At 43.4% G+C, this 144,179-nt stretch overlaps 2 protein-coding genes and 1 long non-coding RNA gene across 9 annotated transcripts in view; 2 read left to right on the top strand and 1 right to left on the bottom strand.

Moving 5' to 3' along the window:
* Positions 1-39,355, top strand: part of susd1 (sushi domain containing 1) — an 84,447-nt gene extending 45,092 nt beyond the window's left edge. For 4 of the 6 annotated variants that reach the window (XM_067983583.1, XM_067983585.1, XM_067983586.1 and 1 more), the window contains 6 exons: positions 816-909; positions 2,408-2,663; positions 9,404-9,443; positions 18,625-18,718; positions 22,130-22,174; positions 38,460-39,355. In XM_067983583.1, the coding sequence (XP_067839684.1) occupies positions 816-909; positions 2,408-2,663; positions 9,404-9,443; positions 18,625-18,718; positions 22,130-22,174; positions 38,460-38,478 (548 nt within the window). In that variant the 3' untranslated portion in view covers positions 38,479-39,355. Of the gene's footprint in view, positions 1-815; positions 910-2,407; positions 2,664-9,403; positions 9,444-18,624; positions 18,719-22,129; positions 22,175-22,991; positions 25,037-38,459 lie in introns of those variants that run through there. The other 2 variants (XR_010962759.1, XM_067983584.1) reach the window with 2 other exon arrangements.
* A 29,589-nt stretch (positions 39,356-68,944) lies between these two features.
* Positions 68,945-97,652, top strand: LOC137321252 (uncharacterized). 2 transcript variants are annotated; one of them, XR_010962757.1, is made up of 5 exons: positions 68,945-69,030; positions 84,949-85,096; positions 88,249-88,392; positions 89,075-89,170; positions 96,687-97,652. It is a non-coding gene; the product is annotated as an uncharacterized lncRNA (long non-coding RNA). The 2 variants fall into 2 exon arrangements; XR_010962758.1 differs by lacking the exon at positions 88,249-88,392.
* A 2,082-nt stretch (positions 97,653-99,734) lies between these two features.
* ugcg (UDP-glucose ceramide glucosyltransferase) lies at positions 99,735-143,969 on the bottom strand. The gene is made up of 9 exons (XM_067983580.1): positions 143,741-143,969; positions 127,094-127,235; positions 120,032-120,134; positions 114,723-114,824; positions 113,856-113,968; positions 110,830-111,008; positions 109,993-110,079; positions 104,568-104,757; positions 99,735-99,980 (listed from the first exon to the last, which is right to left on the bottom strand). Exons 1-9 carry the CDS (start codon positions 143,836-143,838, stop codon positions 99,810-99,812), a joined length of 1,185 nt encoding a protein of 394 aa, XP_067839681.1. The 5' UTR covers positions 143,839-143,969; the 3' UTR covers positions 99,735-99,809.
* Between the last annotated feature and the right edge of the window lie 210 nt (positions 143,970-144,179).

Here is a 144,179-nt window from a genome sequence, read left to right as displayed (position 1 = left end):
CTGAGCGCTGCCTCAGTTGTCTACAACACAACAGTGACTATACTTACAACTACTTCATTGGCTGTAAAGTGCTTTGGGACATCCCGAGGGCGTGGAAGGTGCTATAGAAATGCAAGTTCTTTTCTTCCATCAGATTGATCGATGTCCGACTATTGCCGATGCTTCAAACCAGGATCCATGCAGTCGTTTTAGAGAAAATCACATCTATTGTTTCAGCTTCAAAATATTTAATTGGGATTGGTGTAGTCTTTAATAGCCACAAAAGCTTTTCTCCCCTAATAAAAACAGAAAATGCTGGAAATACTCAACAGGTCAGGTAGCATCTATGGAGAGAGAAACAAATTTAACGTTTCAGGTCAATGACCTTTCATCAGAACTGGAAGAAGTTAGAGATTTAACAGTTTTTAAGCAAGTGCAGAGACAGGGAAAAGGCAGGGGTCGGTGGGGGGTGGGAGGTGGGATGGAGGAAAGACCAAACAAAAGAGAAGGTCTGTGATAGGGTAGAGGGCAGGAGTGATTAAATGACAAACAGGACGATGGTGCAAGGCAACATGGGATGGTAATGGGACAAGGAACGAGAATTAAACTGACTGCTTGAATTCTCTGTCCCTCTCCCTGTCTGACCTGCTGGGTGTTTTCCAGCTTTTTCTGTTTTTATTTCACGTTTCCAGCATCCGCAGTATTTTTCTTTTGTTTCAGCTTCCTCTTCTCCACCCCCCCACCCCCCCACCTCCCCACACACCTTCTTGACATAAGCAAGGAACTTTACACCGGTTGTGTTCTGTGCTTTAAAAAATATGTTTTCTTCATTTTAGACCCCCCAGTGCCTGATGTCCAAGTTGTAATTGTGGAACAAACACTGCCACCACTGATCCTCCGAAGAGCAGAAAATAAGAATGGACCCATTAGGTAAGTGTCTCGGATCTTAAAAATAAAACCCAGTAAATGGAACTCTCCACCGCTGATGACGAGAAAGTTTTGAATTTCCAGATTGGGCACCCATATCTCACAATGAGTTATCGTCATCGCATGGACTCTTGAGTGGCATCCTACTACATTTTAAGACAAAGTTACATTTTTTTAAAAATGCCTTCTTTGGACATTTTTTCTACCCCTCCCCAAGCCCTATGCAAAACGGAGGTTCTCAGAGGACGAATCGTGCCATGGTATATGCAGCAAATGTAGCTGCCACTCTCAGTAGGGTTGTGCTTCCCCTGGATTCCCGGCTCTGGATTCCTGACACAAGGAGAGCAGCGATGCTGAGAGTGGGAACTGCTGGTCAATCTGACCTGTCCACTGTGATATTGCGTTGCTTGTGATTTTGTTTTTTTAACAAGTTTGTCGCCAACTCATCATAGGTCGGGCTGTTTTGTCCCAGTGGAAGAGATCGAAAGATGAAGCTCCTCGGGCTGGATGAGGTTGGAAGTGGCCTGGATCTGACCCACGTGTCGGACAGTGCTCTTTTAGCGATGGGCTCAATGGCGCTTAATCATTCTGGTTGATTGCTCCTGGATTTTAACATTTTTTTAACTCTGGGCACATTCCTTCCCGCTCCCCAAGTTGAGGTGGAGCTGTCAACATTGGGGAAATGTCATGAAATGGAGTGATTTTATGATCAAAAAGTGGGAGAATGTTAACAAACCTGTTCAAAATACATGGGGTAGATTTTCAACTTGCCCGATATAGAAACTGCCTGATTATCATTTCCGTTCCCCCTTTCCCTCTCTCCCTCCCCTCCTCCTATTTCCCTCCTCACCCTTTTCCCATCACTCCCTGGTCACTCCTCTTCCTATACCCCTTCAATCCCATTCCTCTTCTCACTGTCCCCCCCCTTCCATTTTTCCTCGTTTCCCCAGCCTCCTCCTCTCCCCTCCCCTCTGCCCTCCTCCTTCTCCCCTCCCGCTCCCTCCAACCCAGCTTGACCCGAATACTACATTGGGCCTTGACCCTCTGTAAGCAACCACCACGGGAGGTCAACGAGTATACAACAACAACTTGCATTTATATAGCGCCTTTAATGTAGTAAACATCCCAAGGCCTTTTTTTAGGAGCAATTATCAAACAAAATTTCACACTGAGCCAAATAAGGAGATATCAGGACAGGTGACCAAAAGCTTGGTCCAAGAGGCAGGTTTTAAGAAGTGTTTGAAAGGAGAAGAGTGAGGCGGAGAGGCATGGCGAGGGAATTCTGGAGTTTAGGTCCTGGGCAGCTCAAGGCACAGCCGCCAGTGGTGCAGCGATGAAAATCAGGGACGCGCAGGAGGCCAGAATTGGAGGAGCGCAGAGATTGTTATTGTTTATAAGGAGCCAGTAAGTGTGTGTTATGGTGATCATGATTTTTTTTTTCTTTCATGTCACAGTGCTGGATTAACGACTCATTTTTGATCCATTTGTTTCCCCACCTTAGTTTTTATCAGGTGGTTGTTTTGCCATTGCATTTGCAACACTCGTTCGACTGCAATTCCCAAAACATGAGAAGTTTCTTTGGCCACAAAAGGGACAATGAAGCATATGTCACGGCAGAATTCATGGCTATGGATGTTGAGGATGGGATGCAATTTTCTGTCGGAGACCGGCTGTACTACAGAGAGTATTATAACGCTGCTTTGGAAACTGGCAAGAACTATTCCTTTCTGTTGAAAACTATTAGTGAATGGAATTATGTAAGTTGATCTTTACAGAAAAACAAACAAAAACACTTTTACTTAACACTTTTAAAAATTGTTTTCAACTGAGGTATTTTCGTCCAGCAAAATTATGTTTGTGGAAAAAGTATGTTTAATATTTTGAGTTCACGGTTCCCTAGACTAATTGGCAATCTGGCCTGGAGAGGTCACAGGGCTAATGCCGCTTTGAGGTGGCTGGTGTGGGAAATGGGGAATTTCATAGCCCTAATATCAGAGGAATACCTCTAACGCACATTGGTGGACTGGGCAGAGGGAGCTGTCAGATTGGCTCAGTTGGTAATACTTGTGCTTCTGAGTCAGAAGGTTGTAGGTTCAAATCCCAGTGGAGCATGTAATTTAAGCTGAGACTACAGTGCAGTACTGTGGGAGTGCTATATTGTCAGAGGTGTCGTCCTTCAGGTGAGATGTTAAACCGAGGCCCTGTCTGCCTGTTCTGATAGGCGTAAAATATCCTGATTGTACCGTATGAAGAAGAGCAGGGAATTCACCTGGTCAGCATTCCCCCTCTTAACCAACACCACCAAAATCAGATTAAATGGCCATTCATCTCATTTACTGTTTGTGGAATCTTGCTGTGCTTGAATTGATTGCCATGTTTGCCGACAGAACAGTGAAGCATTTGCAAATTGTATCTGTCTTCACAGTAGAAGATACAAAAAGCATACCAAAAATAGTAGGGAACTAAGGAGTAAATGAGAGTGAGGAACTTAAAACAATTAATATCACTAGAGAAAAAATACTGGACAAATTAATGGGACTAAAAGTCGACAAATCCCCTGGGCCTGATGGCGTACATCCGAGGGTTCTAAAAGAGGTGGCTGCAGAGATAGTGGATGCATTTGTTTTGATCTTGCAAAATTCCCTAGATTCTAGAACGGTCTCAGTGGACTGGAAGGTAGCAAATGTAACCCCGCTATTCAAGAAGGGAGGAAGAGAGAAAACGGGGAACTATAGGCCAGTTAGCCTGACATCAGTTGTCGGGAAAATGCTGGAATCCATTATTAAGGAAGTGGTAATAGGGCACTTTAGAAAATCATAACACGATTAGGCATGGTTTTATGGAAGGGAAGTCATGTTTGACAAATTTATTAGTTTTTTGAGGATGCAACTGGCAAGGTAGATAAAGGGGAACCAGTGGATGTCGTGTATTTGGATTTTCAAAAGGCATTCGATAAGGTGCCACTTAAAAGGTTGTTACACAAGATAAGGGCTCATGGGGTTGCTATATATTTGCATGGATAGAGGATTGGTTAAAGGACTGAAAACAGAGAGTAGGGATAAACGGATCATTCTCAGGTTGGCAGGCTGTAACTAGTGAGGTGCTGCAAGGATCGGTGCTTGGGCCTCAGCTATTTACAATCTATATTAATGATTTAGATGAAGGGACCGAGTGTAATGTATCCAAGTTTGCTGACGACACAAAGCTAGGTGGGAAAGTAAGCTGCGAGGAGGACACAAGGAGTCTGCAAAGGGATATAGACAGGTTAGGTGAGTGGGCAAGAAGGTGACAGATGGAGTATAATGTGGGAAAATTAGGTTATTCACTTTGGTAGGAAGAATAGAAAAATAGAATATTTTTTACATGGTGAGAAACTATTAAATGTTGGTGTTCAGAGAGACTTGGGTGTCCTCGTACAAGAAACACAAAAAGCTAGTATGCAGGTACAGCAAGCAATTAGGAAAGCAAATGGCATGTTGGTCTTTATTGCAAGGGGGTTGGAGTACAAGATTAATGACATCTTACTACAGTTGTACAGGGCTTTGGTGAGACCTCACCTGGAGTACTGTGTATGGTTTTGGTCTCCTTATCGAAGGAAGGATATACTTGCCTTGGAGGCAGTACAACAAAGGTTCACTAGATTAATTCCTGGGATGAGAGAGTTGTCCTATGAAGAGAGGTTGAGTAGAATGGGCCTATACTCTGTGGAGTTTTGAAGAATGAGAAATGATATCATTGAAACATATAAGATTATGAGGGGGCTTGACAGGGTAGATGCTGAGAGATTGTTTTTCCTGGCTTGAGTGTCTAGAACTCGGGGGCATAGTCTCAAGATAAGGGGTCGGCCATTCAAGACTGAGATGAGGAGGAATTTCTTCACGCAGAGGGTTGTGAATCTTTGGAATTCTTTACCCCAGAGGGCTATGGATGCTGAGTCATTGAATATATTAAAGGCCGAGATAGGTAGATTTTTGGACTCTAGGGGTATCAAGGGTTATGGGGATTGGGCGGGAAAGTGGAGTTGAGGTCGAAGATCAGCCTTGATCTTATTGAATGGCGGAGCAGGCTCAAGGGGCCATATGGCCTACTCCTGCTCCTGTTTCTTGTGTTCTTAATATCCTGAGGACGTGATAGGGTGCCATATAAAGAAAGAAAGACTTGCATTTATATAGCGCTTTTCATGATCTCAGGACATCCCAAAGCGCTTTACAGCCAATGAAGTACAATTGAAGTGTAATCGCTGTTGTAATGTTGGAAACGCAGCAGCCAATTTGTGCACAACGAGGTCCCACAAACAGCAATGTGAAAATGACTAGATAATCTGTTTTAGTGATATTGGTTGAGGGATAAATATAAGATCTTTCTTTAAACAGTTATGCGTGATCTGGAAAATGATCGATTCCATAACCTCAATTTCTGTCGACATGATTCACTTCAAAAAAAATTTGTAAGAATGGGATGAAAAGGTATAAATAGAAAACTCCCCAAATCAATTTGCTGCACTTTGTCAGTACTTCACTAGGCCACTAGGTGGAGGACTCTACTGACGTCTCACCCCATCAGCAACTGAGAAAAGGGATGTTTGGATACTCAGGACAGCTTTTATCTATCTTAAAAAAAGAAGGGAAGCCTAAGGGAAGTGTTCCCAGTGCCGAGTACTCCTCATCTGAATAATTTTGTTTCCCCAGACTTTTTTTTAGTGCTCATAATTCACACAAAAATATTAAACAGGTAGGAAGCTATGGGTAGGAATTGTCGGCAGCAAAAACAAATTTAAAAACCATGGGACTCGGTGTCTTGCAACTTGGTTGGAGATGTCTTGAGTTTACTTGACCCATTTTCCCTTCACTGCAGTCCTGCCGTCTCAGGTGCCCATTTACACTTGAAGCCATTCCAATAACTTCAATCCTGCCGCAACTCAGCATATACCAGAGCCCCAAAATGGCAAGTCGCATGGGATGATGTCTTCTATTAAAGTAATGTATATACAGATGCGGGAGTACATTGTGCAGGAAGTATCGCCCTTACGGGCGAGTACCACTACCAGTGTCTTAAGTTTAAGTTTCAAAAAGCGAGTGACAAGTGGGCAAAATGGTTTGGATCTCAGGAGGGAAAGGGAAAATCCAGTGATCAAATGAATCAAACTGTGATGCATAGAGGGAACAGGGAAACTGAGTCATTTTAAACAGAAGCAAGGATGATAGCAGAACTGAGAGGTTATGCCTATCAGGAAAGACTGAACAGGCTTGGGGCTCTTTTCGAGCCATGACCTGATTGAGGTCTTTCAATTTATGAAAGGGTTTGATAGGGTAGACGTAGAGAAGATGTTTCCACTTGTGGGGGAGTCCAAAACTAGGGTTCATAAATATAAGATAGTCGCTAATAAATCCAATGCGGAATTCAGGAGAAACTTCTTTACCCAGAGAGAGTGGTGAGAATGTGGAACTCACTATCACAAGGAGTGGTTGAGGCGAATAGTATAGATGCATTTAAGGGGAAGCTGGATAAACACATGAGGGAGAAAGGAATAGAAGGATATGCTGATGGGATTAAATGAAGTAGGGAGGGAGGGAGGAGGCTCATGTGGAGTATAAACACCAGCATAGACCAGTTGGGCCGAATGGCCTGTTTCTGTGCTGTAAATTCTATGTAAAAAGCGATGAAATAGCTATAAATGCCCGATGATTTTATACCAGTGAGTGGCAGCAAGTATTTGGACAGATTGGTAAATGCGACTGTTGAAGTATCCACAATAGTAGCATCATCAGGGCCAGCTGCAGAGTCGAGCTCCCTTTTCATCCCAACGTTGTGCCTCAGTTCAAAACCTCAGAAGCACACCTCCGACTAGACATGTTTTAGTGGGTTATTTACCACATGCTACAGAATATATTTTGTAATTTACATTTTTTCCTGTAATTTTATGTTTGTCAAGTGTGGAATGTTTGTGTAAAAAAGAAAAAAAAGAGAGACTTGCATTTATATAGCGCCTTTCACGACCTCAGGATGTCCCAAAGCACTTCACAGCCAGTGAAGTATTTTTGAAGTGTAGTCACAGTTGTAATATGGAGGATGTAACGTTCCTGTTTCAGGCAGGCTCCACTCACAGGTCAGTTACATCAGGGTCAGCAGCAGAGTAGAGCTCCCTTTATTTTGTCCCAAAGTTGTGTCTCAATTCAAAACCTCAGAAACACACCTCCGACTGGACATTGTGACACTTCCCTACCCCACAATTCTCAGAATTAGGGGCAATTTTGTGTTTTTTTTTCTATTCATTCTCGAAATGTGAGCGTCGCTGGTAAGGCTGGCATTTTTACATAGATTTACATAGAACGCACAACTCAGAAACAGGCCATTCAGCCCGACTGGTCTGTGCTGGTGTTTATGCTCCGCACGAGCCTCCTCTTAACCCTATTTCATCTCACCCTAACAGCATATCCTTCTATTCCTTTCTGCCTCATGTGCTTATCTAGCTTCCCCTTAAATGCGTCTATATGCTATTCACCTCAACTACTCCTTGTGGTACTGAGTTCCACATTCTAACCGCTGTCTGGGTAGAGAGGGATGTAGTTAGTACCAATACGAGCTGAGTGTAGAGGTGTTGTGCACAAAAGCCCTTCAAATGATTGTAAAATACGATGTGATCAGCTTTATTTGGATTCTCTTCCCCAAGGCACTTAATGAACTGAATTGCTGCTTTTGCGAAGTTCCACATTCTCACCAATCTAAATAAGTTTCTCCTGAATTCCTTATTGGATTTATTAGTGACTGTTTTATATTTTATGGCCCCTAGTTCTGGTCTCCCCCACAAGTGGAAATAACTTCTCTATGTCGACCCTATCAAACCCCTTCATAATTTTGAAAACCTCTATTACGTCACCCCTTAGTCTTTCTTTCTATGGAAAAGAGCCCCAGCCTGTTCAGTCTTTCCTGATAGTTATAATTTATTGCCCATTTCCGAGTTGCCCTGAGAAGGTTGAGGTGGACCACCTTCTTGAACTGCTGGTCGCGGTTCGATGCAACTGAGTGGCTTGCCAGGTCACTTCAGAGGGCAGTTAAGAGTCAGCTACGTTGGTGTGGGTACTGGAGTCACATATAGGCCAGACCGGGTAAGGACAGCAGGTTTCCTTCCCTGAAGGACATGCACCCAGAAACTGGACCGAGATTGCCCCAGGATGCAAGACTTCTACGGATAGCAAAAAAGAACGACTCAATTCTATCAGCCGGGGCCTGAATTCAAGTCCGGTGGTCTCATTGATTTTAAAAACAAAAATGACTCATGCTTCCACATTCTTCAAATGTAATGATATAGGGATATAGGAATGTACAGGGCCAGAATAGACCATTGCAGTCCATCTGGCAGGCTTCAGAAGAAAAATAATACCATACAGTACTCTTATTTCTATTTCTTATGCCCCTCAATCATTTCTTTTGTCCAAAAACTAGCCAGCACTCTTGAGGTTGCCAGTACCTGCACTGCCTTTGTGGGCTCTGTTGCGCAAGTTCGCTGCCCTCTGTGTGAAGTAATTAAATCTAAACTCCGTTCACCTTCCCCGTGCAGAGCTTGGATTCATGCCCTCTGATTACAGAGCGTGTGGTGATGTCAAACAGTTTATTGGGATTCAACGTATCCAATACAACAACAACTTGCATTTATATAGCGCTTTTAACACAGTGAAACGTCCTAACGCACTTCACAGGAGCGATTATCAAACATAATTTGATACCGAGCCACATAAAGAGATATTAGGATAGATGACCAAAAGCTTGGTGGAGCGATGAAAATCGGGTGCACAAGAGGCCAGAATTGGAGGAGCGCAGAGATCTCGGAGGGTTGTAGGGCTGGAGGAGATTTCAGAGATAGGGAGGGACGAGGCCATGGAGGGATTTGAACCCAGGAATGAGAATTTTAAAATCGAGGCATTCCCGGACTGGGAGCCGATGTAGGTCAGTGAGCACATTACCCTTAAGAATCTTGAAAACTTCAATCTCCGCCAATAGTTTAGTCATCCACACTTGTGCCTCTCTTCTCCTTATTGTAAAGCATGTAGAGAGAATTTTGTGTAGTGAGGGGGGCTCTATAAATGCAAGTTGTTGTGAAATAAACTCCATATTTCCAGCACAGGCACGATGGGCCAAATGGCCGCCTTCTGTGCTGTATTATTCTATATTTGTGCTGCCATGAAATTGGCCTCCATGTATTTATAAAACGGTAACTGCATTTGAGAGTTAAAAAGCCAAACCGATCTGGTTCAATCTGACATCTCACAGTTGCTTAGGTTTTTGTTATCTAATCTGAGTCTGCTTGCTTCAAAACCACTTGTATCTTATCAAGAGCTGTTCTATATATAGTTCAAATATTTCTTCTGGACAGATCTATTTTTATTGCTGTTGGAAGTTGGTCACAGGTTATTAACTTTAGCCTGTTTTATGAACATATGCAAGTCTGCCACTTGGGAAGTTAAGTCACAATTTAAATTTAATACTTTTGTTTTCTCAGGTGAAGAAACAGTCATGTGCGATTTTGGCACAGTTAAAAGGTGAGATGAATTATATTGCACATAATTGACTGATTCCCCTGCACGGCAATCTTTACAGGTGGAAAGAGCGGGACAATTGTAGGCAACAACAACAACTTGCATTTATATAGCGCCTTTAATGTAGTAAAACATCCCAAGACGCTTCGCAGGAGCGATTATCAAGCAAAATTTGACAGTCACATAAGGAGCTATTGGGACAGGTGACTAAAAGCATGGTCAAAGTGGTAGATTTTAAGGAGCGTCTTAAAGGAGGAGAGAGAGGCGGAGAGGTTTAGGGAGGGAATTCCAAAGTTTAGGGCCTAGGCAGCTGAAGGCACGGCCGGCAATGGTGGAGAGATTTAAAACAGCCTCCGTTCTAGTTTTGCCAACATAACAACAATCTACACTTCAAACTGAACTCAGGGTAAATCCTGACTTTGTGCGATAGTGTAAAAAGAATGATGGCGATTCGACAGCCCGTTTTACCTCTCTCCCCATTTTTGTTTCCATTGACTTCAATCGCGAGAGATGTTAAACTCGCTATCACTCACTACTGCACAAAGTCAAGATCTATCCCCATGGTGTGAAGCACTTTGAGGGTTTTCAATGTGATGAATTTGCAATGTAATTATGAGTTTTCTCATTCAATGATTTTGTGGCTTGTAGTTGGTATAATTTAAATATACCAAAGTACCAAAGGCCAGATTAACGAAGAGCTCTTTGTTGCCCAATTTTGGTGCATTTTGTAAACATGATGGATAGTCAGTCCTGGAATACATCTTCTCAAATTGCACAAAATGTGTGCAACAGGATGATCAAACCCCAGATGGAAACAAAGAAGGAGTGAGGGTTAGTATATCTCCACATCAACGTATTACTTTTGTCATTTATTTTGTTTTGCAATTTTCTCCCCTCCTGAATTCGGATAATTATCAGGACCAGCGTGATCTCCTGGACTAATTTCAATCGCCAAAAGGGTCGGAGAGGAATTTCCCAGGTTTTTCCCCCCCAAATTGGCCTGGGTTTTTTAATCTTTTACTTTTGCCTCTCTCAGGAGATCACATAGTTTCGGGTGGGGGTAGGGAGTGTGTACACAAAGTATCACAATTGCATGGGACAGGCAATGGAGCAGAGGGTCTTTCTCTGGCTGAAATCGTTCGTATGTTTTTATGCTGAATATAGTTCCTGAGGACCAGCTGCCCTTCAGTGTACAAAACTCAGGATGTGTCTTTCAGACTCTACTCCTGAACACCAGTCCACAGATTAAGTTCACACCAAGTGCTTATCTACATATGTCGTAAATGTGTCCTGGGACAGAGGTGGCCAGAATCTCGTTGAAAATAAAGACAAGACACAACTTGATCAGCAAACTAGCTGCTTCAACCTGGGGAGCCTATGTGCAGGCAATTTTAAAAAAACTCTGGGTTTGCCTTGTGTTATTCCTGTGGCAGAGTATTGCTCCCAGGCGTGGTTCAGCTCTTTTCACACACGACTAGTAGACACTCAGCTGAATGAAACCATGCGTATAATAATTAACAGGGGCAATGAGACCAACCAACCTGGTCTGGAGGCTGTGCCTGTCCAACTTTGCGCCCCACCCCCCACATGTCAGGCAGTAGTTCGCCTTGCAGAATCTGCTGCACGACATGCCACATCGCGTTTAAAGACGTGTTTAATCCACCCAGCCACCGTCTTAGCTCAAGGCTAACGTGGAGTGGTTGAGGCGAATAGCACAAATGCATTTATGCAGAAACTAGATAAACACATGAGGGAGGAGGGACTAGAAGGTTATGTTGATTGGGTTAGAGGGGTGGGAGGAGGCTCGTGTGGAGTATGGACCAGTTGGGCCAAATAGCCTGTTTCTGTGCTGTACATTCAATGTAAGACACTCCATTTGGACAGTTCCTCTAGGGAACCTCCAGATGGGGTACTAGGTGGCATGTATGAGCTTTAAACATAACTAATGCCTATTTAGCGACAGATCCAACGGTTCGCCCGCTGGTTTCGACCTTTCAACCTCATTTGTGGATAAAACTCAATCCATTCAGGTGTGGAATGATGAGATGTGATGCAAATAATCTTTGTGACTCCCCTCCCCCCCCCCCCCCCCCCCACCCTCCTCTTCCCCCACCCCCCCCTTCGTCGCTGCGGTCAGATAGAAGATGCAGGGCACATCCTTGCAGGCTGCCCCCTAGGGCAAGGGCCGCCTGCTTCCCTAATCGATTTAATATATAAGATCCTATGGCACTATTTCAAAGAAGAGTAGGGGAGTTCTCCCTGATGTCCTGGCCAATATTTATCCCTCAACCAACATCACTTTAAAAAAAAACCCAGATAAACACATTGCTGTTTGTGGGACTTTGCTGTGTGCAAATTGGCTGCTGCGTTTCCTATACTGCAACAGTGACTACATTTCAAAAGTACTTGATTGGCTATCAAGTGCTTTGGGATGTCCTGAGGTCATGAAAAGACACTATATAGAAATGCAAGTACTTTTCTTTCTTACACAATGTCCTTTACTCAGGTACTGAATGGTTCAGACACATGTGGAATTTTACAGTATATGTTAAACTCAGTCACAATAAGAATACATTTAATAATTAATTCTGCACAGGCTGAACATCACGGCATATTTTTAGAAGGGATGGGAGGAATTGCTAAATCTACTCTGAACTGTGTGAGTGGTGTCAGTTATAATCTAATATTGATTTTCGTGAAATATGGAAGTCGTTAAAATGACAAGGAGCTTTTTCACTTAATTTTCTTGTTCCAGTCTTAACAATTTGCATTTATATAGCGCCTTTAACATAGTAAAACGTCCAAAGGCACTTCACAGGAGCGATTATCAAACAAAATTTGACACCGAGCCACATATGAAGATTTTAGGACAGGTGACCAAAAGCTTGGTCAAAGAGGTAGGTTTTAAGGAACGTTTTAAAGGAGGAGAGAGAGGTGGAGAGGTTTAGGGAGGGAATTCCAGAGCTTAAGGTCTCGGCAGCTGAAAGCACGGTCGCCAATGGTGGAGCAAAGAAAATTGTGGATGCGCTAGAGATCATTGGAGGGGTGCAGAGATTTTTGAGGGTTGTAGGGCTGGAGGAGGTTGCAAAGATAGGGAGGGACATGGAATGATTTGAAAACACAGTTGAGACTTGTAAAATCGAGGCATTGCAGGACCGGGAGCCAGTGTAGGTCAGTGAGCACAGGGGTGATGGGTGAACGGGACCTGGTGCGCGTTAGGATACGGGCGGCAGAGTTTTGGATGTGCTCATGTTTGCAGAGGGTGCAAGGTGGGAGGCTGGACTGGAGAGCATTGGAATAGCTTAATCACGCTGGGGAAGCTTATGTGATGCTTCGTTGATCCTTTAATAGCTCAAAACGGCCCATTACTAGCCTGTAAGCATTACACCCCCACCAACAATGACGGCACAATTGGAACTATGCATTTCTTTGAATCCTTATCGTGGCTGATGATCATGATCACAGGTGAATGATATGGTTTCACTTGAAGTGATGTTCTGCAGTATGCCTAAAGGAATGCAATTCATCAGGTTAGTGGGCATGTTTTTACTGTGTCCTGGAGTTTATTGTTGACAGGGAATATTTTACAGCCTTCCTCAGCTAATTTGATCATCCAGCAGTGAGCCCATTATTTTAATTTTGTGCAGATGGATTCAGCAATCTTAAAAAGGTTGAAATTATGAGGTGAAGGGGAAGAACAAACATCGTAACAAATGGTAAAAGTACAGGCTGGGCGACAGGTAACATGGCAAATAGGTCACCAGAATACTGTTGAATAGTTCAAGTAATGGATGCATTGCTCCAAGGAAGACACTGTCATCGCCTTTGATGTCGATCTGTTCTCCCCTCCCGCCCACATAAAACAAAAAACCTACAGCTCTCCTCAGACTTTCACCAATCACCATGACAACCGGGTACAGTAGCATAGTGGTTATGTTACTGGACTAGTAATCCAGAGGCCTGGACTAATAATCCAGAGTCATGAGTTCAAATCCTGCCATGGGAGTTTAAATTCAATTAATTAAATAAAATCTGGAATTAAAAAAAAACTAGCATGGTGGCCATGAAACGACCGGATTGTCGTAAAAACTCATCTGGTTCACTATTGTCCTTTAGGGAAGGAAACCTGCCGTCCTTACCTGGTCTGGCCTACATGTGACTCCAGACCCACAGCAATGTGGTTGATTCTTAATTGCCCTCTGAAATGGCCTAGCAAGCCACTCAGTTGTAAAATCTCGCTAAAAATAGTCATAATAAGAATAAAACCGGACGGACCACCCGGCATCGGACCACTAAGCACCGGACACGACAACGGCAAAACACCAAGCCCAGTTGACCCTGCGAAGTCCTCCTCAAGAACATCTGGGGGTCTTGTGCCAAAATTGGGAGAGCTGTCCCACAGACTAGTCAAGCAACAGCCTGACATAGCCATACTCACAGAATCATACCTTTCAGCCAACGTCCCAGACTCTTCAATCACCATCCCTGGGTATGTCCTGTCCTACAGTCAGGAGGGAGTAGCCCTGGGAGTCCTCAACATTGACTCTGGACCCCATGAAATCTCATGGCATCAGGTCAAACATGGACAAGGAAACCTCCTGCTGATTACCACCTACCGCCCTCCCTCAGCTGATGAATCAGTCCTCCTCCATGTTGAGCACCACTTGGAGGAAGCACTGAGGGTAGCAAGGGCACAGAATGTTCTCTGGGTGGGGGACTTCAATGTCCATCACCAAGAGTGGTTTGGTAGCACCAGTACTGACCGAGTTGGCCGAGTCCTAAAGGACATAGCTGCCAGACAGGGCCTGTGGCAGATGTTCAGCGAACCAACACGAGGGAAAAACCTACTTGACCTCGTCCTCACCAATCTACCTGTCATAGATGCATCTGTCCATGACAGTATTGGTAGGAGTGACCATCGCACAGCCCTCGTTGAGATGAAGTCCTGTCTTCGCACTGAGGACACCATCCAACGTGTCATGTGGCACTATCACCGTGCTAAATGGGATAGATTCAGAACAGATCTAGCAGCTCAAAACTGGGCATCCATGAGGCGCTGTGGGCCATCAGCAGCAGCAGAATTGTATTCCAGCACAATCTGTAACCTCATGGCCTGGCATATTCCTCACTCTACCATTACCAACAAACCAGGGGATCAACCCTGGTTCAATGAGGAGTGTAGAAGAGCATGCCAGGAGCAGCACCAGGCGTACCTAAAAACTACGTGCCAACATGGTGAAGCTACAACTCAGGACTACGTGCATGCTAAACAGTGGAAGCAACATGCTATAGACAGAGCTAAGTGATTCCACAACCAACGGATCAGATCAAAGCTTTGCAGTCCTGCCACATGCAGACGTGAATGGTGGTGGACAATTAAACAACTAATGGGAGGAGGAGGCTCTGTAAATATCCCCGTCCTCAATGAGGGCGGAGTCCAGCACGTGTGTGCAAAAGACAAGGCTGAAGCGTTTGCAACCATCTTCAGCCAGAAGTGCCGAGTGGATGATCCCTCTCTGCCTCCTCCCGATATCCCCACCATCACAGAAGCCAGTCTTGAGCCAATTCGACTTACTCCACGTGATATCAAGAAATGGCTGAGTGCACTGGATACAACAAAGGCTATGGGCCCCGACAACATCCCAGCTGTAGTGCTGAAAACATGTGCTCCAGAACTAGCCGAATCCCCCACCATCAACATCCTGGGGGTCACCATTGACCAGAAACTTAACTGGACCAGCCACATAAATACTGTGACTACAAGAGCAGCTCAGAGGCTGGGTATTCTGCGGTGAATGACTCACCTCCTGACTCCCCAAAGCCTTTCCACCATCTGCAAGGCACAAGTCAGGAGTGTGATGGAATACTCTCCACTTGCCTGGATGAGTGCAGCTCCAACAACACTTGAAGCTCGACACCAAACAGGACAAAGCAGCCCGTTTGATTGGCACCCCATCCACCACCCTAAACATTCACTCCCTTCACCACCGGCACACTGTAGCTGCAGTGTGTACCATCCACAGGATGCACTGCAGCAACTCACCAAGGCTTCTTCGACAGCGCCTCCCAAACCCGCGCCCTCTACCACCTAGAAGGACAAGAGCAGCAGGTACATGGGAACAACACCACCTGCACGTTCCCCTCCAAGTCACACACCATCCCGACTTGGAAATATATCACCGTTCCTTCATCATCGCTGGGTCAAAATCATGGAACTCCCGAAGCCTGCAAATCACATCTCTTCCTGATTTGTCCCAGCCAATCCATCGAACAAGAAAAAGAAAGACTTGCCTTTATATAGCGCCTTTCACGACCTCGGGTCGTCCCAAATTTCAGCCAATGGAGTACTTTTTGAAGTGCGATCACTGTTGCAATGTAAGGAAATGCGGTAGCCAAATTGCTGACAGCAAGGTCAGCCAAGACTCTGCTCCTGATCGCTATTCACGGGCCCTGACTGAGTGCGCATATGTTTAGATCTTAATTGAGGACAGGACTAGTACCACGCTTCCCATACTCAAATTGCCAGCTGACAGTCGGGGGGAGGTTTAGATTTTGATGTGAAAAATCGCTACTTGTGCAAATGCCAAAGGGCAGCCAGTGCCCAAGGAACTCTACATCAGCACAAGTCACTTCCTCCAGGGAAAGAAACGATACTTTGAACGGTGTCACAGTTTATCTTATTTGACATAACCAGGTGTAGTTGAGGATTTGGCCAGCACTCCCATGTTGAAATATTCCATCTGTTGCAAAATAAGGCAGAAACATTGACTGGCACAACCACAAATATTTTCCAGGCCCTGAATTACTTGGGTTTGGAATAACAACAGCCTATGAATCACCCACAGAGGAGTCGTCATCTTGTGAATGAATCAGTTGCACTGCAATTTATTTTTTATATATATGGCTGGTACTTGTTTTGTTCCTTGTGTGTATTATCAAACTGGTTACGAAACTATTCTGTTTGCCATCACCACATTACAGGAAGGATGTAATTGCACTAGAGAGGGTACAGAGGAGATTTACGAGGATGTCGCCAGGACTGGAGAATTTTAGCTATGAGGAAAGATTGGATAGTCTGGGGTTGTTTTCTTTGGAACAAAGGAGACTGAATGCCGAATGACTTCCGTCTGTGACGTAAATTTTCTATGATTCTATGATCACCGTTGGTTTCTGATGAGGTGTTAAACCAAGGTGGATGTAAAAGATCCCATGGCACTATTTTGAAGAAGAGCAGAGGCGTTCTCCCTGGTGTCCTGGGCCAATATTTATCCCTCAACCAACACCTGAAAGCAGATTATTTGGTCATTATCTCATTGCTGTTTGTGGGATCTTGCTGTGCACAATTTTGCTGCCACGTTTCCTTCCACTTCCCTTTCACTACACTTCCAATGAGTATTTCATTGGCTGTAAAGCACTTTGGGACGTCCTGAGGTTGTGAAAGGCGCGATATAAATGCAAGTTTTTTTTTCTGTCATTACTTCCTTCTCGCGGGTAATTTTGACTAGCAGTGACAGTGGTGTTGATCAAAGTTAAGTATAGTAGCAGCTATTTTGATAGTTATTTACCGCGATACATAATTAGAAAATAGACTGTGAGGATATCAACGTTACAACGTGAGTCTCCATCTATGAGCATTGCCTCAAAATGTCTTCCAGCGCCAGTCTTTTCAAGGCACATGAAACAAACTGACACCAAACATCTGCGTCATTGAGCATCTATCAGCTGCTGAGGTTTGTTTCGTGGCTTCCAGTGGAGCAGTGAGTGGGTGGGGCGGGGGGAAGTGTGGTGGGGGAGGGGAGGGCTGGGAGGCTGAATTTTAAAAGTGAAATGACCTGTCCCAGTGCAAAGCCTCAGAGACTGCAGGGAAATGGTCACTGCAAGTTAAAGACCGCTCTCCACAAGGTGCAGCATTATATTTTTACAGTTGATTAAGGTTTTTCAAGAAATACAAAATAATCTGGGTGTGTTTTATATTTGAAACAATCCTCAAGCATAAAAAGAAAGAAAGAACTTCCATTTATATAGAGCTGTTCACGACCTCAGGACGTCCCAAAGCGCTTTACAGCCAATGAAGTACTTTTGAAGCATAGTCACTGTTGTAATGTAGGAAACACGGCAGACAATTTGCGCACAGCAAGATCCAAGGACAGCAGTATTGGTGGATAGATAAATATTGGCCAGGACACCGGGGAGAACTCCCCTGCTTTTCTTCGAAATAGCGCCTTGGGATCTTTTACGTCCGCCGCTGGGGCTTTGGTTTAACGTCTCATCCAAAAGACGGCACCTCCGACAGTGCAGCACTCCCTCAGTACTGCGGTAGGAGTGTCAGCCTCCATTTTGTGCTCAAGTCTCTGGAGTGGGGCTGGAACCCACAACCTTCTGACTCAGCGGTGAGAGGGCTAGCCACTGAGCCACAAAAGACAATCGTAGGGCCTTTTAACCACTGCTGCCGTTTTGAGTAATGTTTTTTAAAAAGATTATTCCTTCTTTTCTCTGCCAATTTGCTCCCCACCCTGAAGGCACTGACTCCCTTGCCTGGGTTACAGTTCCACAGTTGCAGGTCCCGCTTTGGTCACCCGCTCAAAGCACCATTCCTCATGGCCAAGGTGGGTCGATGGAGTTAAGATACAGATCAGCCATGATCTAACCGAATGGCGGAACAGACTCGAGGGGCTGACTGGCCTACTCTTGTTCCGCCATTCAAGCCGAGACTGCGAGTGTCGTTAAGCTATTCAACCACTTGCTCGCGCCTTCGCTCGACTCCAAAGTGAATTGCAGATAACGCTTCCAGTAGCACCACTTCCAACTGCTCCCGGTACAGGAATCTGCTGTTCAGTTTTGACTAAATGAAATGCTTTTGGCTCTGTGCTAATTATAGTGCATTGGTTGGATTGTGTTACAAGATTGATTTCTGAAACTTAAAACTGTCGTTCCTATTTACATTTAGGAACCTAAACCCATCTCCAGTTTTTGTCACCTCGAAACTGGAGCCTGACCTGTACAAAGTTGACTCCGCAGGTCTCCAAAACCTAACGTGGCGAAGGTTTACAGAGTGCAATATATATTATAAGAAATATTAGGGTGAGATTAGGTTGTGTCATTTATTGGGGCTCATTCGCTTCATTTCTGTCACTAAATTGGAAGACGTCGAATTTGTTTACACAAAATTGTTTTCTCTGTTTAGGTTCATCACACACTGTGCAGAATATGATTTTTTTAGGACTGGCTTCCGTGGGAACGGTTGGATTTCTGCTATTTCTCTGCTATTCTGTAGCATGGTATGTACGGCCTTTATACCGGAGCCAATGTTACTGCCCACCTTTACTACAGTTTGACCGTGCTTCCTTTTTCCGAGGGGGGGTTGGCTATGGATTTCTATAACCTTCTCTCAAGTCCCTGACCTAGCAGCTCCTGTGACCAAGAGGGCAGTTGAGAGCTGCCCTCAGGCCCTGTCCAATTCAGGTCTTGAGTCAGTTGCTGCGAGGTATGTGCTAACAGCTCTCGTTCTCTGATTATTGCCTTCGTCTGTGAAGAGGGGACTGGTTTTAGCAGGCCCCCCTCCCCCTCTCCAGGTATCACCGCCGTAACTCAGGGATCTAACCATGTCCTTGCTGCCACAGCGCTGAGAACCTGGTGATCCTGCACCCTATAAAGTTAACACGTTTTTAAAAAATCAGTGATACTGCCCAGCACCGCGAGTGAACCATCTCCAACCTCATACTCAGCATCCAAAATTCTGTTTGAGATGTTGGGATTAAAGTTGCTGTTTACATGTTTTGAGAGTGATTTTACTAATGATATTAAAGAACTTCCTGCCATTTTTTTTTTGTGGTAACTCGCTGCTGAGTGGGAAACACCCAAAGGCAGGTTTTCATAGGGAACGGAAAGAAAGCACCAGAAAGCCTCCTGTTGCTTTTTCACATGACCTACATGTGAAGAATATGTACCTTCACAAGTGTGTCCCCTACACTATGCCGAATAAAGAAACACAAACATGAATAGGTGGGTATGTGGGGAAGTGGGGAGATTCTATTCTGGCGAGGTTTGTTTTACCATGAGGTGTGGCCATGTGATAAAAGGAGCATTGTTTTTGCAACTCTAATTTTTAAATCTTATTTACCCAGAGAGTGATTCGAATGTGGAACTCGCTACCACAAGTAGTTGTTGAGGTGAATAGCATAGATGCATTTAAGGGGAAGCTAGATACGCACATGAGGGAGAAAGGAATAATAGGGTATGCTGATAGAATGAGATGAAGAGAGGTGGGGAGGAGGCTCGTGGAGCATAAATACCAGCACAGACCAGTTGGGCCGAATAGCCTGTTTCTGTGCTGTAAAATTCTGTGAAATAATCCTTCACTTCAGTTATTGCTATAGCGCATGTATTCTACCTTTTGAAATGTCAAATAGCTGAATAAGTATGAGCTCCCTCGGAAAATTTCAAAATGTATTCTCTGTTCAGGTCCTGTCTCCTGTCGTGAACAGGCCACTTCAAACAACAGTGACAATGGGAATTTAAGACAGTAACAGATTCTGTCATCACACAATGTGACATTGGGCTTCGAGCTAAAAGTATCTAGCTTCCCCTTAAATGCATCTATGCTATTCACCTCAACAACTACTTGTGGTAGCGAGTTCCACATTCGAATCACTCTCTGGGTAAATAAGATTTAAAAATTAGAGTTGCAAAAACAATGCTCCTTTTATCACATGGCCACACCTCATGGTAAAACAAACCTCGCCAGAATAGAATCTCCCCACTTCCCCACATACCCACCTATTCATGTTTGTGTTTCTTTATTCAGCGTTGTTTTAGGGACACACTTGTGAAAGTATATATTCTTCACGTGTAGGTCATGTGAAAAAGCAACAGGAGGCTTTCTGGTGCTTTCTTTCCGTTCCCTATGAAAACCTGCCTTTGGGTGTTTCCCACTCAGCAGCGAGTTACCACAAAAAAAATAATGGCAGGAAGTTCTTTAATATCATTAGTAAAATCACTCTCAAAACATGTGAACAGCACCTTTAATCCCAACATCTCAAACAGAATTTTGGATGCTGAGTATGAGGTTGGAGATGGTTCACTCGCGGTGCTGGGCAGTGTCACTGATTTTTAAAAAACGTGTTAACTTTACAGGGTGCGGGATCACCAGGTTCTGAGCGCTGTGGCAGCAAGGACATGGTTAGATCCCTGAGTTACGGCGGTGATACCTGGAGAGGGGGAGGGGGGCCTGCTAAAACCAGTCCCCTCTTCACAGACGAAGGCAATAATCAGAGAACGAGAGCTGTTAGCACATACCTCCCAGCAACTGACTCAAGATGACTGGAGATTTACAATGTGCTTTTAATAAACAAATAGGGAATGATCATTTTATATCCCTATTATTTAATATAATACACACCTCATTATATATAATAATTTCTAAATGTATCCCTGCCAAAGATTTTATTACAGGGTGTGGGGGGTTTTATCTTGCAATGTGATATGTAAGACAGCTAACGTTCTAATGCGGTGCCCACACTATTTTTAAAATTAAGGGGTGATCTAATTGAGGTGTTCAAGATGATTAAAGGATTTGATAGGGTAGATAGAGAGAAACTATTTCCTCTGGTGGGCGAGTCCAGAACAAGGGGGACATAACCTTCAAGGTATAACTTCTCAGTTCTGGTATCATCCTTGTAAATCTTTTTTGCACCTTCTCCAGTGCCTCTATATCCTTTTTGTAATATAGAGACTGGAGCTGTGCACAGTACTCCAAGTGTGGTCTAACCAAGTTTCTATACAAGTTTAACATAACTTCCCATGGCCACACATTTCACACAGGCCTGAGTCTGGAGCATGTTTCAACCACAGGGGCTATTGCAGGCAACACCTTGTGCTCACCGCACGCACGCGCACACGTGTACACGCACACACACGCATACGCACTCGCGCACATACACACACGCACGTACGCGCGCACGTACATACGTGCATGCACGCACACAGGTACGCCCACGCTCACACACTTTTAGCAGAGAAGCCTGGCTAATTTCCCCCCCCCCCCCCCCCAGCCTTGGGGGTATTGGGACCAGATGTAGCACCATCACTGACAATTCAGCTGAGACCAGCTATTTCAGCAAGAACTGGACCTGGGAATCTTTCTATTCCATTACATCACACAATACATTTATTCACTGAGCTGCCACGAAAGCCTTTCACTGACACATTTAATAAAAGGGACACTGTAGCAGACTTGTGAATGTTGGGTTTTGGAAAATTAATCTAGCTTTTGACGACAGACCATATAACCCCCGTTTTTACATTCTGACATATCAGTGATTTATTTTTCTGTGAGTTACTGTCTCTCCTTTCCATCATTTTATTGTATCAGCTGCCATGAGCAATTAACAATAAATATAACACCGTAAACATGGTGCCAGTCTGGTTATTGATTCTTTTGGAACAGACTAGTGGCCCAGCACTTATGTTACGGGGTTCTCCATCATGATTGCCATATGGTGAATTTCCGATCTCATCGGGGCCTCTAGGGTTGGGGCAAAAACAATGGATGCACTCCCTAGTGACTGATCTAAGGGTGGCGTGGGCAGAGGCCCCCGGACCCTGGCCCTACAGGAGCACGTTGGGTCTGCAGAATGGAGACGGAGGTAGGAAATAACTTCCTGTTTATTTCTTGAATCCTTTTCTTTCAGGCACTTCAAGGTGACAGCTGACAAGGACCCTGCTGAAAATTACATGTAAGTTCGGCAATAAAAATTGTTTGGCTGTTTAAAGGTGGGGGCATTCTACAGTCTCTTGTGTTATTTCAGTCATCCTGTGTGTGATGACTCCTTGCTAAGATCCGTAGTATGATATGTTACTAAACATGTAATGTAACACTGCTGCGGATTACTTTATGGAACTTGCAGTTCCTCGTTACTTGCAAACTGTCTTAAAAGCACGTCCATAACTGGTTGGTCTCTGGATTGGAGCCGCCATCTTTGTGTCTTAGCTTTAGCTTCTGAGATGTCCTGCTGCTCAAATTTCTGTGCCCAGTCTTAGGAATTACATAGAATGTGCAGCATAGAAACAGGCCATTCTGCCCAACTGGTCTATGCCGGTATTCACATGAGCCTCCTCCCACCCCTACACTATCAGCATAGCCTTCTACTCCTTGTGGTCGCGAGTTCCATCTTCTACATTTGTACAGATTTAGGTCTAACGCATGAAACCAGCTATCTCCTTTTTAAAAAAAAAAGTTTTAGATATTTGGAGTGAGTTTCTTTTTCTTCGCTTCCTCCCCCTCGTTCTGCATCCGTCGACCAAATGGTGGGGTGAGAGAATTTAGGATTTATGGTTTGTTATATGACAGGTAAATTATCATGATGCTCATGTGGGGTATAAATGCTGGCATAGAGATGTTGGGCCAAATGGTCTGCATCTGTACTGTAAATTGTAGGTAATGTAATTCTATGTAAAAGGCATTGGAAAGACGAAGGAATATGTAAAACTGTTCATTTGGATGTGTAAATTAGTCTGAATTTGTATCTGAAGGTTATTCAATCTTTTAAACAGATAAATAAAGGACGACCCATTGTCCCACTGGTTATTTCAGCGAATTCAGCAGATTCCAGAGGTTTTTCAACGAATAAGAACAAAAACATTGCCGGGCTGCCAAATCTTAAAGTATGCTTGTACCTTACCCAAGATACTGTCAAGTGATCTTTTTCTTCCGATCTTGGACAGACTGTGATTGTAAAACTTTTATTTATTTTTATAATATGATAGGTTTATATATGAAGTTAAATTCACTCCAGGAACTTGAGCGCAAAATCTAGGCTGACACTCCCAGTGCAGTACTGAGGGAGATGACATCTTTCAGATGAGACTTTAAACCAAAGCCCAGTCTGCCCTCTCAGGTGGAGGTAAAAGATCCCCTGGCACTGTTTCGAAGAAGAGCGGGGAGTTTTCCCCAGGGACCTGGGGCCAATATTTATCCCTCAACCAACATCACTAAAAACAGATTATCTGGTCATTATCACATTGCTGTTTGTGGGATCTTGCTGTGCGCAAATTGGCTGCCTCGTTTCCTGCATTACACCAGTGACTACACTTTAAAAGTACTTCACTGGTTGCAAAGCGCTTTGGGATGTCCTGAGGTCGTGAAAGGCGCTATAGAATTGAAAGTCTTTCTTTACAATGGACCCCCTCCTCAAATCTTTTCCCCTAACCCCTCCACCCTCCTCTCCAACACCAAGTGCAAAGAAATGGATTTTTTGCATCAAGATTGAGAACATTCATGCAGTTGCCTTGCCTCTGCCCCCTTCTCCACCCCTGCTACAGACCTCCCACCCACTCTACCTCTGATCACCCCTCACCCTGCATCTTGTCTCCCACTGCGGTCCCTTGCTCTTCAAGCTCATCTCTTCCACGAGACCTACTACCTGGTCCTGCACAAGACGTGGTGTCGACCTGCTTCCCGAGCACCCTGTACCCCTCTCTGCGGCTCTCTCAGGACACATGGTACCTTTTTAATTTCTGTGAGATGAGGGGAGTGCTTTGGGTCTGCCTTTCCCAAAGCCCTTGGGCGTGGTTGGCCAGCTGCCCCACCTCCACCTCCCCTCGGCTTATACTATCCAGGCCACCCTGGACAGTGAGACCACTAAGATAAGGCACTGGAAAAGGTGCAAAAAAAGATTCACAAGGATGATACCAGAACTGAGAGGATGTACTTATCAGGAAAGGCTAAACAAGCTAGAGCTCTTTTCTCTAGAAAAGAGAAGGTTGAGGGGTGACCTGATAGAGGTCTTTAAAATCATGATGGGGTTTTATAGGGTAGACGTAGAGAAGACGTTTCCATTTGTGGGGGAGACCAGAACTAGGGGCCATAAATATAAGATAGTCACTAATAAATCTAAAAGGGAATTCAGGAGGAACTTCTTTACCCAGAGAGTGGTGAGAATGTGGAACTCACTACCACAAGGAGTAGTTGAGGCAAATAGTATAGATGCATTTAAGGGGAAGCTAGATAAGTACATGAGGGAGAAAGGATAGAAGGATATGCTCATAGCATGAGATAAAGAGGAGTGGGAGGAGGTTGGTGTGGAGCATTAACACTGGCATATGTAATTCCAACCATAGGATGTCCCAAAGTGCTTTACAGCCAATGAAGTGTAGTCAGTGTAATGTAGGAAATACAGCAGCCAATTTCCATGCACTGCTTGCTGCCACCCTGCTTGCCTCTCCGGTGCTCGGAGACAATCTGGCAAGCCCTCTGCTTGAAACTGCCTTATCCCCCTGAGTATCTTCAGGAGTTAGAAGCTCTTGAGCTTGTGCAACTCAATCAGCAACTTCTACAACTGCCTGAGCTGAGACTTCCAATGATTTCCTCTTGCTGAGCTGCTTGTCCCTAACCCCCTCAGTATCCAAGTCATTCCCTATTAAACCATTGTATGGCATGGATGAATAAACCCCCAATTCTGAGACAAAACTCCAGGACCAACTCCCAGTGTTAACAAACTCCAGGACCAACTCCCAGTGTTAACAAACTCCAGGACCAACTCCCAGTGTTAACAAACTCCAGGACCAACTCCCAGTGCTAACAAACTCCAGGACCAACTCCCAGTGCTAACAAACTCCAGGACCAACTCCCAGTGCTAACAAACTCCAGGACCAACTCCCAGTGCTAACAAACTCCAGGACCAACTCCCAGTGCTAACAAACTCCAGGACCAACTCCCAGTGCTAACAAACTCCAGGACCAACTCCCAGTGCTAACAAACTCCAGGACCAACTCCCAGTGCTAACAAACTCCAGGACCAACTCCCAGTGCTAACAAACTCCAGGACCAACTCCCAGTGCTAACAAACTCCAGGACCAACTCCCAGTGCTAACAAACTCCAGGACCAACTCCCAGTGCTAACAAACTCCAGGACCAACTCCCAGTGCTAACAAACTCCAGGACCAACTCCCAGTGCTAACAAACTCCAGGACCAACTCCCAGTGCTAACAAACTCCAGGACCAACTCCCAGTGCTAACAAACTCCAGGACCAACTCCCAGTGCTAACAAACTCCAGGACCAACTCCCAGTGCTAACAAACTCCAGGACCAACTCCCAGTGCTAACAAACTCCAGGACCAACTCCCAGTGCTAACAAACTCCAGGACCAACTCCCAGTGCTAACAAACTCCAGGACCAACTCCCAGTGCTAACAAACTCCAGGACCAACTCCCAGTGCTAACAAACTCCAGGACCAACTCCCAGTGCTAACAAACTCCAGGACCAACTCCCAGTGCTAACAAACTCCAGGACCAACTCCCAGTGCTAACAAACTCCAGGACCAACTCCCAGTGCTAACAAACTCCAGGACCAACTCCCAGTGCTAACAAACTCCAGGACCAACTCCCAGTGCTAACAAACTCCAGGACCAACTCCCAGTGCTAACAAACTCCAGGACCAACTCCCAGTGCTAACAAACTCCAGGACCAACTCCCAGTGCTAACAAACTCCAGGACCAACTCCCAGTGCTAACAAACTCCAGGACCAACTCCCAGTGCTAACAAACTCCAGGACCAACTCCCAGTGTTAACAAACTCCAGGACCAACTCCCAGTGTTAACAAACTCCAGGACCAACTCCCAGTGTTAACAAACTCCAGGACCAACTCCCAGTGCGAACAAACTCCAGAACAAACTCCAGGACCAACTCCCAGTGCTAACAAACTCCAGGACCAACTCCCAGTGCTAACAAACTCCAGGACCAACTCCCAGTGTTAACAAACTCCAGGACCAACTCCCAGTGTTAACAAACTCCAGGACCAACTCCCAGTGTTAACAAACTCCAGGACCAACTCCCAGTGTTAACAAACTCCAGGACCAACTCCCAGTGTTAACAAACTCCAGGACCAACTCCCAGTGCTAACAAACTCCAGGACCAACTCCCAGTGCGAACAAACTCCAGGACCAACTCCCAGTGCTAACAAACTCCAGGACCAACTCCCAGTGCTAACAAACTCCAGGACCAACTCCCAGTGCTAACAAACTCCAGGACCAACTCCCAGTGCTAACAAACTCCAGGACCAACTCCCAGTGCTATTGGGTAAGTACAACCAAGAGGTGTCCTTTACCCAAACCCGAAGCAGGCGTCAGGCCCTTTGCAAATAGAACCAAGTGGCCTAACGCTTGCTTCCTGTCCTTGCTGCATGACTGGTTTGTCCTGAAACAGTCGGTGCCGTTACGGGCGACACTCAGGGAAACCCGCCCTAGGGATCGCCTGCAACAATGAAGATAAGTGTCTTATCTCTGAATATGGAGCCAAGAGGAGCTGCAGTGCTCCTCCCAATCCCACATTAAAGGACCCTCCTGACCAACCCCGCTTCCAGCCTTGAAATCCCTTTCTCTCCCCCCCTCCCCCCCGAGATCCCTTCCCCCCCGAGATCCCTTCCCCCCCGAGATCCCTTCCCCCCCGAGATCCCTTCCCCCCCGAGATCCCTTCCCCCCCGAGATCCCTTCCCCCCCGAGATCCCTTCCCCCCCGAGATCCCTTCCCCCCCGAGATCCCTTCCCCCCCGAGATCCCTTCCCCCCCGAGATCCCTTCCCCCCCGAGATCCCTTCCCCCCCCGAGATCCCTTCCCCCCCCGAGATCCCTTCCCCCCCGAGATCCCTTCCCCCCCGAGATCCCTTCCCCCCCGAGATCCCTTCCCCCCCGAGATCCCTTCCCCCCCGAGATCCCTTCCCCCCCGAGATCCCTTCCCCCCCCGAGATCCCTTCCCCCCCCGAGATCCCTTCCCCCCGAGATCCCTTCCCCCCCCGAGATCCCTTCCCCCCGAGATCCCTTCCCCCCGAGGCCCCATCCCCCCTCCCCCTTATCTCCCTCTTCCCCATCCCCGCAGGCTGCTGCTGGCTGCCAACCCCCTCCCCCCAGGCCATCGCTTACCTGCGGGTTGCTGTGGCGCTAGCAGTGGCCTGATCTTTGTCTGCTCCTCTCCGTTCTCCTCCCGCAGCACCATCTTCATTCTAACGAGATCTGAGGCCCAATATCGGGAGCTCCTCGGGCCTCTCCATTCGGGACGGGATACGAACCCTGCTCAGGGGAGTTCCCCCTTTGAGAAGTCATTTACCTCAAGACAGGATGTTTAGATTTTCACATAAGTGAGGCATCTCTGTACAAAAAACAATTTAATGCAAAAACTGAACCTCATATTTTCCCAGGGTCCATGGAGAATGGTTTGTAATAATGGGATGCAATGTCTTTGTTTTGTAAATTGCACTTTTAAGGTTGTATTGCCTGAACAAACTTTAGATTTACTCAGTGTCGATGATTTTCCTTCTGCTAAATGCCGTTTTTGCCATTAAGAGCACTTTCAGTAGTTTTACATGGAAATTACAGCACAGAAATCAATATGTTCAGTAATGATGCATTCCTGGCAGCCTCCAGCTACACAGGTGTACAGAGAATGCAGGGAAGGGAGAGGTGTAATTGGATTGTGTAATTTGATCCAGTCAGTGGTCATCGGGCTGGAGACGGGCAGTGCAGCACCTTATGCAGAGATACCAATGTAAGTGGCACTGCAGGCAGAACCCGTCAGAGTTCAGGCAACGCACAGTGCTCACACTCCCAAGATCAATCAACGCACAGCGCTAACAGGTGTCAGCTGTGGCTCAGTGGGTTGCACCCTCTCCTTTGGTTCAAGCCCCACTCCAGAGACTTGAGCACATAATCTAGGCTGACATTCCCAGTGCGGTACCGAGGAAGTGCTGACCTGTCGGAGGTGCCGTCTTTCAGATGAGATATTAAACCGAGGCCTCAACCAACGTCACTAAAAACAGATTATCTGGTCATTATGTCATTGCTGTTTGTGGGAGCTTGCTGCGCGCAAATTGGCTGCTACGTTTCATGTGTTACAACAGTGACTACACTTGAAATAGTACTTCATTGACTGTAAAGTGCTTTGAGATGTCCTGAGGTCGTGAAAGGCGCTGTATAAATGCAAGTCTATCTTTCTATGAATGCCTGCTCATCCTCCTTACCTTCCTTATTCAAGATGTGGAGATGCCGGTGATGGACTGGGGTTAACAATTGTAAACAATTTTACAACACCAAGTTATAGTCCAACGATTTTATTTTTAATCCCACAAGCTTTCGGGGGCTTTCCCTTTCCACACCGCCTGAGGAAGGGGAAAGCCCCCGAAAGCTTGTGGGATTAAAAATAAAATCGTTGGACTATAACTTGGTGTTGTAAAATTGTTTACAATTCCTTATTCAAAAAAGAGTGATCACAAGATAACTATGGATGAGGAAGGCCGTTTGGGTCACCATGAATCAAGTGCTGCGCTTGAACTCCACGTGGCCCGTATACATCTGTGGAAACAATGACCACAGCAGGCATTTTTTAAAATTCATTCATGGGATGTGGGCGTCGTTGGCGAGGCCGGCATTTATTGCCCATCCCTAATTGCCCTTGAGAAGGTGGTGGTGAGCCGCCTTCTTGAACCGCTGCAGTCCGTGTGGAGACGGTTCTCCCACAGTGCTGTTAGGAAGGGAGTTCCAGGATTTTGATCCAGCGACCGATGAAGGAACGGTGATATATTTCCAAGTCAGGATGGTGTGTGAGTTGGAGGGGAACGTGCAGGTGGTGTTGTTCCCATGTACCTGCTGCCCTTGTCCTTCTAGGTGGTAGAGGTCACGGGTTTGGGAGGTGCTGTCGAAGAAGCCTTGGCGAATTGCTGCAGTGCATCCTGTGGATGGTACACACTGCAGCCACAGTGCGCCGGAGGTGAAGGGAGTGAATGATTAGGATGGTGGATGGGGTGCCATTCAAGCGGGCTGCTTTGTCCTGGATGGTGTCGAGTTTCTTGAGCGTTGTTGGAGCTGCACTCATCCAGGCAAGTGGAGAGTATTCCATCACACTCCTGACTTGTGCCTTGTAGATGGTGGAAAGACTTTGGGGAGTCAGGAGGTGAGTCACTCGCCGCAGAATACCCAGCCTCTGACCTGCTCTTGTAGCCGCAGTATTTATATGGCTGGTCCAGTTAAGTTCCTACTCTTCTGAAGATAGCGAGATGCTGAATACCGAAGTGGCCATTATTCACATATGGCCCTAGACAGTGGATGTCATTGGTGGGGCAGGGGGTGGTGGGGGGAGGAGAACAGAGGATTCTGAGTGATGATGTGTGTCACCAGGTGCTCAGACCAGCAACCACCCTTATGGGAGTCTACAACAACAACTTGCATTTATATAGTGCCTTTAACATATTAAAACGTCCCCACGGTGCTTCACAGGAGCGTTATCAGACAAAATTTGACACCAAGCCACATAAGGAGACTGGTGACCAAAAGTGTGCTCAAAGAGGTAGGTTTTGAGGGGAGCCCCTTTTGGAGGGGAAAGAGGTCGAGAGGTTTGGGGAGGGAATTCCAGAGCTTGGGACCTAGGCAGCTGAAGGCACGGCCGCCAATGGTGGAGCGAAGAAAATCGGGGATGCCAAAGAGGCCAGAATTGGAGGAGCGCAGAGATCTCGGAGGGTTGTAGGGCTGGAGGAGGTTGCAGAGATAGGGAGGGGTGAGGCCACGGAGGGATTTGAAAACAAGGATGAGAATTTTAAAATGGAGGCACTGCCGGACCAGGCGCCAATGTAGGTCAGTGAGGACAGGGGGTGATGGGTGAACGGGACTTGGTGTGAGTTAGGATACGGGCAGCAGAGTTTTGGATGAGCTCAAGTTTATGGAGTAGTTTGTAGTTGTGAAGGAATGAAACCCAATATTGGCCAGCAGGAGCTCAGCGGTATGAGGCTAAAATGTACTTATCACCAAAGTGGCTTCATACCCATAAGTCCAAATATAGAGCCCTTAGTTTTTATATTGTTAATGAAATCTACATATTTACAATTTAAATAAGCTGTTATTTTATTTTTTACATTGAATCACTCAAATAGTTCATCTTTTTGGAACAGAAGCTGTAATTATTGATAATTTTATTCAATTGCCACAACACATGCGCCTTCTGTTTCTGCTAATAAATATATACACTTCTAAGAACTGTTCTCTTTCACTCTTTATCCTTTCTCATTTAAAAAATGATGAAATATTAAACATTTAAGTATTTTAGATGGAAAAACAGTATTCACTAAAAATGTTTTCAAATTGTGTTTTGGGTCCCCCTGTATTTGTGAGTGCCCAGTAACTTACAGCTGAAATCTGCTGAGATCAGGGCAAGTAATAAGTTACTCATGTAACTTGCAGTTATTTTTTAATCCTTATGCTAGAAACAGAGGCATGAATTATTATCCAAAATAATGCTGGTTAGTCAGCATCTGAAAGAGAAAGATAGGTTAACATTCAGGTTGGACCCTTCAGCAGGCAAGGAGTTACTGGTTTATAATATATGCCATACTTCAATTTCCCTTTTATTGTACTGCTAATGTTATAACTGAAATTGTGCAATCTCACAATTCACAGTGTGCACTGACCCCTCTTCCCCCTCCACCTGCTTTCCAGAGTGTCAGCTTAACTCAGTAGTAGTTCTCTCACCTCTAAGGTTGTGGGTTCAAATCCCACTCCAGGATTTGAGCACGTGCTAGGTTTATACTTCAGTGCATAGTGAGGGAGTGCTGCACTGTCAGAGGTGCTGTCTTTCGGATAAGGTGTTGAACTGTCTGCCTTTTCAAGGGGTGTAAAAATTCCCATGGCACTTTTTTCCAAAGAAGAGCGCAAGGAGTTTTGCTTGTGTGCTGGCCAACATCCATCCCTCAAACTATGTCGTAAAGCTCGTTATTCATCTTACTGACCTTTCGTCAGAATGTAATGGAAATTATGCAAACTGTGGTTGTTCACAAACCAGTTCTGACACGAGGTCTTCGACCTGAAACGTTAACTCTGTTTCTTTCTCCACAGATGCTGCCTGACTTGCTGAGCTTCTCCAGCATTTTCCGTTTTTATTTCAAAAACTAACTAATTGTCTGTTAATCAGTTTGGGACTACTGGGGACATGAAAGATGTTATTTAAATGCAAGTCCTTCTTCCTTATTCCTTTCATTACCAGGTGCCTAAAGAGTTAACAGGACAAAAGCAGTGTAGACACATGAACAGGTTAGCAAAACAGTACAGCAAACCAAGGCTTTATTCAAACAACTGAAATTGGGAATATTTTTTGCTATTAGACGCAAATAAATCCTGTATTTCTTATTCAGTTGCCCATTCAGACCAGGTAATTTACTTTTCACAAAGTATTATCACAGAATCATACAGCACGGAGGGAGGCCCCATTGTGCCTGTGCTGGCTCTTTGAAAGAGCTATCGAATTAATCCCATTCCCCCCTGCTCTGTCCCCATAGTTCTTAAAATGTTTATGTTAGTGATTCTATCACAACATCTGTTGAAATCACCCCTCAGCCTCCTCTGCATTCTGCGATTGCCTTATCGTGCAATCTGAGCTTTGTGTGTCTTCACCATCACTTTTCTGAAACCATTTCCCCCCCAAGGCAAAAATCAGGCGCTCTTTGCTAACCAACCCAAGTAGCCTTTCTTCGTGTGTGAGACTGGGGCAGGGAGCGTCATGGACTATTCGACTATTGGGGGGGGGGGCATTACAACCAACTCTTGTTCATATCCTCGTCCAACTCCCACACATGCACATTGTCCAGTAAAAATCCATGGCGACACAGCAGGAACGCTGGCTGACTTTCCCCGACTTAGAGCAGGGGAACTGAACCAATTATCGCATGAACAAATTGCCTAACTCAGCACAGGCAGACATCGTCCTCCCTCTTTCATTTGCTGACATTTTGCATAGGTGACTGAGGTACTGAAGTTAATAAACACTTATTTCCAAAGGTTACATTTACTTAGAATTTACAGCTCAGAAACAGGCCATTCGGCCCAACTGGTCTATGCCGGTGTTTATGCTCCACACGAGCCTCCTCCCTCCCTACTTTGTCTAACCCTATCTGCGTAACCTTCTATTCCTTTCTCCCTTTCATGTGTTTATCCAGCTGCCCCTTAAAGGCATCTATACTATTTGCCTCGACTACTCCTTTTGAAAGACCTCTTTGCCATTTTCAAAGTAAGAAACCAATAGCAATTTGGTAAAATAAATAGTCTTATGAACATAATATTTTCTCCCACCAGCATTGTGCAGTCTTACACTTAAATTCACAATTTTCTGTTGTAATCATCTTTTAGCACCGTAATGACATTATGCAATGGTGCCCAAAATGGCGCAAAACTGTAAAAATTACAACTTAAAATTTCATAAATGTGTTGAATAACTGACACCGGAAATGAGTTAAAGGATAGAACCTAATCTCGGCTTCCAGCTAATGTTTCAAAAAGTTCAATTTCAGCGTTTCTGATATCATCTGAAATCTTCAATTAAGTTATATTACAGCCTTTTAACTCTTTGCTGTGTGTTCACTAGACTTCATCTGCAACGGTCACTTATACTCTTATTAAGGTGGCATTTCCACATGGCGTTCACATCCGTATAGTCATAAATGTGGTGTGAAAATACTAGCACTGGTTCTTATCATTGAATCATAGACTCGTTACAGCACAGAAGGAGGCCATTCGGCCCATCAAGCCCATGCCAGCTCTTTGTAAGAGCACTCCAGTTAGTCCCATTCCCCTGCTCTTTCCCCGTAGCCCTGCAAATTTTTTCCCTTCAAGTATTTATCCAATTCATTGAATCTGCTTCCACCACCCTTTCAGGCAGCGCATTCCAGATCATAACCACTCGCTGCGTAGAAAAGTTTTTCCTCACGTCGCCTTTGGTTCTTTTGCCAATCACCTTAAACCTCTGTCCTCTAATTCTCGACCTTTCCGCCAATGGTGACGGTTTCTCTTTATTTACTTTATCTAAACCTTTCATGATTTTGAATACTTCTATCAAATTGCCTCTCAACCTCCTTTGCTCTAAGGAGAACAACCCCAGCTTCTCCGGTCTATCCACATAATTGAAATCCCTCAGCCCTGGAACCATTCTGGTAAATCTTTTCAGCACACACTCCCTAAGGCCTTCATATCCTTCCTAAAGTGCGCTGCCCAGAATTGGACACAATACTCCAGTTGTGGCCAAACCAGTGTTTTATATAACTTCCTTGTTTTTGTACTCTAAGCCTCTATTTATAAAGCCCTTGTGTGTAAGTGTGGTGTTGTACTGAGCCACACAGACCAGGAAGGATCCCAGATTTGAACTCTGGCCTATGTTGGATTAGCCGATCTGGACTGGGATGCCAGATGGTCTCTGTATACCTGGACTAAGTAAGGGAAATCTGCCATCCAGTCACCACTACTGGAATGTGAGTGTTGGGTGAGTGGAAGGTTTGGGGTTGGCTTTGGTGGTCTTCATAGTGGAATACCATCAAATCCTCTCTCCTCCTTCGCCCAATGCTATTCAGTATCTGTCATAACATAATTACGCGTAACCTTTATACGTAACTCTGTAACCACCTCCACCCCGACAACCCTCCGAGATCTCTGCACTCCTCCAATTTTGGCCTCTTGCGCGACCCTGATTTTCATCGCTCCACCATTGGTGGCCGTGCCTTCAGCTGCCTAGGCCCTTAGCTCTGGGAATTGCCTCCCTAAACCTCTCCACCTCTCTACCTCTCTCTCCTTCTTTAAGATGCTCCTTAAAACCTACCTCTTTGACCAAGCTTTTGGTCACCTGTCCTAATATCTCCTTATGTGGCTCGGTGTCAAATTTTGTTTGAAAATCGCTCCTGTGAAGCTCCTTGGGATGTTTTACTACATTAAAGACGCTATATAAATACAAGTTGTTGTTCACTAGTTGACTCTTTGATGATGCACAAGTCGGTATGTGTGACAATCGTTACAAGCTACGCACACTGGACATTTGACTAGTGGTGAGACTCAGAGCACTAACACATGGCAAAGTAAATCCTTTCCTGCACAGTGGTGCTTAAAGATTTACTGGAAACTAAATGCCTGGTGTTTGTGTGACCTACACGAACCGGCTAACATATTACACCAGTGTCATATTCCATTTATATATAAGTCATTGTTTAGCTAAGCTTTAAACAAAATACAGAATACTGTGTGTATGTGTATTTGAAATACGAGTGAATTAATCACTTGATTGTTCAATGAAAATGACTTTAGTTCTTGGTGAAAAATGATATTTCACTATGTTCTGTTTGCTTTGCTTCTGTGTCTACTGTGTCATATGACAATACTGTGTAACGTTTAATCAGGGCCAGCGTGGTCTCCTGGGCCAGTTTTGATTGCTTAAGGGGGTCAGGAGAAGAATTTTCCAGATTCCCTGCATTCCCCCCCCCCCCCACCCCTGCCCCATCCTGCTCCTCTCCCAAAATTCTCTCTCTACAGAGGCTGCCTGACCTGTTGAGTGTTTTCCAGCATTTTCTGTTTTCATTTCAGATTGCTAGCATCCGCAGTATTTTGGGGTTTTCATCACGTTTTTCGCCTCTCCCAGGAGATTACGTGGGGTGGGGAGAGTCTGTATTGTGATGCACAAGGCATCACAACTGTATGGGGACAGGCTGGATGGACTAGTTGGTCTTTTCCTGTCCGTCATTTTTTGGATCCCAGAGAGTAGTGAGCCTCTGGAACACATTGCCGGCTGGTGTGGTGGGCACTGACTCTCTCTGCCTTCAAGAGGGAGCTGGACCGCTTCCTGACTGGAGGCAGAGATCGCATCATATGGAAGGTAAACGTCGGGGTGGCGGTGGGGGTGGGGGGCAAACCCTAGGGGAAACATAGGAACAGGAGGAGGCCATTCAGCCTCTCGAGCCTGTTCCGCCATTCAGTTAGATCACGGCTGATCTGTATCTTAACTCCATCTACCCACCTTGGTTCCATAACCCATAATACCCTTCCCTAACACAAATCAAACAGGTCAGCAGCGGGCCAGAGTTTAGTTTGGGCCCAGAAGGAGAACACCTGGTCCTACAGGGCCCACAAAAGTAAAAACTAAAAATGTCCTTTTTTTGGAGTGGTCCCCAGCATTGGTTAGGCTGGTACAACTAGGGCACTGTGCACACTGCATCCTCTGAACAGAAAAGAGAAGGCTGAGAGGTGACCTGATGGAGGTCATTAAAATTATGAAGGGGTTCGATAGGGTAGACGTAGAGAAGGTGTTTCCACTTGTGAGGGAGACCAGAACTAGGGGACCATAATCATAAGATTGTCACTAACAAATCAGATAAGGAATTCAGGAGAAACTTTTTTTAGAATGGTGAGAATGTGGAACTCGCTACCACATGGAGTGGTTGAGGTGAAGAGCATCGATGCATTTAAGGGGAAGCTAGATAAGTACACGAGGGAGAAAGGAATAGAAGGACATGCTGATAGGATTAGATGAAGTAGAGAGGGAGGAGGCTCATGTGGAGCATAGACACCAGCATAGACCAGTTGGGCCAAATGGCCTGTTTCTGTACATTCCATGTAATTTGTACCTGAAAGTTGCAGTCGGGGCTCTACAACTGGCATAGAATACGAATTTGCATATTTAAGAAGCCCTGTGCCTGTTTCAGATGGGCAGGCTGCTCACCCATTTGCAGGCCCACCTGATAAATTGCATCAGGCAGACCTTGGGCATCCCTGGGGTGGGTGAAGTGCCCCCTAATCTTCAACTGTCAGCCCCCTGTTTTCCAGCCAAGAAACGGACGGCCATGAGTTGAAAATCTCCCACAATAGCTAAAAGTTTTGTTTTACAAAACACCATGAGGAACTGACTCTCGCCTGTGCACCTCATGTGAAATGTATTATTTCTTTTTGGCTCTGTTACATCATCTGGATTACTGTTTCCTCTACTCCTCCCCCCTTTACCTGGACATTGACTCTCATCATTTCCTATAAAATTTGGAATGGTTTTGAGATCTGCATTTATGCAACATCCTGACATAAGTGAACTGTTGGCAAGCTCCAAGAATTTTGTTGCCTGTAACTAGTCCTACTCAATGGAAATCTGATCATGTTTTGCCCATTCTAACAGGATTTCACTATATGTATAATATTTGATCAGATTTACTTTACTAGGAATTGTACGAGCTCTACAGTTTTTCTGACCATTTGCTCCCATTTTAAATCTTTTATGTCCTCCTCCATCCTGTCCGTGGAACTGTCCAATGCCCTACTGGCAAGCCTCCTGTCTTTCCGCCTTCCATTAACTCGAGCTCCATAAACTTGAGCTCATCCAAAATTCTGCTGCCCGTATCCTAACTCGCACCAAGTCCCGTTCACCCATCACACCCTGTGCTCGCTGACCTACATTGGTTCCCGGTCCAGCAACGCCTCGATTTTAAAATTCTCATCCCCGTGTTCAAATCCCTCCACTGTCTCGCCCCTCCCTATCTCTGTAACCTCCTCCAGCCCTACAATCCTCTGAGATCTCTGCTCTCCTCCAGTTCTGGCCTCTTGCGTATTCCCCAGTTCCTTCATCCCACCATTGGTGGCGGGGCCTTCAGCTGTCTAGGCCCTAAGCACTTAAATTCCCTCCCTAAACCTCTTTGCCTCTCCATCTCTGTTGGAGGTGCTGTCTTTCATATCCAGAATTTGGTAGTGTAGTGGTTATGTTACTGGACTAGTAATCCAGAGAACTGAGAGTTCAAATCCCACCATGGCAGTTTAGGGATTTGAAATCTGGAAATAAAACACTGGCATCAGCAAAAATGACCATAAAACAGTCGGATTATTATAAAATCCCAACTGATTCACTAATGCCCCTTAGGGAAAGAAACCTGCCGTTCTTACCTAGTCTGGCCTACATGTGACTCTAGTCTCACACCAATGTGATTGACTCTTAGCTGTCCTTGTAAGGCGCTCAGTTGTATCAGACAGCTCGCAGTTCAAGAAGGAGGCCCATCATCATCTTCTCAGGATAACTGGGGATGGGCAATAAAAATGCCAGACTTACCAGCATCTGAGAATGAATAAAAAACATTTTGGGGCGGGAACTCAGTGGATCTGGGTTCTGCCCCAAATTCCAGCGCCTCTGGTTATCTTCCACCCGAATTCCACTCCAAGAAGGAACGGAATCTCTGGGCTATAAATTATTGTTGCTGTACACGCTTGGTGTAATCCAGGCCCCAGGAGAGCAACACTACAATGACGTCCTTGTAATGTTCTCCCATTTCCGACATTTAAAGTCTGCTGCCAGGAATAAAGGTGGATCTGCTCTGCTGCCAGAATAAGGTCGATCAGGTAATTTGCATTGGGAACTGCCATTGATTTTGTGATGCCCATGCATTAGGGATTAACAGTAGCACAGTAATATACCATATTATTGAAACGATATACGATTCATTGAATCATAGAATCATACAGCACAGAAGGAGGTCATTGGGCCCATCGTGCCTGTGCTGGCATTTTTGAAAGAGCTCTCCAATTAGACAGTGTATTCCCGCTGCCTAAAAAAAATTCTTCTATTCTCCCCTTTTGGTTCCTTTGCCAATTACCTTAAATTTGTGCCTTCTGGTGACCGACCCTCCTGCCAGTGGAAACAGTTTCTCCATATTTACTCTATCAAAACCCTTCATAATTTTGAACACCTCCTATTAAGTTTCCCTTCTCTGCTCTAAGGAGAACAACCCCAGCTTCTCCAGTCTCTCCACATAACTGAAGTCCCTCATCCTTGGTACCATTCTAGTAAATCTCCTCTGTCCTTCCTAAAGTGCAGTTCCCAGGATTGGACACAATACTCCAGCTGAGGTCTAACCAGGGATTTATAAAGGTTCAGCATAACTTCCTTGCTTTTGTACTCTTGTACTTTTGATTCTGCTCCCTCCTCAAGCAAATTCATTCTTCATTATGATAGAGCTCTTTTAATATTATAGTTTGCTACAATAGGGTAGAAATTGGGCCTGGATGGCATCACATCGATCGCCTGTGCTACGCCCCACCCGATATCCAGTTTTATTGACCTTCCCTTTTGTTCTTCCCCCCCCCCCCCACCCCCCCCCAACTCCCCCTTTCCCTGGCTCTTACTTGTTCAAAAACTGTTAATTCTTTATTTCTTCCAATTCAGATGAAAGGTCATTGATCTGAAACATTAACTCTGTTTCTCTCTCCACAGATGCTGCCCGACCTGCTGAGTATTTCCAGCATTTTCTGTTTTTATTTCAGATTTCCAGCATCCCCAGTTTTTTTTTAACTTTTATTTCGGGGGTTTGTAGGGCTGGTGCAGGTTACAGAGATAGGGACGGGGCGAGGCCATGGAGTGATTTGAAAACGAGGATGAGACCTGGAGCCAATGTGTCGTAGAACAAGCGTCCATAAACCAAAACCAGGACTTGGCTTCTTGTCAACGAATTTGTCCACAGAAATGAGCCAACTAATTGTTTTCATTCTCGCTGTAAAGTTTTTGGTGAGTCGAGATGTTAAGTTTCGAGGCGATTCCCTGACGCACTGCTGTGGAATGTATGCATTGGATGTTCAGTAATTAGCCCAGTAAGGACACATGACTGTCAGAAGCTCACACGTCCTGGCTGAATGTTTAAATTTGCTGCTAAGGATCAAGAGCATTACCAGATTTTTAAACAGCTGCCAGTGACACCCACACTACGTTGATGGAGCTCAGGAGTGATCACTGATAGTGACCATGGAGGACAGTGCACTTTTCTCAGTCAAGATCTAGGCAGTGGGTGGACTGCAATTAGGCAAATGCCGATATTGTGCCTGCCAATTACATGGCAATTGCTTAATAGAAACATCTGCTCAGGGATGATTCACTTCCCATGCACCTCACAATTTCTGTTTAACTGATGACCGTTTATGATAAAAGGGAATGTTTTGCTTACTGTTAGGGTGCTTTGTTAACTGGTTTCTGTGGTATTACAAAAACTGTTTTGAAACATCAACATTACAGGTGCTGATGGAAGTGTATGGTAATATTTTCTTATGTGACTTTATGAAAAGTGATAACTGCTCAATTTTCTTTGCTATATTTCATTGACGCAACAGTTCAGAAAGCATGCATATTAAAAACACATGCAATTTTAACAGAACTAGTTATATCTATGTAAAGTGCTGTATATTGAGGGGGGTGAGGGGGGGGTAACATATCCCCGACTGTGGGAATGTTTGTAATAGTTACACTGCTGTAGTAGTTATAGTGTCAGCTGTGGCTCAGTTGGTAGCACTCTTGCCTCTGAGTCAGAAGGTCGTGGGTTCAAGTCCCAATCCAGAGCACAAAATCTAGGCTGACACTCCCAGTGCAGTACTGAGGGAGTGCTGCACTGTTGGAGTTGCCATCTTTCGGATGAGATGTTAAGCCGAGGCTCCATCAGCCCTCTCAGGTGGACGTAAAGAGCAGGGGCGTTTTCCTCAGTGTCCTGGTCAATATTTATCCCTCAACCAACATCGCTAAAAAAATAGATTATCGGGTCATTTATTTCATTGCTGTTTGTGGGACATAAGAAAATAAGAAATAGGAGCAGGAGTAGGCCATACTCGAACACTCGAGCCTGCTCCGCCATTCAATAAGATCATGGCTGATCTTCGACCTCAACTCCACTTTCCCACCCGATCCCCATCTCCCTTGATTCCCCTAGAGTCCAAAAACCTATTGATCTCAGCCTTCAATATACTCAATGCCTGAGCATCCACAGCCCTCGGGTAGAGAATTCTCAAAGATTCACAACCCTCCGCGTGAAGAAATTCCTCCTCATCTCAGTCCTAGATGGCCGACCCCTTATCCTGAGACTTTGCCCCCTAATTCTAAACTCTCCAGCCAGAGGAAACAGCCTCTCAGCATCAACCGTGTCAAGCTCCTCACAGAATCTTATATGAGATCACCTCTCATTCTTCTAAACTCCAGAGAGTATAGGCCCACTCGACTCAATCAAAGGGCAACCCTCTCCTCCCAGGAATCAATCTAGTGAACCTTTGTTGCTCTTCTGGCCAGCCACCCTCTGCAAACATCAGCTCACCAAGTCCCGTTCGCACATCGCCCGTATCCTTGCTGTGCGCAAATTGACTCTAGATTATCTGCAGGGTTCTCCTGTTCTCCCACTGCAAGTTCAGCAGAAATCCTGAAGAAACAGCATAAATGGTCTCTTTATGTTGATTCTCTGTGGGTTCTGCCGATGTTCCAACTGAGAACTCCCCGCAGAAACTCTGGGTATGTCTCCGAGAACACTCAATAACTTAATGTGGTTTGATTTCCAAAAGGATCTTTGTCTAACCCTGTCCCACTCAGAGCTTTCAGAAATGTTCATCTATTTGACTGCGGAGAGCAATTGTTGATGAGTACATCTGTTACCAAGGAGAGATTGGTGTCAGTAACAGGCATGCGTGCCTGGAATTTGCATAGGGGTTCATCTGATCTACTGCTGGAACTTTGGCGGAGGATTAGCAGAACTCTCGATGAAACAGCAGAGTTAGCTAAAATCATCACCTGCCTCCACCCCCACCTCAGACCATCAGACCCTGAAATCCTCAGCGATGCCGTTGTCACCTCCAGACTCAACTATTCCAATGCTCTTCTGGCCGGCCACCCTCTGTAAACTTCAGCTCATCAAGTCCCATTCACACATCGCCCATATCCTTGCTGACCTACATTGGCTCCAGTCCCCCAACGCCTCAAATTTACAACGCTCATCCTCGTGTTTAACTCCCTTCATGGCCTTGCTTCTCCCTATCTCTGTAACCCTCCTCCAGAACTACAATCTCTCCCACCCCCTGCGAACTATCCATTCTTGTAACTTCAGCCTCTTGTGCGCACCGTCCCTTCGCCCCATCATCTGTGGCCTTGCCTTCAACGACCTAGGCTGAGCGCTCTGGAATTTCCTTCTTAAACCCCTCCACCTCTCCACCAAGGGATCTGGATCAAAGGCGGGGAAATAGAATTGAGGTACAGATCAGCCATGGTCTAATTGAATGGCGGGACAGGCTCTAAGGGCTGAATGGCCTACTCCTGTTCTCAGTTGACATGCTGAGGGAATGTCCAACAATGGCTGGAGTTGGCAGTAAACGGGTCCTGGCCGCAAAACGCTGTTCTCGGGAAAGCAATAGGATTCTCATCCAATCGGCACCTGCGCTACCAGTGCACCTGATTGGGGAATTGGCCCTAATATCTCGGCTGTTATTTTATTACAAAAAAAATCGATTGGAGAAATGTCCTCAATCGCTGTGTTGGAGACTAGAGTCAACACTGAAAATACATCATTAGGTTGTTAATCTTCTACAATCTCATGATCAGAACGGCACTGCCAGAGACTTCAGTGCTTATGCTAAGAACACAGAGCACCACTTCAATGTTATCTAACAACACAAAATGTCTGCACGCAATTCCAGTGCCAAAACTTTCCACAGCACTTCTCAACCCGCTGAACTATGTCCCAGATAGTGTATCGGCCAGGAATTGTGTCCTTTGTGTGCAGAAGATCAAATGAAACATCATTATGTTACATTGAATTACATAGAATGTACAGCACAGAAACAGGCCATTCGCCCAACTGGCCCATGCCTGTGTTTATGCTCCGCACGAGCCTTCTCCCACTCCTCTTCATCTCGCCCTATCAGCATATCCTTCTATTCCTTTCTCCCTCATGCGTTTATCTAGCTTCTCCTTAAATGCATCTATGCTATTCACCTCAACTACTTCTTGTGGTAGCGAGTTCCACATTTGACAAATCAGGTATTCCAAGGCTCTGCGTTTAATTATTGTCCCATCAAATTTTCCAAGGGGTGACTATTTGCTCTGTGCATTATGTATTGCAAAATTGTAGAAGAGTTTGTATAGAATGTGTTTACAATTTTGCTATCAAGGGCACACAAAGGAAATCTTCTCACCACCTCAGTAACTGCCAAAGCCAATGTTGTAAGATTTCTGTCCTGGCTATAGTTACCTTTGGCTGCACCTGATACTGTATACAAAACCACAGTATGACTGTCACTACTTTTTAGCACATGATATAGTTTTTCTACAGGACATCAACCCGAGGCAACTTCCTTCAAACATACCCTGACATTTCACAGCTACATTTCCCCGGGGCTGCCAACTCTGGTTGGACGTATTCCCGGAAGTTTCATTACATGACCTCCCGCCTCGAACTTCCCCGCCCAGTCAAACAGCCTCCCCCCCCACCACCCCCATCTCTAGTATTTTTATAACTAATAAAGGTGTTCAAAGAAAATGCACAATTTTTTTTAATGCCCCTGTGATTTTTCTCCCAGGTAGTTACTCGCAGTAGTGTCCTGGAGACTCCAGCACAAATCAGAAGGGTTGGCAACCCTACATCTCCCTTACTGGGTTTTTTTTCTACTTTGGGCTTTTTTTTGGCTCTATTTTAACGATTTATTTTCTCATGAACGCATCACATCCACCCAGAGGGCAACGAGAGACTGCTCTGAGGCTCCATCTTTGGCTTTTTTCCTCTCTTCAACTTTTGCGGTATCTGCACTATAGGCCTTGATCTTTCACATTTATTATTAAACAAGCAAAAGCAAAGCCCCTCAGTAACTAGTTATCTACACTATTCCAGTGTAGACAAATAAAAATAGCATGGATTAGTTTTCCTTTACAGTAGTTCCCTCTATCCCTTAGGAGAAGCATCTTATTCTCACTTGGCACCTTCCCAATTTGGAGTCAGCTAATATTGTGAATTCACAGTGTGCTGAATTTGAACTCTGGCTCCGTGATGCTGCATCAACAGCAACTTGCGTTTATATGACCCCTCTGATCTAGAAAAACATCCCAAAGAGCTTCACAGGCATGAGGAAAGATGGATGCCGAGCCAAAGAGGTGGGTTTTAAGGAAGGCCTTCAGCCACCTCGGTCTCAAACCTTGGAATTCCCTCCCTAAACCCCCTCCACCAGTCCAACTTCTCTCCTTTAAGATACAGCATAGGATACGGGTAGGATATGGACAGGAGAGCAAGTCTGGAGGTAACAAATGGCATGGATGAGGTTTTTGGCGGCAAGCGGGTTGAGGTAAGGGTCGAGGTGGCCAATGTTATGGAGGTGGAAGTAAGCATCTTTGTGACAGAGAGGACATGATGTCAGAACCTCAGCTGGGTTTTGAACAAGATGCCAAGATTGCGAACAGTCTGGTTCAGCCTGAGACATTGGCCAATGGAGTCGGTGGCAAGAGTACAGAGTTTGTGGTGGAGGGAGGGCGAAGACAGTGCCTTTGGTCTTCCCATTTTTTAGCTGGAGGAAACTGTGGCTCATCCAAGACTGGATGTCAGACAACGCAGAGGCAATGGAGGAGTCGAGAAAGTTGATAGGGAGTTGGTTGGAGCTTTCTCCTGCAACTCTCGAATCAGTGCTTTCTCCTGCAACTCTCAACCTAGGTCCCCTGGAGTCGATACACCTTGGCTGGTGGGCTGGTGCTTGCAAAAGTTTGTGAATGACACAGAGTGCCGTGAGGTCCTGGGCCAAGCAGACTGTGGGGGGTGAAAATAGACTTGGGCAGAGATGCAAAACGGGCAGTATTGTATCTGCCGCCCGTTACACTCCCCGCTCGATATTCAGTTCCACTGACTTCAATAGAACTGGATATCAAACGGGGCTTGGATGAAGGCGGCCATTCGGCCCCTCTTAATACATCCACCCAGACCAACCCCACACTCCCCCGCACCCCCCCCCCCACCCCCTGCCATTGCTGCATTTAGTTGTTTCTTAAATGAGAAGTCCAATCCAAGTGGTCACTCTCTATGTGAGGAGAAGCCTTCTGCTGTCAGTCCTAAAGTTGTATTTTACTAGATTGGACCTGTGTCCCCCTTGTCCAACTCCCACAGTTTAATTTAAGGTAATATTCTGGATTAACCTTTGCCATAACACTTACTATCTTATATAGCTCTATAAGATCACCTCTCAGACACCTCCAGTCCAGGCAGAAAAGCCCAAATCTCTCAGTTCTTCCTTCATAACTCAGACCCCTGATACGAGGGATCAACCTTGTGGCTCTTCTGTACACCCCTTCCAGTGCTTGAGTGCTCAAGTGCAAACCTGTAAAGGAACCCACCTAATTTAAAGGGAAGAAAAATCTGGCAGCTTCCTTTATAGGCCCTTGCTGTGATCGGCCCGATTTTCCGATATTCGTTGAGCCCGAGTGATTCAGTGCACCTGAGCGCAGGCCTAGGAAACTCTCCCATAAATTGTATGGATTGAATGAAGTGAGTCCAAAGGAACAGGAGTAGGCCCTTCAGCCCCTCGAGCCCGTTCCACCATTTAATTAGATCATGGCTGATCTGTATTTACCCGCCTTGAGTATATGGCTCTCTTCCTTCATCCAAATCATTTATAAATATAGTGAAAAGTTGAGGCCCCAGTACAGATCCCTGGGGACACCTCTAGTCACATCCTGCCAATTTGAGTACATACCCATCAACCCTACTCTCTGTCTCCTACCTCCAAACCAATCTCCTACCCATGTCAGTAGGTTGCCTCCAATTCCATGCGCTCATATTTTAACAGTCTCTCGTGTGGAACTTTTTCGAATGCCTTCTGAAAGTTCATATACACAATAGCCACAGTTCGGTCGTAATGGCTATTCTGCATGTTCACCTTTGTGTGAAATAAAGCAGCTTTGAATGATTCATATCTGGCCTCATCTCACCAAGTGTTTGCACGGTCCACCATTGAAGAGACTGAAGAAGCACACGTGCAAACGACATGAATATCTGGTTCAGGTCACAAGGTATAACTTTCACATCCCCAGGTCACGCTATCGTACAAGCAGATAAAGGGTAACGTGAGTCAACTCCCACATAAATAAGATGCTTGGACCGCTTACGGGAGTGATGCCACTGTACCCAAGAAGGTATCTGCAGCAAAACCCAAATTCGTAACAGTAACGTGTATCAGTTGCAAATGATTACCTTGGAATCTGTTATTGGGAATATTAACAGATCCATAAATCATTAAAAGTAGCAACGCAGGTTAACAAAGCCATATCAAGTGCAAACAAAGCCCTGGGGTTCATTTCTAGAGGAATAAGATTCAAAAGTGGAGAAGTTATGTTAAAGTTATATAGAACCTTGGTTAGGTCACACTTAGAGTACTGTGCATAGTTCTGGTCTCCATTATTACAAAACTGATATAGAAGCACTGGAGAAAGTGCAAAAAAGATTTACAAGGATGATATCAGAACTGAGAGGGTGCAACTATCAGGAAAGACTGAACAGGCTGGGGCTCTTTTCTCCAGAAAAGAGAAGGCTGAGCGGTGACCTGATTGAGGCCTTCAAAATTTTGAAGGGATTCGATAGGTTGGACATAAGAAAGATGTTTCCACTTGAGTCCAAAACTAGGGGCCGTAAATACAAGACAGTCACTAATAAATCCAATAAGGAATTCAGGAGAAACTTCTTTACCCAGAGAGTGGTGAGAATTTGGAACTCGCTACCACATGGAGTAGTTGAGGCAAATAGTATAGATGCATTTAAGGGGAAGCTAGATAAACACATGAGGGAGAAAGGAATAGAAGGATATGTTGATAGGGTGAAATGAGGTTTATGCTCACGTCGAGCATAAACACCGGCACAGACCTGTTGGGCCGAACAGCCTGTTTCTGTGCTGTAAATTCTATGTAATTCTATGGGGCAGATTTTCATCTTCAGGCACCAAAGTCAAATCTTTAATAATAAAGAGATGTAGTAGAATGCTGTGACGGCAGACCTGAGCGGGACCAGAGATGAGAGGCCCGAGAGCGGGGATGTAAAGAATGGTGACCCGAGGCCCGAGACCGGAGGCGAAGGGTCCAAGGATCAAAAACAACAACAGAAAATCAAGGAGTGACGGCAGGGGACAGCAGGTGAGTGTGTGGTTGGTGAGTATTACTATTTTATCTCTCTCTAAGCCAGGGCACTGGTTTAAACTAAGAGCTGGGGAACTAAAAAGGGGGAGGTTAATCGGAGTAAGTAAACAATAAGTAAATTAATAAGAAGAGTATTTTAAGTCTTTAGTTTATCTCTGTTAAGTGAGTTAGTAACCTAATGAATCGAGGCATGGCAGGGCACCTCAGTCCCATCGAGTGCACATCCTGTGCCATGTGGGAACCCCAGGATGCTTCCCGTGTCCTGGACAAACCACAGGTACAGGAAGTGTTGTCAGCTGGAGGAGCTTGAGTTCCAGATTTCGGAGCTTGAGCAGCAGCTGGCGTTACTGCAGTGTATCCGCGAGGCTGAGAGCTAAGTGGATAGCACGTTTCAGGAGGTGGTCACCCCGCAGCTTAAGAGACGGACTGGGTGACTGCCAGACAGACAAGGAGAGCCAGGCAGGTGGTGCAGGAGTCCCCTGAGTGCATCTCACTCTCTAACCAGAATACTGGTGAGGGCGATGGTTCCTCTGGAGAATACAGCCACAGCCAAGTCGATGGCACCACGGGTGGCTCAGCTGTACGGGGGTGAGGGGAAGAAGATCGGGAAAGCAATAGTGATCGGGGATTTTATAGTTAGGGGAACAGACAGGCGTTTCTGTGGCCGCAGACGTGAGTCCAGGATAGAATGCTGCCTCCCTGGTGCCAGGGTCTAGGATGTCACTGAGCGGCTGCAGAACATTCTGGAGGGGGAGGGTGAACAGCCAGAGGTCGTATTCCATATCGGTACCAACGACGTAAGTTAAAAGAGGGTTGAGGTCCTGCAGGCAGATTTTAGGGAACTTGGAAAGAGATTAATAAACAGGACCTCAAAGGTTGTAATCTCCAGATTACTCCCGGTGCCACACGCTCGCGAGTATAGAAATAGGAGGATAGAGCAGATGAATGCGTGGCTGGAGAGATGGTGCAGGAGGGAGGGCTTTAGATTCCTGGGGCATTGGGACCAGTTCTTGGGGAGGTGGGACCTGTACAGGCTGGACGGGTTGCACCTCAACAGAGCTGGGACCAATGTCCTCGTGGGGAGGTTCGCTAGTGCTATGTGTGGGGGGGGGGGGGGGAAGAGGTTAAACTAATTTGGCAGGGAGATGGGCACCAGGATGTAGCATTGGAAAGGAGAAACAAGATGCACAAAGGCTTGGGAGAGACAGACAGCACAAGAGTAAGAAGTAGTACGGTAGTGGTTGGGATCAGACTAAAAGAAAATATAAGAAGGTCTAAGGTAGGTTTACAGTTCATGTGTGTAAATGCACGAAGCGTGTTAAACAAGGTTGGAGAGCGGCAGGCGCAATTAGCCACATGGGGATATGATGATGTGGTGATAATGGAGACCTGACTCAAAAAAGGGCAGGATTGGGTACTAAATATTCCTGGATACAAGGTGTTCAGGAAAGATAGGGAAGGAAAGAAAGGAGCGGGGGGGGTGGCGAGGCAGTATTGATTAAGGGGAATCTTGCAGTGCTGGAGAGAGAGGAGGTCCTGGAGGGTCAAGGACAGAATCTATTTGCTTAGAGGTAAGAAACAATAGAGCTGCCATTACACTACTGGGTGTATTCTAGGATCATAGAATCATAGCACAGAAGGAGGTCATTCAGCCCATCGTGCCTATACCGGCTCTTTGAAAGTGCTATCCAATTAGTCCCTCTCCCTCTCCTCTTTCCCCATAGCCCTGCAAATTTTTTCCCCTTCAAATATTTATCCAATTCCCCTTTTGAAAGTTATTATGGAATCTGCTTCCACCGCCCTTTCAGGCAGTGCGTTCCAGATCATAAGAACTCACTGCCGGTTATCTTAAATCTGTGTCCTCTGGTTACCCATGCTCCTGCCAATAGAAACAGTTTCTCCGCATTTACTCTATCAAAACCCTTCATAATTTTGAACACCTCTGTTAAATCTCCCCTTAACCTTCTCTGCTCTAAGGAGAACAATCCTAGCTTTTCTAGTCACTCCATGTAACTGAAGTACCTCCTTTTCTCTGAGTTACCAGGGCAGCATGAGTGCTTTCGATCGTGTTACACAACGTCAACGCTGTGGCTTTGGTGATGGTATCGCTTTAAATTTGTTTTTGAATTTGCAACAGATTTGCATATAAATCATTTTGTGTGTACTTGAAACCCGAATGACTGTCAACCATAAAAGGTGCGATGTTAGGTTTAGTGTCCATATTGCTGCTGGGTTGAATTATAATGTTTGTTCAGTGTGCTTGAGCTGTGGTGCTGCGATATTCATCTTTTATGTTGCTGACTTTGAGATTTGCCAGAGACATTGTTGAGATCAGCTTTTTTGTCTGAATTCGTATTTCAGATGCGTCGAGGAAGAGGCCAGTGTGCAAGGCAATAGGTACAAAATCTGTTCAAGCGTAGAATCCAGCGAAGCAAAGCTGTTTTACTCAGCTGCTTCCAGTCTGAACTTGGCAACAAACAAAAGGGTTAAGATGTATCCTGAGTAACTTGGTGAGAAAGGTTGCAAGGGTCCTACATTACAACTTTCTGACAATAAGCACTGTTGCTGGCCGTGCTTAAGTGAGTTGGCAATGTGTGCTGATGGTAACTTTTGCCAGTATTATCCCCGATTTTCATCACTCCACCATGGGCAGCCGTGCCTTCAGCTGCCTAGGCCCTAAGCTCTAGAATTTCCTCCCTAGTCCTCTCGGCGTCTCGACCTCTCTCTCCTCCTTTAAGGCACTCCTTAAAACCTACCTCTTTGAAAACATTTACAGGGCTATGGGGAAAGAGCAGGAGAGTGGGACTAATTGGATAGCTCGAACAAAGAGCCAGCATACGCACGATGGGCCGAATGGCCCCCTTCTATCCTGTATCCTACTATGATACCATGACCAAGCTTTTGGTTACCTGTCCTAATATTTCCTTATGTGGCTCGGTGTCTGATAATCGCTCTTGGGATGTGTTACTATGTTAAGGGTGCTTTATAAATGCAAGTTGTTGTTGAGAACGACCCTGATGGACGCAATGTCCACATCGCCCGTGGGCCGTCCTGATCCCTTGTGTGTTGCACGGTCAGAGTTAGTCATCCTGTAAAGATCGCATCACACCAGGACCTATCTGGTATCTTTTACCTCAATCCATATCAAAACCCAAAGAAAGAGAAATGTGTGACACCTTTTGAAAGTTGAGCCCATTACGTATTTCCTTTGTTAAGTTAGTGGTTTAGAAATTGTAGCATCAGTGACGCACAATTCTGATTAATAATTGCTGCCTTGCTCCTTCAGAAACACTCATTAGCTTCCAGTAGGACGCACACCAGCGACAAGATCGCACATGAAGGAAAAACAAATTAATCCACAGAGACTACAACAGGATGCTGCATTCTGTAGGGGCTTCCTGTACGATACTAATTTTATCCCTGCCAAAGATTTACAAATTTCAACTGTCAGCTATGGCTCAGTGGATAGCAATGTTGCTTCTGAGTCACAAGGTTGTGGGTTCAAGTCCCACTCTAAAGACTTGAACACATAATCTAGACTGACAATAAGCATAAGAGATAGGAGCAGGAGTAGGCCATTCGGCCCCTCGAGTCTGCTCCAACATTTAATGAGATCATGGCTGATCTGATTTTTACCCCAACTCCACTTTCCCACCGTTTCCCATATCCTTTGACTCCCTTGCTGATCAAAAATTTGTCTAACTCAGCCTTGAATGCATTCAATGACTCAGCCTCCACAGCTTTTTGGGGTAAAGAATTCCAAAGATTCACGACCCTCTGGGAGAAGAAATTCCTCCTCATTTCCATCTTAAATGGGCGACCCCTTATTCTGAGACTATGCCCCCTAGTTTTAGATTCCCCCAAGAGGGGTAACATCCTCTCAGCATCTACCCTATCGAGTCCCCTCAGAATCTTGTATGTTTCAATAAGATCTCCTCTCATTCTTCTAAACTCCAATGAGTATAGACCCAATCTGTTCAATCTTTCCTCATAAGACAACCCTTCCATACCCGGAATCAACCTAGCGAACCTTCTCTGAACTGCCTCCAATGCAAGTATGTCCTTCCTTAAATAAGGGCACCAGAACTGTATGTAATACTCCAGGTGTGGTTTCACCAGCACACTGTACAGATGTAGCATAACTTCCCTGCTTTTATACTCCATCCCCATAGAAATAAAGGCCAATATTCCGTTTGCCTTCCGGATTACCTGCTGCACCTGTATGTTGACTTTTTGTGTTTCATGTATGAGGACACCCAGATCCCTCTGTACCGCAGCATTTTGTAGTATTTCTCCATTCAAATAATATTTTGCTTTTTTATTTTTCCTCCCAAAGTGGGTGACTTCACATTTTCCCACATTATACTCCATCTGCCAAATTTTTGCCCATTCACTTAACCTGTCAATATCCCTTTGCAGACACTTTGTGTCCTCATCACAACTTGCTTTTCCACCTATCTTTGTATCATTAGCAAATTTGGCCACAAGACATTCTGTTCCTTCATCCAAGTCATTGATATATATTGTAAATAGTTGAGGCCCCAGCACCGAGCCCTGCGGCACCCCACTAGTTACAGATTGCCATTTTGAAAATGACCCTTTTATCCCGACTCTTTGTTTTCTGTTAGTTAGCCAATCCTCTATCCATGTCAGTATATTACCCCCAACACCATGAGCTCTTATCTTGTGCAGTAATCTTTTATGTGGCACCTTATCGAATGCCTTTTGGAAATCCAAATATACGGCATCCATTGGTTCCCCTTTATCCACCCTGCCCGTTACTTCCTCAAAGAACTCTAATAAATTTGTCAGACATGATTTCCCCTTCATAAAACCATGTTGACTCGCCTTGATTGTATAATGAGTCTCCAAATGTCCTTAATAATGGATTGTAGCATTTTCCCAATGACAGATGTTAGGCTAACTGGTCTATAGTTACCTGCTTTCTGTCTCACTCCCTTCTTGAATAGGGGTGTTACATTTGCAGTTTTCCAATCCGCTGGGACCTTTCCAGAATCTAGTGAATTCCGGAAGATTACAACCAATGCAGCCACTATCTCTGCAGCCACTTCCTTTAAGACCCTCAGATGCAAGCCATCAGGTCCAGGGGACTTGTCAGCCTTTAGACCCATTAGTTTACCTAGTACTTTTTCTCTTGTGATAGTGATTGTTTTTAGTTCCTCCCTCCCCTTTGCCCCTTGATTTTCTATTATTATTGGTATATTATTAGTGTCTTCTACTGTGAAGACAGATACAAAATATCTGTTCAATTCCTCTGCCATTTCCTTGTTTTCCATTATTATTTCCCCAGTCTCATCCTCTAAGGGACCAGTATTTACTTTAGCTACCCTCTTCCTTATATACTTGTAGAAGCTTTTACTGTCAGTTTTTATATTTCTTGCAGTTTACTCTCAATTTATTTTCTCCCTCTTTATTATTCTTTTAGTCATCCTTTGCTAGTTTTTAAAGTTTTCCCAATCTTCGGGCTTACCAATAATCTTTGCCATGTTGTATGCTTTTTCTTTTAACCCGATACCATCCTTTACTTCCTATGTTCCTATGGTTGGTCCACCCTTTGTGTGAAGTCTTTCCTCCTCACAGGGATATATTTTTGTTGCGAGTCATAAAATACCTTTTTAAATGTTTGCCACTGCTTATCCACCGTCATACCATCTAATCCGTTTACCTAGTCCACTTTAGCCAATTACGCCCTCATTCCTTTATAATTGCCCTTATTTAAGTTTAATACAATCGTTTCAGACCCAAGATCCTCGCTCTCAAACTGGATGTGAAATGCTTCCATTGAAGGTGGCAGGACAAGTTGAGAAGGCTGTTAAAAAAGCATATGGGATCCTGGACTTTATTAATAATACAAAAGCAAGGAAGTTATGCTAAACCTTTCTAAAACACTGGTTAGGCCTCAGCTGGAGTATTGTGTTCAATTCTGGGCAACCAAATTTTTCACCCCACTTTTGTAGCAATGATCAATGTTCAGCGGCTATAGCAGGCTAAACAGGAGCTGAACACCAGTAAATCTGACTCAGATCCCTATGGTCTTGCTAAAATAAGTCGTTAGAACATTTTAATTTTATAATAAATGAAGTGAAGTTTCATGTGATTTTCCATCATCTTAGGATGAGCTCACTCATTTGAACAGGGATGCTCTTTGTGTAATAGGGCTCTTAAAGGGGCAGGGACTTTTTAGCCATTTTTTAAACTTGCTAGTTTCACGGTACAATTTAGTATTGAATTTTGTTGTTAAATTTTTGTTGGCATTTTCATGAAGATGTTTTTATTTAAAAAAAAATCTTTTTCTTTGTGAGACTCTTTCCCCCCATTAACATGTACCCCGGTAATTTCCGCAGTGATCTCCTGATCTTCACCACTAACTTTGGTATTGCTGCTGTTTCTCCAGGATTTCAGCCCAATCTTCTATAAAAGTCACAGCGGGAGGTTAGGGGACCTGCCATGGACATTCTACCCTGTAATGTTTACATGGCATCCGGAGTAGCTGAGTCATCTGCCAATTCACCGGAAAACTGACTGTAATTTAAACAATTACAAGATATCAGCAGAACAGGAAAGGTATGGGCATAAGCACGCATAAATGAAAAGGAGCTCTTACAACAAGAGTTGTAAAAGGGGAGGTATAAAAGGATCTGAATGAAGAATTCCCCGGCAATCGCTGAGGCCGACTCCCATCTCTGCCCAGCGTTCCACAATAAGTTGGGCAGTGCGCAGTGCACATGTCCAAAGTGTAGGCTGGTGATCCTGGTGCCGGTACTGGGTCGTTTACATTACAGTACTGGGTTGTCTCCAACAATGCTGATGCTTTTCGTGGCAGGCTTGTAGTTTAAAGGGGGCGTGATGGAAATATATTGTCCGTTGAATGCGCACTTCATGTCCACCATATTGGAGGCCTAGGAGGCCGTTCAACGTCCGAGAAACGGGCGAATTTCTCGGCCAATATTTTAGGCATTGTTCGCAACCATTGTCCTTTCGCGCACACTTTCATTATGCCCAAGCCGCGCGCACGCTTTTCATGCAGGCGGAGGTGGCTGCAAACAGACCCTCAGACATTCTGGCGCGAAGGCCCGCCTCTGCTATTTGGGGCTTTCTCAGTGGGGTCAGCAACCATGGATGTAAAGGAAAGCCATCAACCCAGTGTTTCTCCTCCTTCACGGTGTGGGCAACATGGCCTGCAGCTTCCTGGATATTGGCTACTGAGGAGAATGACAATGATTGGATACTACCTGCATATTAATTGAGTGCAAATCCTTTCTTTTCATGAAGGCCATAGGGTTGACATCACAAGCCCTGATGCCAGCATGGATTCCAGATAAAACTCAGGCACTGGCGACCCTGTGCCAGATTTTACCAAGGGCCTTGGAAGATAAAGCCCATTAAATTTGGGAATTAGCGCCTTGGGACGTTTTACTATATTAAAGGCGCTACTTAAGTGCAAGTTGTTGTTGTTGAATGTGACACAGATATATCTGGGTAAATGAGTCACATTTTTCAATCAGTTAATTAAACTTGGAGATTACAAAAGATAGCGTTGTCAATAGTTTCCGCTTTGGCAGCATGTAACAGAAGACAAAATAAATGTTTAGCATACATGTGAGACAGTTGTCACCCAGAGCTACACTAAACCCTGTAAACAATACTAGTAACAATCATAAACCAGATGGGGGCATTACAAAACAGAAAGTCTTTATAACCAGTAAAGAAAGCACGATCCCAGGTGTAATCTCAGACAAATGTAAACCACAACAAGCACAGTACAGTCGCTGTGGGAGTGTCCACAGGTGCAGTATGTGGATCCCACTAGACAATGCTCAAGCTCATCTGCATTGTCCCCAGACTTCTTGGAGTCAGCATGAGATTCCTCTTAATGGTGGGACTTCTTTCATGAGAGTAAGAGAAGAAAAAAGAGCAGTTTGTCAAGAACTCAAGGTTACTCAAACGGTATCAATATGAAAATAAAAAACAGGAAATGCTGGAAAATACTCAGCAGGTCAGGCAGTGTCTCTGGAGAGAGAGAGAGAAACAGAGTTAATGTTTCAGGTCGATGACCTTTTGTCAGAACTGGAAGAAGTTAGAGATTTAACAGTTTATAAGCAAGTACAGAGCCAGGGGAGGAAAGAACAAAAGAGATCGGGTGGAGGGCAGGAGTGATTAAATGACAAAAGGGATAATGATGGTGCAAGGCAAAAGGGGGTGGTAATGGGACAAGAAACAAAAGATGGGTCCAGAAGAGGGGTAAATGGTTACAACAGAACCATTTACAGTCTGAGAAAATGGAAGCAGTGATTATGATCTGAAGTTGTTGAAATCAGTGTTGAAGGTTGTCAAGTGCCTAAATGAAAGATGAGGTGCTGTCCCTCGAGCTTGCGTTGTGCAATATGAAAATATCTCGCTGACCTATGATCTTCAGGGCAGCATCATAATCCAACATTGAATTTAACTGAAAATAGCTTACCTGTTCCTCATTGAATTCACAATAAGCATGATATAACAGCAAATACCCATTGTTAGATAAATAATTATTCAGGGTTTCCTGATAAGACATTCCTAATAGTTTAAGTAGTGAGTTGACCTGTGAAAAACACCTGAACAAAAGCTCAAAATCAGAAGTAAGACCAGAAGCAGATAACTTTGGTTCATTGCTACTGAAAGCTTTTTGGTTATGAAAAAGAAGACTTAACTAGCCGATTTTGCTGAATTCTCAGAATGGTCTGGCCATACTTCCTTCAGAGTGTGACTAAGCTGCCTAAACTACCTCACCCATCCCTGAACACATCGGAGACACTCTCGCACAAACTGCATGTGATTTTCTGATATGTGCTAGTAGCGAGTGAGCACCTCACCCCAAGCACAAACTCATAGAACTCACCCACATATTGTGTGTTCCAGTGGGAAGCATCATTATAGAAGGGAGTCCGGTTTGCATTCCTCACTGTGGTTTAGGTTTGTCTGTGATTCTACCTAGGACTGGGCTTTCTTTACTAGCTGTGAAGACTTTTCCATTTTGTAAGGCTCCTGTCAAAGTTTATAACTCTTGCTATTGTTGTTTATAGTATTTAGTTTGACTTGGGGTGCAATTTTTTTTTTCAGTACACACTAAACATTTCTGTTACAGTCAGAAATTATTGACAATGCTGTTGTTTGCGATCACCAGCTAGCATGGTTTTGTCTTAGGACAACAACAACTTGCATTTCTCTAGTCCCTTTGATGTAAGAAAATGTCCCAAAGAAAATGCCCCACAGGAACGATTATCAAATAAAATTTGACACTGAATCACATAAGGAGATATTAGGACAGATGACCAAAAGCTTGGTCAAAGAGGTAGGTTTTAAGGATTGTCTTAAAGGAGGAGAGAGAGGTTTAGGGAGGGAATTCCAGAGCTTTGGGCCGAGGCAACTAAAGGCACAGCCACCAATAGTGGGGCAATGGAAATCGTGGACACACAAGAGGCCAGAATTGGAGGAGGATTGTGGGGCCTGGAGGAGGTTACAGAGGTAGGGAGGGCCGAGTCTGTGGAGGGATTTGAAAATAAGGAATGAAGATTTTAAAATCGAGAGGTTGTCGGACCGGAAGCCAATGTAGGTCAGTGAGCACTAGATGTTATTGAGAATTACTAGACAAAATTGGTACACCTGGACAATGGGTATTGGATGGCTATTTAACCATAAGGCGCAACTTGTCCTCATCCAAAACCCCCAAACAAACACTTACTAGTATCCATTGCATAGTGATCAGGAGCCTTGGCTGAAATCTCCTGGTTGAAACCCTAAATTCTGAAAGGGATACTTCCTTCATAAAAAAGCATTTGTGGGACTTTTTCTTTTGCTTAGGAGGGTGGAAGTGTTGCGATGATGCTTTTCTGTGTGATTTATGATCTGTTCTCCATTGGCAAACAAATGAAGACACATTTTCAAAACATTTTCTTAAGATTGGTGTCCCTTTAAACCACTAATAAAAGAGATCAGAACAAAAGGAAACGTGCTGAGAATATGTTGAGGATATTGTCTTCACTGGGGCGATGGCATGATAGTTACACTAGTGAGGATGACACTATAACTCAGGAGTGATAACTGTGAGAGAGCAGTCAGCAGAAGAAGCAGAACAAAACGTGGGAGCACTGTCGATGAATGGGCTCGGGAGAAAAGGAGATAAGATGGAGGGGATAAAATAAAATTGGATGAAACTTGCCCACTGGACCCCATGCCCAAAATACAAGGTCGGGGCAAAAGAGTACAATTGTAAAAATATTTTGAAATTTGAAACTCCCTTTGCCAGAAAAGCAAAATAATAAAGGAACTCGAGGCTAAACTTAAACTTCTGAAATTGAAACTGATAGCAGAACAAAAAGTGTTTAACAAAGCATGGTTATTCTCATCCATCCTGCCAATGGTTATAAGATGCAATCGAGTGGGCTGCACCATAATAGGAATATAAGAAAGCACACAACAAGAAGAGGCAATTTGGCACATCAAACCCACTCCTTTCACTGATCATGTACAATCTATCCTATTGTGGACTATATTCCACTTAAATTTTTTCTTTTCCTCACTTCCTGAGATATGATTCCATATGTACGGTATCCTCATGTACTTCGGCCAGGTGGCCATTCCTGTGTGTGTGACCCTCGGCTGTTTGGTCATGAGAAGCATCTCAGTTCAACCCAATCCTGTCCTCCATGGGCATGGTCACTTTACGCGGTGGGGGGGGGGGTGGAGCAGGTACCATCAACAGAATGATGATTGGGACTGCAGAGACCCATTCACATGCAAACTTCACCCATGTACCTTCACTTAAGGACCATTCAAGCTAATTGTCATTTTTGACAATAAATTTAAATGAAACTATCTGATTCAGGACTGGGCCCCTTTAGAAAACTCTGTCTCTCCCACTCCTCAGGACTAAGGATATCAGAAAAAAAATAAAGTCTTGCATTTATATAGCATCTTTCACAACCTCAAGATGACCCAAAGCGCTTTACAGCCAATGAAGTACTTTTGAAGTTGTACTTCATTGGCTGTTGTAATGTAGAAAACGCAGTGGCCAATTCATGCACAGCAAGGTCCCACAAACAGCAATGTTATATAAAAAAAATGGCCAGGACTCTAGGAGAACTTCGCTGCTCTTCCTCAAAATAGTGTCATTGGATCTTTTACGTCCACCTGAGAGGGCAGACAGGGCCTTGGTTTAACGTCTCATCCAACAGTGCAGCGCTCGCCTCAGTACTGGCATTGAAATGTCAGCCTAGATTTTGTGCTCAAGTCTCTGAAGTGAGGTGTGAACCCACAATCTTCTGACTCAGAGATGAGCATGAAACCAACTGAGCCACAGCTGACATATGCTCAGTTTGCAAATAAATGTGTCTCTCATTCACTTGTTTTTTTTTCTCATGCATTTCCACTTCAGGTTCTTACTCATTTCAGTTCCAGCATCATAAGACTACAGGGAAAGGCCTGACAAATATCAAATATTCATTTTGAAACTTTATAAAGGATGAAACAAGATTTGTTCCCATATGGGTTTAAGAGTGCACATTCATTAAATTTGGACCAACTGGCAAGATTTGCTGCATCTTTCATGAGGCCAAAGCTACACAGGGGGGCTATAAATAAAAATTCAAATGAGCTGCTCACAGAAAATTGGTTAATTTCTGCTCCAACAGGGGTTTTGAGAGAGTAAATAAGGAGAAACTGTTTCCACTAGCAGGGGGGGTCGGTAACCAGAGGACACAGTGTTTAAAATAATTGCAAAAAAGTCCAGGGGAGAGATGAGAAGAATTTTTTTTTTACTCAGCGAGTTATGATCTGGAATGTGCTGCCTAAAAGGGCGGTGGAAGCAGATTCAATAGTAACTTTCAAAGGGGAATTGGATATATACTTAAAAAGGAACAGTTTGCAGGCCTTTGGGGAAAGAGCAGGGGGAGTGGGACTAATTGTATAGCTCTTTCAGCGAGCCGGCACAGGCATGATGGGCCGAATGGCCGCCTTCTGTGCTGTATGAACTAGGCAGAAAGGCCTTAATTGTGACAGTAAAGGGAAATCTTGCCTTTGATTGGGACTTTACCAATGGTTATGGGCAGTGTTTGCAATAGTGACCACTGGCTATCAATGCAGGGTGGGACACTGTTGATTTTTCCCTCCTTAGCATGGACATACTCAGACTATTAGGACAGCTTAGCTTAGATCAGTTAATTTGGGACAAACTAAGGATTGGTGCAGCAACACTACTGGTCTGTATGGTTCTGTACCACACCAGGAGCAGCACTTACCCTATAAGCCATCAGCGAGTTTACCTCATTCAAACCAGAAATTACTGTTTGTCATATTAGGGTATGAATGTTTAATGTGTTCATATGGCATTGCTATGTCTGCTATTTTAACTGAGGTGTTAATCCATTAATTTTCAACAGGTTAACACCTTCATTAAAATAGCCAAAAGAGGAATGAAAGAAAGAACTTGCATTTATATAGCGTCTTTCACAACCTCGGGACATCCCAAAGGCGCTTTATAGCCAACAAAGTACTTTTGAAGTGTAGTCACTGTTGTAATGTAGGAAACGTTATGAATGCTCGAGGGAATGACCTATGGCAGAAAACCCATGGAAATTCCAGAAAAATGGCAGAAACGCCAATTAGGCCATTTTCCAGGTGAAAGGAATGACCTGTGAATATGTTAACGGTAGATATGCTAATAATGAAAACATTAATTTCTAGGCTTTAATTTTTCTGAGAGAATGTTCCGCATAATTTTTTCATGACCTCCGAAGGTAATCAAGTGAAACTCCAGAATATTTATCCCTCCACCCCACACCTTCGCTATCTAATACTGGCTGGTTGCTTTCCACAGATAATATTTCCCTGCTCCCAGCAGCACAGGAACCATCATATTCCGTGGATTATCCGTATCCATACTTATCTCTACAGTCTCCAATTCCATTCCTGATCAGATATTTTATGTAGTTCTTTTCTAATCTTTGACACATCAAGACAGGTTTACCTGTGTGGGCACACTCCCCTTTTAGACTGCTGACAAGTATCCTTGTTCATCAGCAGCCACTTCTGGTTTGACACAATAATATACCAAAGATTAACTTAATTCTAACTTTGACATGTCATTACAACCAGTGTACAAATGGAAACTGTTACTCCCTAGAATTGCTAGGACTGAGGAGAGAATGAGATGTCAAAGGGGGGTGAATTTCAATGGATGGGGGCGGGGGTTCTCCTGACCATCCGCCATAACTTCAGTGGAAGAGCAGCGGAAAACTTAAAAAAAAAACGGCCTGAATGGCGTTTCTGCCATTTTTTCCAGAGTATCCATGGCTTGTCTGCCAAAGTTATGCTGGACCAGCGGGAAAACACTCGTGGAAATCCATCCCCAATATTCCTGATTGGAGGGTGATGTTCTTGCTTATCTGCTTTGGTCCATTGAACAAGATTCTAAGTGTGAGGTATATCGTGTCTACCATCCATCCCATGACCCAGGGAGTTCTGCTTCTAGCACTGTTGAAATATTACTTGCTGGGCAGAAATTTCCTGTGTGTGTCAGAGAGAGTACACATGCTGGACAGTTTGTAATTTTGTGTGTTAATGTTAGCATCTCAAGTGTTTACTTTTTCCCCCATTTGTCAGTCAGTTAATAGTTGTCTCCCTTGTTAGTGCACAGATCCAAAGTTAAAGGTATTTTTGCTTCTTAAAATCCTTGTTAATGAGCATTTAGTGGGAAAAATGGAAATTTGCTCTGGATTTATTTCATTCGCATAGCTCACTTATTTTCTCCAATTGAATATGGTGTGAAACCAATGGAGGTAGCCAAGCCCAATTTGTGGGGTGAGTGGAGTCTGCTGGTCCTTGTGCACCAAAGGGGGCATTTTGCTGTTCTCCCACATCATCCACAATAATTTGCAAGGCCTCATCAGTGAAACAGGCTTTTACAGTCAATAAATGTTCCAATTTCAACACAGCCCCACTTGATTGACCCATGTGTGTTACTTAAACCACTTATGTGCTACTTGGATTGTTAACAGATGATTCAAGACTTCTACATGGTGTTAGCTCAGTGGTTAGCACTCTCGCCTCTGAGTCCGAAGGTCATGGATTCATAGTCCCACTCCAGAGACTTGGGCACATAATCAAGGCTGACACTCCAGTGCAGTACTGAGGGAGTGCTGTAGTGTCAGAGATGCTGTCTTTCGGATGAGGTGTTAAACCAAGGCCCCTTCTGCCCTCTCAGGTGGATGTAAAAGACCCCATGGCACAAGTTTGAAGAAGAGCAGGAGAGTTCTCTCTGGTGTCCTGGCCAATATTTATCCCTCAACCAACCTCACTAAAACAGATTATTTTGTCATTATCTCACTGTTGTTTGTGGGACCTTGCTGTGCACAAATTGGCTGCCGCGTTTCCTACATTACAATAGTGACTACACTTCAAAAGTACTTCATTGGTCGTAAAGCGCTTTGGGGCGTCCTGAGGTTGTGAAAGGCGCTATATAAATGCAAGTCCTTTTTTCTTACACAGAATTGTAATTGGATTTAGCCTGGACCCCTTAAACAATGAGGAAATACTTCCTCCATCACCCAGTGGAGAGCTGAGCATCCAGATTAAGAGTCCAGGTTTGATTCCTGGACTATGTTGAGTTAACTGATCTCAGCTGGGTGGTAATAGGAATGATACATTTGGACTCAGTGCCCCTGGGTATAGAAGAGGAAAATCAGTCAGCGATCTGACGCCTCATCACTATCCAGCGACTCCTGATGGAACCTATGAGCCACACCTCAGAGAATTGATTAAAAGTCCCCCCACAGCAACCCCCCACCCAACAAAACACAACAACAAAAAATTGCATTTATATAGGGCCTTTAAAGTAGTAAAATTTCCCAAGACGCTTCACAGGAGTGTTATCAGACAAAATTTGACACCAAGCCACTTAAGGAGATATTAGGACAGGAAAGAGGTGGGTTTTAAGGAGCGTCTTAAAGAAGGAGAGAGGGAGGTAGAGAGACGGAGAGGTTTAGGGAGGAAATTCCAGAGCTCAGGGACCTAGGCGGCTGAAAGCACAGCCGCCAACGGTGGAGCGAAGGAAATCGGGGATGCATAAGAGGCCAGAGTTGGAGGGAGCAGAGATCTCGGAGGGTTGTAGGGCTGGAGGCACACCCAAAAGAAAACAGTAGAACTTCCAAAGCCACACGTAACTGGAATTCACAAATTAATAAAAATCTTTCCGGCACAGACACGATGGGCCGAATGGCCTCCTTCCGTGCCATAAATTTCTAGGATTCCATGATTTATACCAATTTTACTATGCGGAATCTTCCTCCTATTGTAAAAGTTGTAAATTGCACCTGGTGTCCAGCCCAGAAACTTAGCTGGCTGTAAAAGCATTTAATTGAAAATCTGGTTGTCCGGGAGCAACACACCTGTTAATGCCTTGCAATCTGTAGCTCTAGCGGATGAACAACTGTTGTGTTAGCAAATGCTTCACATTCTTTCTGTAGTCGCACTATTCCTAGGACTAAGCCAGAGCCAGAATAAATTAATGTCAATTTAGTCTAGATTGTATGGTCCATCAAACTCGATTCCTCTTCCTTTGATCTTAATTTGACTAAAGCCAAAATAATTTTCCTCTTATCTCTATCCACATGTGTAGCTTAAAACGCCTTAGAATGAAAACTGTTTTTGTAAAAAAAAAACTTGTTCTCAGGCATGTGGCTGAGTCTGGCAAGCTTGCATTTATTGCCCATCTCTGGTTGCCCTGAGATGGTGGTGATGGGCCCTTTTCTTGAACCACTGTGGTCCTTGTGCTTGTATGATGGTGTAACTTAGGGAATTCCAGGACTTTGACCAGTGATGAAGAAACAGTGATATATGTCCAAAAGAAGAAGACGATGTGTGACTTGGAGGGGAACTCAGAGGTGATGGTGTTCCCATGACATTGCTGTTCTTATTTTTCTTGGTGGTTGAGGTCACACGGCCAGGAAATGCTGTTGAAGTAAACAAAAGCAAAAGACCACAGATGCTGGAAATCTGAAATAGAAACAGAAAATGTTGGAAAACACCCAGCATGTCAAGGCAGCAGCTGTGGAGAGAGAAACAGAGTTAACGTTTCAGGTCGAAGACCTTTCATCAGAACTGGAAGACATTAGAGATTTAATAGTTTATAAGCAAGTACAAGGCCAGGGAAAATAGGAAGGGGGAGGATGGAAAGGAAGGAACAAAGGGGAAGGTCTGTAATAGGGTGGAGGGCAGGAGTGATTAAATGACAAAAGGGATGACGATGCAAGGCAAAAGGGGGTGGCAATGGGACAATAAAGAAACAAAAGATGGGTCCAGGGGAGGTGTAAATGGTTACAGCAGAACCATTACCAGCACCTGCTGTCCGAGAAAGTGGGAACGGTGGTCATGAACCGAAGTTGTTGAACTCAGTGTTGAGGCTGGAAGGTTGTTGAAGTAAGCTTGGTGAATAGCTGCCATACATACCTCAGGCACAGTGGGTTGGTGATGGAAGGGATGGATGCTGAGTTTGAGTGGCAGGAGTGCCAATCAAGTGGACTGCTTTGTCCTGGATGATGGCGAGTTTCTTGAGTGTTATTGCAGCTGCATCAATCCAGGCAGGTGATGAATATTACATCATACTCTTGTGTACCCAGTCTCTACCCTGCTCTCGTAGCCAAGTGTTGATATAGCTAATCCAGTTAAGTTTCTGGCCAATGGTGACTCCTAAGAAATTTAAAGTGGGGGGACTTAACAATGTTGGTGATGTTGAAGGTCAGGGGGAAGTATCTTGTTGGAGATGGTCTTTGCCCATCTCTCATGTGGCACGAATGTTACCTGCCATAAGTCAGCCTAAGCCTGGATGTTGTCCAGATCCTGCTGCAGACTGGCATGACCGCTTCATTATCAAAGGAGTTGTGAATGGAGCTGAGCACTAGAATCATCAGCAATTAGTCCCACTCTTATCATTGTGACAGAGGGAAAGTCATGGATGAAGCAGCTAAAGAATTTTGTGCCAAGGATACTGCCCTAAGGAACTCTGGCAGCGATGCCCTGGGGCTGCAAGATTGAAGTCCAACAGCCATGACCATAAGAAATAGGACTAGGAGTAGGCCATACGGCCCCTCGAGCCTGCTCTGCCATTCAATAAGATCATGGCTGATCTTCGACCTCAACTCCACTTTCCAGCTGGATCCCCATATCCCTTGATACCCCTAGAGTCCAAAAATCTATTGATCTGTCTTGAATATACTCAACGACTGAGCATGCACAGCCCTCTGGGGTAGAGAATTCCAAATATTCAAGACCCTCTGAGTGAAGAAATTCCTCCTCATCTCAGTCCTAAATGTCCGATCCCTTATCCTGAGACTATGTCCCCTAGTTCTAGATTCTCCAGCCAGGGGAAACATCCTCTCAGCATCTACCCTGTCAAGCTCTCTTAGAATCTTACATGTTACAATGAAATCACCTCTCATTCTTCTAAACTCCAGAGAATATAGGCCCATTTTACTCAATCTTTCCTCATAAGACAATCCTCTCATCCCAGGAATCAATCTAGTAAACCTTCATTGCACCACCTCTAAGGCAAGTATGTCCTTCCTTAGGTAAGGAGACCAAAATTGCACACAGTACTGCAGGTGTGGTCTCACCAAAGCCCTGTACAATTGCAGCAAGACTTCCTTACTCTTATACTCCAACCCCCTTGCAATAAAAGCCAATATACCATTTGCCTTCCTAATTGCCTGCTGTACCTGCATGTTAACTTTCTGGGTTTCTTGTTCAAAGACACCCAAATCTCTCTGAACACCAACATTTAATAGTTTCTCATCATTTAAAAAGTATTCCGTTTTTCTATTTTTCCTGCCAAAGTGAATAACCTCACATTTCCCCACATTATACTCCAACTGTCGCCTTCTTGCCCACTCACTTAACCTGTCGATATCCCTTTGCAGACTCTTTGCATTCTCCTCACAGCTTACTTTCCCACCTGGCTTTGTATCGTCAGCAAACTTGGATACATTACACTCAGTTCCTTCATCTAAGTCATTAATATAGATTGTAAATAGCTGAGGCCCAAGCACCGATCCTTGCGGCACCCCACTAGTTACAGCCTGCCAACCTGAGAATGACCCGTTTATCCCTACTCTCTGTTTTCAGTCCTTTAACCAATCCTCTATCCGTGCCCCTGACTCCATGAGCCCTTACCTTGTGTAACAACCTCTTATGTGACACCTTATTGAATGCCTTTTGAAAATCCAAATATACTCATCCACTGGTTCCCCTTTAACTACCCTGCAAGTTACACCCTCAAAAAACTCTAATAAATTTGTCAAACACAATTTCCCTTTCATAAAACCATATTGACTCTGCCTTATCATGTTATGATTTTCTAAGTGTCCTGTTATTACATCCTTAATAATAGATTCTAGCATTTTCTACTGATGTCAGGCTAACTGGCCTATAGTTCCCTGTTTTCTCTCTCTCTCTCCTTGCTTGAATAGCGGGGTCACATTTGCTACCTTCCAATCCACAGGGACTGTTCTAGAATCTAGAGAATTCTGGAATATCAAAACCAATGCATCCACTATCTCTGCAGCCACCTCTTTTAAAACTCTAGGATGTAGGCCATCAGGCCTAAGGGATTTGTCAGCTTTTAGTCCCATTAATTTTCCTAAAACATTTTCTTCACTAATCTTAATTACTTTAAGTTCCTTCCTCTCATTGGACCCTTGGTTCCCCACTATTTCTGGTATGCTTTTTGTATCTTCTACTGTGAAGACAGATATAAACTATTTGTTAAATGTCTCTGCCATTTCCTTATTTCCCATTATAATTTCTCCAACTTCCTGTGTGTCCAGTATGATTCCAGCCGCTGGAGAATTTACCCATTGACCCCATTCTTGCTGGACTCCTTGGTGCCATATTTGGTTGAATGTTGCCTTGATGTTGAGGGCAGTTATTCTCACGTCTCTTCTGGTTTAGCTCTTGCATTCGTGTCCAGATAAAATCTTTGATGACACATGGAGCCAAGTGGTTCTGGCAAAACCCAAATGAAGCATCGGCACGCAATTTATTGGTGAGTAGGTGTTACACTATTGATGACTTTTTCCATCACTTAACTGATGATTGAGAGGAGGCTGATAGATTGGTAATTGGTTGTGTTAGATTTGTAGGTAGGATGTACCTGGGTAATTTTCCACGTTGTTGGGTAGTTGCCAGTGTCATAGCTGCACTGGAATAGCTTGCCTAGGAGGCTGGTTAGTTTTGGTGCATGGGTTTCAGCATTACAGTTGGGATGTCATCAGGGCCCATACACTTTTCTATGTTCAGTTGACGCAGCTGCTTCTTAATGTCACGTGCAGTGAAGCGAATTGACTGATAATGGGTACTTTGGCATTAGGAGAGTAGGATTGTCCACTTGGCCTTTTTGGCTGAAGACCCTTGCAAATGTTTGTCATTTGTACTTGAGAGCTGGGCTGTGCTATGAAGATGTTCAATGAATCTCCTTCCATTCTTGACTGGATTTAGTAGGGAGATGGACCGTTACTCTCATCTGATGGTTGTAAGAGTGCTTAGCTCCTGTCTGTAAAAGTTGCTTATGGTGTTTAGCATGCAGGTAGCCTTGTGTTGTAGTTTCACTAGATTGGTGCCTCATTCTAAGGTATGTTTGGTGCTGATTCTGGTATGACCTTCTACATTCTCCATTGAATTATTTTTGTAAACAATTTTACAACACCAAGTTATAGTCCAGCAATTTTATTTTAAATTCACAAGCTTTCGGAGGCTTCCTCCTTCGTCAGGTGAACGATGTGAAAATCGTTCACCTCGTTTTTTTCACATCGTTCACCTGACGAAGGAGGAAGCCTCCGAAAGCTTGTGAATTTAAAATAAAATTGCTGGACTATAACTTGGTGTTGTAAAATTGTTTACAATTGTCAACCCCAGTCCATCACCGGCATCTCCACATCTTGAATTATTTTGCAATGGAATGACTGTCCCGATGTTGACAAATGTGGCAGACATTTTGTGCACAGAAAGTTCCCACAAACAACAATGAGATAAATGATCATTTTTTAAATGATGTTGTTGGTTGAGGAAGGAACGTTGGCCAGGACAATGGGAGAACTCCCTGGTGTTTAAATAGTGTCATGGGATCCTTAACATCTAACAGAATCCATGGAACAGGGGATCAGGGCCTCATTTTGAATCTCACCTGAAAGACAGCACTTCTGACACTATATACTTAAGACAACACTGAAATGTCAGCTTAGATTATGTGTTCATATCTTGATGTGGGGCTTCAGCCCATAACCTTCTGACTCAGAGATGAGAATGCCGCCAAATGAGCCAAACTGACACAAGATGAACGATATAAAAAAAGCCTCGACCTCTACCACCTAGAAGGACAAGAGCAGCAGGTACATGGGAACAACGCATCTGCACGTTCCCCTCCAAGTCACACACCATCCCGACTTGGAAATATATCGCCGTTCCTTCATCGTCGCTGGGTCAAAATCCTGGAACTCCCTTCCTAACAGCACTGTGGGAGAACCTTCACCACACGGACTGCAGCGGTTCAAGAAGGCGGCTCACCACCACCTTCTCGAGGGCAATTAGGGATGGGCAATAAATGCTGGCCTCGCCAGCGACGCCCACATCCCGTGAACAAATAAAAAAAAAGGAAATGCTGGAAAAGCTCAGCAAGTACAGAGCCAGGGAAAGGGGTGGGGGGGTGGGGGGGGGAGTGAGAGGAGGCGGGGGGGAAAGAACAAAAGGGAAGGTCTATGATAGGGTGGAGGGGCGGTGCTGGGCATGAAGAACGATGCTTGTTCAAAGTGTTTGGAAAAAGTCACCTGGGACAACAGCACGCTGACACAAGAAGAAGCTGACACATAGCATGACGTTATCCCAGGTGACTTTTCCAGCTATTTTGAATGAGCACCACTGGGACTTTCCTCTTGCCGGCAGACTTCACTGTCTGGATCAGTGACATCTTTCTCACTTTTTAGTATAATGGTGGCTTCTTGATGGAGTCTGCGTTTGGTCTCCCGAATGTAGAGGAGGCCACGTTGTGAACAGTGAATACAGTATACTAAATTGAAAGAAGTACAAGTAAATCGCTGTTCCACCTGGAAGGGGCCCTGGAAGGTGGGAAGGGAGGACGTGAAGGGGCAGGTGTTGCAACTCCTGTGCTCGCACGGGAAGGTGCCATGGGGAGGAGAGGGGGGGTTGGGGGTGATGGAAGAGTGGACCAGGGTGTCGCGGAGGGAGCGGTCTCTTCGGAATGCTGAAAGGGGAGGAGAGGGGAAGATGTGTTTGGTGGTGGGATCGCACTGAAGGTGGCAGAAATGGCGGAGGATGATATGGTGAATGTGGAGGCTGGTGGGGTGGAAGGGGAGGACAAGGGGGACCCTATTGTGGTTCTGGAAGGGAAGGGGTGAGGGCAGAAGTGGGTGAAATAGGACGGACATGGGCGAGGGCCCTGTCAACTACAGTGGAGGGGAATCCTCGGTTGAGGAAAAAGGAAGACATATCGGAAGTACTGGTGCGGAAGGTGGTATCGTCAGAACAGTTGTGAAGGAGACTGAGAAACTAGGAGAAGGGAATAGAGTCCTTACAGGAAGCGGGGTGGGAGGAAGTGTAATCAAGGTAGCTGTGGGAATCGGTGGGCTTATAATAGATATTGATTGACCGCCTATCCCCAGAAATGGAGATCGAAAAGTCGAGGAAGGGAAGGGAAAAGTCGGAGATGGACCATGTGAAGGCGAGGGAAGGGTGGAAATTGGAAGCAAAGTTGATGAAATTTTCCAGTTTGGGGTGAGAGCAGGAAACAGCACCGATACAGTCATCAATGTACCGGAAAAAGAGGTGAGGGAGGGGACCTGAGTAGGACTGGAACAAGGAATGTTCCACGTGTCCCACAAAAAGGCAGGCATAGCTGGGACCCATACGGGTTCCTGGAGCGACACCTTTTATTTGGAGGAAGTGAGTGAAGTCAAAGGAGAAGTTTTTCAATGTAAGAGGCAAGCAGTGTTAAATTATGCACTGTAAACAATAACATTGGGCCAGATCTTGCTTGAACAATAACGGAGTGTAAACGACACAGATCGTTATCATTGCCCAAATCAACCAGCAAGTTCAGGGGATGGAGAGATATGCTGTGAGTTGTGAATCTCCAGAATTTTCTGGTTGATTTACGCCACTCCGCTGTTTGCTTCGCACAAACGGCATCTCGTCCTTAGACTCCCCGTTATTTTTAAGAACCTGCTGGATTTGCACATTAATTGCCCAGTAAACTCGCCGCAGAAAGTTAGGACTGGAACTTAACAGCATAAGTATTTTTTAATGACATGATAATTGTTAATGAAATGCCAATCAACCTCTCTGGCCCAGAAAGGGAACAATTTAAACTGTGGAGTCTCATTCCTTCAGGTGGTAAATTGTTCATAGAGATTTTAAAAATGTCATATTTTAAATTTTACATTTTTTTTTCTCTCTCTCTCTCTTAATCGAATCTTTCTTTCCCTCTCTTCATTTCTCTTTCTGTTCTTGATTTGACTCTAATTCACCCTCCTTCTCTGTCGTTTCTTTCTATATCCTTAAACCTCACTGGTTAAGGAGATGGACTGTTTGTCCCATTGTTCACTAAGGTCCCAGATGCTCTAACTACGCCCATTATCAGCTAGCACTTCCTGCAAGTTACAGCGCAAAAACATTTTTGAGCTGAGGGGTGCAGAATAAAGTCTAAGTAACGACGCACACTGTGAGACGCTCCACTCCTGCAATATCTGGCCCTGTGAAAGCAGCTAGATCGTTAACACTTCATTTGATTTGTTCTGTTAAAGTACTGCTCTCTCGCTCTGGTCTGCAGGTATGACCTTCTGACATGTCCATGTCCTGTCTGTGGTTTTTGAGGAGGCCTTTGGTACCTAGCTGACGTTATTAATTTTGTGCTGCTTTTTCATTTTGCTAATATCACTAAAGTATTTTCAACATCTAATCGATTCCTGGACCCCTTTGAATACCTGTTAACTTTACAGATGAGATTATGTCCGTGCTTTAGCTTTTCGCTGTACTATGTAGAAATCTCTTGTGTAAATAAGAATGATTCTTTCCATTATTGGAATTCCGTCATTGGAATAAAAGTTCAGCTTGGCTAAAATGTGTAAACAGTGTAGCAAGTCTGCTGCCCTCTGATCTCCCTGGCATCCCTTATTTGTTCTTCTTTGTCCTCTTCCATAACATGCAGTGAGAGGGGAGCACTGAAAACAATCCCCACAGCATTCAATTGAATGTCAGCAAAAAAAATAAGTGAGCCTTGCAGCTTTAAGGGAGCCCATTTCGGCAGGTGAGAATCTTGCTGCTTTTGAATGGAGCGAGAAAACAGGAATCTTAGTGACTGTCCAAATATCGGCTTATTGTAGATTTGACTATGGCTACGAAGAGACCAAGACTACTCTCTTCAGCTATGGTTAATGATACCCTCGCGGTAGCCACCAACTGACCCAGATTAGATTTGACTTGGTGACAAAGCTTTTGAATATTCTGAGTGAGAGAGAACATTTTGAGAACGTAAGAAATAGGAGCAGGAGTAGGCCATACGGCCCCTCGAGCCTGGTCCGCCGTTCAATCAGATCATGGCTGATCTTCAACCTCATCTCCACATTCCCGCCTGATCCCCATATCACTGAGGGGGGGAAAAGAGGTCTGGAAAACGAGCAATGCACGGAGGCTGACAAATTTCCAAACTCTCAAATTTTTGGCACCCTCTCGCTCAGTTGAAGAGTGTTTGCCAGCAGATATGTTGAAGCTTTCTTCTTGTCTTTGTCAAAATAGATTGCATCATAGGGAGTTCCTTTTAAGCATTCCTCCTGAGCCGGTTTAAAAAAAAATCTTCTCTTTCTGCCTCTCTCCCTTTCTCTCACTCTCTGGCCTAGAATTTAGATCGTGCCCAAATCCAATTTCTAAATCAGCACAGCGCCTATTGAGAGCGGCAACAGGACTGCTGCAAATTGGTCTGCCGGCCTCATTAGTATAATACCGGCGAGCTGTGGACGGCACTCGTGGCTCCGAGTCGCAGCTCAACAGTGGTGGTGAGTCTGGGAGGAGGGATGGAGGCAATCAGGGGATGGGCGAGTAGCGGCTCGCAGTTTTAATGTGGAGCTGGGAGGAGCACTGCAGTCAGGTACATATTTTTTTAAAACTTACCTTTATGGTAGCAGTCGCGAGAAAGGAGAGAATAGAGAGGGGGGAGGCAGGAAGAGGTAATTATACAGTGCCTTTCACCACCTCAGGACGTCCCAAAGCGCTTTACAGCCAATGAAGTACTTTGGAAGTGTAGTCACTGCTGTAATGTAGGAAACACAGCTGTCAATTTGTGCACAGCAAGGTCCCACAAACAGCAATGCGATAACGCCCACATAACCTGTAAACCAGGTAATCCTGAATGCAGCAGGTCCGATGCCTGCTGTCTTCAGGGTAAACTAATTTCCGGTTTGGGTCCTAAGACAGGCATTGACCCCCGAGGTTGGCCCCCTAAATTGGATCCCTTAGCGCTCGTTGCACTCGTTTTCCGTCTGGAAAACGGCCGCAATGAGGTCCAATTTCGCGCGCTCTCTCTCTCTCTCACCCTTTCCCTTGCTCTCTTTCAAACATTAGGTTTATTGACCAGTGATAGTAAATGTAGGTCAGATAGAGGTGGGGATTCAGCAGGATTTTGGTCGGTGACTTTATAAGCATATAAAGTCGGTGACTGCTGCTTGCTGTTTTTTGAATGTTGTGATTGGTCTGTGGCAACAATTAGTCCTTGGTAACCACTATCATTGGTCCCTGGCAACTACATGACCATAACAACAAATGGCATGGCGATTGGTAATATAGAACATTTTCAACTGGTCATCTTGGGCTACAATAAAAATTCCCTTCAAAGTAAGCTACCATAAATAGAATATACGTTTTGAGGGGAATGTTCAACACTCATTTTTTAATAAATTAATGGAAATATGTAATACGGCAGGATTATTGGTTCTCGATAATCATATGACTATTTCTATGGTAACTACTTATTATGTTTTGAGCCCGTGATGGCGAGGTGTGAATTTTGCTGCACTTTATATACATTTATGCAAATACACAGTATTTGTTTATGGAGCATCTGTCCATTGTATTTATAAAGGTAATATCATGAAGTTTCTCTGAAAAGAATTAAGGGGTTAAAAACAGGCCTCCAAAACAGTAACTACAGTTACTTCCGAGTTCTGGCATCTGGCCAGATAAGTACTTTGCTCTGTTGCCCTTTTTAAGCTTTAGGGCCTCATGTAACAATTCAAAACATTGCATCAATACTGAGAAGGGTTACAGGAGTAAAAAAACAGGCCAATCTTATTGTTCAGAGACACAACTTTTTCCAAGGAGTCACAGATATCTTGTTTGTTTCCAAAAAAATTCTTTGGAATAGTTAATTGATCCATTATGGATCTTGTTTGTTGTAATTTGAGTTGTACTTCTAGTATTTGAAGAACTTTCATGCTTTATAGAAATAAAGAACTTGCATTTATATAGGGCCTTTCACAACCTCGGGACGTCCCAATGAAGTACGTTTGAAGTGTAGTCACTGTTGTAATGTAGGTAACGCCGCAGCCAATTTGCACACAGCAAGATCCCACAAACAGCAATGTGATAATGACCAGATAATCTGTTTTACTGATGTTGGTTGAGGGATAAATATTGGCCGGGACATCGGGGAGAACTCCCCTACTCTTCTTCGAAATAGTGTCGTGGGATCTTTTACATCCACCTGAGAGGGCAGATATGGCCTCGGTTTAACATCTCATCTGAAAGATGGCACCTCTGACAGTGCAGCATTCCCTCAGTACTGCACTGGGAGTGACAGTGTAGATTACGTGCTTAAGTCTCTGGAGTGGGGCTTGAACCCTCAAGCTTCGGGTTAATAGGGTTAATTTTCCATATGTATGTCCAGCAGGATCGAGAGCACGTACAGATGTTCAAACATGCTGCACACTGATTTCTGATCTATGCTTTTGGTAGGCAACGCTTTCTGCTAGGATCAAGAAGTCCGAAAACTGGACCTTATATTTCTACTTTATTATGTTTTAGCCTGTAATATCTGGTCTGTTTCTAATAGCCATTATTCCAAAATGTGTGCACTAGACCATGTTTAATCCAGTATTCTGTGAGTATGGTCATTGTAAAACTTCAGGTCATGCAATTCTGCAAGGCCAAATCATTGAACAAAGATACAGCTTCTGGATCATAGGGACCAAAGTTTGTTCATCGAAACCACCATAAAATGGTTAAAAGAGAAAAAAACCCGATAAAAATTGTAACAACTTCCATGTAAAGTTTATCCAGTGGAACAAATGAACACTATTTTGAAGAGGAAGTTGAATTCTATTTTCAAAAAGTCTAGCCCATAAAGATATTGGCCCTGAAATTGCTGAACTTTATCTCACCGTCAGGAGTGTGGCATGGCAGAATTTCTGGCTGCCACTCTGACCTAATGTTGACCCAGTCTCAAATCCTGAGGACAGGGTTATTTACTTACAGGGAACAACTGTCCACACCGCTATCAATGCTTCCTGGGCATTTTCCCATGCGGTGGGGTATATTGGAGTTGGCCCTAGCTGCTCTGATGCAGGGGTGAGGTGGGGAGTTGCAGGCCATTACGGCTGAAGATAGAAATTTGTTTTGGGTGTAAAAAAGCACCTCTATTGCGCTGTGCCTTTTCCTAATGGGAATTGATTGTTGGTTGGAACTGAGCATTAGACCCTTCCCCCCCAAATCCCCCTACTCCCACTCTATATGCCTGCATTGTGCAGACTTACTTTACACTGACCACAGAGAAGGCAGAACTGGTGGGATGTCCGGTGGGGGGCATGCCATTGTTCTGCCTCTTTCAATGACATCGCTACAGAAGCGGGTGGCGCAAGAAGTCCTCCGGTCAAAACCATGCTATGGAAAGGACGGAGGCCCAGTGAAACCAGGCCCCACCCCAACTTATCCCCCCCCCCCCCTCCACTCCTCGCCCAGCGTCCAGGTGCCTCCTCTCAGGAATTTCAGGGCCTTTGTTTCTTATTAAAAGTCAGTGCGATCAACTTAACTGAGTAAAGACTTGCATAACTAAGCAGATCAAGCAAGTAACTGAAAATGATTGGGATACCCACAGACCACTATGTAAAGCCCTCATATTTCTCACTCACCTCCTACCAGAAGCCTATGTGACAATCGTCTGCGCCTCACATTGACACTCAATGCTTTGGGAGCCCAGTCAGTGTTTGCTGGCAAAAGTCAACACAAAATAGGCCCCCTCCTCTCTTTCCTGCTCTTACCCAAGTTCAGCTGTTACTAAGTTCCAATAAGTTTGGCCTTATAGCACAAACATTAGTTCCTGCTATCTGGAATGAATGCTGTAAGTGAAATCACAGTTCCCCATTTACCTTAAGCCCACCAGGAGGGAATGCTGCTCTGTTTGAGTTGCCATCTTTTGGTTGAGACGTTAAACCTGCTCTCTCAGGTTGACGTAAAAGATCCCATGGCACTATTTCGAAGAAGAGCAGGGGCGTTCTCCCCGGGGTCGTGGCCAACATTTATCTCTCAACCAACATCATTAAACAAATTAACTGCTCATTATCACATTGCTGTTTGTGGGATCTTGCTGTGCGCAAATTGGCTGCTGCGTTTCCTACATTACAACAGTGACTACACTTCAATAAAAAACTTAATTGGTTGTAAAGTGCATTGGGACGTCTTGAGGTTGTGAAAGGCGCTATATAAATGCAAGTTCGTTCTTTCTTTAAGGAGTTGTAACTGTTTATGGTTGCTTTCTCTCACCCCAATTCAATTATACCTCCTGTGAGATGATCATAGAGTAGCTGTAATAGTGAAAGTAATTAAACCAGACTGTTGTTTTCCCAGCTGGATAAAAGCCGTGACAGCAGTGCTATGGGGTAAGAAATAAGAAAAGCTGAGAGGGCTGGAATAAAGCTGTGCCAGTCCTGAATCTTAATATTAAATAATTACTTTGCCTCAGTATTTACCAGGGAGACTAACATGGTGGGCATGACATGAGAAGAAGAGATCAAAAAAGATGAAAGACATTTAAGATAGAAAGGGGAGAGATAATTGATAAACTAATCAAACTTAGAGGATAAAGCCCCTGGTCCACATGGATTGCATCCAAGCACATTAAAAGAAGTTAGGGCAGAGATAGCAGAGGCACTATCACATATATATAAAAATTCATTGGAAAAGGGAATAGTGCCAGCAGACTGGCGGACAGCTAATGTGATTCCTATATTTAAAAAGGGAGTTAGAACAAGTCCAGAGAACTATAGACCAATTAGCTTAACGTCGATGATAGAAAAGATAATGGAATCCTTACTCAAAGATGTAATAGAAAAACATCTAGAAACCAAAAATATAATAAAGAATAGTCAGCACGGATTTCAAAAAGGAAGGTCATGCTTGACCAACCTTATTAAATTCTTTGAAGAAGTAACAGAAAGGGTAGACGAGGGTAATGTAGTAGATGTAATATATTTGGATTTTCAAAAGCTCTTCGATAAGGGATTGTATAGTAGACCCATGATTAAGGTCAGAGCATGTGGAGTCAGGGGACAAGTAGCAGAATGGATAGCAAGCTGACTACAAAACAGAAAACAGAGAGTAGTTACTCAGACTGGCAAAAGGTGGGAATTGGTGTTCCACAAGGATCGGCGCTGGGACCACTGTTGTTCACCATTTACATAAACGATTTGGACTCTGGAATCAGAAGTACAATTTCAAAATTTGCAGATGACACCAAACTTTGGTGGGTGGTACAGTTAATACAGAGGAGGACTACGGCAAGATCCATGAAGACATTAATAAACTTGCAGAATGGGCGTGTAATTGGCAAATGAATTTCAATATAGATAAGTGTGAGGTGTTACATTTTGGTATAAAGAATAAGGAGGCCACATACTCCTTGGAAAATAAGAGAGTAAATGTGGTAGAGGAGCAGAAGGATTTAGGGGTACAGTTACACAAATCACTAAAAGTAGTGTTGCAGGTTAATAAGGCCAGAAAAAAACCAAACAAAGCACTGGGGTTCATTTCTAGAGGGATAGAATTGAAAAGCAGGGAAGTTATGATGAACTTGTATAAAATCTTGGTTAGACCACACTTGGAGTATTGTGAACACTTCTGGTTTCCATATTATAAAAAGGATATAGAGGCACTGGAGAAGGTGCAAAAAAGATTTACTAGGATGATACCAGAACTGAGAGGTTATACCTATCAGGAAAGATTGAACAGGCTGGGGCTCTTTTCTCTAGAAAAGAGAAGACTGAGGGGTGACCTGATTGAGGTCTTTAAGGTTATGAAAGCACTTGATAAGGTTGATGTGGAGAAGATGTTTCCACTTGCAGAGGAGACCAGAACTAGGGGCCAAAAATATAAGATAGTCACTAATAAATCCAATGGGGAATTCAGGAGAAACTTCTTTACCCAGAGAGTATATAGAACTCGCTACCACATGGAGTAATTGAGATGAATAGCATTGAGGCATTTAAGCGGAAGCTAGATAAACATATGAGGGAGAATGGAATAGAAGGTTATGTTAATGGGGTTTGATGAAGTAGGGTGGGAGTAGGCTCGTGTGGAGCATAAACTCCAGCATGGACCTGTCGGGCCGAATGGCCTGCTTCTGTGCGCATTCTATGTAATTCTATGTAATCTTGACAGCAATCGTGATTTGCTTCATGCATCAACTTTAGACCAGAAACTTTATATACAAGTATATTGAGTTTTGGAGCTTACAAACATTTCTAGATTTATTTTACTTTTGAAAAATGTTGAAAACACAAATAAGTTGACTTTAGTTATGTGGAGAGACTGGAGAAGCTGGGGTTGTTCTCTTGAGAGCAGAGAAGGTTATGGGGTGATTTAATAGAGGTTCAAAATTATGAAGGGTTTTGATAGAGTAAATAGGGAGAAACTGCTTCCACTGGTGGTAGGGTCGGTAACCAGATGGCACAGATTAAAGAACCAGGGGGGAGATGAGGAGAAATTTTTTTACGCAGCGAGTTGTTATGATCTGGAATGCACTGCCTGAAGGGCGGTGGAAGCAGATAAAATAGCAACTTCCAAAAAGGAATTAAACATATACATGAAAAAGGAAAATGCGCAGGGCTATGGAGAAACAGCGAGGGAGTGGGAACTAATTGGATAGCTCTTTCAAAGAGCTGGCACAGGCACGGCAGGCCGAATGGCCTCCTTCTGCGCTGTAAGATTCTACGATTCTATGAAGTAGTATAGACAGGATTTAAAAAAACTTTGGATTGAAAGTGGAATCTCTCCCTGTTACATGTGGAATATATTAACCCAGCTGCCATTTATTGCTTTGTGGAATGCGAATGTAAGTTCACTCACGTAGAGAAGGATTTCCAGCTACTTTTACCAACCAGTTCTGATCTTCTCAGGTTTTTCCTTCAAGTCCTGCCAACAGTTTATATTCATTAGCAGTTATAGTGGGGTCATTTGGGGCAGGGTATTGTCATTAGATTTATCCGATTTCTGAGAAAATTTCAAAGTTTACTAGTTAAGCATCTATGGAAAAGTATTTTAATTTGGATGCCGTACACAGTGAATAAATGAGTGTACCAAGTTTTTCAAACCACAGATCAAGATGGGATGGAATGAGTCATCACTGGGTTGTGTAGCAGTTGGACCCAAGTGAGATCCATCTGGTTTTATTTGTGCTACTGGTAGAATCCTAGAAAGGTAACAGCGCGGAAGGAGGCCATTCGGCCCATTGAGTCCGCACCGGCTCTATGCAAGAGCAATCCTGCTAATTCCACTCCCCCGCCCTTTCCGTAGCCCTGCAAAATTTTTCCCTTGAAATACTTATCCAGTTCCCTTTTGAAGGCCATGATTGAATCTGCCTCCACCACCCCCTCGGACAGTGAATTCCAGATCCTAACCATTCGCTGTGTAAAAAAGTTTTTCCTCATGTCACCTTTGGTTCTTTTGCCAATCACCTTAAATCTATGCCCTCTGGTTCTTGATCCTTCCGCCAATGGGATCAGTTTCTCTCTATCCACTCTGTCTAGACTCTTCATGATTTTGAATAACTCTATCAAATCTCCTCGCAACCGTCTCCGTTCCATGGAGAACAACCCCAGCTTCTCCAGTCTATCCACAGAACTAAAGTCCCTCATCCCTGATATCATTCTAGTAAATCTCTTCTGCACCCTTTCTAAGGCCTTCACATCTTTCCTGGAGCATGGTGCCCAGAACTGGACACAATACTCCAGTTGTGACCGATCTAGTGTTTTATAAAGGTTCATCATGATTTCCATACTTTTGTACTCTCTGCCTCTATTTATAAAGTCCAGGATCCGGGATGCTTTTTTAACCACTTTCTCAACCTGCCCTGCTACCATCAATGATTTGTGCACATATACCCCCAGATCTCTTTTCCTGTACCCCTTTTAGAGTTGTGCCCTCTAGTTTATATTGCCTCACCTCGTTCTTCCTACCGAAATGTATCACTTTGCATTTCTCAGCGTTAAATTTCATCTGTCATGTGTCCTCCCATGCCACTAGCCTGTCTATATCCTCTTGAAGTCAATCACTATCCTCCTCACTGTTTACTACCCTTCCAAGTTTTCTTTCATCTGCAAATTTTGAAATTGTGCCTTGTACATCCAAGTCCAAGTCATTAATATATATCAAGAAAAGCAGTGGTCCCAGCACTGACCCCTGGGGAACACCACTGTACACCTCCCTCCAGTCCGAAAAACAACCGTTCACCACTACTGTTTCCTGTCCCTTAGCCAATTCTGTTGAGGAGAAAGAAAGACACATCGGAAGCAGTGGTGTGGAAGTCTAATCTGCTAAAATGGTCATTTCTGAGAATTGTCCTGGAAATTGTCGCATTTGCCTTTCTAAAAATTCTAAACTGTGGGCAAGCAGATCTCAAAAACACACTGAAGACCGAGAGCACAGCAAGTTTGGAGGAGGTTAAAATTCTCTTTATATCAGTTTAATTCATCATTATAAGTTTTTATTAATAATGACCAAGGATTCGTGCAATGCATTTACAAGGAAATCATAGTTTGATTACTTTCTGGGTTCACTGAGAAATTTCTTGAAGATCTTTATCTTTGAAGACTTGCTTCAAATGCAAGTTCGTTCTTTCTTCCTAGTTATGGTTAGTTACCTCTCTCGGGAGATTAAATCAATGACAGTGCAAATTGTCCATGTTCGGTTGGAAAGGAAATTCCAATGGCCCACACTGGGTCTTTTTTTGGACTGGGTTGCATCTAAGAGAAAGACTTAAATCGTCCCCATCTCCCTCTGGTCATGTTTTATTTGTGTTTCTTTTTTCTTACTCAGAAGTTGCTGTTAAGAGTTTACTTCAAAAATGCATGACGATAGGAGCACATTCTTACCAGTCGCCATATCATTAAAAAAAATGAATTCATTATTGGATCTTACTAAATGTTGCAGGCCTTTGAAGCTGTACCCAGCTTAGAAAACTTCAAACAGGATAATACAGTGTTTTACTTTATAACTCTGCAGTGTTTTTGAAGTTATCTATAATTTCAATACATTTACAGTGGTTAGTGCTTTGGTTTATCACCATCCTGTACTGATACTGATTGCTATAATCATATCCTGCTAATGGCTTAAGATCTGAAGTGTGGTGCATTTAATTTAGTCCTTTCTGGGCACTCTTATTTCAGCTATAGTTTATATTTTGGCCCATGTAGGCAGACACGAAAGCATTTTTCTTCTGCTTATGAGAGATTGAGTGGAATGAACCTATACTCTCTGGAGTTTAGAAGAATGAGAGGTGATCTCATTGAAACATATAAGATTCTGAAGGGACTTGACAGGGTAGATGCTGAGAGGCTGTTTCCCCTGGCTGGAGAGTCTGGAACTAGAGGGCACAGTCTCAGGATAAGGAATCGGCCATTTAAGACTGAGATGAGGAGGAATTTCTTCACTCAGAGGGTTGCGACTCTTTGGAATTCTCTACCCCGGAGGGCTGTGGATGCTGAGTCGTTGAGTATATTCAAGGCTGAGATCCAAGACTCTAGGGGAATCAAGGGATATGGGGATTGGGCGGGAAAGTGGAGTTGAATGGCAGAGCAGGCTCGAGGGGCTGTCTGGCCTACTCATATGTTCTTACGTTCTTATAATCCAGCAATCACAGAAATGTCTCTGTGTTGATATAACAAGATATCATTTGTTGAACAAAGTTTTATTCCTACCATTTGCTGCAGTGCAGTGGCAATATTATCAGAGACTAAACTGATGTAAAGAGAATGTTAACCTCCTGAAAACTTGCTGTGCTCTAGGCCTTCAGTGTGTTTTGAGATCTGCTGGCACACTGTTTAGCATTTTTAGAAAGTGCTGTGAGGTGTGTATATCAGAACGCAGGTGTGATATTGCATTCCACAATGCAGCACAACCTGCCTGAATGCAGTGGAACAGCAACTTTTACAACATGCAAGAAATATTGATCACTGGAGTAAATGAGCAGAACCTCCTCCCTACCATGAAAATGTCAGATAGAAATGTGCAGAGATAGTGTTTAAAAAAAACTTGAACTTGGTATGCTGATCAACAACAATATCTTGCGTTTAAAGAGTAACTTTGATGCAGAAAAACATCCTCAAGTGCATTCCAAGAGTCACATGGGCTGTGGCTCAGTGGGTAGCACTCTCACCTCTGAGTCAGAAGGTTGTGATTTTAAGTCCCACTCCAGAAACTTGAGCACATAATCTAGGCTGACACCGAGGGAATGCTGCACTGTCAGAGGTGCCATCTTTCAGATGAGAGACCCCGTCTGCCCTCTCAGGTCGATGTAAAAGATCCCTCGGCACTATTTCAGGGAAATAGAAGGGGCGTTTTCCCCCGTGTCCTGGCCAATATTTATCCCTCAACCAACATCACTTAAAAAAAAAAGTTATATGGCCATTTATCTCATTTGCTGTTTGTGGGAGCTTACTGTGTGCAAATTGGCTGCCATGTTTTCTACGTACTAAACAGTGCAAAAGTATTTCATTGGCTGTAAAGCACTTTGGGACATCCTGAGGTCATGAAAAGCGCTATATAAATGAAAGTATTTCTTTTTTCTTTCTGTATCCTAAAAATGTCACCCAGAAATGTGCAGAGATAGCAGTGACCGTGTTAAAAAATAAACTTTAGGAAATCTTGAACTTGGTATGCTAATCAACAACATTAAAAATATCTGTGTCCTTTGGTTACCGACCCTCCTGCCATTGGAAACAGTTTCTCCTCATTTACTCCATCAAAACCCCTCATGATTTGGAACGCCTCTATGAAGTTTCCCCTTAACCTTCTCTGCTCTAAGGAGAACAATCCCAGCTTCTCTCGTCTCTCCACATAACTGAAGTCCCTCATCCCGTTCTAGTAAATTTAGAATTGCTCCAGGATACTCTGCATTGTAGAGAAGCTCTCTCTGATAGAGTCACAAAAGAATGGTATTGGACTCTGCTGCTATCCCTGTAAACAGTTGGAGTTTATTTATCCCGAGGTATTGACACCATTGAGTGCCAATTTCACAGCTGATTATTTTGGGCTCAGTGAGGACTTTGTTTCTTTCGGTGGGATCATTAATTCTCTTAACGTCCCACAAGACAAAGTTAATATCAGCAGCTGCTGTAGTCACTGGCTAACTACTGGAAAGCACACAGTGTCAGTTAAACATTCACCAAAGTTTCTCTAATTGAACAACTATTACAAGACACATTAGGACACAACAAAAAAACTAGGAATGAACGCTAGGAACGCACACCTGATTCACTATCTGGTTCCAACACCTGCTACCACAAAGCAAGTTGTAGAGCTGGGACATTTAAACTTTAAGTCCCTGATTTTAAAGAGGGGAGGGGTGTGTGGTGCTGTGCGCTCGATGTCCTGAAACGGGCGGTGAACCCAGGGGATATGGGGGTTGCATGAATTCTCTTGGAGTCCCGCCCGAATCCGGCCAGATTCACTGTCCGGCCGGCAGGCGGGAGCAGGAATTCGGTGGCAGGAGGCAATGGGGGGGGGGGGGGGGGGAAGAGCACGGGGAGGCCCGAGGCTTCCTCATGAGGCCCGGGGGAGCACGCCTGCTTCTTTTGGCCCACAGGGAAACCGAAAATTTCGGAGGGAGCGGTGGGTGGCCTCTGGAAGCGATTTGGAGGGGAGGGGGGAGTTTCTAGCCGAAATGGGGGGAGGGGGAGGAGTTTGAGCCATGATCGAGGGAAGGGGGGATTCTAGTCACAGTGGGTGGGGGGAATGGGGAGGTTCTAGCTGCGACTGGGGGTAGCCTGGGGCGGGGGAGGCCTGGAAAAGCACTAAGCTCACAACCAAACCTAAAATTAAATTTAAAGCTTATCTGCGGGTCTGGCCTGACGGGAAAGCTGTCACCGCCTCCACAACCGCTGCCCCCCCACCTCCCCCACCCTCAGGCCTCCAACTAAAATTGCAGATTGAATCCCAACCTGCATATTTAAAGAAGGGGGACCCCGCTTCCTTTGAAAGAGCAGGTTAATATCGGGACACGGCGGAAAGGCAGTGGGATCGGAGGGGGGAAGCGACTGGCCTCATTTTAACTGCCCGTCACGCCTGGTTTCCGCCAGGCTGGGGGGTGGGGCGGGGGGTGAGGTAGTTAAAATCAGGGCTTAAGGTGTTGAGGAAGGCATATCATCCTTCTGAGAAGCTAGGCCCTGATGTGCAAAAATAAGCCAGGATTCCCTAAGCGGTTGCATCTAACCTTTGTTCATGGTCAACGAAACAGCTTTAATACTTGTATACTGCTCAGTATTTCTGAATGGCAGGAATGAACAGCTGGAAAGAGACGTGGAACACTCCTTGTGAAACCTCTGTATAGAAATGGTGGTTATAATCAGGAGGCAAGACATCTGTAATTCAATTTTGTGACGTCAATTTTTCACTTTTAAAAAATACGTTGTATGTACATGCCAGAGTTTAAGTGGCATCTGGTCAGTGTGTCAGCATCTGCTGAAAAAAAATCAACACAAACTGGCTCAGTTGGTAGCACTCTGAATCAGAAGGTTGTGGGTTCAAGTCCATGGGTTGAACTTTTTAACCAAATGCAATTTGGATGGGGATTATTAGTGTTAATGGCTAACTGGTATGGAACGTCTGAGCCTAACATTCTTTTTGTGAGATCGATTTGTTAGTGTTGTTTATCATCACGGAGCCGTTAGTGGTTCAGTGCTTCCATCTTTATGACGTGTTTTACAAGTTTCCTGGCGGGAACGCAACAGTGAGAGAGGAATTCCTCAGACTGATCAATTTATAGACTTCCAGTAAAACGGGAAACTTTACTGCAGACTGGCCTCTTTCTGGGTTCTGAGACAGAGATTCGGGGACTTCCTTTACATTAATATAATATGTGGCTGCAAGTGAACTAGACACCAAGTTCACATCTGCCCCTGCGTTTAACACCACTGAACCGTTCCGTTTCACCGAGTACTTCCTGCTTTCACCTCCCATGTAAGGAAGAGTTAGTTCAATGCTCTGGGAGGCAAGAGTTTAACCAAACCTTTTGCAGCACCGAAACAAGCAGCTTTTGCAGCTAGAATTGTATAAAACATTGGTTAGGCCACAGCTTGAGTACTGCATACAGTTGTGGTCACCACATTACAGGAAAGATGTGATTGCACTAGAGAGGGTGCAGAGGAGATTTACGAGGATGTTGCCAGGGCTAGAGAATTTTAGCTATGAGAAAAGATTGGATAGGCTGGGGTTGTTTTCTTTGGAACAAAAGAGGCTGAGGGGAGATTTAATTGAGGTGTATAAAATTATGACTGGACTATATAGAGTGGATAGGGAGGACCTATTTCCCTTAGCAGAGGGGTCAATGACCAGGGGGCATAGATTTCAAGTAATTGATAGAAGGATTAGAGAGGAGCTGAGGAGAAATTTTTTCACCGAGAGCGTGGTGGGGGTCTGGAACTTACTGCCTGAAAGGGTGGTAGAGGCAGAAACCCTCAACTCATTTAAAAAGTACCTGGATGAGCACTTGAAGTGTTGTAACCTACAGGGCTACGGACCAAGTGCTGGAAAGTGGGATTAAGCTGGATAGGTCTTTTTCGGCCGGCATGGGCTGAATGGCCTCCTTCTGTGCCGTAACTTTCTATGATGATTCTATGACAACAACAACTTGCATTTATATAGTGCCCTTAACACAGTAAAACGTCCCAAGGTGGTTCACAGGAGCAATTATCAAATAAAATTTGATGCTGAGCCACATTAGGAGATATTAGGACAGGTGACCAAAAGCTTGGTCAAAGAGATAGGTTTTAAGGAGCGTCTTAAAGGAAGAGGGAGAGGTGGAGAGGTTTAGGGAGAAAATTCCAGAGCTTAGGGTCTAGGCAGCTGAAGGTACCGCCGCCAATGGTGGAGCGAAGAAAATCCAGCATACGCAAGAGGCCAGAATTGGAGGAGCGCAGAAATCTCAGAGGGTTGTAGGGCTGGAGGAGGTGAGGCAAGGAGAGATAGGGAGGAGCAAGGTCATGGAGGGATTTGAAAACAAGGATGAAAATGTTTAAATCAAGGCATTGCCGAACCGGGGGCCAACCTAGGTCAGCGATGGGTGATGCGTGAACGGCACTTGGCGTAGGTTAGGATACGGGCAGCAGAGTTTTGGATGAGCTCAAGTTTATGGAGGGTGCAAGGTGGGAGGCCGACCAGGAGAACATTGAAATAGTCGAGTCCAGAAAGACCTCGCTTATTCTTTTACGCATCATAATAATAAGGAATTTCTGTGCTACAAGACCGACTCAGAAAGCTCCCTCTTCCATAGCGTCAAATCAACTCTTGCTTCGTAGGAGATAGAAGCAGAAACAACTCAGGAGCAGGTAATGGTTCAGAGGTTGGAAAGAGTGAAAGACTTATCTAGGAAAAGGATACGGTAAGAGACCTGTCCAAGAAGGGGGAACTGGAGACATCCCCTTCGAATCATAGATAGGTTTCAGCACCGGACTCGATGGGCCGAATGGCCTCCTTCCGTGCTACGCAAGAGAGAAAGAGAAAGAGAAAATATAAGAAATAGCAGAGAAGGAACACAGAAACCACAGGAAGGAAAGTAAAGTCATAAAAGAAAAAGGTAAGGAGACATTTCGAGAGAGAATCAAGCTGAGAGATAGAAAGAACTGGGCATTTATACAGCGCCTTTCATAGCCTCACAGCCATTAAATTACTTTTGGAAGATTGTCAGTGGGTGGGGGGGGGGGCGGGGGTGGTGGGGGCACAATTTTAACCGAACCCGCTTGGTGTGAAACTGACCCGATCAAATCGACCGCCTGATTGCGTCAGTTTCCTAGCGGGTAAGTTAGGTTAAAGTTACCCCCGTAGTCACTCTGGGTGGTCCCAGAGCATCAATTAGAGGAAAATGGGTGGTGGTGGGGGGGCTTACTGTCACATCTCCATCCCGAAAATGAGTTACTGATTTTTCCATCACGCTGCCCCCGGTGTCAGCAAGCCAGCCCATTGCTCACCCTGTCACATGTAAATGACAGAGAGGCGGTGGCGGGGGCAGCTTGATTATGCAGCCAATTACCCTGTGCTTTGTGGATAAACACAACAGCCAATTTGGACACAGCAAGGTCCCACACACACAACCAAAAAATTGAATTACCAGTTGATCTATTTTCAGGGTGTTGATTGAGGGATGACTGTTAGCCCGGACACCAGGAGCACATTGTAAAAGCTGTAATGGGATCTTTTACATCCACTTGAACAGGCAGACGGAGCCTCGGTTTTAACATCCCACCTTAAAGACGGCACCTCTGACACTGCGGCACACCCTCAGCACTACACTGAAACGGCAGCCTAGATTACAGTGCTGAAGCCTCTGGAACGAAGCTCGAACCCACAACCGTGTGACTCAGGTAAGTATGTTAGTATTGAGCTTTGCTAATACACACAGTAAGGGTAAACAGTAAGTAATAAATGTGACAGTACATCCTTCGATAAGCAAATCTTGCACAAATAGAAATAAAAGTCGGTCACTAATAACGTTCATCTCCAGGGATTTTAGAAACTAAAATGGAAGGTGTATAGTTTAGATGGGACAGGCAAAGCAAATTACATTCTTTCATGTACTGAGATATGTCTGTACTCACTGTCAAGACTTTCAAAGGCTATAAAAGAACATATATTCATTATTAAACCGGTCGATTTAGACCATTGAGCACAAACGTATCTGGTGAGGGGCTCTGGGTTGGCTTCCAGGTAACCACTGCTGTAGCTGGAGAGTAAGGGGCTGGATTCTACAAGGGGCAGCTGCCTGCATATTTTGGGTGGTCCCGGAGCATTGTTTAGTGGCATACTCGAAGTGGCAATATTTGCAGGGCAATGGGGAAAGGGCAGGGGGGAGTGGGACTAATTGGATAGCCTCTTTGAAAGAGCCGATACTGGCACGATGGGCCGGACGGCCTCTTTCTCGGCTGTATCATTCTGTGATCCTATGATTCTAGAGGGAAACGGGGTGGGGGAGACCTACTGTCACGTGCCCGTCCCTAAAACGACCTTTTCCTTCCTCATCACACTGCCACCGGTGTCAGCAAGCCAGCCCATTGCCCACCCTGTCGCATGTAAATGACAGAGAGGCGGTGGACTTGATACTGCTGTCGATATCCTTGTCTCCCTGCCTTTGGACTGCCAATGGAGGGTAACACAAGGAAGAAGTAGGCGGTAGGGGGACACCGATGGCAGGAGACAGGAGGAAACGTTTTAATGAATGGAAGGAACTTGATCTGGCTACCTCTCCCTCTCCAACGGTTGGCTTATTTTCCCGCTGGACCCACTCAGAGCCAATTTAAAATAACAACATGCACACTTTGAAGGACTTTTGTCCCCTTTAAATGTTGCCCCGTCCACTTGAGGTCCCGGAGCCACCGTCCCACTACACCACCGGAACTGTTTCCTCTCCGGCAACAGCGAGGTCCCACTGAAGAATATAGGTACCGCTATGAGCCTGACCTACTTATATAATTGGCACCAACGCAAGGAAAGTGATCGGGGTCACAGCGGGGTTGTTCTGGCAGTCAGAGGTCCTGCACCTGACCCACTTCTGGTGGTGTAACCGCCCTTAAGGAAAACCCGTCCCCTATACGTGTGTAGCCTGTAGACATTTTATCTCAGTCCACGTTCTGCATTTGTCCACTGCATGGAGGTTGCCAACCCTCCAGGATTATCCTGGAGTCTCCAGGAAGTAAAGATTAATTTCCTGGACACTGCTGCAAGCAACGCCTGGGAGAAAAATCATTGGTGCATTTTCTTTGACCACTTAAGTTATAAAAATATTGGAGAAGGGGAAAACAAGGCTCTTTGACTAGGTAGAGGCAGGAGGTCATGTGATGAAACCTCCAGGAATATGTCCAACCAGACTTGGCAACCCAACCAGTGCGCGAGAGATAATGTTGGCCAGGATGCCGGGGAGAACTCCCCTGCTCTTATGTTGTTAGTCTATGCAGAACCCTCAGGTTTTTACCTTCCACTTATTGCTGCCAAACCCCCAGTCCCACCCACAACTGATCATTCTTAATATTTACGTCAGAATGGTGACTGTTGGCGGATATTCAAACAGGGGATGGGGAGGAGGTGGGAAGCTGGACCTAATCCTGTTCTCGCATGATATCCCCACATAGACTTTGCAGCATGAGACATTGCATAGAAATCAGGAATAGCGTGGGTGGTCAATTGTAATGCTCACACGGCTTGACCTGAGATCAGTTCTAGTCAGCACAGGTCAGCTCATAAGGAAAGGGGAAAATTGAATTGGGTCATCTCCTGACCACGTCACATATCCCCCTCCAGTTGGTTAATACAGCGTCCATTGACCACGAACCTGGGAGCAGCTTGTCTTCTCCGTCTGTCTGCCTTCTCAGATACATGTGCTGCCCACACAAGGAAACAATAACGGGAATGTCATATTCAGTTTAAAAGAAAGCATGGAGACAATTTTGTTCATAAGCTTTTCTTAATTACAGAGACACCAGCTAGGAAATCAAACATATGTTGTGCAGGAAATAGTCTGATTTATGACATGAGCATTTTCTGAGGATAAAAAGAGAATGGTGGGTGAAATCATCCTGTCTGTGGCTGTTCAGGCTATTTCAGTGGTAACTGCAGAGGCAGTTATGTGCAGTTATAGGGCAGCCATTAGAATGCTATTTTGTGCATGATAATTTAGATCCAATAGCAAGTTAAACCTTCTGTTTAAAAAGAAACTGTCTCAAACAGCTTAACAAAATCCCTTGTAAGTTACCACACTGTAGTACTGTTAAAATCGGATAGCGAAGTGGTGAAGGATGGAATACTAGAGCCTGGTCTTTAGTTGCTTCCAAACCTTTATTCACAGATTCCCCTTACACACACACACCACACCCTAGATAAGCTCTCCTATAAAAAGGATACAAGTGAGTCCCCAATTGATAATCACCACCTGAATACAATTGACATTCATTGATTTAAACCATACAATTAGTAAGTACTTCTATAATAACATTGCACATTCTGGTCTGCACCCCTGGGGGTATAACTGCCTTTCCTCTGCCACATTCCCGGGCCTCAGGAGCCTTCTGTCAGATTTTCCATTCTCTCTTCCGCTTCAAATTCTGCTGTAACCATTTACACCTCCTTCTGGACCCATCTTTTGTTTCTGACAAAACGTTAACTCTTGTTTCTCTCTCCACAGATGTTGCCTGACCTGTGTGTTTCCGGCATTTTCTGTTTTTATTTCAGATTTCCAGCATCTGCAGTATTCTGCTTTTATTTTTGTTTCTATGCTTCTCTTATTATCACCTCCTTTTACCTTGTACCATCATCGCTTTTGTCACTTAATCACTCCTGCCCTCCACCCTATCACAGACCTCTCCCCGTTGTTCCCTTTCTGTCCCCCCACCACCTCCCCTGTCCCCCCACCACCTCCCCTTTCCCCGGCTCTGTACTTGCTTAAAAGCTGTTCATCTCATAACAACTTCCAGTTCTGATGAAAGGTCATCGACCTGAAACGTTAACTCTGTTTCTCTCTCTACAGATGCTGCCTGACCTGCTGTGTTGTTTTCCAGCAATTTTCTGCTTTTATTATTGCTAAGAAGGTGTCTTTGGGACTGCCATGTGTCCAGCAATCCCCAGAGCCCTTGGGGTGTCCTGGGAAAGGCAGCTTAATCAAAGCCCCACAGTAAGTGAACTTGACATGATGTGGTTTAATGGTATCAAGATCAGAGTGGGTTTCATAGCGTTTGTGTAGAAGAGGGAGCAATATAAAAACACAATGTCAAACATGTCAGTTAGTGCAGAACATTGCAAGTTGGCCTATTTTAACTAGGTTATTAGGGCAGACATTTTCAAGCCAGAACTGTTCCCATATAGACATTCAACACACTTGTACTGAATTCCTTTTGTACGTTTTTTTAACATAGATATTAACAAGCGCACAGAAATTTAGCACAGGTGCATTAAGCGTTTATACCTACATACTGTTGGAATACTGTGATCAGTTTTGGTCTCCTCACATGGTGGGTGATGTTAAGGCTTTGGAAAGGGTGCAGAGGAGGGCCACTAGACTAATTCCCAGTTTAAAGCACCTTAGTTATCAAGATAGGCTTAAAGAGCTGGGTCTCCACACTTTGGAGAAGCATAGACTTAGTGGGGGGGGGGGGGCGGGGGGGTGGGGGTGGTGATCTAATCGAGGTTTATAAGACGATTAAGGGAATAGATTGTGTTCCAGTTTTGACAGATTGTTCCAATTAAAAAAGTTAGCGGGGGACCAGGAGCCACATTTTTTAAAGTTGTACGAGCCCAGATGGAGGTTAGATGTTAGGAGGTTCTTTTCCCCAGATAATAGTGGACCTGTGGAACAGGCTGCAGGCTCATCCGGTGGACACCGATTCGTTGAATTCCTTCAAGCAAGAGCTGGACCTGTTCCTGGCTGGGGCGGAGATTACCTCGTACAAAAGGTAGGTAATGTAATGCATAGAATTATCAGGGCCAGAGCGATCTCCTGGACTAGTTTCAATTGCCCAGATTCCCCCCCACAAATTGACCTGCGTTTTAATCTTTTTTTGCCTCTCCCAGACGATCATATGGTTGCTAGTGGGGTGAAGAGTGTATATATCATGATGCACAAGCTATCACATTTGTGTGGGACAGGCCGGATGGACCAGAGGGCCTTTTCCTGTCCGTCATTGTTTGTATGTTTCTACATTACAACAGTGACTGATTTAAAATAATTGGAAGAAAAGCGGGGTGGGGGTGGGGGGTGGAGATGAAGAGAAATCTTTTTACGCAGCGAGTTGTTCTGATCTGGAATGCACTGCCTGAGAGGGTGGTGGAAGCAGATTCAGTAATAACTTTCAAAATGGAATTGGATAAATACTTGAAAAGGAAAAAATTTGCAGGGCTATAGTGAAAAAGCAGGGAAGTGGGACCAATTGGATAGCTCTTTCAAAGAGCCGGCACCGGCACAATGGGCCGAATGGCCTCCTTCTGCGTTGTATGATTCTATGGTTCAGCTTATATCCGATTGCACATACTAACCCCTCAACACAGCCTAGCTCCCATAGGAAATATTATTTTACAATTGTAGGATAAAATAAATCAAAGGTAAGCCTTGCCTTTCATCTATTGTCACACCAACAATCCCACCATTATATAAATTTGCTGCTGCCCTATGGCTAATCAGAAATACATCTCACAGAAGTGACTTAAGCAAAGATGGTGATAGAAACAAGTAGAAGACCCACATTGGACCCAGCAACAGAGCAAAACATTGTGGAGCAATGCTCCTACATTGCTTAGTCTCTCTGAGTCAACAAGATGTCCACTTTAGCCAACTGTTGGTCAGGGGGGTGGACATTATGAATGTCAGGGAAGGAGATTCTCATCTCTGAAGTGCAGGTATCCAACTCGAACGTGGAGATCTCTGAGGCAGACTCCTCCATCCTGCCCAATCTACCTTCTATCATAGCGTGCACGGTGGCCCGTAACATTGTGCGCATGGCCAGGGTTGCTCACTACTCCCAATTTGAAGGCAGGCGTTGTATCATCTCCTGTACCTGCCACTCCTTTTGTTTCATGACTCGGGTCTAGGAAATCTGCGATCCACCCACACCTCCATTGGTTTCTTCAAACCACCTTCAGCTGGTGGAGGTTCTGGTGACTCGGTGGAGATGTGAGGGGCTCTTTCTTTGGCACAGCGTTGACCGTTTGAGCAAGTGTCGGTTGTAGCTATATGCTGGCGTTTGCATCGTCCACGTTGTTCTGCGGAGAAAGCACCAGATTAGATAATTGTTTATTATGCAGGTAGGGTATGAAAGTCCAAAGTATTACTTGTATGTGCCTACTGCTCGCAAGATAATAGTATCCATAAAGCAGGTCAATTCTTATCACAGACTACATTTTTTGTCTCGATACATTGATTCCTGGGATGAGTAGGTTGTCTTATGAGGAGAGATTGAGTACAATGGGCCTATACTCTCTGGAGTTTAGAAGAATGAGAGGTGATCTCATTGAAACATGTAAGATTCTGAGAGGGCTTGACAGGGTATATGCTGAGAGGCTGTTTCCACTGGCTGGAGAGTCTAGAATTAGGGGACATAGTCTCAGGATAAGGAGTTGGTCTCAGGATAAGGAGTCGGCCATTTGGGACTGAGATGAGAAATTTCTTCAAACAGAGGGTTGTGAATCTTTGGAATTCTCTACCCCAGAGGGCTGTGGATGCTCAGTCATTGAATATATTCAAGGCTGAGATAGATAAATTTTTGGCCTCTAAGGGAATCAAGGGATATGGGGATCGGGCGGGAAGGTGGATTTGAGGTCAAAGATCAGCCATGATCTTATTGAATGCCGGAGCAGGCTCGAGGGGCCGTATGGCCTGCCCTTGCTCCTACTACTTATGTTCTTATAAGGACCACAGGATCTTATCCATATAATAACAAGAGAAGCTATTATCACTGACACATTCTTCCTATGAATCAGGCTCCTCACAGTATTCTTTATTCATGCCCACCACTAAAGACAGCTTCCATAGGCAGGCTTAGACCTCCTATGAACTGAAACTCAACCTCATGTGTGAAGTGACTGAGGATAGCATGTGTGGGTCAAGGGAGGGCACGTCACTGGAATTAGGCTGACGGGCACCCGCACCATTATGGTCATACCTCGGGCCCCTGCCAGCTCCACGCTTCCAGAAACTTACGGTGGCTGCTGCCATCCAGAGGGGATGCCTTGTTCCCCCCCCCCCCCACCCCTTCCCCTACCCCCTCCCAAGAGAAACCATGTCCGTGCTGTTTCTCCCCCCCGCCCCCCCCCCCCACCTTACTTCAGCCCCCTTTCAAAGGTGGCCAATTTTTAAAAAAAGTTTTCAAGAAAAACTTACCGTTTCTTTGAGGGTCCAGGCCGCTTCCCCGCTGGAGGCCAGTATGCTGCATCTCATTGTGCATACCAGCATCCCAACAAATCCATCAGGGTCAAAGAACCGGGAACTTCCAGCGTATGGAGTCCCTGCTCTCGGTCTTATTCCCCCCACCCCCCCATGTCAGTGGCTTTGTTTGTGGTGGGTGGAGGCCAGGACTTGATAGTTCCAAGTCCCGGTGGAGTTTCCGGCCATTCTGCCAGACTCCTGCTAGAGTTACACTAGGGGTCCACCAGAAGTAAATTCAGGGCCATTTACTTTTATCTTTGTCTATGCCCTTTAGGATCTTGAATGCCACCATATCACCTTTGACCCCCTTCTCTTCAGCGTAAACATTCCCAGCTTCTGCAGCCTCGCCTTATATCTCAGGTACCCAACTAGTTGCCATCTGGTGCACCATTTCCAATATCTTATAATGGGTGGAGTGTGCGACAAGCATGCTCTGTCCATTTGTACCTGCATGGAGTGGACTCACCAACAGTCCTTAAAGAGACCGCTGGTCAATATTTATCCCTCAACCAACATCACTAAAAACAGATTATCTGGTCATTATCACGTCACTGTTTGTGGGAGCTTGCTGTGTGCAAATTGGCTCCTGCGTATCCTACGTCACAGGTGACTACACTTCAAAATTACTTCATTGGCTGTCAAGCGCTTTGGGACATCCTGAGGTCACGAAAGGCGCTATATAAATGCAAATTCTTTCTTTTTATTGGCAGAGTTTTATTCAGCAGTGCAGCGTCTTGCCTGCTCTGTACTGATGTATTGTTATGGCAGACATTCCCAAAGGGCAGGGTACAATGCACAGTGCCACCCACTGAAAAGTCTAGTTCCCAGCGGAACCATAATTTTGGTGATACCATGAAGCTTGTTGGGGGCGGGGGAGAACTTTAAGCCAAGTTACCCAGGGTTTTGCCAGTCTCTGCCTGGGGTTATGGCAAGATGCCAGGAGTGTTCCTGCAGAATTTCAGAGCCCACGTCTGTAATATTTGTAAATCGAACCTCTTAATAACCATGGAGGGAGGGGAATTCCTCTTGCCAATAGTTTTAGTGAAAAAAGCTGAGAGTACAAGAGATGGGACTTTTTCTCTAAAATCGATGAGAAATTTTGAGCCCTTATTGATTGTCTTCAGCATACACTAAATAAATAAATTGATTGTCCTTAACATATCTCCACTCTCTTATCACCCGGTCCTTGTCTGTGCTGTGTTCAAGTTAATATAATATATATGCACATTCGTTTTGAGTGCACTTACAATGTCTCTAAAACATACCAAGTACAGCAATTCCTTCCCACCAGGAGTGGAAACCCTGCCAATTATCACCATCAGCACAACTGAGATCAGCTAACTCAGCACAGTAAGGGAGGTGGATCTGGAATCCTCACTGCTACCCATATCCTAACTTGCACCAATCCTATTCTCTCTGACCTACATTGGTTCCCAGTCCGTGAGTGCCTCGATTTTAAAATTCTCATCCTTGCTTTCAAATCCCTCCATGGCCTCACCTCTCCCTATCTCTGTAACCTCCTCTAGCCCTACAACCCTCCGAGATCTCTGCGCTCTTCCAATTCTGGCCTCTTGCGCATCCCCGATTTTCTTCGCTCCACCATTGGTGGCCGTGCCTTCAGCTGCCTAGGCCCTAAGCTCTGGAATTCCCTCTCCAAACCTCTCCGCCTCTCTACCTCTCTCCTCCTTTAAGACGCTCCTTAAAATCTACCTCTTTGACCAAGCTTTTCGTCATCTGTCCCAATATTCTCCTTATGTAGCTCGGTGTCAAATTTTGTTTGATGACGCTCCTGTGAAGTGCCTTGGGATGTTTTACTACGTTAAAGGCGCTATATAAATTCAAGTTGTTGTTGTTGCCATCATTCAACACTTGAAAAGTAATCTTAGTTTGCTGAAACTTTGGAAGCAAAACATTAGTGGAAATCAGATATAGCAGGCCAGGTGTTAACGTCAGCTGCCAGGCTCTGCAGGGCGAAAGATCCGTGAGCCTGGCATCCTGGTCAGGGACACTCTGCACTGGTCTCACCAACATCCCTGGAGGTCAGGGAGAGATTGCTGAATTTAAATACCTCAGGCAGGTGCCCGCACCACTAGGAGCACATCTCGGGTGCCCGGCTGCCCCTGGAGGCCACATACTGGGGCAGACGTGTGCCCCCTCTCACCATCCTGGGTGCTTGTTATCTTCAGGGATTCAGGCTGCTTTACCAGACTGATTCCTGGGATGGCAGGACTGACGTATGAGGAGAGATTGGGTCGACTTAGGCCTATATTCATGAGTTTAGAAGAATGAGAGGTGATCTCATCGAAACATAAAAAATTCTAACAGGACTAGACAGACTAGATGCAGGGAGGATGTTCCCGATGGCTGGGGAATCCATAACCAGGGGTCACAGTCTCAGGATACGGGGTATGCCGTTTAGAACCGAGATGAGGAGAAATTTCTTCACTCAGAGGGTGGTGAACCTGTGGAATTCTCTACCACAGAAGGCAGTGGAGGCCAAGTCATTAGATGTATTCAAGAAGGAGATAGATATATTTCTTAATGCTAAAGGGATCAAGGGACATGGGGAAAAAGCGGGAACAGGGTACTGAGTTAGACGATCAGCCATGATCATTTTGAATGGCAGAGCAGGCCCGAAGGGCCGAATGGCCTACTCTTGCTCCTATTTTCTATGTTTCTAAGCTCGGACCTACAGATGGGGCCTATTTGAGCAGCCGGTATGTGTAGTCTCAATCAGCTGCCAGTGGTCCACTGGGCATTTTATAGGCCAGGGACGCAGGAGCTTCCAGCCTGGGAGTCTCTGGCAACGCCCAATCCTACATCACTGGCCTTGCTTGGGGTGGGTGGAGGCTCCCCTGGGAGGGCATGGGATCTTCGAGATTCTCACGGAAAGGGAGGTGGGCATTGATAATACAAGGCTATGCTACCATTCACTGGGGGCATGGGAAATCCCAGATTGCCCCTGGTGGAGGCCCCACAGGAACTCCAACAGAAGGCCGTATCCAGGACCCAGCCTAATTTTCAATCCTCTTGCCACACTCACCAGAGTTATAGCAGGAGTGCAGAGGAAGAGCCAAGCAATCCTAGTACGTCACAGCTCCTCCATTGTAGCTCACTTTGTTATGACAGCAATATAATATTCATCAATATACATTGCATCAGTGGCATTTAATCCTTTGGCTCTGTTCCTTTTGAAACTAAAAGGTTGTTCTCTGCACATTTTCAATGCTGAGTATCAAAGGAAGTAAATGTCAAACATATGGGAACTGTCTCTGCAGGGAGAAGAGGAAATTCCAGCACCTTGTTTAAGGCATGTTGATAAAAGACGAATGCAGTCCTAAGTTTTTTTTAACTACTTCTATTCTTATGTTCTCTCTGCTTCTCCTGATGGTGCTAACTTTTGCAGGGGGTAAAGTTCTACTGGCAGCAGTCACCATCCAGGATCTCACCCGACATGGCTGAATGGGGGTTGCAGCAGTTTGGTACCGCATGCTGTTGAGTTTCTCTTGTCATTGGGAGGCTTGTGAACTCGTCATTTTTTTTATTGGCCATTCTCTTCTCGTGACACCTGCAAAGAGTCTCATGTTCGTGTCACATTTGGTCTGATAATCGCTCCAATGAAGCCCCTTGGGACGTTTTGCTATGTTAAAGGCGCTATATAAATGCAAGTTGTTGTGGTACGTGATTGGAACATGCTTAAGTCTTTTAGTTTATCCAATATATGTGCAACAACCCCCTGCCCCAGCTGGTAACTTCTATCACTGATGACTGAGCCCCGAGTCCCACTTCCACAGCCTTATATCTCTCTTGCATTACTATATTCATACTCACCTGTTCCCTGCAGTGTCTAAACTTCAAAAGTACTTCATTGACTGTAAAGTGCTTTGGAATGTCCTGAGGTCGTGGAAGGTGCCACATCAATGCAAGGCTTTCTTTCTTATTTTCCACTTTTCATTCTTGTTTGAGATGCAGTTTCCTCACTGAACTTCCCCCCCCCATCTGTCTAGTTTAAGTGATATCGCAATAACGGTCTTGGTAAACAACTTAAAATCCTATAGCTATTGTCCCTACGTGACACTTAGCTATCCACCTTCCTGAACAAGAGTTCCCTAACCTACAATTACCCTGTACCTTTCAATCTGTCTTTAGCCCATCTATTTTCCCTTAATGACCTAGCTTCCTTCTGTACGGGGCTTTGTCCAGTAACTGTTCAATACTTTGTCGTTTCAGACTATCTTACCTTTCATCATGCCATAATCCCATCTAATATCCATAGCTTCTTGGTTTCCTTGTTGACCATGTACCCAGTGCCTGATGCTTCACTCCCAAAGTCCAGTGCTAATCTGGCCCTTTCACCAATCTCTGGTAACATATTAACCAAGTCTGGTACTATCCACTCTTTCTCAATAAACAGATTTGTTTGCCCCTGCTGGTTCTTGTACCTTCCTTTAGCTTTTTAAAATAAAGTTGTCATCTTTTCTGCCTTCTGTTGTATCTGGCTTTCTCCCGCGTAAACATCTTGCAGCAATCGTATTTCCATCCTACCCATAATCCATGTCAATTAGATGAAAAGTTTAGGATGTGTTTTTTTTAATATAAACAGAAAATAACTCCCCTTTCAGCTGTAAGCAGTTTTATACTGTGCTTTGTCTAGAGATAACTGCTCTTCTCTGACCACTTTGAGGTTAGTACTTCCCTTTCAATTACACGTCTCAGATTCTAACTACAATTTTGTTCTGCCCCTTTTAATTCTTTGGCTCCCCCTTTCAGCTTTTTCGTGCTCTGCAAGGATTTTGAGTGGGGCTCTCCTCATAGCGATGCGACTACACTTTTTAAAAAAATTAGTCAAATACGGAATGCAGTGGGGTTTGACTCCCTCCTTTTACTCTTCTGCTGGTCAATCAGAACCACCGCTCTGTAGTAATATAATGAAAGAGCAAGAAAGAAAATGGTTAATGTAAAAAAAAGTGACAAGGTGATACATCAGGTTTGAAACTGGCATTGCTGAAAGCTGTTGATTTATCTGCTGAATTTCCCCATTAATTCCACAGCCACAGATGAAGGTTGAAAAGATGAAGATAGACCTGGATGGAATTAATCTATGGGACACAATAGTTGTATGTTAGTAAGATCACAGTAAAAATTATCCATGGAATGCAACTGTTTGAATTGAGTGAGGTTGGTTGTGAGGGGTGATTAAGACTGTGGAGGTTCACTTGATTATCTTTCAGGGAGGGTCAGGGACAAATTGCTATCATTTCAAGAATGTTTAACACTATTAGCTGGGCTGGCTGCCTCCCTCCTTTAGGAGATTAAATGAGTTGGGTAGAATCCACAGTTATTAGATGTTAATTAGGATTGTAATGATTTTATCCCAACAAAAAGGCACAAAACAATGTCACCACTTGATTTTTTTTTAATAACAATTAAAACATAAATGCTATACGTTATAGTCTTATACCACTTCATAAAGCAGTGACAAATAATTCATACAAAACTATTCACATTACAACTACATTCAAATGTTTTATTCAGTAAAAAGTTGAATGTACAATTGACATCTTGGAATATATAGTCTTCTGAAGCAAAATTTTCACGGATTAACAGCTTAATGGCAGAGTCTGGAACACAACACAAAGTTGACAATTAAATAAAGCACACTTGCATTTCAGTGTCTGCTTATGTACATGGCAAGGTCAGTGTCACAAAACAGCAGTCTCCGATTTAGACCAACAAGGACAGAGCTGATACATTCTACATGGCTAGTCATCACATACATGCCCCTGGAACATACAAGACATTAAGGCTCATTTTTAAACACCTAAAAAGCCCATAGAGAGGCAGAGTCACTGGGACCAGTTTAGTGGAGGATTGTTTTAACAACTCAAGATACATCAGTGGAACTTTGCAACACGCAGTAGGGTCCCTGAATAAATCCTGTACACCCAACTACAACTGGTGTTGACTTATCTTTGTATGCTTTTGTACTTCTAATCAATACAGTACACATGGCTCAATAAAAAGGAAAGATATGAAAATTATGAGACTATGCTTTAGTGACACTTCATTTTCGGTTAAGCCAGTTTTAGCTGTGCCACACACTGCTTTGTAACTATGCAGAAATGATTCAATCTCAAAACGCTGCCTTTAGAATTCTTTGTTAATTCACAGCTGAAATGTCATGGAAAAAAAACCCAGCATCACATTAGGCTGCAAGTAAGAGTTCTCATTTCAGCACTGGCCAGGCTAACAAAATTTCATAAATAAAAATGAGTTGTGTAAAAAACAAATCCATACAAATAACAGTCAATAGTAAACAGCAAAGCTCAAATGACAACACAAAATCTTAAAATTAGTGGATCACAACCAGACAGTTTTAGATAACATAGGACTTCCTCAGGATTCACCTGATTCATGCCAATGGATGTGGTGGGGTGGGATCATATGTACAAAATGTTATGCTTGAGCTGTGCAAAGATTATAGTGACCCTTCAAACCAATTAAATGATGTCATAAGGGTAAATGTTGTAACAAAACAAGGGGAGGGAAATGGCTCACACCAGTAGCGTAACAAAAGTCAGGTATTTTCCTAAACTTTCCCATCTCAACCCAAGGATTCTATGAATGCTGACAGTAAGAATACTTGTGAAACAAGAATCAATGAATTTAAACGATTTACAAAGGTGCACCAACAGCAATATATAAGCTAAAGCTTGTCTGGCCACAAGTTGAACCAGATTGTCTGAGCTTAAAGTGCATCATTCACCGCAATGCAGTTTCAAAAAATTCATTATTGCTTACACTATGGATTTGACTGCCCAGCAGTGATTTATGAGTAAACCAACTATTTTTTTAAAAATGTTTTTTTTTAAGTCTAGGTGTTGCTCAGAATGCAAACAAGTTCAAAAATCACATTTCATGAAATATACATTATGGCATTATGCCATTTCTAAATGGCCACACACAAAAAAAAATACAAATTCTGCACAAGGTTCAGGGCACAAAAAAAAAAATCTTTCAGGCCCATCCCTATTCACCCAAGCATACAAATAGCATTTTCAACCCCTTTTCAACAGATCCAGTTCACCACTGCAATTGGTTATAAGTTGTGACAATGAGCTCAGTAAATCCAGCACTTTTGAATACAAACATCAATACTTTTCCAGGAGAAGGTGGAAACTCAACTGCATGCATTAACAGCTTTTTTTTTGCAAAATCATTGAATTTCCACATGAATACCAAACTAGTCTTTACTAATGCAGATTGGATCAAGATAGTAACACCAGGAAAAAAAAAACCATCAGCAGACCCAGTTTGAGAGTTTTGGAATTAGTTGCAGCAATCGTAATTATAACCCCATCCATGCCCTCCCACCTATTAAACATTATTCAGTTATGCTGAAGGACATTTTTATATTTACAAGTTGTGGAACTTCACATCCTTATTCCAAACACTCAAGGTTATCGTTTGAATACTATGAAGGTGTCCAATCTCATTTTGTCTTGAAATGTATGAATTATCATCCACTTAGCAGAGAAATATTATACAGCCAAGAGTAGCTTTGATTTCTTTTAAAAAAGCTACTTAGCTGTTCAAAAGGCAACCAAAAAACAGAAATAAAAGCTAATACACATGCAGTGATTAATACTAAAGTTGTTCCAGAAGATAGCAGATTATAAAACTATCAAACTTAAGCCTACTTTTGGTCATTGCTATATGAGGCCAAAAAAATGCCTGTTTGTCTCCCTACTAAAGTATTTCTTTTAAATCATTTGCATTAGAGAAATAACAGCTGCCTATCAGATGTTTTTATTCCTTGTGTTTAGTGCTGCACTGTCCAATTACTAAACACAATATCCAAACCTAATGTTTAAAGAAACAGTATTTCTTGTATCTGCTTTTAAAAACAAGTAGCCAGGTTAAAATATATTTTTAAAAATAAGTTTCTAACCCACCCCCTTGCACAGAGGGATAGAAAAACATGCATTTTTGGCCTCAATCATTTTCTGCAATTTTTTTTAAATTTCTTTTATTCAGCTGCAAGTGTCACGCAAATAAATTAACTCAGACTAGGACACACAAGTAAAAACTATTGAAGGTAGAACTATTTAAAAGTCTTTATACAAACATCATACATAATACTTTTCTTCATTTATACAGTCAGGACTTGGTGTTCATACATCAATGATTTCTTCAGCTGTGCCACCACAGCGCAGTCTGTAACGACCTGTCCGCCAGCTTATAGTGGGATCCCAGAGGGCAGACAAGAATATGTATATTGTCATGGATTCTCTGATGAACCAAGCTACTGCATAATCAAGTTTTGAGAAACACAGAGGTCCACCCTGGATTAGAAATTGGGGGGGGGGGGGGGGGGGGGTAAAGAGAAGAGGAAAATCAAATTATTCATGTTGAATTCATATACCATAGGTTGCTGCTGCAATAATGGGCCAAATATTGCTCCTGAAATAACAGAGGAGCTCAACAGCGCTCTCCGTTTTTAATAGCGAACTGAAGGAAGCAAGTTCCCACGTTTGCAGAGTCACACTAAAACGCAGGAATCATGAACTTGCTCCCATTGGTTCGCCAGTGATTTGACAGCTTCGGATTAAAGGGCCATCGCATGCTGCAGAGAAATTATCGAAAAATCACAAACTTCCTCATCTGCCCAGCTGGAAAGTAACTAATTACACCACCAAACAGGTACGCTTAAAAATAACAGGTCTAAACTAAGTTTTAAAAGCATGGTTCGTCTTAATGCCTGCCAAACAACTAAAAATTAAATTTTAAAAACGTGGAGTCACATATTACTCCTTACTTTAATAGTTTTTGGTCATAAACTTTCAAAAATTTAAAATTTAAAATTTTTCCCATCTGTCTCTTTAACTCAATTATTTCTTTGGCTTTTTCTAGAAAAGATTAAAAAAATGTATTTACAAATGACATCCAGAATGCTAACTTTAAATGAACGAAGTCTGCGTGAGCAAAGCAGCATGAACCTGTGGACAAGACTTCTCTTCCTGACAGATTCTCACAGACTGTTCAATGTGGGTCAACTCATGCTGCTCATAGGCTCGGTGGTCTGTGCACAACTTTTTTCCAAGTTCAAAATCAAGCAATTTGACGCCACAGAGCCCGCAGTAAGTATTTTTGTTAATTTAATTTGCAGGAGCTGCAGTGAGCGTTACCTTGCCACTCTGCCCGATTTCTGGCCCAATGTTAATTATAGTAACATCTTAATATTTCAAATGTAACTGGTGGCAAACAGCAGAAAAGTTAAAAGATTTACTGCTGCTTAATCTAAAAAATAAAACCACCCACAAGGTCTCAGCTTTTTTATCTTTCACTCTCTAAAAGGTCTTTAGGACTGACCAGTTCTCATTAATAGACTTGTCAAGAGGTGGCATTTCTAAGATATAAATGAGGCATTATAATAATGCTTTTACAAACTCTTACAGATGTAGGGGAGTTCGCCCTAGCCAACATATATCTCAGCCAACATCACACACAGATTATCTGGTCATTTATCTCACTGTTGTTTGTGGAACCTTGTAATGCACAAATTGGCTGCTGTGTTTCCCTACATTACCACAGTGACTGTACTTCATTGGCTTTGAAATATTGAGTTCTTAAAAGGCACTATAAAGAAAAGAAAGAACTTGGATTTATAATCAGTTTTAACTAGGAACATAGGAACAGGAGTAGGCCATTCAGCCCCTCGTGCCTGCTCCATTTGATAAGATCATGGCTGATCTGTGATCTAACTCCATATACCTGCCTTTGGCCCATATCCCTTAATACCTTTGGTTGCCAAAAAGCTATCTATCTCAGATTTAAATTTAGCAATTGAGCTAGTATCAATTGCCGTTTGCGGAAGAGAGTTCCAAACTTCTACAACCCTTTGCGTGTAGAAATGTTTTCTAATCTCGCTCCCGAAAGGTCTGGCTCTAATTTTTAGACTGTGCCCCCTACTCCTAAAATCCCCAACCAGTGGAAATAGTTTCTCTCTATCCACCGTATCTGTTCCCGTTAATATCTTATAAACTTCGATCAGATCACCCCTTAACCTTCGAAACTCTAGAGAATACAACCCCAATTTGTGTAATCTCTCCTCGTAACTTAACCCTTGAAGTCCGGGCATCATTCTAGTAAACCTACGCTGCACTCCCTCCAAGGCCAATATGTCCTTCCGAAGGTGCGGTGCCCAGAACTACACTCAGTACTCCAGGTGCGGTCTAACCAGGGTTTTGTATAGCTGCAGCATAACTTCTGCCCCCTTGTACTCTAGATATAAAGGCCAGCATTCCATTAGCCTTCTTGATTATTTTCTGTACCTGTTCATGACACTTCAATGATCTATGTACCTGAACCTCTAAGTCCCTTTGGACATCCACTGTTTTTAACTTTTTACCATTTAGAAAGTACCCTGTTCTATCCTTTTTTGATCCAAAGTGGATGACCTCACATTTGTCTACATTGAATTCCATTTGCCACAGTTTTGCCCATTCACCTAATCTATCAATATCCCTTTGTAATTTTATGTTTTCATCTCCACTGCTTACAATGCCACCAATCTTTGTGTCATCGGCAAACTTAGATGAGACTTTCTATGCCTTCATCGAAGTAGTTAATAAATAGCAAATAATTGAGGCCCCAAGACAGATCCCTGCGGGACTCCACTAGTCACATCCTGCCAATGTGAGTACCTACCCATTATCCCTACTCTGTCGCCTTTCGCTCAGCCAACTTCCTAACCAAGTCCGTACTTTTCCCTCGATTCCATGGGCTTCTATCTTAGCTAACAGTCTCTTATGTGGGACTTTATCAAATGCCTTCTGGAAGTCCATATAAATAACATCCATTGACATTCCCCTGTCCACTACTTTAGTCACCTCTTCAAAAAATTCAATCAGGTTTGTCAGGCACGACCTACCTTTCACAAATCCATGCTGGCTCTATGATTAACTGAAAATTCTCAAGGTGTTCAGTCACCCTATCCTTGTGTGCTCTGCAGTCATTAAAGTGGCTGGTGACTAAAAGCACACACCCAGCAAGTACCAGGTTAAGAATCTTGTTACCGGACTTTTGTAAAGTTGCCCTGGGCTACGTTACCACTCTATGCTTCCTGGATAGGCTGGAGATCAACTCCAAGACACGACTAGTGAATGGACTAATGAGTGAATTTGTGTATATGTATCCTTACCATATCTGCAGTACATCTCAGAGCTTCACAATCAATAACTTCTTTTGAGATTCTGTAATATTGCTGCAGCATACCACCCACTTGGAATATGTATATTGTCATGGATATTTTGTTACCAAGTTACTAAATAATTCATTTTAGAGAATTAGAGGTGCACCACAAATAGTCCCTAAATTCATGCAACTCATTAAAATTAAATAGGTTGGCTGCCAGTGCTTCTTGTGCTGTTTGGCAACTCGCCTGATGGAGGGTCAATTACATGCATTCCTGATGAGATTTGGACTTTCAATAGAAATGAAAATCGGCCGGTTTCTATAAACGGGCAGCTGATTCGCAAAAGCCGGTTTTATACCCGGGCGGCAAGTTGAAAAACTACCCCTTTAAACTTTTAGAACAAAGCTATTTTTTCCTGAAAGGTTTTATCGCAAAGTCTGCAAGGAACTTTTCTAATTTACCAGTTTATCGGTTTGAACTCTGAACTGGCTCCAGACTGCAACATTTGAACGGATTCAAAAACTTAATTATAATGCTTCTGTGTAAAATATGTCAATAAAACCATTTTTGTTAGACTGACTATTACAGAAAGTGTCGCGCATGGCTCATATCATCAGTCTTCCAACTAGAGACAGTCTGCAGGAATTCCGCTATCTGGTAGTAAAAGGTTCAATGTTTGACCGGGTCACATTACGCCGGATCTTTTTGCATTGGGCATGAGGAAAAGCTATCTGGAGTGAGCTCCAAATGTAAGCAGCATTTTCCAAAATCACCATTAACAGGAACTCGCTCCAAACCACAAGGCAAAGGAAATTCAAAATCAGAAAATGAAAGTTATCACAGCCTTCAAAAATAAATCAGCACCGTCACATTCAAGAGATCTCAGCATTTAGAGACCCCCTGATCAGATGCTTTCTATTATCCACCCTATTTATATTTTGCATGTTTTGGTTCATGTTAAATGTTTGCAGAAACTATGGGGAAATGTTTCGTTACTTTTCCTCTGATTTTCTTGCCTACTCCCACCTTCCCTAAACATACCAGCTCCATTCTGATCGCTGAAGCAAGTGACTCCTCTGGACGTGTGAGTCAGAACAGTGACTAACTGACTATTTGCATGTGGACGACATCACAGGCAAGTCTGAGCCAAGGTGATACTGAACAACAAACCAGGAGCACGGACCCTGGATACCTTCCCTCTCCCCAATCCAAGGATGCCAAGACCTGTAGCATAACGACACCTTAGAATGGGACAACCGTAGCTGCGGCCTGGCGACTAATCCAGCATTTAGCTATTTTGTGAGCAGTTTTCTGACGATTTTATCGTGTTAAATACAAAAAAGGTACAAGATTCATGAAAATGACTATCTAGCCGTGGTGGGGTCGGTCGGAGGTTTTGCACCTATGATTCTCCACAAGGAAGATTACTGATCTCAAGTGTGTCAGTGATGGGAGGTACCAATGGAGAAAGGTGTTTTGAGATTACTTATCTGTCTACCCTGGGCTGGTTTTGTAACAGCCGGTTTCAATGGCCTGACAGCAGCTTGCCTGATGATAGTATGGTGGCATTACTGGGTGGCCACTATAAAGAAAGCCAATACATAATTAAACAAACTGATTCAAATAAAAACAAAAAGGTTGAAACTATTGTACTACAATCATCATGCTTGAAATACCACATTAGGTTTTCCTTGACTGATTTATCATTATGAGTCAGCAAATTAATTACACATACCTGGACTCCCCTGAGCTGGATGTAATCTGATATAAACCACGCCAAGCAGTGACACATAAAAAATACCATAATGTCCCATTTGAAGACATGGTGAGCAGCCCATCCTATTATCAAACTTGCAACAAAGCACTCAGAGATTGGTTCACATATAATTGTAGCAGGCAGCATGTTGAAACGCAATTTTGCCCACCTTAGAGGGAAAAAACAACAATTAGATACAGTAGAGTCATAGAGTTATACAGCATCGTGTCCGCGCCGGCCATCAGCCCTGTCTACTCTAATCCCATATTCCAGCATTTGGTCCGTAGCCTTGTATGCTATGGCATTTCAAGTGCTCATCCAAATGCTTCTTGAATGTTGTGAGGGTTCCTGCCTCCACAACCCTTTCAGACAGTGAGTTCCAGACTCCAACCACCCTCTGGGTGAAAAAGTTCTTTCTCAAATCCCCTCTAAACCTCCCGCCTTTTACCTTGAATCTATGTCCTTGTTATAGAACCCTCAACGAAGGGAAAAAGCTCCTTAGTATCCATCCTATCTGTGCCCCTCATAATTTTGTACACCTCAATCATGTCCCCCCTCAGCCTCCTCTGCTCCAAGGAAAACAAACCCAATCTTCCCAGTCTCTCTTCATAGCTGAAGCGCTCCAGCCCTGGTAACATCCTGGTGAATCTCCTCTGCACCCTCTCCAAAGCGATCACATCCTTCCTGTAGTGTGGCGACCAGAACTGCACACAGTACTCCAGCTGTGGCCTAACCAGTGTTTTATACAGTTCCATCATAACCTCCTTGCTCTTATAATCTATGCCTCGGCTAATAAAGGCAAGTATCCCATATGCCTTCTTTACCACCTTATCTACCTGTTCCGCCGCCTTCAGGGATCTGTGAACTTGCACACCAAGATCCCTCTGACCCTCTGTCTTGCCTAGGGTCCTCCCATTCATTGTGTATTCCCTTGCCTTGTTAGTCCCTCCAAAGTGCATCACCTCGCACTTTTCCGGGTTCAACACAAATTATTTTGTTCTCTATTATTCTACTTAAACTGGCAGGTTTGAATACTCCGGCAAGGGCGTCAGCTGTGGCTCAGTGGGTAGCACTCTCACTTCTGTCAGAAGGTCATGAGTTCAAACCCTACACCAGAGACTTGAGCACACAATCCAGACTGACACTCCAGTGCAGTACAGTCTTGAGGCCCCGTCTGCCTTCACAAGTGGACGTAAAAGATCCCATGGCCACTATAGGAAGGGCAAGGGAGTTCTCTCCGGTGTCCTGGCCAATATTTATCTCTTAACCAACATGACTAAAAACAAATCATCTTTTTTCTTTATTCGTTCATGGGATGTGGGCGTCGCTGGCGAGGCCGGCATTTATTGCCCATCCCTAATTGCCCTTGAGAAGGTGATGGTGATCCACCTTCTTGAACCGCTGCAGTCCGTGTGGTGACGGTTCTCCCACAGTGCTGTTAGGAAGGGAGTTCCAGGATTTTGACCCAGTGACAATAAGGAACGGTGATATATTTCCAAAGTCGGGATGGTGTGTGACTTGGAGGGGAACGTGCAGGTGGTGTTGTTCCCATGTACCTGCTGCCCTTGTCCTTCTAGGTGGTAGAGGTCACGGGTTTGGGAGGTGCTGTTGAAGAAGCCTTGGCGAGTTGCTGCAGTGCATCCACAGTGCGCCGGTGAAGGGAGTGAATGTTTAGGGTGGTGGATGGGATGCCAGTCAAGTGGGCTGCTTTGTCCTGGATGGCGTCGAGCTTCGAGTGTTGTTGGAGCTGCACTCATCCAGGCAAGTGGAGAGTATTCCATCACACTCCTGACTTGTGCCTTGTACATGGTGGAAAGGCTTTGGGGAGTCAGGAGGTGAGTCACTTGCCACAGAATACCCAGCCTCTGACCTGCTCTTGTAGCCATAGTATTTATATGGCTTGTCCAGTTAAGTTTCTGGTCAATGGTGACCCCCAGGATGTTGATGGTGGGGGATTCGGCAATGGTAATGCCAAGGGGAGGTGGTTAGACACTCTCTTGTTGGAGATGGTCATTGCCTGGCACTTGTCTGGCAGGAATGTTACTTGCCACTTATGAGCCCAAGCCTGGTTGTTGTCCAGGTCTTGCTGCATGTGGGATCAGACTGCTTCATTATTTGGAGGTTGCGAAAAGAGCTGAACACTGTGCAATCAGCGAACATCCCCATTTCTGACCTTATGATGGAGGGAAGGTCATTGATGAAGCAGCTGAAGATGGTTGGGCCTAGGACACTGGCCTGAGGAACTCCTGCAGCAATGCCCTGGAGGCCAATCATCTCAGCCCCAACAACCACTACCATCTTCCTGTGTGCTAGGTATGACTCCAGCCACTGGAGAGTTTTCCCCGATTCCCATTGACTTCAATTTTACTAGGGCTCCTTGGTGCCACACTCGGTCAAATGCTGCCTTGATGTCAAGGGCAGTCACTCTCACCTCACCTCTGGAATTCAGCTCTTCTGTCCATGTTTGGACCAAGGCTGTAATGAGGTCTGGAGCTGAGTGGTCCTGGCGGAACCCAAACTGAGCATCGGTGAGCAAGTTATTGGTTAGTAAGTGCCGCTTGATAGCACTGTCGACGACACCTTCCATCACTTTGCTGATGATTGAGTGTAGACTGATGGGGCGGTAATTGGCCGGATTGGATTTGTCCTGCTTTTTGTGGACAGGACATACCTGGGCAATTTTCCACATTGTCGGGTAGATGCCAGTGTTGTAATTATATTGGAACAGCTTGGCTAGAGGTGCAGCTAGTTCTGGAGCACAAATCTTCAGCACTACAGCCGGGACGTTGTCGGGGCCCATAGCCTTGATCATCATCACACTGCTGTTTGTGGCACCTTGATGTGTGCAAATTGGCTGCCGCATTTCCCACATTACAACAGTGACCACACTTCAAAAGTGCTGTGGGATGTCCGGGGGGCATGAAAGGCACGATATAAATGTAAGTCTTTCTTTTCAGATCCACAAACTTCCATTGATGTTGCTCTGTATCAGCTGAAAGTTTTGTAGCATTACATAAATCTCCCTGATCTTGCTCCTCCTCTTCCTCCCAAAAGAGAGAATGAAGCACTCAGATTCATGAAATACTACAATGACACATTTCATATAGTAGCCCAGCCAAGAATACATAGGCTCAGGCACAGACCAACAGAATTAAAATGACATTTAAGATTACAATTTGAACCCATGCACATTATTCTACTGCTACTTCCACCAGTCCTAACACAATTTAGTCTGCAAATTCCATGACAACCTTTCTAATAAAAAAAACACAAAAACTGCTCCGGTCCAGTTCATGAAGCACATAGAAAATTGTAAAATATGCATAGTTTTGATATATTACAGGAGCCTTGAAAAGAAGTGGACTTGAGATTAATGCAATACTGCAAGATTATTTTGGGCAATTAAAATTTTAAACTGACTTGTCAAGGGAGAGAATGACTACGTTCTGGATAAATACCTGAAAATAGGTCTGCTAAAAGATAACTTTTAGACAATCAGCACCAACTCCATTTCCTCTCAATCACAAAGACTGTATTTCCACCTCCACAATACTGTCCCTTTGCATACCTGCTTCAGTCCATTTACTACTGAAATCCATGCCTTGTTCAGCTGACTCTGCAGCTCCCCCCTTCCCCACCTATTCTCCCCCAATACTCTCTCCAAGCTCAACTTGTACATGAGACCCACCTGCTGCTGCATTGATCCCATTCCCACTAAACTGATCACTCAACTTTCCTTTCTGGTCCCATACTAACTAACATTGTAAATGGTTCCCTCTCCTCAGATGCTGTCCCCCTCCTCTTCTCTCTCCAAATTTATAAGACCTCCAATTTAAAATTCTCATCCTCCTGTTCAAATGCTTTCAAACTCTCCCTATCTTGGTCACCTCCTCCAGCTCTACAACCCTCCAAGGATTCTGAGTTCCCACAACTCTGGCCTCCTGTGCCTCTCCCACTCCCTTCACCACCATTGGTGGACGTGCCTTCAGCCTTCGATCCGCTCCCTCTCCCCTTGCAAACTATAGTCTGATCTTCAATCTCCCTTTCCTCTACAAAGTTCTTGAAACGTGCTGTCGACTCAAATCTATGCCCATCTACAACTCTATTTGAATCTCTCCAATCAGGTTTCCCTCCATGTGACAGCACCAAAACAGTGCTAACCAAAGTCTCAAATGACATCTACTGTGGTGCATGATCTCTCCTGGACATCCAGAATCTCTCTGCCTCTGACACTGTCGACTACACAATCATCCTCCAACGCTCAGTGGGATTGCTCTCGCTTGGTTCCATTTTTATCTATCCAATCGTAGCCAGAGTATCTCCAACAATGGCTACTCTTTCCACCCCCAACACCGTTACCTCTGGAGTTCACCAAGCATCTACTCTTGGTCCCCTCTTCCTCATCTACATTCTGTCCCTTGGTGACGTCATCTGCAGACACAGAGTCAGCTTCCACATGTACGCTGACTGAACCCAGCTCTAGCCTCTCAACCCCTCCTCTGCATCTGGGTTGCCAGACTGCTTTTCCGATATCCATGTGTGGATGAGCTGCAATTTCTTCCAGTTAAACATTTTGAAGACTAAAGCAATCATCTTTGTTCACAACCTCTGCTTCCTATTCAACCCTGAGCTGAGCTTCCGACCTCACATTGTCTCCTTCACAAGGACAGTCTACTTCGACCTCTAACATCTCCCATCTCCGCCTTTGCCTCAGACTATTTGCTGCTGAAACCCTCATCAGTGCTTTTACGTCCAGACTTGACTATTCCATTGTTCGCCTGGCCAGCCTCCTATCCTCCACCCTCCATAAACCTGCTTATCCAAAACTCTGCTGTCTGTACCCTAATCTGCACCAATTCCTGCTCAACCATCATCTCTGTGCTTGCGGACCTACAATGGCTCCCAGTACCCTAACACCTCCAATTTAAAATTCTCATCCTCCTGTTCAAAGGCTCCCTATCTTGGTCACCTCCTCCAGCCCTCCAAGGATTCTGAGTTCCCCCAATTCTGGCCTCCTATGCCTCTCCCGCTCCCTTCACCCACCATTGGCAGACATGCCTTCAGCCTTCCAAGCCCCAAGCTCTGGAATACCCTCCCTATACCTCTCCACTTTTCTACCTCCCTCTCCTTTAAGTACCTCCCTAAAACCTACTTTGACCAAGCTTTTAATCACACCTCATAATATCTCCTTTAGCTCTGTTAATTTTTGTCTGATTACACTTCCGTGAAGTGACTTGGGCCTTTTTTCTATGTTAAATGCGCTGTATAAATGCAAATTGTTACTGTAGTAACTGTACAAAGGTTGGAGTGGTGAGGGCGGGGAGAAAGAATCTTGAATTCTTTGACAGCAATTACGATACAGGATGACCTAGACTATCACACTAAACGGCTATAAATGCCTTACCTGATCATTCGTGACTGGAACAGAGAAATAGAATAGCTGCCAGAATTCTGCATTGCTACTTGACTTGCCATAGCAAATTTCCATCCCCTAAAAATGGAATCAACATAATTAATCAAATGCAGATCACACCTTCAATAAAGTAATACTGGTCACATTATATTCTGCTCAGCTGATTATTATATGCAAACTTGCAGCAATTACAACACAATACATCATGTGCCAAAGATATGAACCCACTGGCGACTGCAAAGATTTCCAATGGCAACAAGATATTAAATAAAAGCAAACACTTTTTGGATTTTAGATGAGAGTTATAAGCTGTTCAAAAGGTCACTCAATCTATATAATTTGAACCAGTTAAATCGGTACTGCCTTGTAAAGTACTGCTAGATACTTATTTGATTCTTCATCATTCTATTGCCCCCACCTTTTTGTATCCTATTTTCTTTCCAGAGTGAAGGCCACGCATCACCTCAAACAGGCACAAGGAAATCACACTCTGGATGCTGCAAATGCAAGCAACTGCAGGAATAGTGCACAAGAATGTTCCTTCCCTCTAGACAAGAGCCTCGCCATTGCTTGGCGGCTCTGTAGACCACCCTTGGTTGGAACTGGAACGCACCAGGCGGAGACATGCACAGGAGAAGCTGTTTCCTACCATACCACTGGATGATGCTTCAGTGCCAATGGTGCTACCAAAAAAAGTTCTTTAAAAATAAATTCAGTACAGAAAGTAGTCAGGGAGAGAACAGTTAAAACACCAGAAATATTTAGTGAACTAAATGTTAGTTTGATCATTTAATAAGTTTCTGTACTTCTGGATTTCCAAATACTAACCTGTCTGCTATCGCCTTGGACATAAAATAATCTTCAGCAATATACTGAGCAAAAGCAATAAGCCCTCCAGCTTGATCCAATACATCTTTTCTCATCAGACAGGACATTCCCGTTACACATTTGAAGCTAGTTACATTGGCAGATATATATGTTCTTGGATGTGATGTGCCAAAATACACCTACAATGTAATGAGATTGCACAAGTTTAGAGATATACTGTTCCACTACAAATTCACAATCAAGGTTCCAAAACTGGGTTACATTTTATACAAGTCTCCAATGTTAAAAGACAGTACAAATTTCTTCCATACATCTGGGAAGTATAGATATGTATTAAACCGCTAAAAAGCCCAGACATATCAGATCAAATAAACCCCACAAATTGCACTCAGCTAATGTCAGCCAGCTCCTCGGAGAATATCTGCATTAACACAATGTTATCAGCAGTAATGAAAATGACACCAATAGGGAATTGATACTCATTTCTTGAACCAGTTAACAGCAAAGTACATAACAGGACCATGTCAGTATCAGTTTAGGGAATCAGTATCAGGTGTTGGATAACAACCCAGAATGAAGAGGATGCTGTTCCCCTTCGTGCCAATGCTGAGGTCACATTACTGACAACAAACCAAGACCCAATATCCACCTTGATACATCATAAAACTTGGACATGTAGTAAACAGTAAGGAGGATAGTAATAGACTTCAAGAGAACAGTAGTTATGATCTGGAATGTGCTGCCTGTGAAAGCAGATTCAATTGTGGCTTTCAAAAAGGAATTGGATAAATACTTGAAGGGAAAAAAATTGCAGGGCAATGAGGAATGGGACTAACTGGATCGCTCTTACAAACGGCCGGCAAAGGCTTGATGGGCCAAATGGCCTCCGCCTATGCTGTAACCATTCTATGATTCTAGGTCTCGCATCGGTTCCATACAATAATGAAAAATCTCAATGTGTGTTAGATTTTAGAAAGAAGATATACAAGGGAAAATACTTATCAAAAACATCTCCCTGCACTTTAGTCATTTGCACAAAATATTTTAAATTTTGTGTTAAATCAAATTAGTTCAAATAAGTTTAAAAAGTTGCTGCTTCTAGTTTACCAATTAGGATTGTTCCATAACAATTTGCACCAGTGGTATTTGAATAACTTTACGTTTATAAAGGAAAGAACTGGCGCACTTTGCAAGACCTTGATAGTATACTATGACAACACAAATTGACACATTTCATTAAAGTCTATGGAGACTATGAGCTAATGGAGTCATGGAGACTCTGAGCTAAAGCAAGTCAGCAAGTACAGCGGTGATGGCTGAACAGGACTTGATGTGGGTTAGGATATGGGCCGCAGTTTATGGATGAGCTGAAGTTTATGGAGGATGGGAGGTCAGCCAGGTAAGGATTGGAAGAGTCAAGTCTGGAGGTATGATTAGGGATTCAACAATAAACAGGCTGGAGGGGCTATGTTACATTGGTCGAAGGAGGTGGTCTTTGTGATGGAAACGGTATAGGGTCAGAAGCTCAGCTCGGGGTTGATTAGGATGCTGAGGTTTTGAACAAAAATAATGGCTTCAGTCTCCCCAATGTTTAACTAGAGGAAATTGTGGCTCATCCACAAGTGGATATCGGAAAAGCAGTCTGGCAGCCCAGAATCAATGGAGGGGGTCGAGCTGGATGTTGTCAGCATACATGTGGAACCTGATCCAGTGTCTGTGGATGATGTCACCAAGGGGCAGCATGTAGCTGAGGAGGAGGAAGGGGCTGACAATACATCCTTGAGGTACAACAGAGGTAATGATATGGGGCGGGAAGAATAGCCATTGCTGGAGATGCTCTGGCCACGATTGAAGAGGCAAGAGTAGAACCAAACGACAGCAGCGCTGGCCGGCAGAGGAATGGCGTGGTCGACAGTGTCAAAGGCTGCAGAGACATTGAGGATGACAAGGATGGATCATGCATCACAGAGGATATTATTTGTAACTTTGGTTAGGGCCATTTTAGAGAAGTTACAGGAACAGAAACCTGATTGGTGAGATTCAGACAAGGCATTGCGGGAAAGATGGGCACAGATTTGAGAGTTGACAACACATTCAAGGGCTTTGGAGAGGAAAGGGAAGTTGGAAATGGGGCAGAGCGCATTAGGGGAGATAGGAGAGAAACTAGAGAAAGATGCAGGTTTAGGGCTAGGGCATGCGGAGGTTAAGCTTAGTGGGGGAGCAGCAAAGGCATCTGAACGGATGTATCAATCGCTCAGTGACAAAGAACTCCATGGGCTCCTCGCTCTTGTTTGGGGAGTTTAAAGACACTATTTGTAGTGAGGAAGCCAAGGTTATCTTTGCTCTCCAGGATGATCCTGAAGTAGTGGGTGGATTTGGCAGGAGAGTACAGCTGAACAGCACTCGATGCAGTCCAGCCAAGTCTGGAGATGGATAGTTAAAGCAGTTACACTCCATATACACTCACGTCTGCACCCCTTGGACTTGAGGAAGCAAAGAAGGGGGCCATACCAGGGGGACCAACTAAAGAAACGCTTTTACTGGAGGTGAGGGAGTGATTGAGCAAATCGACAGCTGCAGAATTATCGTGGCGAATGAAAAGGCCATAGAATGCTAGGCAGTTAGGAGTTTGAAAGTACAGTTGTAAATGACTTGGTTAAGAGTCTTCCTCCCCCTCCCCCAAGGACGGATGCAGAAGGAAGCGAGGTAGGAAGTGGGGTAGAGAGACGCGGGTGGCAAGAGGAACACCAAAGTGGGCGGAGAGGGAACTCTGATACCAAGAAAATGATTTCAGCTGGTTACTTCCCAACATCACTATTATAAACGTACAAGTTTATCTTATTCCACACAATACTTCAGATTTGTGCAGTGGGATGACTTAAAAGCTGATTGTGTTAAACAATCACAGCATTGGGTCTTCTCCAGTACATTCAAAATATTAAGGAAACATAGTCTATGCCTTCAATGATCACTTTTTGATTTTTAATAAACTGTGCATTGTAGTACGTAACTATTTCCACTCTTACCTGTTCTAAAGTAGCAGCAAATCCCTGTCTGTCAGCAACATACGGCAATCCATGTACCAGGCCCACTTTCTCAGTCATCATGTTGGCCATGTCTGTCAGAGTGTCTGGCTTCACTGAACATTGGAAAGTAACGTGGAACAAGTTTAAAAGCTGATCACAAACTCACGCAAAAGTTCACTAAGGAGTTTCACACTAATCATTCCACATGTTGGGTATGTCTTTCCTTTTTGCCCCCCTCTACAGACAAGAGCAAGAATGGACTTCAAGAAATAACTCTCACTAAATAAAGCAGGCAAATTTTATTAGCTGACTTCTAATAAGGCTTAAGCCAAGCTCTATGCTACAATGATTCACTCCAGATTTTAAATTGCTCTTTAATCTATGAATTAGATGCAGGTACATCAAAATAGCTCCGGTTACAATTGTCAATGTGGGTACCAGAAGTATTATTCACAAGATGCAGCCCTTTTCTGTAATGTTGCTGCATCAGCCACCATCTATTGAATTATTTCAAATTTTCAACCCTCAAAAAATTACTGATATTATTTTTAACAAAAAGGAATTGCTTTAAGAAATGAGTTGGTATATCCATGATGGCCAAACATTCAATATAACAAAAGGTGGGCCACTCCCAACGGTACTAGTTTGACTACTAATCGGATTAGTAAATGTGGACAAAGCCTTACTAAAAACCATGTACATATTTTCTCCGTTGTGACCTCTCTCAGCTTTAAGTGGATAAAAGTTCAAAACCACCACCACCTTGTAACTTGAAACATTGGACAACGGCACTTAAATATGTATTCTTAAAGTAGTAAATAGCAATAAACTATGAAAATCTCACAGGCAATACACTATGCTGCTTACCTCGAATTCCACTGTCACAGATCCAAACAAGTTCATATTTGGCTACCTCATACCCTGGCATCAAATTATTTATCTTGGGATTAATGCCAACCTTCTTGCCACCTGGAGGTTACAAGAATTTCCCGTTGATATTATTTTACAAATAAGTTATCAGTAGGCACACATTTTGCTATTAAAACATTTTTGACAACTTGACATGACACACATCTACTGGCCTCTACGCAGGTTAGTCTAGCTAAGAGACCCAGAAAAAAGTGACAAAGCAAAATTATATATATCTATCTGAAAACATTTCAAAGTGGAATGTGACTACATATTTCATTTTAATTATACTACAAAATGATCTGAAGATTACTTTCAAAAACAAAGAAACTAGAGGGCCTGGATTAAGCCCTTAACCTATGAATGCATCTGCAGCTGCATGGCCAAGGGTGAATACAAACATAACAACCCCCCCACATCTTACTCTTTAAGAAAAGAAAATAACGTGCAATTTTTATAGTTAAATTCGTATGTAGAAGAATTACATAGAATTTACACCACAGACATAGGCCATTCGGCTCCACACGAGCCTCTTCCCACTCTATTTACTTCATCTCACCCCCACAACTTGCCTTTCTATACCTTTCTCCCTCATGTACTTATCTAGCTGCTTCTTAAATGCACCTATGCTATTTGCCTCAACCACTCCATGTAATAGCCAGTTCCGCAGTCTCAGAGTAAAGAAGTTTCTCCTGAATTCCTTATTGGATTTATTAGTGACAATCTTGTATTTATGGTCCCTGGTTTTGGACTCCCCTTCAAGTGGAAACATCAAGATGCACTGATAGTCATTACTTTTTTTTTAATGCACCAAACTCCAGCTTGTTTAACCACATGAAAACCTTTTTCAAAAACCATAAAAGATCAAGTGTTTCCTAAAACTAAACTCTCTCTGGAATCAAATAAATAATTGGCCCTTAAATATCAGGGGTAAAAAGAGCAAAAGTTAACAAAGGTCTAACCTGAGAATCAATGAATATACTCTGATTTTTTTTTTGAAAAGCCTCCACATATGTTGAATAGAGAGAGACAGATCCAACTTCTAAAAAGAAATCTAGTTATTTGAAGGAGAAACTTCCCAATTAAAAAAAGTTGTTATTCTCTCTCTCCTCCCCCCAATGATTTTCTCTGCCTCTCTTCAAAGAGCACTGCCTGCTCTTGGCTCATTTCCACCGCAGCAGGACTGAAACAGAGAACGTCAAACATGTGGGAGAAAATCACAAGCATAAGCTTCATATTACACTACTGTGAGTCTCAAGGCATTGGTGCGCCAATATGCAGTGCCACTATAATATTAAACTGCACAATACCTCAAGGGGCCTCTATGTTTTGCCTGGGCTGGCAGAATTCCTTTTACAATTTCACTGGAGCAGCGATATCTTACAAATAGGTTTAATGGCTGTTTTATTTCTCCTTCTCAGCTTTAGTCTAAAAGCTGCCAATTAAATAAAATAATGTATACAAACAAACAAATGTATACAAACAAACAAATGTATACAAACAAACAAATGTATACAAACAAACAAATGTATACAAACAAACAAATGTATACAAACAAACAAATGTATACAAACAAACAAATGTATACAAACAAACAAATGTATACAAACAGCTCTAGGGCAGAAGGAGAAACTAGTTTTTATGTCTTGTCACGAACAAAGGAACGTAGGAACAACAGTAGGCCATTTAGCCCCTTTAGCCTATTCTGCCATTCCATGAGATCATGGCTGATCTGTACTTCAACTCCATTTACCCACCTTTGATCCACATCTTGATGCCCTTATCCAACAAAGATCTATCAATTTCAGTCTTAGAAATTTCAACTGACCCAGTGTCATAGGAACAGGAGGAGGCCATTTAGCTTCTCGAGCCTGTTCCACCATTCAATGAGATCATGGATGATCTGTGACCTAATTCCACACTCCTTATTACTTTTGGTTAACAAAAATCTATCAATCTCAGATTTAAAATTAACAACTGAGCTAGCATTAACTGCCGTTTGCAGAAGAGAGTTCCAAACTTCTACCATCCTTTGCGTGTAGAAGTATTTCCTAACTTCACTCCTGAAAGTCTTGGCTCTAATTTTTAGACTATGCCCCCTAGTCCGAAACTCCCCAACCAGTGGAAATAGTTTCTCTCTATCTACCTTATCAGTTCCCCTTACTATCTTGAAAACTTCAATCAAATCGCCCCTTAATCTTCTAAATTCCAGGGAATACAACCCTAGCCATTTGGAGGAGAAAGTTCCAGATTTCCACTACTGAGAAAAAGTGCTTCCTGATTACACCTTAATTAGATCATCCCTCAACCTTTCTAAACTCAAGGGGATACAAGTTTATGAAACCTGTCCTCATAATTTAACCCTTTAAGCTCCTGTATCATTCTGGTGAACCTGTGTGGTACCCCCAAGGCTAATACATCCTTCCTACGGTGTAGTGCTCAAAACTGCATGCAGTCCTCCAGTTGGGGTCTGACCATGGCTCTGTACAACCGAAGCATAATTTCCTCTCTCTTGTATTTCAAGCCCCCTTGGAGATAAACACCAATATTCCATTAGCCTTTTTAATTACTGTTGTATCTGTGCATTAGCTTGTAGTGATTTGTGCACAGATGCCCAAATTTTTTTGCTCCTTCACTATTCTGTCTCTTGCCATTAATAAATATTCCGATTTATCTTTCTTGCATCCAAAGTGGACGACCTCACACTTCCGCACATTGAACTCCATCTGTCTCACTTAGGCTATGTCCCTTTGTAACTTCCTGCTCCCATCAACTCAACTTATTGTGCCTCCTAACTTAAGTGTCATCTGCAAACTTGGATATACAACCAATTATTCCATCATCCAAGTCATTAGGCACTAGTACAGATCCCTGGGCAACATCACGTCACAGCCCAATCAGAAAATGCTCTCTTCATCCCTACTTTGTCTCCAGCCTCCCAACCAATTATTAACCCATGTCACAAGGTTACCTCCAATTCCGTGCGCTTTCATTTTTGCTAATAATCTCTTTTGCAGAATATCAAATGCCTTCTGGATCTATATATAGACAACATCCATAGACAATTCTCTATCCACCATGCTAGTGACCTGCTCAAAAAATTCAACTAGATCAGTCAGTCATGACCTAACCTTCACAAATGCTTGCCAACACTCTTTAATCAACTTAGACTCCGTCCCTGATAGATTCCAGTAACTTCTCACAACTGATATTAAACCGACAGATCTATAGTTACCTGGTTTCTCCCTCCCTTCTTAAATAATGGAGTGATATTTGCAATTTTCCAATTCAAAAAGGCACAATTCACAAGTCGAGACAGATTTTCAAAGTGGGAAACCAGCTATAATGGAAGTTGCAGAAAAAGCACAGGTAGACAAGGTAAGGAGACTAAATACAGAGACTGGACAAAGCAGAGAGAAAACACAATAGGATAGAGAGACAAGACATACCGTCTAACAGTAGAAAAACACATTTCAGGAAGATGGAAAAACTAAGATTTCCAACATACCAGACACGACTGGGTATATTCTACTGGCTTATCAGGTTTCTGGCATTTCAAACCTGGAGACAGGGTATGTATGCATGTATGTATGTATGTATGTATGGGATGGCTGGAGGGTCCATAGTGATTTTTCCAGTTGTATTTCCAGTACCTTATCCATAAAAATAGTCCACAGCTGGTTTTGGGTGAGTATTTATACAAGTATACAACAAGGTACAATGCCATTCTTGCCTCCAGCTATCATGTTATTTTGCACAACATGATACAATTTCTCTGTTCTTCCTGCCCTCACCCCCTTGTTCCCTTTTGTAAAAATGCCCAGTTTTGCTTCAGAGATGGGGATGCTGAGGCCAGTAGCAAAAAACATCCGATAAGATACATAAATGAAGAAAAATAAGGCGTTTCCTGATGCATGAATTAGATTAAAAGAAGAATCCTAAGACAAGGGAAATAAGTAGCTTGTATAGGTTAAGCTAATTAATGTATTATGAAGAGTGTAAAGAGTATTCAGATTTATATCCAAGGATTAGCTCCAGTGAGGATCTACTATACTCATCCATCAGAAATTACTCCTGTAATTAAAGTTATTTAAAAAGAAACAAATGAGAAATTGATTGGCATCCCAATCTGGGTCTTTTATTTATTTCATAGCTCAACCTTTGCTTGCACCACCCATTGCTGTTCAAGTGCCTTCAGACTGCAATCCCTTTGGAAGCTTTTCGTTGTGGCACCAATGCAAACTGCCTGAGCAGGAAGGAGCAGGGCAGATTCCTTCTGTTCTGCATGGCTCCTGATCTTAGCCTAGGCAAGCAGGAAGGCAGAGAATAAGGGGGCGGTGCACTTCCATGCAGAGGAACTGGAAAAAAATAAATTGGACGAAGCTGTCTTTAGGTGACGATCCCACCCCCCAGCAGCTAAAGAGTGTAATAGTAGAAGTGGGGGCAAGAAAAGGTTGCCTGACTGCTTGGCGGTTGGGTACATGACTCAAGTCAGAGCTAGAAATACAACAGGGAATAAAATACTCAACATTTAAACTGACATCAGCAGTATGGATCACTATTTGGTCAGTTTTAAAATGCAGTCAGGTATATGCTATCTTGTAACACCAATTTTAATATGTAATCTATCAATAGGACCACATTTAAAAAATAAATCACTGCAAGTACAAATTATATTTATGTTTTTATGGTCCATTCTGAGAAATTATTATCTTTTTCTTCTGTTTAAATAACAGAGACTCTGGCTCAAGTCTGTGGAAGCGTATTGAATCATCAGTACTTGTTAGTGATAATGTCAATTTAACTGTGCTTATTAATTCAGTCTCATCACTCCTCTAAGTCAGGTCCTAGGAAGACAATAACAGGATTCATCAATCTTTGGGAACATTTTTATTTAAAAGAAATCACCAGAAAAAGGATCACTTTAACCAGATTAATTCAAACATTTATTGATTTCAAAGTTTATAGCAGCAAAAACAAAACAATTAATAATGCGTTATGCTGCATGCTGGTCACCATTAGCACTGAGTTATTAAATCTGCCATATTAACCATTATGATTTTTAATGGGGGAAATTCAATTTTTAAAATAAGTTATAGGACAAATATAAATCCACACACAAAATAACTTCAATCTATATTTTTGAAAAGCTATAACTAGGTGAAGTTTTAGGAATGGTGGCAAACATCTTCTACAATCTCATTTAAATACAGGTTAACACCAATTTCTGACAATGAAATAAAACTGTATACATTAAATCTGCTTACCAATGAACAATTTGGCATCCACATTTGGATATTTGCCCAGAAGTTTTTTACAGACATCGATTGCAGGATCATCATGGTCTTGCACGCAAAGGAGTATTTCAAACTGGTAAAAGGTGGGAAAGGGAAGGAAAGAAAAGGTCACAACCATGCAGTGGGGCACAGGAAAAGTATGATGCAGCTCTCAAACCAACCTTAATACAGGTTGACAGGTAAAAACTTTATCCCTATCAAGTCAGTTAATTGTGTCAATTCAGATGCAGGACATGGGTTCTCTCCAGTCTTTTTTTTCTTTAGCCATTGCCACATTCCTCACACAGCAAACACCTGATTTTAGTCAGGCAAAGGAAAAAAAAAGCCGGAGCGAAGATTGATCGACACCACTCGTGAACTTTTAGAAACCAGCTTAACAGTGGCAGACCCTGAACAGGTGCTTGTGATTAAAGAGGACAGGGAGAAAAAGTACATAAAATAGGTCATTCAACAAAATGAACTACTTGCTAGTTTCACATATTTCTCCAGTCCCTTAACTTTCAGCCTTGAAAGTTTACATTAAATGTTTTAGAGGTTATGTTGTAATACACAAAAAAAAGAAAGCTGGTTAGCCCACAATGCAAGACGGTCCTAGAATACTCTAGTGTGATCAATTGGAACATTTCAATAAATCAGAATTGCACTGCAAACATGTGATGCCTTTCTACAAGCATTAAAAAATCATATGCAGATAGTCAGTCAGTGCCTGCAACACCCACGGTTAGTACAAAAATGAGCCAGATTCAGATTACAATCAAAAACTGCTCGAGTTTCATTTCTATGGTTAAGCATATCTTTGGAACCTCGATCAGATTACTGCCTTGAAATCTCGGATATATTTTTAATGTACAAATAAATGAGAGCACGTTATAATTGGAATTCCAATCGTCACCTATACATTCAAATCTTATCCAGGGTCCCTACATCTACTATGCCTATTCTTGATGCACTTAAAAATAGTTGTTGGTCACATCTACTGTTCCAGAGTTCTGTCTAGGTTCTGGAATTTAAGCCCAAGTATCAGTATATAAATTAGAGTGAGCCAGTAGCAATAACTATATAAAAAAAATACCCAGCATCAGATGTGCCAAGAACATCTATAAAGGTGCAAAAGTTTGGCTGGGGTGGGGTGGTGACAAGGGAACACTAACCAATGAGTTTTGAGGATGGATTTCAAACTTGATTCTGCTACTCTGTCGAATTCCCAATCTCGACCAGATTACTGTGGGAAAGTGCTCAACAGAGGCCAGTTATTTTTCAAGGGATGGAAAAATTAGTAGTGTCATTCTTGGTCTGACATCAATGCACAGCCTAAGGAGGCCAGGTAGAAGTTTTTTCTTTGTTTTAAATCAAAGCAAAATATCATTGAATGGATTATCTGTATGCTGAGCATATTCTTTGTATTTGTTCTTGGGATGTAAGCAATGCTGAATTTCTTGCCCATCTGTAGTTGCCTTAAGATAGTGATGGTGGTAAACTACTGCAGTCCTTGTGATGGTGTACCCAAGATGCTCTTTAGGTAGGAATTCCAGGATTCTCACTTTTAGCTTTTCTCTTTCAGATGTTATCCAGTTTGCTGTGTATTTCCAGTACTTTTGTTTTTATTTGATTTTCGGCATCCACATCTTTCTTGTTCTGATTTATTTGCATCCTTGTTTACGCAAAGCGGTTTGTAATTGGAGAGAATAAATATGGTCACTTCAAAGTCTAACCAAAAAAAGTGGAAATCCTGATAACTCATGGAAACCAAATCAAAATCAGTACCCTACACAGCAACATTCACTTGTGTAAGGTACAAATAGGATTAACATTAAATATACTGTGCAACACGCACTTAACGCAAAGAATGGAAGAGATACTTTCCATTAGCACTCAACACGATGGTGTAACTCAGTAATTGTTGCTTTATGCATTTTTTTTAAAAGAAGAGAATATCATGGGGGGTGGGGAAAAACCAGGTGGCACAGTAAGTTTAGCTATGGGTTCAGATCCAGCCCACATTGATAGGATGAAAGTGTCCTTTGTCCACTGACTACAAAAATTCTATTTGAAACAAGTTTCAGAAGATTTAATTGGGCAGTTTTGCAGCACACAACTTTCTCCTAATATGGAAATTTCACAAAGAAAGGCCATGAAGATTACTGGTGTAGGAAATAGAAAAATGTCACACTTGTGCAGTATGGCATACTCTTCTGAAGTTGGCAGTTACGGCATACTGTTGGAGCACAGTACAGCTAGTCTTGCTGTGCATTTAACCCAGAATTATTGTTGAAATGGGATGTCCAAAGTGGGTACGTCTTTTATTCCTGCCTCTCACTTTTAAGAGCACAGGATTCACCAAAAGTATTTTTTTTAAAGTATCAAATAAGCAACTTATTGCATAAATAATTTTCCTCATATCTAGATCAGCAAATTTAATCTGTGGACCTCAACTTCTAGTCTACAAAAGTCAGTCATGCCATTCAATTTATTTCATTCATATAAGCAGCAATCAGAACATCGGAGGAAGCACAACCTTATAAAAGTTTAATCCACCCAGGGCTATGGTACTAACTTTTGTGTGTCAAAGTATATTGGGCTGCATGATTTCTGCTTGGAGAGGAGGAGCAAGATGAAGCAGAACTGAGTGGTGCAGGTTCAGGAATTGCGACCTAGTCAGAGAGGGGAGACTTGGATTGGGCTACGGCCTATCCAGAGTAGGCATTAATTGAACGTAGGTTGGATCAGACGAGCCTGTTCGGGTGAAGGGCCAACAATCCGCTTGTGGTGGCAACAAACTTAAATGTAGCTTTATTTATTGCTTTCATCTTTCAGTTCAAGTGTCAGCTTTTTTATTTTGTAAGAACAGGTTATTGCAAGTCGGATAAGTTAATTTTTTAAAGCTTAAATTAAATAAATAGCGCATGAGCTGGTTAGTAACTTTATGCGGTTCAAAGTTTAAAAGCAGTGCCCTCAGTTACCTCGCCCACATGGTCATTCTTCATGTGCATGTGAGTGTTGCCAGCCTACTCGGCACCATAGCAAAGTATGATTTTGCTCTCACCCAACATCCACTTGCAGAATTTGTGGGGACCCTATTGATTTTCCCCTCTCTAGCTCAGGGATGATGGGCAACTGTAGCATCCCCCCCTCCTGCAACCTCAACTGAGATCAACTAGCTCAGGACCCCAGCCTAGGACCCTCTAGTTCAAATGCTCAATTAAACACTGCTTTACCAATTAAGCCATCTGAGGAGTTCAATCACAACATTAACACAAAATCAGATAAAAATACAATGAAATTTAGACCCACTCCTCCCAAAATTTATAAATTTCGTTCCTTGTTAATTAAACCTCTTTATAAAAGCATTTCTCATACACTCTGAATTAAACTAAATCTGTGCATGTGTACCAAAAATTCTAAAAAACATTCCATCAAATTATAGTCACTTGTTACTCAGTCAACAACGAATCAGGCAAATTGCAGCTGAAAGCTGTGAGGAAACAGGATAAACCCTGAGTATGGATAAGAAATTGACAGATGGGTAGAGAACAACATGTATAATTAGAGGTCGGGGGGGGGGGGGGGGGGGGGGAGAAAGAGTGGGGAGGAGGCATAATTATTGAGTGAAGTGTTCACTACTGTTTCTAATTTAGATCAATGACTTGAATTCAGAAACCCAATACAAAGCGGCCAAATTTGTAGGTTATACCAAGCTAGGAGGGGCCGTGGAATCAGAGGAGACAACACAGAGACTACAGAAGGAGTATGTATGCGGGCAGAATAGCAGATGAAATTCAGTGCAAGCTATTCCATTAGCTCTCTTACCATCAGGCAAATTCACTGCATACTGAAACATATACACTCCATGAATGGTGCTGAAACAGTTAAGGATGAAGTTGAAAAAACCTAAGGGTCTTAATAGATTCAATGCTCAACATGTCCAACCAATGCAGAGCAGCAAACAAAGCCAACAGAACAGTGAACTACATAGCCAAAATAGAAGCATATAAGTCAGAGGAAGATAATAAAACTTTTATAATGTTCTGTGTCGGGCTACACCTCAAGTACTGTGTCCAGTTCTGATCAACTAAACTCAAAGGAGACATTCAAGGCAATGCAAATTAAAAGCCAAAAGGCTGAATCCCTAGTGTAAAAAATTGGAGTTAGGAGGATCTTGTAGATGTATGCAAGGAAATACTGGAGAAACTTGGGTTTTTCAAAGGAAGCATCAGAGAGTTGATCTTATTGATGCATAGAAGATAGCAAGTGGAATGCAAAAGGTAAATCCGGGAAATTACTTTGAACTGTGAGGGTTGTGCAAGGAGTCACAGGTTTAAACTAGTAAAAGGCAAATTCAAGATTTAGATCAGAACATTTTTCTTCACACATAGAATGATCAACACATGGATGGACTCATGGAGAGTAGCAAAGGCAAAAACCTTGGAATCATTTAAGAACCAATTAGACACTGTAGGCAGTGTCCAGCTGGACGGATGAACTATGATCAGCTGGATGGACGGATGAACTATGATCAGCTGGATGGACGGATGAACTATGATCAGCTGGATGGACGGATGAACTATGATCAGCTGGATGGACGGATGAACTATGATCAGCTGGATGGACGGATGAACTATGATCAGCTGGATGGACGGATGAACTATGATCAGCTGGATGGACGGATGAACTATGATCAGCTGGATGGACGGATGAACTATGATCAGCTGGATGGACGGATGAACTATGATCAGCTGGATGGACGGATGAACTATGATCAGCTGGATGGACGGATGAACTATGATCAGCTGGATGGACGGATGAACTATGATCAGCTGGATGGACGGATGAACTATGATCAGCTGGATGGACGGATGAACTATGATCAGCTGGATGGACGGATGAACTATGATCAGCTGGATGGACGGATGAACTATGATCAGCTGGATGGACGGATGAACTATGATCAGCTGGATGGACGGATGAACTATGATCAGCTGGATGGACGGATGAACTATGATCAGCTGGATGGACGGATGAACTATGATCAGCTGGATGGACGGATGAACTATGATCAGCTGGATGGACGGATGAACTATGATCAGCTGGATGGACGGATGAACTATGATCAGCTGGATGGACGGATGAACTATGATCAGCTGGATGGACGGATGAACTATGATCAGCTGGATGGACGGATGAACTATGATCAGCTGGATGGACGGATGAACTATGATCAGCTGGATGGACGGATGAACTATGATCAGCTGGATGGACGGATGAACTATGATCAGCTGGATGGACGGATGAACTATGATCAGCTGGATGGACGGATGAACTATGATCAGCTGGATGGACGGATGAACTATGATCAGCTGGATGGACGGATGAACTATGATCAGCTGGATGGACGGATGAACTATGATCAGCTGGATGGACGGATGAACTATGATCAGCTGGATGGACGGATGAACTATGATCAGCTGGATGGACGGATGAACTATGATCAGCTGGATGGACGGATGAACTATGATCAGCTGGATGGACGGATGAACTATGATCAGCTGGATGGACGGATGAACTATGATCAGCTGGATGGACGGATGAACTATGATCAGCTGGATGGACGGATGAACTATGATCAGCTGGATGGACGGATGAACTATGATCAGCTGGATGGACGGATGAACTATGATCAGCTGGATGGACGGATGAACTATGATCAGCTGGATGGACGGATGAACTATGATCAGCTGGATGGACGGATGAACTATGATCAGCTGGATGGACGGATGAACTATGATCAGCTGGATGGACGGATGAACTATGATCAGCTGGATGGACGGATGAACTATGATCAGCTGGATGGACGGATGAACTATGATCAGCTGGATGGACGGATGAACTATGATCAGCTGGATGGACGGATGAACTATGATCAGCTGGATGGACGGATGAACTATGATCAGCTGGATGGACGGATGAACTATGATCAGCTGGATGGACGGATGAACTATGATCAGCTGGATGGACGGATGAACTATGATCAGCTGGATGGACGGATGAACTATGATCAGCTGGATGGACGGATGAACTATGATCAGCTGGATGGACGGATGAACTATGATCAGCTGGATGGACGGATGAACTATGATCAGCTGGATGGACGGATGAACTATGATCAGCTGGATGGACGGATGAACTATGATCAGCTGGATGGACGGATGAACTATGATCAGCTGGATGGACGGATGAACTATGATCAGCTGGATGGACGGATGAACTATGATCAGCTGGATGGACGGATGAACTATGATCAGCTGGATGGACGGATGAACTATGATCAGCTGGATGGACGGATGAACTATGATCAGCTGGATGGATGGATGAACTATGATCAGCTGGATGGATGAACTATGATCAGCTGGATGGATGAACTATGATCAGCTGGATGGATGAACTATGATCAGCTGGATGGATGAACTATGATCAGCTGGATGGATGAACTATGATCAGCTGGATGGATGAACTATGATCAGCTGGATGGATGAACTATGATCAGCTGGATGGATGAACTATGATCAGCTGGATGGATGAACTATGATCAGCTGGATGGATGAACTATGATCAGCTGGATGGATGAACTATGATCAGCTGGATGGATGAACTATGATCAGCTGGATGGATGAACTATGATCAGCTGGATGGATGAACTATGATCAGCTGGATGGATGAACTATGATCAGCTGGATGGATGAACTATGATCAGCTGGATGGATGAACTATGATCAGCTGGATGGATGAACTATGATCAGCTGGATGGATGAACTATGATCAGCTGGATGGATGAACTATGATCAGCTGGATGGATGAACCCTATCTTGTTATGTTTTGTCTTTGCTATGCAATAAGAGGTTTAACACAAGAATCTTCCATTAGCTCTTTTACCATTATGAGCACTTTAGAACAATTAGGTTTTTATGATCTATACTTTTTTCCCCCCGTAACTTCTACCATCTAATAGACAGAGCTCCATGAAATGTTCATACATACTTTAGGATAATCAAGTTCAAAGAAGGTTTCCAAGTTGTTTATGAGGTTAGGGTCCACTCCTTTCAGGGGTTTAAGCAGGGACACGCCAGGAAGCTTGCTGTAAGGTTGTTTGTCGGTTGTCTTCTTGTTTAGATGAAGGCGTCTGATAGGAAGATAGAAAATCATCTCAGTTAAGAATTGTTTTTCGTTATTAAACGTGATTAAAACAGGAACTCATCACGATTGTGGAATGCAGAGTTCATTTCTGGTGACTGGATAAACATAGGTGAACTTTGCATTGCAGAATGTGCTAATATACTTCTACACTGTAGAAAAGTGTTCAATAATATCGACTAAAACAGCTGCTAACAAGCATTAATACTCCTTACAAATGGAGAAATGCCAGGCATTCAATTTAGTCGGTGAAAAGTGGACTTTAATCCACTTGCACTAATTTGTTTTTAAGTTTTCAAATTAAATTCAACCAAAATCAAAAGCCTTAATATTTATTCTGCAGCAATACATTGTAGAATATTTAATCCATTACCAATATAGCATACAAGGGGAAATAAATACCAGTTTGAACCCAGGAATTAACAGGCAATAGAAGGGCATCCTTCAGGAAAACCAGAAAAAGAACAATAAGCAACATTAAAATTGGGAGAATTACAATATATAAAGCAGACTCACACACTTGCTATAACTTACATAATCAAAAGACTAAAAAAGTCACACTAGTTTTGTCAGAATTCTGCCAAAAAAAATAAATTCATTATTACAATTAAATTCATCTTTTTTGCTGTTAAGTAGCATATGACAAATGATTGTATGTCTGGGTATACTCTGTTTAATGCTGTACAGTACGTCACTAAAGATGAGATCGAGGTGAAACACTTGTATACAAACTGGGATATTTCTGGTAGACCAAACCCAAGTATAGTGCAGTTGCTGTCAAGTGCTTTCCAACCCTGTTGAACAATGCCCACCTAACCATTGTTTTACAGTAGCTGCTGGAACACGGTAGTAATGGCCGTAAAGCAACAGCACAACCTGAAGCATACAGTAGGCCGTGGAAAATCTACAAGCTTGTTTGGTAACTTTCCACATCTTTGTGCTCCCAGCAGCCACGTGGGCCAAATCATGGCTCCTTTCACAGTTGTCTGGCTGCCAAGTATTTTGTAAGAATGTAACCTGTGTCAATAGATCTGATGATTAAAAAAACTTTAAAAATGAGGAGAAAAAAAGTTACTGGCATACAGTTTTGAAAGCCTTCTGTTCCTTTTGTGAAACACAATCACCCCAAATAAGTGGATCCATTTGCTTGTTATATCAACCGTTTACGCAGAAATACATTTTATATGCTGATTTATACCAAATGTGATGCAAGGTGCAGAAGCTGACTGCTGGTTTACAAGTCCAAACACAATCTGTGACGATCGAGTGTTAAGCATCACATCACATTCTTCAATGAAAAAAATCCAGTTTCTTAATTGTTTTAAACAAAAGCTCAAAATTATCAAAACACACTCTTAACACACTGATGTTTAGTTGGCATGTTAACAAGAACAAATCCTTTTGAACACTGGCTTTTCCTGAGTGATGTGCGAGCCTTTACATTCCCATGGTTACACAATTGTGTTTTACTAAGCATTCAATCATCCTTTGTTTGTATTCGGGAACATATTGGGTAATTCCAATGAATCAGTGCCTATATTGATAGATATCCGTAGTTCTACCCTATAAAAAGGAAACTTGCATTTCTATCACACTCAAAAAAAGATACATTTAAGGTTAGGGGAAGGGACATGGGAATGCGACTAAATGGATAGCACTTTCAGAGAGCCAGCACAAGCACGCTGGGCCAAATGTACTTCCGTGCTGGAAAATTCAACGATTCTACAAACATCTCTGAATTCTTCAGTGTAGAGGACAAAAAGTAGAAATGGAGGGGTGGGGAAAAAGAATTTATAGTTATATAACAGCTTTTCACATCTCAAACATCCCCAAGAGCTTCCATTCAAATAATGTGAATCACTCTAAAGTACAGTCATGGTTACGTAAGTAAATCTGGCAGCCATTTTGTGCACAGCAAGGTTGCCACGAGGTGAGCGACCAGTTGATCCATTTTAGTTGGTGTTTGTCAAGGGAAAAAAGGATGACCAGGATACCAGGTGAACTTACTCCTCTTCTTTGAATAGTGCCACAGCAGTTTTAACATCCACCTCACCACTGCAACAAGCAGACGAGGCTTCAGTTTAACATCTCACCCGAAGGACTCCACCTATAACGATACAGCTTTCCCACGGTACTTGCTTGAACCTGCTGAGACTAGAGTGCTACCAGCTAAGAAAGTTTGTATCAACACACAAAATTATACTTGCTCTTCAGAAAGTAAGCAAACTGTGACAAATTAACTTCAGCATCATTTCTTGACACCAATAAGACTCAAAATGTTTTTGGCAAAAACTTTGAATATGGTCTTATAGCCATTCTAGTTGGATGCAATAAAGCGAGCCCACTTACCAGGCACAAGAGCAATTTTAAAGTGAAGTGCACACAAAACCCTAGTTTCAAATGGGTCTAATAGGAGTTTGTAAAAAGCACATTTGTGATTCCAAGTGAGCATTATTAGACAATAGAACAGATGGCTCAAGTTTCCTGACACATCAACAGTCCTCACCACTTACATCATGGGCAGCCACCTATATCGGGCAAATGCCGCTAACCATTTGCTATTATCATAGGAGTCAATTACAAAAGTATGCTGGCTATTTCGGGCAGTTCAATAAGTACTCGACCTGTACTTACTAATATAAAAAGCTCTGCTGATTTCAGGCAAAATTAGGTCTTCAGGCAGCATCAATCAGATATAATAGAAAATGCTGGAAATACAATTTTATTTCAGATTTCCAGCATCCGCAGTATTTTGCTTTTGTTTTAGTATCAATCAGCTGTTCGCACCTCCGTTAAAGTGCGATTGCCTTAGTGATAAGATTCTGGACACAACTGCTAACAATTAGGAGAGGCAGTTAAGTGATATTTCCTGTTTTTTTTTAAAAAATGTTGGTTACTTGGTTTTACTGTCCACGACTTATAGCTGGCAAATCACCTTAACACCAGTATACGCAATGGGGACTGTACCTAAACACCACTGGATGGTTAACATACTTTACAGCCAAACAGATGTGTAGATTCACATGATAATTGTTGTAGCCTAGGTGGCAGATGTTGGGAAAGTGAAGACTGCAAATGAAATAGCAGCCCAAAACCGCCATCCTGGCACAATATTTTGCATTTAACACCTTTTCTAGTCCCCAGTCAGGTATCCGACACCAAAGGGGAAAATAACTCAAATTACCTCTCAAGAGTTAAGTTGTCAAACGAGGATTTATTCCCGATCTAGCCCTTCGTCTGTGAGGGCAGATTCAGTTACAGGCTAATTGGAGTTTAGTTCCAGTAACCAATGACAAGTCTTGCCATTACTGAAGTATCAGCTTAGTGGCTGCCTTCTCCAAATGGGTCTAATAAATGATCCTGGACATAACAAAAGCAGATGCATACAGGAACTTTTTCTGCCAGGACACAAATAGAAACCATTCAACAATCCTGCACACTGCAGCAAAATCTCAGTAACCTGTTGCCTGGAAAGTTGCCACAAGCTCGCATTGGGTAATACCACCAGTCAAAAATCATGAGTTGTCTGACGGATGAGGCCAGTTTGTGTGGATATACTATGTGCATGCTCAAAAGTAGCCACTTCCAATATTCAACACTTTGCAAAGTGCTAAGCAGAAAGGGTGACGACGTGCAGAGATGCCATAAATGAGATAGAAAGGGCAGAGGTGCAATATAAGATGGGTTAGGGAGGAATACTGTGAAAGGCACACTGAAGTTTGGAATGGAGGCAGCCATGAGGTTGTCCTTGGTTAGCCTGGCTATATCAGATCAGTAACGATCCAGTGGAACACTCAGACACTGGAATAAAGCCATACAGTTCATTCATGGACAGTCGACACTATGGACTTCAGCTGTCTAAGCGTAATTGCTTGCTTGCTTGCTTACTTACTTAACAAAATACCGAGGTTACACACCATTGGGTTCAGCCTGAGTGAACAGCTGAGGAGGATAGAATCAGTGTCTGAGGTGCAAAATATCTTGGAGGCCACACAAGGTTTACAACTTGCTGATGTTGCGCTGGAAAAAATTCTCACCCAAAACTTGACATTTGACAATCAGACAGCACAGTGGCAGTAGAATCAAAGTTGTGATACTGAGCCTGTACAGGGCATCAGTTTATCCCCATCTGGAGTAAGGTACACAGTTGTAGTCGCCAAATTACAGGAGGGACATCCTAGCCTTTGAAATGGTGCAGAAAAGGGCTAGCTACCTATCTAATCCCTGACATCAGATACATGAGCTACAGGAAACAATACAGAAACTGAGGTGGTTTACATTAAAAGACCAAGAGTGGATCTTATTGAGATATTCAAGATCCTTAAGGATATTGACAAGTTGGACCCTGAGAAACAGTTTATCATGGCACCTGGAATGACAATAAAAGGAGCATGGAACGATGATCAGGAGAGAGGTCAACGTGTAAAATAGCAATATCTGATTTGTCCATAGCTGTGAATGTTTAACATGGACTGCCTAACAAGTGCTAGGAAAGATGGATGCAGAGCTGAGTGGCATGATGTGCTCGAGAAACTTGGTAGAGAAGGGAGGGTTAGAGGCAAATGCTTAGCTGGAGAAGACAGTTAGTTAGTTTGAGAATAGACTTGATGGAGGGGTGGGGGTGTCCACATTAGTTTTGAAAGGAAGAGAGAAATAATACCCAACAATATCAACAAACACTGGCTAAGAAAAGATGGTTCAGTAGTCAACAGTGGGGTGGCAACCGATTAAGTGGCGGGTCTCTGAGGACTAAACAAGAGCTGGAGGGGAGGTATAAGAGAAAATAGGAGGGTTGGGGGGACAGGAGGCTGAAGCAGCTAAGAGGACAGCCTCTATTTTGAAGACAAAGGAATCCATGAGGTCCTCATACTTGGTGTAGAAAACGAGGAAGGAGGACGCAGAAGACGACGACTGAAGTAGGCAGCTTGTGGTGGAGAGGACTAGTTTAGGGTTGTCCTTGCCCTTCAGGACGATCCAGGAGTATTCAGACAATTTGAACGCAGGGAAGGAAAGGCAATACTGCTGGAAACGTTCACGCCTGATCCAACGATGAATGGCAGACCAAGAGCACTTGAATCTGCGACCTTTAGATTTAAGGTTGCAACGGTGGTGGTTTACTTACAAGGCGCCTTTATATTGCTGGCTAGGTTTTGGGAGTGCGCCACTCTCTTGCGTTTACACTGAACGACGCAGCCAGCTTCAATGTATGCCAGCTGCAAACTTGATTCTGACATTCAGTGCACAAGTAAACTGGCTATGATTGTTTGACCAGTAAGCAGGTGCAAAATATTAGTTACACCATTAGCACACATGGCAGTGGGCATACCAAATACAGGAGGATCTCACGCTGCTGATGGGAAGACCAAATTTATTGCAGCAATCAGGGAGACCCAGTAACAAATCCAGTAGGTATGACAAAAGGCCTTCAACAGCATAGGATGCATCCTGTTTAGTTTTATCTGTTTGTAATTACAACAGGGTTCTCCTTAGGGAAAAACAAAAGACCCAGTGGGAGGTGATGTGATGCTCTTAAAATTTGTTCAATCCTGATCCTTGCACCTTGGGGAAAATTCTACAATTCAAAAACAGTAACTACAGTGACAAGATTTCCACATGGAAACCTCCAGCAGTGATTCAGAGGATACAGATTTACAGCAATCGGCAAAAGAACCAGAGGTGAGACAAGACGACATTTTTTAACGCAACGACTTGTTATGATCTGGAATGCGCTGCCTGAAAGGGCAGTGGAAGTAGATTCAATAATAAATTTGAAAAGGGAATTGGTAAATACCTAAAAGGGAGAAATTTGCAGGGCTATGGGGAAAGAGCGGGTGGAGTGGGACCAATTGGATAGCTCTTTCAAAGAGCCGGCATAGGCATGATGGGTCCAAATGGCCTCCTTCTGTGCTGTATCATGCTATGATTCTATTCTATAACATGCAGCATTGACCGAAAATAAACTACTAGCTGTCATAGGTCACCTAGCTTCATCTGCCAAGGGAGAATGGTCGCTGCAACAAATATTTTTTACATTCTCATACAAGCATTTCCATACAGCCAACCATAATTTTGAGAGTTTGTGAAACAATGTATTTTACCTTGTTGAAGCTATATTGAAAGAGCAATTATTGCTCAGATTAATGGTGGGTTTACTGAATGCTTAACCTAGGCTCTTTTGTTGTACAGCAGGAAGCACAGCTAGATAGAACAGTTAACTATCAATTTCAAGAAACATTTTTTAATTAGCAGCACTCTCTTCTACCACAAATGTGTAGAAGAGCGTCTTCCCTTCTTGTTCGCAAACTGTTTTCAAAATTTTCTTACACTATAAAGACGATTTATGAATTCTGCTGCAATACAAACATCTTGAAAGTGCAGCTTAACATTGACAGCTTTAATGCTCTCATTATATTGCTAGCTTGCTACCAACAATGCAAACAGATGACAAACACCATGAAAAGAGTGTTTTGGCCAGCACCTCTAGCAGCAATGGTCTCTCCAATGGTAACAAAAACAAATCAGGCTGCTGTCTGGGGCAATCATGTTTCTATGATGTACTCCAGGCTGTAGCTGAGATGCTCCTATCCACCCTAAACAGGCCAACAAAGTGGATTTGTGATTGGAACCCTGTACAGATATTCCTGCAATTAAGGAAACTACAGCTGAAATTGGGGGGGGGGGGGGGGGGCGCAGAAAGGCACAGTAGACTTGAAGTGGAGCTAGGTAATGTAGAAATTAGCCCGCAAAATAAAAAATAAAAAGAACTGTTCCTTGGGAATGGGACCAGAACTGACATTAATTTTAAAAAATCTAAAATACACTGAAATACCTTGATAGGGTCCTATTTTCCACTGGTTAGATTGGTGCAATTAGCAAATAAAACAGACCCACTTAGACTGTACACTATTTACAAATTTATTTTCATGCTTAACCAATTTCTAGAAAAGTTAGGAGAACTGTTGGCTCCTTTAAAAACTATGCGTACCTGCTAAAGTGTATTGCAAACAGAATAAATTATATTAGTAAATTTGTACTTGATGACACAAACACAAGCAAAAGGGTTTGTGTTTTTTTTTCAGTAGTAGCAACAACTTACATTTATATAGCGCCTTTAACATAGTAACACATCCCCAGGTGCTTAACAGGAGCGTTATCAAACAAAATTTGACAGAGCCATATGAGGAGATATTAGGACAGGTGACCAAAAGCTTGTTCAGAGGCAGATTTTAAAGGAGTGTCTTAAAGGAGGAAAGAGATGGAGAGGTTTAGGGAGAGAATTAGAGAGATATGGGCCTTGGCAGCTGAAGGCACGTCTGCCAATAGTGGAGCGATCAAAATCAGGAATGCACAAGAGGCCAGAATTGGAAAAGTGCAGAGATCTTGGAGGGTTGTAGGGCTGGAGGAGGTTACAGAGATAGGGAGGGCTGAGGTCATGGAGGAATTTGAAAATCGAGGTGTTGCTGGACCGGGAGCCAATGTAGATCAGCGAGCACAGGGGTGATGGGTGAACGGGACTTGGTGCGAGTTAGGATACGGGCAGCAGAGTTTTGGATGAGCTCAAGTTTACGGAGGGTGCAAGGATGGAGGCCGACCAGGAGAGCATTGGAATAGTTGAGTCTAGAAGGTAACAACGGTAACCGCGGTATAATTAAGACACACAATTTCGACTCCTGTCCAATTGGTCAGATAATTTACTTCCAGGACTTCTGTGGCCAGATGCAGAACAACTTCGGTAGACGACTACGAGAGTGGTCAACTTGACTCGCCTTCAGAATTCTCTTACTTCTACATAGCCAACTTCCCCAAGCACCTCACCAGCTGAAAGTTAGCAACTCACTGAACGAACAAGAATGTCCTGTAGCACATTACTTTTTTCACAAAAAAAAAATCAGATTGTACACCTTACTAATTTTAAGTGATGATGTAATTTTCATCCCTTTGCTGTGTGAAGAGACAGAGTGAAGGGTATCAAAAACAATCTCATTTCAATTATCAAACTTATTCCTATCCTTTACAAAACTTGAATATCAGAATATTCTCCCTTCAATTTTTGGCAAATTTACAAATTTTAAGTCTCATTAGATGTGCAAGCCAGCTTGCTCAAATATGTATACTTGACTTTGTAAGTCATGTTGAGATTTGAGGCATACCAGTAAGGTCAGCCTTGACAAAGCAAGGAGTTGTGATTTATTTGCGTTTTTAAGCCCGCTAAACGCATAGTTTATAACTTATATTGTGCCAAATATGTAGAACCTTTCCGATTCCTGAATCGTAATATTGATGATTTATAAACACAATTTGACATGGAATCTTGAAATTTGTACTTCTAAAAAAAAAAGCAGAAAGCATTATTAACTTCTAAAATCAATAAGTAAAACTATATTTTTTACTTAAAAAATACTTAAGTGAAAGATGAAAAAAAAGCAAAAATGGTAGGTGGAGGGGATACTCACTTTGAAAACCTGGCTCCAAAATACCCTTGGTCTCTGCAGTGCACTAACACGTAAAACACAAAAGCTGAAACCATCATCTTTACCTCTGCAACAAAACCATTTCGAATGATGGAATTCATTCCAGCCATATAGATTATACATTGCTTTCAGCTTTAATTCGAAACATTTTCAAGGCAAAAGAGTGCATTAGAATTTCACAAGAGTGAATATTTAGTAATTTTTACTACAGATGGATTTCCTGTTTGACATTTGTATTTCACCTCCTATTGAAAATACTAACTGAACAAGTCACTCTTGCTTTTCAACGTACATAACATTGGTGAAGCTAAGTTATATATTTCTCATGTTCTTGTCATCAGGCGAAAGCTGATTTTTACTGTACAGAAGTGTGATGTTCTTTTCATTGAATGAAGGCTGGTATTTGGTTATCTTCAGACCCACACTAGCACTAGAAAGGTCATAATAATCATTTACCGTACAATCTATTGTAGAAGAAAGTAATCGCAATGAAGGTATACTTCTTCCGTTCCTTATGACCTTCTCTCTTTCCTCCCACAGAGTAATTGCAGCAGTGCAAAAAGTATTTTCCTGACCTCCCTGGTCCTTGGTAGGAATGCGAAGTGGAGAACAGCAGGGGTAAAACGATAAGGAGAAATGTAAACGTTAATACCATTAACTCATTACAGTATTAACAGATTTTTAGATAGGGCGAGGGAAGTGGAAATGGCAAAGCTAAACAAAAAAGGATCCATTTGCAAATTTCAATCTTATGCAGGCACATAGGATTTTTACATTAGGCCACGTGTCTTTTTAGTAAATGCATAGCCATACATTCTGGGAATACCCTTGCTTTTAAGTACTGAAAAGGCTTTCAAAACAAGTATTTTTTTGTATAGCTTCTTTTCATATAAAGTAGAATTAGGGGAATCTGCAGAAGTAAAAAAAAAGTCACTTTATTCACTACATTTGATTTTTTATGCTGAAATACTATTGCAGTATTTGAAATGTTAACACTCCCATAGGCACTAATTTCAATTCTTTAGAATGAGGCTATGTTTGGTATAGAAACTACTTTCACGTTCACTTGTCCTGTTGCGCGTTTTTGTAACCATATTATACTGCAACAATTGCAGATCTCCAGCCAATACATGTTTGACTATCAAAATGCCTTTTTGTTTGCAACTTTATCTTTATGCTTTCATGAGTGTCGAATGTTTGGTTTTGTGCAACATTCTACCAAGCTCAGATGAAACCGATCAAATTCCAAAGCAAGAGTACAACACAAGCACACCAACTGCTATTTAGCGGAGTATAAAATGCCAAACAGATTTTCTACAAGTGCTGTATGCACTAGTACATAAATTGTGCAACTTTATTGAACAATCACAAATTTTCTCATAAACCTGCAGCAATATCAGTACAAAGGCAGTACAAGTCATTCAATAATGCACTGGAATAGTTCCAGAGTTTTTAAAAACAAAACCTTCTCATGTAAAGTTCCATGCATAAAATGGACACAAAATGCTGGAATAAAAGCCTCATCATCTGAAAGCTAGGCAAACATTTATAAAGCACTGCTGTCAATTTATTAATTTCTTCCAAATCCTCTCAATTAGGTTACAACATTGTAACCCACCCTCAGATGACCATATACAAGTATGGTATAATATGGGCAGAATGAATATCAGTTATTTTCAGATTATCTCTGAAAATTGTGACTTACAAAAATCATATGCCACATGATGCTCGTCCAATGGCACATTGTTTTATTTCAAACCGCAGATGTTTTTGCCACAGAAGGCCATTCAGCCCTTACAGCCAACTAAAACTAAATGTGTTGCCATGCTCACCGCTTTTCCCTCCAGAATGTCCGTTCACTCGTTAACAAGGCCCTTGCCATCAGTGACCGTATTGTGCATGACTGCATTGACACCCTGTATTAACAAACTCGGCTCAGAGGTGCAGACAACTTGCCCCTTACCGATTCCTTCCCACCTTGCTAGACTTTCACCAAATCACATCATGGTCTCTCCCCGTACTCCTGTGGCATCTACTCCTTCTTCAAATACCTCAGCATATTCTGTTTATCTCACTTCTCATTCAAAAAATCAACCCCCCCCACCCCAAGCTTCTCACTACTATATCCTTCCCTCCTTCAGCTTTTGTACTGAGCAACTCCTCATCCTCAGTGATTTCAATCTCCATCTCAGCTCGCCTTTCACTCTTCTGAATTCACTCCCCTAAACCCTTCCCTCCATATAAACTTCCCCTATCCATATTCATGGCCACCCCCTCGACCATGATTGCGATCACTGACAAGGCCACCTCCAACCACCACTGTGTATCCCTCATCATTCACATCCCCTACCCCCTTCCAACCCATTTCCTTTCGCATCTGTCCCTGGAAAAATAACCTCCCCCAAATCATTTACAATTGCACTTGCAAACTCCCAACTGCTTAGTCTTCAGACTTCAATTTGCTGCAATAATTGTGCGGCTGTAGAATTGCTCAACCACTTCCTCATCTCCACCTTTGATGCCTTGCCCCCAGCAAAATCATTACTCTCTCCCATCCTGGTTATTCCCCAGTATATTCCAATCTACACTTCAAGTCCAAGGACTCCAGCTTGAGCGTATCTGGCACACAACTGGTTTAGCCATCCATTGCCAGACCTGGGAACCGCATCATGCGCTACTGGGCTGCACACTCTGCTGCCAAAAACTCCAGCACCAAAGGGTCATCCTGGAGGGCAAAAAAAAACCCTTGCTTCTTTTCTCCACTACCAACCGTTTCCTTAACCTCCCTCCCTTATGGACTTTTTTGGCACTAAGGTCGAGACCATCCATTCAGTTATCTCTGATCTCCACCACCACCTTCTACTTTCCCATGAAGCCAAACATTCCCCCCTGCCCTAGCCCTGAACCCAAGTCTTTCCATCTCCCTCATGCCCTCTCAGAGCTCATCTCAATGAGACCCACCCAATGGGACAACAGGAAGTAAGATTTTGTAGATAGAATGCACACATAAACTCAAGATTTTTAATAGAACAGATACACATTAGTGGATCTCCCATGATGTTGCACATGGTAAGTCAAATCATGTGTCAATTAATAAGGATAGGAGCGTTATACAGTGAGTGGAGTCCGGAGCATTGGCTCTGAGTGCTGGATTGACGTCCAGCATCTGATAAGTGCAGGTCCCCCCCCCCCCCCCCCCCAAGGGTAGGTGGAGCTCTTTAGCCTTGGTTGCAGCCCACGTAGGAGAATGTACTACGATCATAAAAACCGCATGGAAGGCAACGGGAAACCACAACATCTACTCTTCCCTAGTAAGTAGATCAAGAATCTCATGTGAGAGACTTAGGTTAGGACCTGCCCTAGGGTAGAAGACAGCTAACAAAATCATCATGACCCCCTCTCTACTGCTTTTGAGCAAAGGCACTCAAAAAATTTTCAATTTTCATTAGTCTGTAAAACTGCTGCTCAGTAGGCCCCTTTAACCTTTCTGAAATGACTTTATAATGACAAAGTAATATCACACAGCAGTTTCAGCTGATTTGTTTGAGCAGTCAAAATAAAGTCTTAAAAAGTATTATATAGACAAAATATAAATTGGAAAGGAAGAGCTCTGCCCTGACCTGTTCCTTTAAGGACAAATACAGCCGGTGGAAATCCATGTACTTTTAGAAGCTTGTAAATTGCTTGTTATTTTTGGTCGGTCGATATCCAAATGTGATATCCCGTGTGACTTACATGCACTAGATGCAAGAGTGCAATATATAATACATAACATAGGAAATAGATTTTTAAAAAACTATTATCTGTGAGGAAGATTGAGTGAAATCAAATGGTAAAAATTAAAAACTGCTAATAAGAAAAAAGTAATGCTAAAACTACACTGAAGATTAAGAGGCTGTGTGATGCTACTACTTTATAGAATAAAATGGTCACGAGTCACATATGCACAAAACTTATTTGAAGCAAGCTGAGAGAGACTAGGGTATTGTTCAATTTACTTATGCTGCTCCCAGATAACTCGCTAGCTGAATCATTTCACCTCCGCCCTATTTAGTTGTGTTACCAGACAACACAGAACCTATGCAGTGTATATTTGCCTCATTTTAATAAATACATTCTGTACAAACAGCATTGTTTATGGGTTTTGAAGCATGAAAAGCAGCCTAATACATAGCATCCACCATGTCTCTTGACGTATCGTACATGTTTAAGTCCTGCCATTGGAACTTACCACGTTTTTAAAGCACATCATCTTTCAATTTGGCACTTTACAACCTTCTGGCCTGAACATTGAGTTCAACAACTTCAGATCATAACCACCATTCCCATTTTTCAGACAGCAAGTGCTAATAATGGGTTCTGCTATCACCATTTACACCTCCTCTGGACCCAACTTTTGTTTCTTTATTATCCCATTATCACCCCCTTTTGTCATTTAATCAATCCTGCCCTCCACTTTGTCAGACCTTCCTTTTTGTTCTTTCCTCCCTTTTTCCCCCCCTGACTCCGTATTTGCTTATAAACTGTTAAATCTCTAACTTCTTCCAGTTTTGATGAAAGATCAACCACCTGAAACGTTAACTGTTTCTTTCACCACAGATGCTGCCTGACTTGCTGAGTGTTTCCAGCATTTTCTATTTTTATTTCAGATTTCCAGAATCCACAGTATTTTGCTTTTGTTTTAGAATTATACTAGTAACCTTTTTGTAGTTTTTCTTTTTTTAAAAAAAAAACAAGATCAAATCTTGTTTTAAATTTACAAGCATAAATATTAAGTACTAAATTGAAATACAGATACACACAACTTAAACCTCCAAGGGATTCAAACCCGCCACCTGCTCGCCAATAAAAGTCTTGTCAGTTCCCAGGAGGTAAATGGAGCAACTGTACCTCAGGGGAGTGGAAACGTACATCCTGCAAAGCAACAACAGCTGCATGGATTGTGCCCAGATGATGCCAACCACAAGGATGAAGAAATATTATTCACACACAAAGCTCTTTGCTATTTATTTGCAGGGTTCTAAAACAGAATATCATAATAGTAGTTACGGATTTTAACTGAAGATCTTTCGGAGCACAGTAAAAATTCCATTATGGCCATTCTAGCTCTCCCAAGAAACAGATGAAGTTAATCCCTGGGTTAGTCGTGAAAACCTGAACCAAATTCTCTTTATGTACTTAACTATTTTACAACACCATACAACAAACCATGTGGAAAATCAACGATGTGAATGGTTCTACAGAAGCTTGGATGAAATCATATCCCTCATTGCATTGGGCAATATAATTTGAGAGACATTACAAATGAAGCTTAGAACTTAAGACTGGAGGGTCTTTTGACTGGGGAAACAGACTTTCTTCTCTCATGAAAGCCAGATCAAAGGGTTGCTAAAACAGGAGCTATTCGGTAAGTGCAATGCACAATATTTTTCATCCAAAAACACTGAGTTTCAAATAACATCTGAAAAAGGAAAACAAAATAGCCTGTTGGAAAATCCCTAAATAAAGCTGGCTACAATTTGCTGTCCTGATGTGACAGTCAATTTAAATGTAGTCACATATGCTTGCAAAATGTCAGTTCTCACTGTAGCTTCCATACAACTATTCATTCAACTTTAGTTTGAAAGGTTAAATACTTGTCAAATTTCCTTCTTAAATTAGCTATTTAGTACACTATAGCTATGTGAACTAATAAGTGTTTAGGGATCAGCTGGACTCACATGACTAGAACACAACTGTACAAAGCCACAGTTGATGACAAAGATTACACAAGGATCAGATAAAAGAAATTAGAGTTATGTACTGAAAAGCCTACTTTATAACTTAAGCAGCCTCCAAACATAATTACCTGAAAACACCAAGTTAGCAAAGTATTATTTATCCAAAATTTACACCAAGTGACTTGTAGCAGCAACACAATAAAAATCCATGTACAAAAGATAACTAATCCTAAAGTAGTAAAGTAATTTCACAACATTAATGCGTGCAGACATCTCATGACATTCGATGCTATTGCTAAACACACCAGAGGTCTGCCATTAGAGGAGCTCTAACTCCAGTAGCAATATAGTCAAGGCAGTCCTCGAGCTTCCAGAGTAGGGTACCAGCTCAAGAGATGGCTTTTTGTAGCCCTGCCTGTGAAGAACAAATGATAGCTGCAATTTTTTCTGGCCCTGTGCAATTCTCAGGGAAGGTGCGCAGCCAGAAAATTAAAGCAATTGTTGTGACATTTCAACAACTGCACATGCAGTGCTTTGATATTACTGTTGGTTGTCTGAAACCCTATCTGTAACGTAAATGGGGCAAATTCCAGAGTACCAAGATGCAGAACACATCGTAGAACAGCTTGAAGTAGCAGTTCTGCAATACGAATGTGGCACTGAGTTGTTATGGCACACCCCCTTAATTAAGTTTCCAAACTTGCCTCCCTCCCATCAATTTTCTTCCCTTCCCTACCCACAGGCATTAACAACTCCTTACTACTGTACAGTTCCCATGGGCATTGGTTATTCCTCAGGTATCTCACCTGCATATTAAATGTCAGCAAGTTATTCGATTATGGAGCATCAATGCCAAGCTCAATATCCACGTACTTCCAACACAGTTTGCTGAGTAATGATCAGGAGTTGAAACCTTCCTGGTTAAGATCAGCACAGATCAAGAATTGAACCATGCCTGATCTGAGCAGCTCTATTGCTCACCAAGCAAATTACTTTCTAACAAAACTATTTTCTATCTCACATTCCTGTGGAAATATGACTTGAGGGGCAATTTAAGGCACCTTTTCTAGGGCTCATTTACACACAAAATGTTTCACCCGATAAAAACTCTCTTTTCTCACTCAGAATGGGTAAGTTTCCTTTTTTAAAAAAATACATGTGCACACTGGGGGAAGAGGGTGCTACACATGACATTTCCACAGCCAACAGTGGAAGAGGATTTCCTGCATTGATATTTTTTTGGATCACATGAACAAGCCACCCATTAACATTAATTCTCAAACTAGATTTTATTCGAGCTTTTGGCAACCACTTCAGAATCTTATACCAACAGGAAGAGGACAAGTGTTTTTTCCTATAAGGCACTGACTTGTGAAAAAAAATGAACCTGATACTGTTTTATGATGGGGGGAGGGGGGGGGCGGGAAGGAAGAGCTTTGCATCATTCCCATCATAATATTACTACACGTAAAGACGTATTTTAATACAGTTTATGACACCGGGCGATGTGTTTTGAGGAGAAAGGGGTTTTCCCACTCTTTCATTTTAAGCATTGTTCATAAATAAAAAGGATTTAAATAAACTCCGATACTTTTTACCGTGAGTTTAACCTATTCAACAATTAGACTGTAAATAAAGTATTCTTTGTTTTGTGTGGGTTCGTTCTGTCGGAACATGTTTAAATCTAAATGTTAAAGCTGGTCAGTCACATTTTGTAAAAAGCAAGGAGTGGAGGGGTTTGGGGGGGGGGGGGGGGGGACATACACTTCCTTCTTAATGTCGTAATGTCCTTCTTTAAAGATCAGTTTCAATGAAAATTTCTAATATAAAATATATTAGAATTTTTTTTTTAAAAAGGCAGTGCCGGAGGAGGCAGGTCTGGAATCGTTTAACAACCAACGTACAGTCTTAAAAATAAGAGACACGGCTCTCTCTCCTCTCCCTTCACATCTCAACCGAGAGATTGACTTAAAGATATTTTCTAATAGTTTATAAATAAATAAAACACATTCCCCCCTCCTCAGGGTGGTGAGGTCTCCATAGAGAGGGGGGGGGGGGGGGAGAAGAGAAAGAGAAAAGAGAAGAAAAAGGGCCCAAACGCCAAAGTGACCCAGATGCGCACTAGGCCTCAAATTACTCTCACACTCAAATAAAATAAACTTAAAATATTTTAATACTATGAAGCATAAAGAGGGTCGCGGCCGACATTTAGCGAAAGGACAAGGCGACACGCGCCGCTCCCCAACAGTCAACCAAGCCCCCCCCGATAAACTGTTAAAATACGAATGATCCCCCACCCTTACCCGTAGATGATGGACATGAAGTGCATGAGCCACAGGATGACGAAGAGGATGAAGCCGAAGATAGACAGACCCTGGAGAGCCAGTTCCAACACCGCCATTGTATAACCAAGTACTCGCTTCAGTAGCCCGGCTCCACTCTCTGGGGACGGTGAGTCGCTCCGTGCTCCGCCGGCCCCCCTCCCTCGGTGTGTGTCGGTGCGGCTCTGACTCCTCTCTCACTCACTCAGTGTCACAGGATCTCAGGCACCGCCCCCTCTGGGCCCCTCCCCCCCCGGACCCCACACAGACTACCCCACCCCCCCGCCCGGAGCCGACACAGACTCCGCCCCCCCGGTCCCCACACAGACTCCGCCCCCCGGAGCCGACACAGACTCCGCCCCCACGGTCCCCACACAGACTCCGCCCCCCGGACCTCGCACAGACTCCGCCCCCGCCCCCA

The sequence above is a fragment of the Heptranchias perlo genome, chromosome 4, assembly GCF_035084215.1.
Source record: "Heptranchias perlo isolate sHepPer1 chromosome 4, sHepPer1.hap1, whole genome shotgun sequence".
Lineage (NCBI taxonomy): Eukaryota > Metazoa > Chordata > Chondrichthyes > Hexanchiformes > Hexanchidae > Heptranchias > Heptranchias perlo.
This window is presented reverse-complemented; position numbering and strand designations above follow the sequence as displayed.

What these genes read in the sequence shown, in the direction of transcription:
- ugcg (XM_067983580.1), bottom strand. Translation starts at nt 143,838, where the DNA reads ATGGCGGTGTTGGAACTGGCTCTCCAGGGTCTGTCTATCTTCGGCTTC. An exon ending in TTCATGTCCATCATCTACGG is followed by an intron (nt 127,236 to 143,740) that starts GTAAGGGTGGGG and finishes TCTTCCTATCAG; the next exon opens with ACGCCTTCATCTAAACAAGA. An exon ending in TTCCAGTCACGAATGATCAG is followed by an intron (nt 104,758 to 109,992) that starts GTAAGGCATTTA and finishes TTTCCCTCTAAG; the next exon opens with GTGGGCAAAATTGCGTTTCA.